Source organism: Delphinus delphis, chromosome 3, assembly GCF_949987515.2.
Source record: "Delphinus delphis chromosome 3, mDelDel1.2, whole genome shotgun sequence".
Taxonomy (NCBI): Eukaryota; Metazoa; Chordata; class Mammalia; order Artiodactyla; family Delphinidae; genus Delphinus; species Delphinus delphis.
The window spans coordinates 150856212-151000390 of record NC_082685.1 but is presented as its reverse complement, the minus strand read 5'-3'; the positions used below and the strand labels follow the sequence as shown (position 1 = coordinate 151000390).

At 34.1% G+C, this 144179-nt stretch overlaps 1 protein-coding gene across 5 annotated transcripts; it reads right to left on the bottom strand.

The window, feature by feature from the left end:
• Positions 1-45464: 45464 nt before the first annotated feature.
• On the bottom strand, positions 45465-124951 carry CDH9 (cadherin 9). Of its 5 annotated transcripts, none has more exons than XM_060007095.1 (12): positions 124724-124951; positions 82383-82677; positions 77363-77482; positions 76604-76771; positions 74281-74468; positions 73107-73360; positions 56182-56318; positions 55563-55684; positions 55123-55143; positions 51126-51234; positions 50792-51043; positions 45465-46738 (listed from the first exon to the last, which is right to left on the bottom strand). In XM_060007095.1, exons 1-12 carry the CDS (start codon positions 124949-124951, stop codon positions 46251-46253), a joined length of 2382 nt encoding a protein of 793 aa, XP_059863078.1. In that variant the 3' UTR covers positions 45465-46250. The 5 variants fall into 5 exon arrangements, with proteins under 5 accessions (XP_059863078.1, XP_059863079.1, XP_059863076.1 ...); XM_060007096.1 differs by lacking the exon at positions 55123-55143 and adding an exon at positions 53832-53852; XM_060007093.1 differs by lacking the exon at positions 55123-55143 and having other exon boundaries at positions 51126-51243.
• Positions 124952-144179: the final 19228 nt, after the last annotated feature.

The window sequence follows — 144179 nt, the reverse complement described above, 5'->3', positions numbered from 1 at the left end:
TAAAAGTTTCAAGTGGTTAATTAGCATGAAGTTATTAACCAGCAAAATAGCATTTTTGGTAAACAAAACAATGTAAGCAAATTATAAACACAAGAAACAAATAAATACAAAAGAAAACAAAAGGATGCTAAATTTTTGTTATGTGGGATTATAAAAAAAATGGGCAGTACTACAAGGTGGACATAAGTCTTGCTGTGTAATTTGCATTTGTCAGTGTTATTACGTTTTATTCACTTTGAATAATGATGAATACTTGCAGTCAACTTCCCATAACCCTCAGGAAGTGATGTATGTGATATACAGGCTAAAGTCAAATTCCATTTCATAAATCAAGAGAATGTGCCTCTCAATGACACTAAAATTTAAAGTTTAAGTAAATGCTTTGTCTTCTAGATTATAAGGTCATAACTGTATGTTTAGGAAAATATCTCCAAATAGTGATCCATTTCAATATTTTATTCAAAATAAATAATATTTTGTTTTTCTCCAAATTTCTTATTTTAGTATGTAGAATATATATTTATAACTATATATCTATCTATATACACATGTAGGTGAAAGATGAGTAAGGAAAGATGAATAAAAAGATATTCTGGGGATTCTCTGGTTGCGCAGTGGTTAAGAATCCACCTGCCAATTCAAGGGACAAGGGTTTGAGCCCTAGTCCGGGAAGATCCCACATGCCGCAGATCAACGAAGCCTGTGTGCCACAACTACTGAGCCTGTGCTCTAGAGCCCACGTGCCACAACTACCGAAGCCCGAGCGCCTAGAGCCCGTGCTCCACAACAAGAGAAGCCACCGCAATGAGAAGCCCGTGCACCGCAATGAAGGGTAGCCCCCACTCACCTCAACTAGAGAAAACCCACAGCAACAAAGATGCAATGCAGCCAAAAATAAATAAAATAAACTTATTATAAAAAAGATATTCCCACAGTAATGAAAATCTTTATTTTATTCCATAATATTTAATCCCTAAAATAGATTTGAAACGAAGTATAAAATATTTACTTCCATAAATTACCTGGGATTCTGGTATTTAGTTTTCTAAATCATTACACATAATTTATTATCTATCAATGAAAATGTTAAAGCTTAAAGTGATCTGAATTTGCTTAATATGTCATTTAAGGTACTTTTAATTTTATCTTCCTAAAATAACAGTTGAAAGTTATTTCATATAAGTATATTACAAATTGCCATTAGTTTGTATTATGTCCTTTGGTAGCATATTTCCTTTTCATTTTCCCATTTTTATAACAACCTCCTCTTCCCTTAGTGAGCTCTCTTATGTCTGATCCCACCCCCATCCCCACATCCCCCAGCTTATTTCTGATTCTGGGCTTCCCTGCCCTTCCCCTCTCCATCAAACCGTATCATACTACAACACATTTATTCATGCAGCTATTTAGTTATTTACATTGACTGGTGTATGTTCTTAGTACTTCCTATCTCTTACATCTTTTGATCTTTACACTGAACACTGAAACACTGCTTATTAAACTGATTGATTACAAGGATATTTAAGTGACAGAGAGCAAACAGGAATCTCTAGAAATTCATTTTTTTCTCCAAAAGTACAGAATTTCCTGGAAATTCCTGACTTTACTTTGCAAATTTAAGGCAAAGTTTATATTTTGCTCTGTAATATGTTCATGTTGACTACATGAAAGAAAATTCTAACTTACTTAAATTGTGAATTAGAAATTTTCTGAAAACCAGATTATCTTCTGATCCAAAAAAAAACACACAAAAAACACAAACTGTTGTGAACTGGTATGAAGTATTTATAGTCTTAATTTATCCTTTTTAATGAATATTCATGTTTCATTGCATACATATGTTTGGTTAGGGGATAGGATAATCAATATACAGTAAATACATTAAATTAGATTTTTGAAATCCAAAATTTCTTAATTTGAAACACATTTGGCCTCATGGGTTTCTAACTATGTACTGTGGACCAGAACCAGCTAACTTTCATACTTCTTTCTTTTATTTGCAAGTATAATTATTATTTTTTAATTTCTCGTGGCTAATTATCTCATCTGTGGAGGTCAGGGTGATAGGTTAATAATACCTTATTTTGAAAAGAAATTATCTACATCTTACAAATGTAATGAGTGCAAGTATTAACCCTTCTTTATAAATAGGAGGCTGAGTTATTAGAAGATAAAATAGTTCACCTGATGTCATATCATTGGGTCACCCCTGAATCATAGCTCAATACCTTCCCCAGTGATCATACTATTGCTTTCATCTCTGTCATCACTCGTCCCTGTAGTATTCTGCTTAGATGCAGGATTCTTAATCTAAGAAATTAATTCAAGCTGAGATGTTTGCAGGTGACAATGGCTTTTGAAAACATAAATATGTTATCAGAAGTTTTTAGTTGTGTATAATATGGCAACATGACAAGGCCTAAAGCCCATATTTTTAAAACGTAACTCCTTTCTTAGGACTTAGACCAGCATGAGCCTCAAATCTGATTCTTACACCTAGTGCAAATCAATGCTAGAGGATTTTAATTTAATTTAATCAATTTAGAGGATTTCAATTTAACTACAATTTCTATTTAAAAAAATAATTAGGTGATTAATTTATCAATTACTAATGAGTAGTCTTTTTATATTTGTGCTATTTTATTCAGTAATATTTCTAAACAGAAATGTTTTCAACAAATTGAAGAACTAGTAAGTTAAAAGCAATGTCACAACCATTCCAATCAGTGGTAAAAGTAAGTCACAGGGAAGATGATTATAACATTATTTATACAAATTTAAGAATTAAAGGTATTTCCTTGCTTACCCGGTCATCTGTACATTTTCAGCTATGTTTCCTTTAAATAAAAGTATGAAACAAAAAGATATCATAGTTAAGCGACTTACCAAATACTCATGCCTCATGTATACTGGGGTCTCATAATAAATTGAAACTTTTTAATCTGAAAATAGATTGAATAGATACTTCTATCTATATGGCTTATTGTGGCGTTCTGCATTAATGAATTTTTGGATTGTACTTTATTGTTCTTTATGTTACACATATACTAAATACTGTTATCTCTTGTTTCAAATATAGCTACAGTCAAAAAAACAAAACAAAACAAAACAAAAAAAGGGCTTCCCTGGTGGCGCAGTGGTTGAGAGTCTGCCTGCCAATGCAGGGGACACGGGTTCGTGCCCCGGTCCGGGAAGATCCCACATGCCGCGGAGCGGCTGGGCCCGTGAGGCATGGACGCGGAGCCTGCACGTCCGGAGCCTGCGTGTCCGGAGCCTGCGCGTCCGGAGCCTGTGCTCCGCAACGGGAGAGGCCACAACAGTGAGAGGCCCGCGTATCACACACACACAAATATATATAACTACAGTCATACTGAATAATTTAAAATGGGCCTTTTAAAAGCACATATAAGTCTCACATCATTATACCCGAAAAGAATATATCATTGAAAATTTTGTTTATAGGAGTCCACAGAGAAAACTCTAAGTTAAACAGAACCAGAACTCACAGAACCTTCCAGAGTCCACAGCGCAAACTTGAAATTAAACGGAACCAGAACTCACAGAACTTTCCAGAGCCCACTGAGCAAACTCGGAATTAAACAGAACCAGAACTCACCAGGAGGCTCCAGGCTCACAGAACCTTCTGGAGTCCACCATGAATCCTTCCCCCGTCAGGCCTGATGCTCGAGGTGGGCCGCCGCTGCTGTGCTGGGCTGTCCTCGCCGTCCGCACAGCCTGGCTGCTCTGACCCCTCCTGCAGTGCGGAATCTGCGGACATGGGCACTGTTTTGTGTTAGTGCCTCTCACTGTAGCGGGGGTGGAGCCCTAATCCTCCTCCTGGACCTGGATCATGGACCACCTGCCGGCCCACTGGCATCACCTGGATCTTGTTAAAGTGCCGAATCCTACGCTTTCAACAGCGGATTGTTAAAGAAACTGCATTCGGCAAGGTTTCTCGATTATCTATAGCTACATACCAAATCACTCCAAAACATAGATGCTAAAAACAGTAAACGTTTATGATCTCACACTGTTTCTGAGGGTCAGGCAGCAGCTTCATTGGATGGCTCTGGCTCAGTCCTTCCTAAAGCTGCAGTAAGATTTGGCCAAGGCTTGCCTGGGGCTGGAGGGCCACTCACTGTCTGGCCAGTTAATGCTGGTGTGGCTGCGGGGGTGACAGCTTCTCATCATGCGGCCTCTCCACCTCACAGGACAGCTGAAGTGTCCTTACAGCATGGCAGCTGGGGCCCCACAGCAAGTGATTCAAGAGAGCCAAGAGGAAATCCCAGTGCCTCCAAAGTCACCTGTGTCATTTCACTGGTTGGCCTCACTCAGACTGGGAGGGACGACCAGGACCATGACTGCCACTGGGCAAGCTCACTGGGGCCAACATGAGGCTGCCGACCACACTCGTTACACTTGGGGAAGCACTAGCTTCTCCCCCAGCTCACACCCCCAATGCGTGGGAGGCTGCGCAGGTTTTTGAGATTCACTGTTGTTGGTGGCATGGGGTCTCCTTCAGGGCAATGGGCTGCTCTCATTGGCCAGTCCTGGAAAGGCCTTGTTCATCCCCTGCTGCAGAAGCCCATTGGATGAATGCACCACTACTCACAGACCCGCCAACATATGGGGCTATTTGAACAGCACGGTGGCCAGTGAATGCCACTGTCTTTCCAAGGAGTTGAGGCAACTTGCTCTCCCACCACCATCTCCATTCCTCTACATCCCATCAGTGCTAGGTTTTGTTCAATTGCTATTTTTTACCCCTTTGGTGGGTGTGAAATGGATCTCATTGTTTTCATGTGAATTTCCAAGGTTACTAATAAAACTTATTAGCCGTTTAGATTTCCTTTGTGTGAAGTGCCACTCTTCTACTACGCTGTTTCTTCCTTGATCATTGGTGAACTTTATATATTTTGGATATTAATCCTTTGCAGTAACATGTGTTACAAATAAAAAGAAATTCTAATGATGGGTAAAATTACCAGATGCTGGGGGGGATGCAAATGGCTGATTAACTCTCCTCCTATGAGCATTCAAGCCCTAAATAATGATTACTTGACCTCACTCAGTAGCCACAGTCTTGAAGCAGACTTTTCTTTATGAAAAATTAGTATTGGAATGAGGTGCCACTTCTACTGTATAGCCAAGAACAGTCCCTTGGAGGATATTGCTTCATCGCAGAGAAGGATATAAAGACCCTCTAAGTCATGAAAATTTAAGGCAAACAGGAAATCCTTGCCAGTGAAAGTTTGTGTGTAGGTGTAGGTGTAGGTATGTAAAATGGGTATATGTTTATTGCTTAACAACGTTTGCCTTTCCCCTTTATGTGCAATGGGGAGATCCCTTGTTGGGATGTGCCAAGGTGATCCCATGCAGGCGGAGCGAACCAGGCTCCATGCGGAAGACTTATTCCAGGACCTGAGGAGACTGGGGCTGGGTTCTTCTCCAGTGTTGTCCACCTGGCACTGTGCTAAGCATTAGGGGGACAAGGCTGAGCATGTGAGTGTGATCTAAAAGAGAAGTGTCCTCAGAGCTCAGGGGGATGCTGCTGGAGTGATGGGAAGAAAAGAGCTGAATCAATAGTAGTATTGTTGTAAACATGAACAAATTTCCTGCCATCAGAATGTGCAGGACCACCTGTAACCTCACGTGGCAGAGACCCGAGCCACGGCATTAGTGGACTAGCCACGCTTCCTAGTTTTCTCTTTCTGGCTTCTTGCAGCAGGACCTATCTTCTTTGAACTAAGTCCCTAGTGTTCCTGCCAGAGTAGGGTGGTTGGGGGAGGCTTTGGGGAATAAGGGGACTTCCCATCACTGAGGGCAGTTGGGTGCTCATGTAATAAACTGAGTAAATAAAAGTGAGGTGATTGTGTTTGTACTCCAAGCTAGTAATGTGGAACATTCCAGATAAACTATTGACATGGATTTCTACCAAGTGAGTCATTTCCCTTATGGCTTTTCTCTAAATTTCATAAATGTATTCCCACAACACTTGCAATTAAGCCCAATGTTTCTGGGAATATAAGAAGCAAAGCACATAGTCTATCTGAGAAAAATGGATCCAGAGGGTAATAATGAGAGCTTTGAGAACAGGAAATCTGCAAAAAAAAAAAAAGGAAAATTATGATTTCATAGATTCAGTCATTTCAACAGAAATCAGTAGTCAGTGGCTAAACAATTTTCAGAGTTAAATTAATGTTTTCTACCCTGAAGGATTATTCATAATAGTTATATGATTATGAATATATACTTATAAAGCATAAACATTGCTGAGAAAATTCTGACATTGGTAAGATCTGTCCTTTGTTTTAGTAAAATTACTTTATTTTCCTATTGCATCATTAATGTATTTCTTATATAGTTCTATCACCTTTATCATCTTTAGCCCCCACTGTTTCAGAAAAAAAATAAAACTTCATGTTTACAAATTGACATTTATTGATAAGAGATGAGTATTTGTTTAAAGTGTTCTGTAATTTGTTTTCTTATGTTGCTTCAATTTATAAAATGCACTGTTTTTAAATAACTTCAAGATACATGGAAAATAAAGCATCATTAAAGAATAGTATATTTGAATAATTATTTAATATTAAAGATACATTTGCTTGTTTTTTTTTTAACAGAGATTAAAGGCTCCTATATACTAAGTTTAAAAAACAAAAACAAAAAACAGTGTTTCCCTGGAGATTTGTTTTGAGACTTCACAGCTTTGCCGGTTTCCAAGCGTAGAGGATGTTATAAGTGATTCCCCCAAAAAGTGATTTAGTGAAGTTCTTACAACCCTCCCAAGTTGATCCTAACAAGCGTCCTCCTGCCCAGTGTAGCTTGCACCAATAGAACATGACCAAGTTCGATTCAGAAACTAAGGAAAGCTTTAATCTTTGATCGGAGAATGGAGAGGTGTGAGCTCAGACTAGAGTCCACGCTCTGCGAACAGGCTGTGAGCGGGATTGCGTTCTAGGGCTCCGCAACGGGGAGGGAAGTGGGCGGAGTTCTCTCCAGGCAGGCACAGCTGTGCTGCTCAGGCTCCAGCTTGCAGTGCCTTGCAGGGCGCTTGCGCGGCGTCTCTGCACACGGCCCGCTGCCGCCATCTTGAATTGAAGGTGTTAGAGCTGAGGTGTCGGGCACCGCGGTTTTGCAAACTCTGACGTGAAGTGGTTATGAGCAAGCACAAAGGAAAAAAAAAAAGGTTAGACTTTATTTTATTACAGATTCTATTTTTAGTTCCTAGAAATTGTTAATGGGCTTTCGCCCTGACAATGTCTAAAAGGGAGTGCTTCCCCAGTAGGGAAAGGGGTTGGATTACCGGAGGAGATGGTGTTAATAAAATTGGGTTTGGTCTGCAAAACTACCAAGCAACCCCTGTTCATCATGGTCTAGTTTGAACAGAGGAACCACATTTCCTGGAGTAGAGGTTTTCATCCCCCACTGACCAAATGTTCTCGGTTGCCCATTTCATACACTCTGCCTTGTCTTGAACAAACATTAGTCAGGCTTTTCTCCTTTCTACAAGTTTCTGAATTTTAACTTCCCCCAAGTCTAAGCAAGAGCTGAAAGAGTGGTTCATGCCCCTTGTCAGCTCGTCCTGGGAACCAATAGGACCAATTATTTGTTCTGAGAAAATACCCAGGCTGATTTCCATACATGTTCGCCCATCCCTTATCTGTGATACATCCTTCCATGGGCCTAGAGAGCTGGGGCAGATGGAGAATTGCTTGGATTCCTCTCCATATTAGCACTGGAGTAAAAACTCATTTAACAGTGAAAACTTGTGGAAAAGCCTTAGCCAAAACTTATTTATTTTTATTGTGGTCTTCCCCATCATGGATAAAAAGATAAACAAGCTATCTCTTCCTATTTATCTTCATAAACAGAGGCATTGAAGATTAACAAAAACAACCACCATAACAAAATAGTTTGTATCAAGTCTGAATTTATTAACTTGCGAGGAAAGAGAGAGTCATATCACTCTGGAGAGAGTTCAGCGATTCACTCTGCAGCGTAGGTGCTTGATATAGGACCAAAACAAACTGGTACTTTAAAATATGATAGGCTTCTCACGACATTGTTTGATTGGTTACTAAAAAAAATCTAAACATTTCTCTTTTGACTGATCATTTTTCATCATGACATTATTTGGGTGGGTATTAAACTGGGGCTCAGCTGGGTGGGTATTCTTAACAAGTTCTGGAATGGTTTAAGAATCATGCAGGCATATAGGCATGTGAAGATTTAAGTAGGGAATTCCTTTACAGAAGTCAATGATATGTTTCTGAGATATTAATCTCTAATATAGTAGGTGAAAAATGTAATGGTATCACATTTGTGTCAAATAATGGTAGAATGTATGTTAGGAAAGTGTTATATTGTTAAAGCCCAAGAATACCAGATTTCTCATTGTCAGCCTTCTGCATTCCCATGAAATCTTAAAGGAAGTGTGTATTTAGCATAACATAGACCAATGAACAGAAGTCTAACAAACTGGGTTAATGTCTTAAAATGTTCCTAGGCCTTAAACTCAAACCATAGTTTTAACATTTAATTAGTTTGCTAAGGCTGCCATAACAAAGTACACTAACTGGGTGGCTTAAGTAACAGATATTTACTGTTTCAAGATGGTAGAAGCTAGAAGTACAAAATCAAGGTGTTGGCAATGTTGGTTCCTTCCGAGGGATGTGAAGTACTGGGGAAATATAATTAAAAACAAAATCCTTACCTATCCAAGAAAATAGCCCTATAAAGGTAAGTAGACAAAGAAAATACTTTTATTATTGAATAAGCATTAAAGCAGAATGGGATGCTCTAACAGGCAATCCCCTAAGAGATTGCAAAGACAGAAAAAAACTCTCATCCTTTTATATAATCAAGCAGATACAACCCATTACCTACATGTTCTCAAGATGAACAATAATAAGTCCTGAGGTAAGAGTACTTGACAGCACCATTTTTCACACATAGCTTATTCTAGACTCATCTGGTAAGTAGGGTGATCACCTCTGTTATCTAACTGGCTTTATGAAGAGAAAAAGCAAACTTCTCATCTTTTTTGTAACAGGAGACAGTTTTGCAATTCAGAAAAATTACCCATAGAGGTTAAGCTCCTACCATCCCACAAAAACTGGGAAGTTGGAGTGCTGTCATTTTAGATGATTAGATTTCAAAGAGATGGCTCCCAGCTCCTTAAAAAAGACATTCCTGGGTCATAGAGCTGACAAAAAGCTCATTTAGTTTCTAAAAATATTTACATACATTTCAAAGAGGCAGAGAAAGAACTTATACTTGCAAGTTTTCTAAAGTAAATGATCTGAGAAAAGGGAGGTGGAGGAAAAGTATCCTTATTTATGAGGCAGAATTAAAATCTTATTTTTAATTTTTATTTGTTCTTACAGAGGGAACAGTCTGTTCCAGGCCTCTCTCCCTGACTTGTAGATGACCATCTTCGTTCTGTTTCTTCACATCATCTTCCTTTATGCTTCTCTGTTTCTGTGTCCAAATTCCTGCTTTTTATAAGGACACCAGTCAGGTTGGATTAGGGCTCACCCTAATGAACTCATTTTAACTTGATTTCTTTTGTAAAGACCCCATATTTATTTATTTTCTTTTTTTGTAATTCTTTTTTTTTTTTACATCTTTATTGGAGTTTGATTGCTTTACAATGGTGTGTTAGTTTCTGCTTTATAACAAAGTGAATCAGTTATACATATACATATCTTCCCATATCTCTTCCCTCTTGCATCTCCCTCCCTCCCACCCTCCCTATCCCACCCCTCCAGGCAGTCACAAAGCACCGAGCTGATCTCCCTGTGCTATGCGGCTGCTTCCCACTAGCTGTCTACCTTACGTTTGGTAGTGTATATATGTCCATGCCTCTCTCGCTTTGCCACAGCTTACCCTTCCCCCTCCCCATATCCTCAAGTCCATTCTCTAGTAGGTCTGTGTCTTTATTCCTGTCTTACCCCTAGGTTCTTCATGACATTTTTTTTCATAAATTTCATATATATGTGTTAGCATACGGTATTTGTCTTTATCTTTCTGACTTACTTCACCCTGTATGACAGACTCTAGGTATAGCCACCTCATTACAAATAGCTCAATTTCGTTTCTTTTTATGGCTGAGTACTATTCCATTGTATGTATGTGCCACATCTTCTTTATCCATTCATCTAATGATGGACACTTAGGTTGTTTCCATCTCCGGGCTATTGTAAATAGAGCTGCAATGAACATTTTGGTACATGACTCTTTTTGAATTATGGTTTTCTCAGGGTATATGCCCAGTAGTGGGATTGCTGGGTCATATGGTAGTTCTATTTGTAGTTTTTTAAGGAACCTCCATACTGTTCTCCATAGTGGCTGAACCAATTCACATTCCCACCAGCAATGCAAGAGTGTTCCCTTTTCTCCACACCCTCTCCAGCATTTATTGTTTCTAGATTTTTTGATGATGGCCATTCTGACTGGTGTGAGATGATATCTCATTGTAGTTTTGATTTGCATTTCTCTAATGATTAATGATGTTGAGCATTCTTTCATGTGTTTGTTGGCAGTCTGCATATCTTCTTTGGAGAAATGTCTGTTAAGGTCTTCTGCCCATTTTTGGATTGGGTTGTTTGTTTTTTTTGTTATTGAGCTGCATGAGCTGCTTATAAATTTTGGAGATTAATCCTTTGTCAGTTGCTTCATTTGCAAATATTTTCTCCCATTCTGAGGGTTGTCTTTTGGTCCTGTTTATGGTTTCCTTTGCTGTGCAAAAGGTTTGAAGTTTCATTAGGTCCCATTTGTTTATTTTTGTTTTTATTTCCATTTCTCTAGGAGGTGGGTCCAAAAGGATCTTGCTGTAATTTTTGTCATAGAGTGTTCTGCCTATGTTTTCCTCTAAGAGTTTGATAGTTTCTGGCCTTACATTTAGGTCTTTAATCCATTTTGAGCTTATTTTTGTGTATGGTGTTAGGGAGTGATCTAATCTCATACTGTCACATGTACCTGTCCAGTTTTCCCAGCACTACCCCATCTTTAAATAAGGCCACACTCTGAGTTTCTAAGGTTTAGGACTACGGTGGGGGGGTGGGGGGTGGGGATGGGGCAGAGTTCAACCCATAACAGCATCATACTACCACCTGCAAAGATAAGAGACTGAAGAAATAATCATTACAAAAAGAGACAGAAGACACAGATTGCTGGCTGGAAGTCTGATCCAGCAGGAAAAAGGTTAATTCTGTAGCCCACTTTCTCAGCCATAGGAGGTATAGAAAGGCAGAAAGAGTGAGAAGAACGAAACAATATCATTGTTCTTTACAAGAGAGTTGTCACTTTTCACACTCCTGCTGCATGAAAAGAGGAAGGAAAAAAGGTGTTCTTGATCTTTTAGTTCATTATAATTTTATCAATTAGTAAAAGTATCTTAATTAGAGATAAAAATTCAGAATTTGCATCTAAAGCCTGAAAAGATCTGCAGTTCTTTCTGTGGATTGTCTCAAAATTGCAGGCAAACATTTAATTGGTGAAATGTAATTAAGAAGCAATGCCCTTCCCCCAGGGGCCTATGGAAACTCAGGGTTACTGCCCTGAGGCAAGTAACCACTTGTTAAGAACTAGTATATTGTAATCCTCTAAGAATAGGATTTTTACTCATTACAAGAGTATAAATCTTCTTGTTTGATAAAACAGATATAAGAAAATTTGTCTACTCTTTATCAGCCACAAACCAAGAGTTCTGTATTTTTGTACTGATATATTTGTAGAGAAACTTGAGAAACATTATTGAAATTTGCTATCCTATCTGCCAGTCTCTGGTGATGAAAAGAGCACCAGATGGAATATTTTAAATCTTCTAGAAGTGCAGTTATATCAACTGAATTTTGAGCTAAGCCACAAATCACAGACCATTTGTATTAGATGCAGGGAGTGAGAATGGAGAACAGCCAGGTCTCCAATTCTTATGGCCAATTCTTACAAGAACCATGGCAAATTGTCACATCAGTTCCCTTCATGTGAAACCTAGGGTTTTCAATAGCTAGTGCCTTTATGTTTGTCCAAAACCTTGAACAGAGAAATTCCCACTCAAGACCTTAGAGGAATGTCAAAATCATGGCTCAAGTAAAGCTATGAATGCAGGGGTAAGCCAAAGTAAACATAAGTCAGAACAAGGGTCAGGATGGATAATGCATAAATTAGATGAGACAGAAGGATATACAAGCACTAAGTACAAGTGATGAGCTATGAAAACCACAGATTAAGAGAAAAAATTAGCAGATCAAGAACAAACCAAAAAACATTCACAATAGTTCCTAAAAGGTAATTTCAGTCTAAGTTCAAATGGAAAGAAATGCATGTACTTAAGGTGTGTATTTTTTATTAAAAAAAATTCAATATTTCCCAGTTGCTACATAGTATACGGTTGAATTAATTTAAAGAATCTGGAGTAGAACATTAAATAAAATATTTTATTTTAGATTAAATTAAATGCATTAAAAGTATATACTAATTTTATCATTGAAAAATACTTTTGAATCAAAATTAATTAACTATGAGGTCTCAGATATCTCACATAAAGAAGAGAATTAACAATATTAATATACACAGTGTACAGTTTGATATGTTATTGTATAAAATGTAAATATTATACTAAAGCAAACTGCTTGCTCTGTTTCAGATTCTTTATTCCAGTATATACCCCAGGTATAAAATGGTACAATATATGAGAAAAACACAAATTCAGAAAAAAGTAATTAACAGTCAAGGCAAGACAAAGTTCATTACATGATTAATTTTAACAAAATGGTGGATCAGCAGAACTCAACAATCTGATACATGTATTATACAAAAATATGTTGAGTAATATGTTACCTAATGTTAGTTGTTCCAAGCATGTAATTGAAAAAAAAAAAAAACTCCATATGCAGAATAATTAGCTGTTTAAAAGAGCAGGTTAGATCTTAATTTACTTGATGAGTATCTGTGATTCATTATTAGCTAGAAAAGTATGTCGGAGGGCAGTTTTATTAAACATACATGTTCTGACTTTGTAATGTGTGTATGTGAATACATATATACATACATATGTATGTACATACCTATTATATAATACATACATATAAGCATGCAATTTATTTCTGATTTGCTATATAAAATTAACTTTTCAAATTAAAAATTTATTTAACTTCTAAATAAATCTAATATGTAGAAAGATGAAATATGTTCTAGTTTTAAATTGATGAGATGGTGATTTTTGTTGGCCTTCACGTCCCTGCAGAGAATTTTTTTAATGGTTTCTGAGGAAAGATAATGATGCAGTATCCCTGAGTGAGTATCTCAAGAGAGCACAAGATTATAGTTTTTAAATGATAATGTGTTTGAATTAAAGTTTGGCCCAATAATGAGTTTACACCATTTCATTCTTTGTCCTTGCTTAAATCTCTTTTTTGAAAAGGAGGTATAAGACTGTTAACAGCTGATATTGTCAGAGCAAATAATGGTAATATAGACATCTTTTCTGAGGGATTTTGACAGAATGTGTACCATGGAAACAATCTCTCGGCAACAAAATCCAAATTGGGAAATAATCCCCAGGTCTACTTACCCTTTTTACTTTTACTTTTGTGATTTTCTTTAAGCTATTTTAATTTCCCCCATTAAAGAAACTCCAGGGATAAAAATCTATGACTACATTAATGCTGCATTCTATTTGAATTAGAAAATCAAACTGCAGAATCATGGCTTTGAATGTTCCCTTAGAAATAATCAAGAGTAGCACATTCATTTGAGTTATGAGGAAACAAGCTCCAGGATGCCAGTGTGCATTTCCCAAGGCCAAGTAGCTAATGACTGGCAGAGCCTCCAGGGAAATACAACTCTCCCTATTCCTTTTCAGGGACTATTGTACTTAAACTGTAACAAATACAGAATATAAATGGAAGGAGTCATCCATATAATTAGGAATGAAGTATATTTTACACAACATATATTATTTTTTTTAAAAAGGCTTGAGTATAAAATACTTCCTTTATGAAATTTTCCCATTAATATTATGTTTAAAATTCATATTGATTAGAACTGATACTTAACAATTTTTAATGTATATTAAATTGAGTTTTAAATATTACACTATATATGTTATTTCTTGTAAAACACAGCAGAATAATTATGTATAAGAAAATCATTAGGTTGTCCTCAATTGTAAAAGAAACTTTCTTCAAATTAGACCAAGAAAATTTGAGTAATGATTTATGAACAGTCATTGGAAGAATAAGTGTTTCCTCTATAGACAGATATATCATTAACCTAAATATATTTTGTTATTTGATTTTAATTTGTGTTATTTATTTATTTTTTATATAGCATGTATTTTCTTACATGAGCGCCTGCCATCTGTTCAGACAAACAAAAAGTTTGCAGAATCCTCTTTTAGCTTGTGCAATTCTTAACAATTAATTTCAGAATTGCTTCTGGCACCTTGCTTCTGTAAAGAAAAAGAAAAAAAAAGCATGTTTTTGTTAGTTTAAAACCAGAATGTTTCTAATAAGTCTATAATGGCTCTGTCTTTGGGAAGTTATATATTCTATGGAGCACTATTTCTCTACATAAGTGTGTCTGTGTATTTTTATTTAGCTGTCCTCTCAGCAATATTTAATAAGGACGTTCTATGAGCTTATTTTGAAGTGGACATTAGTGAAGTAATTGTGAGCAAAGCACACAGGCTCTGCTGAACCTTGTGGAGTCTCTATTTAATGGGATAGACAGTAATCAAGCAAATAATCACAAAATATACAAATACATGTAAAATACCATAGCTCTGATGAAACAGTACATGTAACATTGAATAAATATAAAATAAATGAATCACTTTGAAATGGTGTAAGAGGAGGAGTTGATTGTTTCAGATAGACCAGAGGAATCTTCTCTGGAGATGTGATTTAAGTTAAATTGGAAGGAAAAGTACAATTTTGCAAAGTGGAATGATGTGTGAGGCAAAGTTAACAGTGTCCCAGGCAATGGAGACAACAACTGAAAGTGTCTTTGAACAGAAGCATGTCACATTTGCAGAAATGTAAAAAAGGACAAAATAGCTGGTATTCAGAGAGAAGGGGGGGTGTATCTGAGGCAAAACTGGAGAGGCATATAGGAGCCAGACCTTCTGTGTCATGTTAAAGAGTTTGAGAGCAATGGGAATGCACTGATTTTTGTTTTTAGTTTTAATTTTAAGGATATGGAGGGACATAAATAAGATTCAAGCGTTGTAAAACTGTTCCTGAATACAGAATAAATAAAATGGTTTGAAAGAGGCCATGATACTTGGAGGCAAATTAAAAGGCTGTTGCTGAAATCCTGGAATGATCTGGCAGCATCTTGGAGAAACAAGGTAGTTTTGCATGTGGAAAGAAGTAGACACATTTAAACAGTGTATAGGAGAAGAAAAATTGACAGAAATGTGAGGATGGATTAGATAAGGAAGACTGCAGGAGAATGTTATATTGTGGTTTCTGGCTTGTATTACTGGGTGGAATCAGTTGTCATTTACTAAGATAGGGAATGCTGGAAGATAATCATTTTTGAGCATAGAAAGATCATGACTTCATTTTGATCTTGTTGAGTTTAACTTGACTTTGAGTCAGCCAGGGAGTGATTCAAGAAGGCATGTGGACTGTAGGTCTACAACTAAGAGTATTTTGTGATAAAGAGTTTTATATATGGAAGCAGACCTGGCTAGAAGTAATTTTTTTTTTTGCGGTATGCGGGCCTCTCACTGTTGTGGCCTCTCCCGTTGCGGAGCACAGGCCCTGGACGTGCAGGCTCAGCAGCCATGGCTCACGGGCCTAGCCGCTCCACGGCATGTGGGATCTTCCTGGACCAGGGCTCGAACCCGTGTCCCCTGCATCGGCAGGTGGACTCTCAACCACTACACCACCAGGGAAGCTCTAGAAGTAATTTTTTTAAAGTAATTTTGGCAGACAATGTAGAACAGTTATTAAAATTGTGTTCATCCCAACCCAGTTAAATGCAATCATACCCTAAAATCCACTCTCAAATATGACTGTTATGCAAATGAGTAATATTTCCTCTATTTTTAAATTAGCGCTGATCTTTAAACTACTATTTAGGAACATATTTAAATTTCAAGTAAAAATTACAATCTAATAGACACAAAACAAATAGTGGTATCTGAATGGAATACTCCTATATACTTACAGATTCAAGTATAGGCCAAAATAAAGTCCCTCACCCAAGACAATGTCATTGGCTTGATTTGCTTTACTAGTGAAGATTTAGGCTTCAGAAGCACCAAAGACATTTTAAGTACTCCAGGTAGATTACTGAAGGCACTTATGCTGAAACCCTAGATTTCTGAGACTGTGTAAATAGTGCAATTTAGAATATTCCTTATTTTATTTTTTTTTAACATCTTTATTGGGGTATAATTGCTTTACAATGGTGTGTTAGTTTCTGCTTTATAACAAAGTGAATCAGTTATACATATACATGTGTTCCCATATCTCTTCCCTCTTGCGTCTCCCTCCCTCCCACCCTCCCCATCCCACCCCTCCAGGCAGTCACAAAGCACCGAGCCAATACCCCTGTGCCATGCGGCTGCTTCCCACTAGCTACCCACCTTATGTTTGTTAGTGTATATATGTCCATGACTCTCTCTCGCCCTGTTACAGCTCACCCTTCCCCCTCCCCATATCCTCAAGTCCGTTCTCCAGTAGGTCTGCGTCTTTATTCCTGTCTTACCCCTAGGTTCTTCATGACATTTTTTTTCTTAAATTCCATATATATGTGTTAGCATACGGTATTTGCCTTTCTGACTTACTTCACTCTGTATGACAGACTCTAGGTCTATCCACCTCATTACAAATAGTTCGATTTCGTTTCTTTTTATGGCTGAGTAATATTCCATTGTATATATGTGCCACATCTTCTTTATACATTCATCCGATGATGGACACGTAGGTTGTTTCCATCTCCAGGCTATTGTAAATAGAGCTGCAGTGAACATTTTCGTACATGACTCTTTTTGAATTATGGTTTTCTCAGGGTATATGCCCAGTAGTGGGATTGCTGGGTTATATGGTAGTTCTATTTGTAGTTTTTTAAGGAACCTCCATACTGTTCTCCATAGTGGCTGTACCAATTCACATTCCCACCAGCAGTGCAAGAGTGTTCCCTTTTCTCCACACCCTCTGCAGAATTTATTGTTTCTAGATTTTTTGATGATGGCCATTCTGACTGGTGTGAGATGATATCTCATTGTAGTTTTGATTTGCATTTCTCTAATGATTAATGATGTTGAGCATTCTTTCATGTGTTTGTTGGCAGTCTGTATATCTTCTTTGGAGAAATGTCTATTAAGGTCTTCTGCCCATTTTTGGATTAGGTTGTTTGTTTTTTTTGTTATTGAGCTGCATGAGCTGCTTATAAATTTTGGAGATTAATCCTTTGTCAGTTGCTTCATTTGCAAATATTTTCTCCCATTCTGAGGGTTGTCTTTTGGTTTTGTTTATGGTTTCCTTTGCTGTGCAAAAGGTTTGAAGTTTCATTAGGTCCCATTTGTTTATTTTTGTTTTTATTTCCATTACTCTAGGAGGTGGGTCAGAAAGGATCTTGCTGTGATTTATGTCATAGAGTGTTCTACCTATGTTTTCCTCTAAGAGTTTGATAGTTTCTGGCCTTACATTTAGGTCTTTAATCCATTTTGAGCTTATTTTTGTGTATGGTGTTAGCGAGTGATCTAATCTCATACTTTTAAAAGTACCTGTCCAGTTTTCCCAGCACCACTTATTGAAGAGGCTATCCTTTCTCCACTGTACATTCCTGCCACCTTTATCAAAGATAAGGTCTCCATATGTGTGTGGGTTTATCTCTGGACTTTCTATCCTGTTCCATTGATCTATCTTTCTTTTTTTGTGCCAGTACCATACTGTCTTGATTACTGTAGCTTTGTAGTATAGTCTGAAGTCAGGGAACCTGAATCCTCCAGCTCCTTTTATCGTTCTCAAAATTGCTTTGGCTATTCGGGGTCTTGTGTTTCCATACAAATTGCGAAATTTTTTGTTCTAGTTCTGTGAAAAATGCCAGTGGTAGTTTGATAGGGATTGCATTGAATCTATAGATTGCTTTGGGTAGTAGAGTCATTTTCACAATGTTGATTCTTCCAATCCAAGAACATGGTATATCTCTCCATCTATTTGTATCATCTTTAATTTCTTTCATCAGTGTCTTATAATTTTCTGCATACAGATCTTTTGTCTCCTTAGGTAGGTTTATTCCTAGATATTTTATTTTTTTTGTTGCAGTGGTAAATGGGAGTGTTTTCTTGATTTCACTTTCAGATTTTTCATCATTAGTATATAGGAATGCCAGAGATTTCTGTGCATTAATTTTGTATCCTGCTACTTTACCAAATTAATTGATTAGCTCTAGTAGTTTTCTGGTGGCATCTTTAGGATTCTCTATGTATAGTATCATGTCATCTGCAAACAGTGACAGCTTTACTTCTTCTTTTCCGATTTGGATTCATTTTATTTCCTTTTCTTCTCTGATTGCTGTGGCTAAAACTTCCAAAACTATGTTGAATAAGAGTGGTGAGAGTGGGCAACCTTGTCTTGTTCCTGATCCTAGTGGAAATGCTTTCAGTTTTTCACCATTGAGGATGATGTTTGCTGTGGGCTTGTCATATATGGCCTTTATTATGTTGAGGAAAGTTCCCTCTATGCCTACTTTCTGCAGGATTTTTATCATAAATGGGTGTTGAATTTTGTCAAAAGCTTTCTCTGCATCTATTGAGATGATCATATGGTTTTTCTCCTTCAATTTGTTAATATGGTTTATCACATTGATAGATTTGCGTGTATTGAAGAATCCTTGCATTCCTGGAATAAACCCCACTTGATCATGGTGTGTGATCCTTTTAATGTGCTGTTGGATTCTGTTTGCTAGTATTTTGTCGAGGATTTTTGCATCTGTGTTCATCAGTGATATTGGCCTGTAGTTTTCTTTCTTTGTGACATCCTTGTCTGGTTTTGGTATCAAGGTGATGGTGGCCTCGTAGAAGGAATTTGGGAGTGTTCCTCCCTCTGCTGTATTTTGGAAGAGTTTGAGAAGGATAGGTGTTAGCTCTTCTCTAAATGTTTGATAGAATTCGCCTGTGAAGCCATCTGGTCCTGGGCTTTTGTTTGTTGGAAGATTTTTAATCACAGTTTCAATTTCAGTGCTTGTGATTGGCCTGTTCATATTTTCTATTTCTTCCTGATTCAGTCTTGGCAGGTTGTGCTTTTCTAAGAATTTGTCCATTTCTTCCAGATTGTCCATTTTATTGGCATAGAGTTGCTTGTAGTAATGTCTCATGATCTTTTGTATTTCTGCAGTGTCAGTTGTTACTTCTCCTTTTTCACTTCTAATTCTATTGATTTGAGTCTTCTCCCTTTTTTTCTTGATGAGTCTGGCTAGTGGTTTATCTATTTTGTTTATCTTCTCAAAGAACCAGCTTTTAGTTTTATTGATCTTTGCTATTGTTTCCTTCATTTCTTTTTCATTTATTTCTGATCTGATTTTTATGATTTCTTTCCTCTGCTAGCTTTGGGGTTTTTTTGTTCTTCTTTCTTTAATTGCTTGAGGTGCAAGGTTAGGTTGTTTATTCGAGATGTTTCCTGCTTCTTAAGGTGGGCTTGTATTGCTATAAACTTCCCCCTTAGAACTGCTTTTGCTGCATCCCATAGGTTTTGGGTCGTTGTGTCTCCATTGTCATTTGTTTCTAGGTATTTTTTGATTTCCTCTTTGATTTCTTCAGTGATCACTTCATTATTAAGTAGTGTATTGTTTAGTCTCCATGTGTTTGTATTTTTTACAGATCTTTTCCTGTAATTGATATCTAGTCTCATGGCGTTGTGGTCAGAAAAGATACTTGATACAATTTCAATTTTCTTAAATTTACCAAGGCTTGATTTGTGACCCAAGATATGATCTATCCTGGAGAATGTTCCATGAGCACTTGAGAAAAATGTGTATTCTGTTGTTTTTGGATGGAATGTCCTATAAATATCAATTAAGTCCATCTTGTTTAATGTATCATTTAAAGCTTGTGTTTCCTTATTTATTTTCATTTTGGATGATCTGTCCATGGGTGAAAGTGGGGTGTTAAAGTCCCCTACTATGAATGTGTTACTGTCGATTTCCCCTTTTATGGCTGTTAGTATTTGCCTTATGTATTGAGGTACTCCTATGTTGGGTGCATAAATATCTACAATTGTTATATCTTCTTCTTGGATCGATCCCTTGATCATTATGTAGTGTCCTTCTTTGTCTCTTTTAATAGTCCTTATTTTAAAGTCTATTTTGTCTGATATGAGAATTGCTACTCCAGCTTTCTTTTGGTTTCCATTTGCATGGAATATCTTTTTCCATCCCCTTACTTTCAGTCTGTATGTGTCTCTAGGTCTGAAGTGGGTCTCTTGTAGACAGCATATATAAGGGTCTTGTTTTTGTATCCATTCAGCCAATCTGTGTCTTTTGGTGGGAGCATTTAGTCCATTTACATTTAAGGTAATTATTGATATGTATGTTCCTATTCCCATTTTCTGAATTGTTTTGGGTTTGTTATTATAGGTCTTTTCCTTCTCTTGTGTTTCTTGCCTAGAGAAGTTCCTTTAGCATTTGTTGTAAAGCTGGTTTGGTGGTGCTGAACTCTCTCAGCTTTTGCTTGTCTGTAAAGGTTTTAATTTCTCCATCAAATCTGAATGAGATCCTTGCTGGGTAGAGTAGTCTTGGTTGCAGGTTTTTCTCCTTCATCACTTTCAGTATGTCCTGCCACTCCCTTCTGGCTTGTAGGGTTTCTGCTGAGAGATCAGCTGTTAATCTTATGGGGATTCCCTTGTGTGTTATTTGCTGTTTTTCCCTTGCTGCTTTTAATATGCTTTCTTTATATTTACTTTTTGACAGTTTGATTAATATGTGTCTTGGTGTATTTCTCCTTAGATTTATCCTGTATGGGACTCTCTGTGCTTCCTGGACTTGATTAACTATTTCCTTTCCCATATTAGGGAAGTTTTCAACTATAATCTCTTCAAATATTTTCTCAGTCCCTTTCTTTTTCTCTTCTTCTTCTGGAACCCCTATAGTTCGAATGTTGGTGCGTTTAATGTTGTCCCAGAGGTCTCTGAGACTGTCCTCAGTTCTTTTCATTCTTTTTTCTTTATTCTGCTCTGCAGTAGTTATTTCCACTATTTTATCTTCCAGGTCACTTATCTGTTCTTCTGCCTCAGTTATTCTGCTATTGATCCCATCTAGAGTACTTTTAATTTCATTTATTGTGTTGTTCATCGTTGCTTGTTTCATCTTTATTTCTTCTAGGTCCTTGTTAACTGTTTCTTGCATTTTGTCCATTCTATTTCCAAGATTTCGGATCATCCTTACTATCATTATTCTGAATTCTTTTTCAGGTAGACTGCCTATTTCCTCTTCATTTGTTAGGTCTGGTGCATTTGTATCTTGCTCCTTTATCTGCTGTGTGTTTTTCTGTCTTCTCATTTTGCTTATCTTGCTGTGTTTGGGGTCTCCTTTTTGCAGGCTGCAGGTTCGTAGTTCCCGCTGTTTTTGATGTCTGTCTCCAGTGGCTAAGGTTGGTTCAGTGGGTTGTGTAGGCTTCCTGGTGGAGGGTACTAGTGCCTGTGTTGTGGTGGATGAGGCTGGATCGTGTCTCTCTAGTGGGCAGGTTCACGTCTGGTGGTGTGTTTTGGGGTGTCTGTGGCCTTATTATGATTTTAGGCAGCCTCTCTACTAATGGGTGGGGTTGTGTTCCTGTTTTGCTAGTTGTTTGGCATAGGTTGTCCAGCACTGTAGCTTTCTGGTCATTGAGTGAAGCTGGGTGCTGGTGTTAAGATGGAGGTCTCTGGGGGATTTTCGCCGTTTGATATTATGTGGAGCTGGGAGGTCTCTTTTTGACCAGTGTCCTGAAGTTGACTCTCCTACCTCAGAGGCAGAGCCCTGACTCCTGGCTGGAGCACCAAGAGCCTTTCATCCACACGGCTCAGAATAAAAGGGAGAAAAAGTAGAGAGAATTAGTAGAAGTATGAGGAAAGAAAGAAGGAAAGGAGGGAAGGAAGGAAGGAAGAAAGAAAGAAAGAAAGAAGCAAAGAAGGAAAGAAGGCAAGAAGGAAAGAAAGGAGGGAGGGAGGGCGGAAGGAGGGAAAGAAGGAAAAAAGACAGAAAGAAAGAAGATACAGTACAAATAAAGTATAATAAAGTTATTGAATTAAAAAATACTTATTTAGGAAAAAAAAGGGACAGATAGAACCTTAGGACGAATGTTGGAAGCAAAGCTATACAGACAGAATCTTACACAGAAGCATACACATACACCCTCACAAAAAGAGGTAAAGGGGGAAAAATCATAAATCTTGCTCTCAGAGATCCCCTCCTCAATTTGGCATGATTCGTTGTCTAAAGGAGGGAAGGAAGGGAGGAAAGAAAGAAAGAAAGAACGAACGAAGGTAAAGTATACTAAAGTTATTTAAATATTAAGAAAAAAAATTTTTTTTAAAAACCATGGATGGATAGAACCCTAGGACAAATGGTGGAAGCAAGACTATGCAGACAAGATCTCACACAGAAGCATACACATACACATTCACAAAAAGAGGAAAAGGGGAAAAAAATCATAGATCTTGCTCCTAAAGTCCACCTCCTCAATTTGGGATCATTCCTTGTCTATTCAGGTATTCCACAGATGCAGGTACATCAAGTTGATTGTGGAGCTTTAATCCGCTGCTTCTGAGGCTGCTGGGAGAGATTTCCCTTTCTCTTCTTTGTTCTCACAGCTCACAGGGGCTCAGCTTTGGATTTGGCCCTGCCTCTGCGTGTAGGTCGCTGGAGGGCGTCTGTTTTTTGCTCAGACAGGACGGGGTTAAAGGAGCCGCTGATTCGGGGGCTCTGGCGCACTCAGGCCGGCGGGGAGGGAGGGGCATGGAGTGCGGGGCGGGCCTGCGGCGGCAAAGTCCGGGGTGACTTTGCACCAGCCTGAGGCCCGCCGTGCGTTCTCCCGGGGAAGTTGTCCGTGGATCCCGGGAACCTGGCAGTGGCGGGCTGCACAGGCTCCGCGGAAGAGGGGTGTGGAGAGTGACCTGTGCTCGCACACAGGCCCCTTGGTGGCGGCAGCAGCAGCCTTAGCGTCTCCCGCCCGTCTCTGGGGTCCGTGGTTTTAGCCGCGGCTCGCGCCCGTCTCTGGGGTCCGCGCTTTCAGCCGCGGCTCGCGCCCGTCTCTGGGATCCGCGCCTTTAGTCGCGGCTCGCGCCCGTCTCTGGGGTTCGCGCTTTTAGCCGCGGCTTGCGCCCGTCTCTGGAGTTCCTTTAAGCAGCGCTCTTAAACCCCTCTCCTCGTGCACCAGGAAACAAAGAGGGAAGAAAAAGTCTCTTGCCTTTTCGGCAGGTGCAGACTTTTCCCCGGACTCCCTCCCGGCTAGCCGTGGTGCACTAACCCCCTTCAGGCTATGTTCAAGCCGCCAACCCCAGTCCTCTCCCTGCGCTCCGTCCGAAACCGAAACCGGAGCCTCAGAGCCTCAGCTCGCAGCCCTGCCCGCCCCGGCGGGTGAGCAGACAAGCCTTTCAGGCTGGTGAGTGCTGGTCGGCACCGATCCTCTGTGCAGGAATCTCACCGCTTTGCCCTCCGCACCCGTTGCTGTGAACTCCGCGGCTCTGAAGCTCCCCCCTCCGCCTCCCGCAGTCTCCGCCCGCGAAGGGGCTTCCTAGTGTGTGGAAACGTTTTCTCCTTCACAGCTCCCTCCCACTGGTGCAGGTGCCGTCCCTATTCTTTTGTCTCTGTTTTTTCTTTTTTTCTTTTGCCCTACCCAGGTATGTGGGGAGTTTCTTGCCTTTTGGGAGGTCTGAGGTCTTCTGCCAGCCTTCAGTAGGTGTTCTGTAGGAGTTGTTCCATGTGTAGATGTATTTCTGGTGTATCTGTGGGGAGGAAGGTGATCTCTGCGCCTTACTCTTCTACCATCTTCCCAATTCTCCGGAATATTCCTTATTTATCATGCTGTGGGAATTGTCTGATATTTAAGCTTATGATGAGGGCTTCAAATTGTATCTCTTAATTAAGACTTCATTAGTGTATAAAGTATCATTTGTTCCTTTAATGAAACATATAGTAAGAGAATAGTATGTGAAAAGCACTGGGCATACTTTCAACTGTAAGATAAGAGTTCTTACCTTTGAGCCACTTAGTGTATCAGAGTGAGACCATGATAAAACTAAAACGCCAGAGAGTGTTACAGAAGGAGAACAAAACTCAGAGTCAAGTAGTAACCCAGAAGAAAGAGTAGTCAATTCTACCTGGGGTCATTTCTACTCTACTGGGGGTTAGAGTCTTAAAAGGGTAAAAGGGAGTAAGTGCTCTTATTCTGGATAGAATTAATTTAAGTACAGTTGATAGCAGAGATGTACTCTCTTAGATACCTATGTCACACCTTCTCCTCTCTCCTTTAAGAAGAAAGGAAAGGACTTTCTTTCCTTTCATTTAAGACTTCCTTTTCTTGCCTTGTTCTAAGATAAGTTTAGCTCTTTTCCACTGAGAAAATGGAAGAATTGAGAAGAAAATTTCTCCCTGCATCTACCACCAAATCTATCAAATCTATCTGAATCTGTTCTTTTTCTTTTTCCTATCACAGTGGATCACTGTTTTGATTCTTTCCTAAGGCAAAAATATCCACTTGTGCTTTTTATCCCTTCCCTTCTTTACCATCACTTCAGAAATTATCCCTGCTTTCTACTTCCTCTACCAGCATGTTTTCTTTCTGTTGAATCATTTTCATCAACATATACCAGGCTTTAATATCTCCCAACTTCAAGACTCTCCTTTGACTCTGAACCCCTTCCAATTAGCATAAACTTTGTTGGCTTGTCACTTAGAGGAAATTATTTAAATTTGAATTTTTAAATCCTCTGGTCTAGTCCTCCCTTTCTTCTTCAAAAACACTTCAGTCATGATTCATTTCCCATGACTCCATTGACATAGCTCTTCTTGGAATCACAAATAGACCCTGGATGCCAAATCCAGTGGACAGTTTGAAAACATCTTTCTCAACCATGAGCAGCATTTGACAAACTGATCTTTTTCTAGATAATCTTATTCAGTCTCTAAACTTTTAAAATGTTCTATACATTGATGAGTGCAAATTCATATCCCCAGCCCAGAGTCTACTCCTTAACTCCATATAAGTATGTCCTAAGTTCTTGTACTTAGATGCCTAAAAAGTACTTCAAACTTAATGTGTAAAAAATGAAACTCTTGGTAATTTCCCATTAAACCAACACCTTCTACAGTACTCCAATCTAATGAAAATAGACCCTTTTTCTTCTGTTGCCCAGACTGAATGAATCTGGGGAATCATCCTTGAGCCTTCTTCATCATATTTCATACCAACACGTCAATAATACTGATTGTTCCACTGAAATGTATACCTTGTCTGACCACTTCTCACCACCTCCACTGCAGCCATCCTTGACTATGACACCAAATTTGATCCTTTTAAAATATTTCACATCATATTGCTCAAAATTCTCCAGTGTTTCCCAATCCTACTCAGACTTAAATCTAAATTCCATATAATGGTCCTCTTCTAGGACCATTACCTGAGCCACTGCTATGCCTATAACATTATCTCTTACCTCTTTCCCTCTTTTCTTCTTTCTCAATTTCATTTTGACACATTGGATTTCTTGCTCCAGAGATCATGCCAAGCAAATTCCTGTCTTGATGACTTTGTGTTTTTTTCTCTCTGCCTGGGAAATATTCCTCTGGGATTTTTGAGCACTTTTTTTCTCCCATTTTTGCCTAGTATCTGTCTACTCAAATATTACCACATCAGGAAACGTTTTACTAATACCCTTATATAAAATAATAAACACTAAAAAATACTTGTCTTGCTTAACTTACTTTATTTTCTTCATAGACTTAATCAGCTCTCTATTATATTGTTTAATGTCTATATATTTGTTTCTGTCTATTCTTCACTAAAATAGAAGTTGCATCCACTAGAATATGACTACAGTGAACTTTTCTGTTTTTATTCACAGCTGTATTAATGATGCAGAAATCTGAGGGTAGCACATATTAATCCCACACTATTTTCTAAATAAACAATTGATTGATTGAATAAACAAATGAATAAATGAATAATGTGAATACGTTTCAGAGGTTACAGAAAACCCAAGTGTGTCTAGAAATATGCAAACATTAAAATACGATTTCAGAATATAATTAGAATTTGTTTGTGTAGGAAAAAATTAACATGGCTGATCATTGTTTTTCCAGATAAACAATTAATAACTATTTTTCTATGTTCATTTATAAAACCTTAGAACTCAATTTTATTCAGGGTTTCCTGATATGAATAGTTTTGAGTGTCTATCATGTGTTTGACATCACAATACGTAACTGATATACAAAAATAAATGAAGAAAACTAGATATCATTGACTAGGGAGAACAACCATCATACAGTTTCTACATAGGAAAATAAGTGCTATGATTGGAGAGAGTAGTTTTAAAGTATACTTAGCAGAGTCTTTTCACATGGTCTTTATTGTAGGCTTTGAAGATTTAGCCATTAGATAAACTGTTTACTTAAAGCACCAGCTGGGCAGGTACACCAGTTAAAAAAATAAACTTATTAAAGTTTTTGATGCCTATAAAGACCTCCAAGAAGTTTTAAGACTGCCTCAATTGTCTTGTTTCTTCAAGTGGCACAGATCGCAAGTCTTTAAACACATTTTTCTAAGGATAAGTCTACATCTTTAATTTTATCACCATACACTCAGTACAAGAGCCTTTTGCTTAATGCTTATGACTATATTTACCTAAAAACTGTGAAGAGCACCACTGAAGGCTGATGGATAGAGACATCTGCCAATGCAGATCTAAAATTTTGCTGGATCATTTCAATCTACACGTTGTGGACCATAAAAAGTTAAATGTGAAAGCACTCATTCTATCACCTACTTTCCCTGACTCCAGTGTCTTCTTTGATTTTGCTCAGCAGCTATAATTGGGACACTTTAGAGTGACCTAAGCAGGAGTTTCATTTGCAAGTGAGTAATTTTGTTTCCTGAGGTTCTGATCATCCTTTTGGTATTTTGCCAAGGATCATATTTTTTTAAATCCAAATATATTGAACGGATTCCTAAGAATACACAGTGTTCCTACTGTGCAAAAATTGGTAAAGTAACCATCCTCCAAAATAAAGGGATCACACTACATAATGGAAAGCTATTTTGCATTGATATTATTATTACATGAAGTGAGATAGAATGACAAGAAGAGAGTCACAATAAGTGACAGAAGCAAAATCTTCAGAGAGAAAAAAGTGTGAAAAAGAAAGAACAAAGGACATAGAGAATTTATAAATTTTCTCAATAAGTAAAATGAAAGTTTAATGAAATTAATCCTTTTTACACATTGGATCATTTCAGAGAAATCTCTTGCTTACAGAGTACATTGAAACAGGTAAAAGTCAATAGAGGGCAAGAAGGCAATTTGAATGAAGATAGCTCAGAAAGAAGTAAGAAATTTCTAAAAATCCATCCCAAAGTAGAGAGTTTTACAAACTACCTAGTGAATACCTTGACACAAAATTGAATACACTTTTGCTATGATAGGTGTTTTTTTATTTATGTGAAATATATAGTATTTAATGTAATGACTTAATAAATTTAAATATACATTTAATCATAAACTAAGTTCTTTGTGCCACATTCTATATTGGGTAAATAATACAGTATGTTTTGATTGACTTAAAATGAGGACATATGTCAGATGACGTAAGCTGAGTAAATAACTTTGTATTATTTTCCTTATTGTCCATAGTTGTCATGGAATAAACCCTTTATGATGAATAACAACTTAGTTTAGTTTTGTACAATTTTTCAGCCCTGGAATTGTTGATTAATTAAATTAATATGCTTTTTTCCTATTTTTCTGTAATTGTAAGTTAGTATTTTTAAATAATTATTTTATGTTCACAGATTGTCAGGGAGCCATCTGGAAAGATCAAAGTGGAGTTTTATTGTAAGATTGATTCAAGTGTTTTATTGTAAACTTGATCCAAGATTACAGTGTTAGTTGATATATCATATAGTTCTAAGAATTCAGAAGAAGAAAATAAGAATTTCAGATGATAATATTAAGAGAAATATTACAGGTTCCCACATTCACTTCTGAGGAGGGTAATTGCCTTAAATGATATTATGAAAAATGTTTATGGGCTTATGCAAAAAGGCTAATTTTACATGAGATTGGAAATGATTCTACTGAGTTGACCTATGCAGTAACTTCTGCATGCTTTGGGGAAGACTTTTCTTTCAGCAGACTTGAAGAATTCTTTTGTCTTCTTAAATGAATACACTGGAACTTTTACTTCAATAAATAGCCATAAAAATCATGTGAACCTCAAAGAGTTATACTTTTGGCCCTCATTCTTTCACTCTGAAATGTAATGGGCCAATCATTTTACCATTCTCTTCCATCCCAATTCTTTCCTATGTCTTCAACCTCTCCAGTTTTACTTACTTTTACTCTTGTTCTCTAAGTGTTTACTCTTCTCTAAGATGTTAAAGTGGAATTCTATCAGAGACACAGTGATATGATTAATGCTGTGATATCAGTCCCAAATACAAATTGACAGATGGTCAAAATTATTGCCCTAGACCCTGTAGCATGAGTCTGGAATCTCTTGGATAGAAACCTTACGCTAAACCTGAAGTAGTAAAATTACAAAGAAAAATTAATAGCAATGATTTTTCTGGAGACATATTTGGGGTGCTTTGTCTAGAGGGAAAAACTTCATTGGGACCAGTAGAAGAGACTGAGAGGTATCATTGAAGTTTGCAAGACACAGAAGTCTGGGGTTTGTTCAGAGAATAGCTATTATTTTGTCTACTGATTCACTAAAATAATTTATCTTTCTTCCTTTGACTATATATAGATGACGGTTGCCCACTTCCCTTACATGTGGCTGTATGTTTACCTTCTGGGCACTGCAATGTGGAAAGGAGTTAGATACAATACTTCCAAGCCTTCCCCCAAAGACCCTCCTCTCTTTCTCTCTGTCTGTCTGTCTGTCTCTCTCTCTCCTGTCTGGCCAAATACAAAGCCTGATAGAATTGCAAAATGGAAGAGCCTAGTTTATTTCTTGAATGGCTGTATGGAAAATCACCCTCAGTATAACCACTTTGAACTAATGGATGAGCATAAAACAAACGTCACTTATATTAAGCCGTTGGGACATGAAGGCTGTTTCTTCCTTATTGGTTAATAGAAGTAATTTTTGCCTAAGAAATTTGGAGGGCTTAGGATTTATACTGATGAGATACTTTGAAAGAGCTGTATTGAGGAAGCACACTGCTACATCTGGAAAACAAATATTTGTAGACAAAGTTCCAAGTATATGTGCATGTTTGTTTAGAAGTACCAGATGTGGACCACACAGAGAAAGAACTGAGCTATTTTATAGCAGCCTTCTTACCTCCCCTTCTTAATTTTTTGTGATCCAAACCTGGAAAGGTCAGGACTATTAGCTACCCAGTGAGGAAGGAAATATCAAGAGATATGATGGAACTAAACTCCAAAACAAAGAATCCACAGAACATTCCAAAAACCTATAGACACCATGTTTTCAACATTTAATAACTTTTGGCAATTTTTTGCAAGCTAGAAATGTATCTCTTTATCATATAAAAGTCTGAGCTAGTATTTTGGCTCTGCTTCATCTATTTCTTTCACCACTATCCCTAGTAATTTACCTTTATACATATATTTCCAACTTTCCTGCATTAAAGGCAGTGGAAGAGGCAAAGAGCACCACTACAGTGGTTGAACACATGAATCCTGCTCACATTCAGTATCAGTGATATGGCCACACTTGCTGCAAGGGACACTGAGGTATGATATTTATTGTGCATGACCATTTGCTAATCAAAAAGTATTACTAATTTGGAGAAAGACAGTAATAGATATTAGATAAAACCCAGCAATTTCTACCGTATTTTACTAAATTAATTTTAAAGAAGCAATTGCATTTGTATTATATCCCATGGGGCACCTTTCTTTAATATACTAGTAACATGTACCAAAAAAAAAAAAGAAAACCTGAAAAGAAACCAACTAAATAAATAAAATAAGACCCCTCTTTTATCAGTTCCCCAATTTTTAGATGGAATCTTCTGCCTTTGTCTTTTTTTCTTAATCTCTCATCCTTTAAGTCACAGTAACATGGTTCTGCTGACACTATTTTACTGATACCACACTCATAAAAACAAAGCAAACAAAATCTCTTGTTTCCAGCCCCTGTTCCTTATAATCTTCCTGTGTTATAGCTGTTGTGTATAGCTGTCAAGGTGACAAAGATAAAATGAACATAAGCCAGCCACTTGTTGCCTGGTTGGTGTGTGTGTGTGTGTGCATGCATATGTGAGTATGTGACGAGTAGGATACTAACGCTGGATTTCCAGATAGGATTTACTAAGTATGGGGCACTTCATATAAATGGCATGAGGATTCCAGTGCTGCTAAGGATAATATTTAGTAAATGTCTGAAAATCTAAAATGGCTCCTATTCTATATTTGGAGGACAGCAAATAGATAAGCTAAATTCAATTTTTCTTCCAAATACATGACTTATTTGGTACTGTTAATTACACCCTTTTCTAATGAGAAGACTTGAGTTAAATTATTTACTAATCATCTTTTTTTGGTCATGGTAAAGTTATGTTGTAACAGAGAGATACAACAATAATTTAGTTACTTAAAAGGGATAGAAATTTCTTTCTCTTTCGTGTTATAAATCAAGGTCAGTGTTACAGTCAGCTGATAGCTGTGCTCCACACAGGCATGGCTCTGTTCTCTATGATCTCCAGCTTACGAATTCCGGCTTATATTTGAGGCTTGTGTATCTTCCTATTATAAACTATAATATTTAACTTATTCAAGAACTTTTTCCATCTTTAGACTCCATTATTTATCCTTAAGGGAGCAGATTTTTGGGTTGACTAAAATAAGCAGTTTAGAAGCTATGATAGCCCTCTGGTAAACTACTCCTGGATTATTATATAGTGGTTACATCTGCAGGATTTAGAGGCCGACTTACTGGGGAATATTTTCAACTTTGTTATTTATTAACTGTGAGAAGAACTTAAGCAAATTATCTAATCTGTGTCTATTTACTTATATCAGAAATGCATGTTTGGGATTGACATATATACACTCATATGTATAAAATAGATAACTAATAAGAATTTGCTGTGTAAAAAAATAAAATTCAAAAAAAAGAGAAATGCATGTAATAACAGTCCTACCTCAATGATAGATTGAATCAATTAATAGATTTAAAAAGCTGAGAATAGTAGCAAAGCCATAGTCAATATTCAATAAGTAATATTGAATACTGTCAACTAAAATAATAAGCACTTTTAAGTAGGGTAAGGAATAAGGTAAGGTGTTGTCTCTTTTGTTTACTCTTTTATCTCCAGTGCCCAAAAAGCCTGGTATGGAGTAAGCACTAAAATGTTTCTTGGGTTAATAAATTTTAAGGTATTTCACTAAAATATCTTCCATCATTTATATTTGTTAACACAAAGAATTCAAAACTCAAAATATGGTTTAATGTAATTGATATATTCATCCCAGATATTTTCATTCATGTAACCAACAAATATATGTAAACTAATTCCAGAGTGTTGGCATGTGCTATGTGCCAAGGATAAGTGAATAAGTAGGATTTGATCTGTGTTATCCTGGAGCTGCCACACTGGTGCAGTAGACGGCCGGAGAAAAATAAAAGTAAGAAATGTAGCTAGTGCATTTAAAGCTTATATTAAAGGGATTTAATTTGTTAAATTTTTAAAGACAAAGGGAAATGTATACATCTCACCTGGGATATTAATTGGGTTAACTTTTGAACTTCATGAATGTCCCTTACTTTACTGTCAGTTACTATATTTTAAGACAGTCTGTTATCAAGAAATAGGAATTATTTATTTTAGACGTATAAGATCATTCACATATTTTCTGCTGAAATAGTGCTAAGATGAATAAAGTACAATAACCCACTAAATAATCAAAAAGAGTATTTTCTGAGAATTTATTAACTTCAGACTGTAGGAATCCAGTAATCTTTACATTTTTGCAAGTATATTAATATCAAGAAGTTATTGCTTTAACACTAAGATCTAATACTTCCAAGTGATCTTTTTGATTTTGGTGTAGTATTTTTTTTGGAGTATGGAATAATTGCATAATCATAGTTTGACCTTTAGAGTGTTTTATAATAATAGACTTCTACACATGTAGGTTAACCAAAACTATGATTAGTTGGGATGTTATTACGTCTAATATAGAAGTTTGTAATGCCATCCCAGACATATAGAATTGGATATAAATTAAATTGACAAATTTCTTATCAAAACTGAAATCATAGAATTAATATGGATTGACTATTCTGGTAATATTGTCTTTCAAAAATAATTTGAAATCACTTGCTCTTCAGATTATCATTTGATTTATAACTGATATGACAGTTTCTTATAAAGTCTCTGAAGCAAATCACAGTCCCGTAATATCATGTTCAGGTTGATAGGAGATACTGTCTGCCTTGGGTTATAAGAATGCTCACCAGGGTTGGGGCCTTTGGAAAGAGTTGACACAGTTATTCAGCTTGTTCAGAATCCCCTTAGGAGATTCGTAGGAGACAGGTTTAGGCCAATTGACTGAGTGATCTGCTGACTGAACAGCTACTAGGTATGTATTAAACAAGTTTTAGTACAAAGCACTATGCTAGAGTGTTCTTCCAGGTGTTAGGGGAGAATTGTTATGGAATCCCCAGGGGTGGAATGAGTGTGACTGTCTCTTCTAATTGCACTGAGCATGTTTATAGGAGTAGCTCCTGGCTGAGTCTGCTCAATGTTTGTGGGAAATGATAGGGATATAGTGCTTATACCTCTAGATATTCGGGTTCCTTTTGAAAAACCTGTTTTAACTTCTGCTAATTAATTTCAGTGGTGCTTTTTAGCTCTAGGTTTCCAGGGCTGTCAACATTACTTATATAGATACTATAAAATCTTTTGAAAGCAATGCAGGGAAGTGCACAAAATCATATATTCTGGAGCCAGAGTGTCTTTTGTTTGAATCCTCAATCTTCTTCCTTTTAGCTATGTGATTCTGGTAAAATATCTCTCTGTGCTTTGGTTTCCACAACTGAGGAATAGGGACAATAATAATACAAATCTTATAGTAATTTTGAGAGGAATAAGTGCATACAGAGACATAAAGCACTTAGCAAAATGCCTGGCACATAAGGTCATTCGGGAAGCATTAGTTTTATGTGTGTTAGATGGGACTTACACTAAGATCTCATAATAGACCTTTTTTATTGTCTCTCCAGATAAATTTTCCAAGCTTCTCTGATCTGCTGTGTTGACCTGCTCTGTGCTGCAGGATGCTAAAATCTAACAGTGTGTGACTACATCACTGGGCTTCCATGTCTTTTAGCTTCCTATAGCATTTAGCCAATGGAAAACACCAGAAGTAGCTAAGAAGAGAGAGATGTCAAAATATTGATGCCCCTCTCCCCTTGCTTTGAGTGTGGTATTAGACAGATTTCTTGATACAGATCCTGATTAGGAACCTTATTCCAAATTTTGTTCCTGTCACATTGCTTTAATCCATATTGTTTTTGGAATTGGGGGAAAGTCTTATTGTCATTGGTCACTGGGTGCTTCACTCTCTCTTGTTGGCTCTCTTAACTCTGTTCTCTCATATATAATCCCTTTCTTCAGTTAAACACATGGAACATGTTGGATATGACATCTTTCTTTTTTGATAAATTAAATATAAGATGAGGACAAAAATATGTCATTAAATACTTCTCTGAAGCTCACTAAGAGATTCCTGAAATGTCTTTGCTCTCCAGTCACCAAGCACCTACTCTTCATCTAATTTTATGTGCTTAAGGTTACAGGGAAGCAGAGGGATAACATGAGATGTCAGATTTATGAAGGATCTTGTTCATGGAAAATTGACATTTTAATTTGCCTCCTCAATGTGCCGGGTAGGAAATGATTCTTCCTTAGTGCTTTCACTATTTTTTTCTGTATAATAAGCCACCCTAATACTTAGTGCTATAAAACAAAAGCACTTTCATTTAGGTCACCATTCAGTGGGTTGGCAGTTTGGACTAGGCTCAGGTGTGTGGTCCTTCTCATATTGGCCTGGATATTATTTTCTGGACTTGATCACGATTCTGGGGCATTTGCTGGAATAGCTAGATGCTCTCTTCATATGAGTGTGATCTCTTATCCTCCAGAAGGCTAGCCAGGCTTGTTCAAGTGAGGGAGGAATAGGTCTCAGGGAATGGGCAGAGCTGCAAGTCCTTCCTCTTGAGGTATAAGCTTGGAACTTGTACAAATCACTTCTTCCACATTCTATTAGATTAAAACAAGTTGAAATACCAGTCCAGATTCAAGGTATTGGGAAATAGATTACTATTGTGGTCTGAGGAGTTGTAAAGAGAATCTAGGTCCATTTTTTCAGTCTACCATAGTCCTGCCTCCCAAAGTCAGGTGAAGTGTTACTCCAAGAGAATCAAGCATAATTCACATAAGCAGATCAAGGATATCTGTTAAAAATAAAATCTGACTTTTTCTTCTTAATTAGATGCTTTCTAAGCTCCTGAATAGGTGATTTGCTCTAGTGGTGTCAAAGCAGAATAGAGAAAATGGACCAGAATACCTTTTAGGGAAAATCCAACATGTATCTCCTGATTTTGAATGGTGAGCAAAATTCTGGAGGCTCTTTCCACTACTGCTTATATTCTTAAAACTATTATACTGAAATAGCTCATGATGGTGGGGTGAGAACAAAGTAGGAATAACTGCCTGTGGAAAAGATGGAAGCTGTCTCTCAATTTCTCAATCCTGCCCCCTTCCCCACTTTCTCCATGACCCTTAAGAGTATCTTAGAACTTTTGAAATTCCATATGAAGGACTACAGAAAGCACAGAGAATTTTCCTGAAGTAAAATGACTAATGATCCCTAGAAAACAAGAAAATTTAAACCTGGGAGTGGGAAGACAGCTGGTCAAGTCAGTAAATAGTACTATACAGAATTGCCTAATGGCAAGGAGGTGACTTTTTTACAGATACTGTTAGAATTTGATGGTAAAAATTTTTATGTTGTCTTGAGTTTTTTAATTCCATTAGGTGTGCTATCAAAATTTTAATATTTAAAGTTGTGTTATTAGCACAAAAATTTGACCATCATTGTCTTAGTGGGAATATACTTTCGTATCAGACATTAAGCTACAGAGGTTCAAACCCTATTGTCATTTGTGCTCAATTAATTTCTAGCATAGTGCCTGGGTCTAAAACACATGTACACAACAAAGCAATTAAATGTTGTGTCCATGCAAAAGTCTACAGCTTAGTATAGAACAGATTTTAGTGTAATGACCTTAACAGTAATTTTTGTAATGTTTATGTTTGTAAGCATTTGTTTTTATTTTCCCTTGAAACTACCTATGAGATGCTAATCAGAATATAATAAAATGCATGTTCTGTGGTGTGTGTGTATATATATATATATATATATATATATTTGTATGTTTACACTTGATTCTTTTCCCGTTTGAAATTTTATACTTGCTCCAAGGAAGTAAATTTTCTAAGAATTTTTATCCAGATTTTGATTCCAGAATTTATTTTGCCCCTTTGTACTTGACAGTCATAATATACTCATATGCATATTCCTATTCATTATAAACAGTTTCAGAGCTGAAGATTTCTCCTTTGGCAATGTATATTACTGAGTAAGCTAATGATGATGGACACTTGACAAATCCTAAAATGGAAATGGTAAAAAACATAATTTAAGATAAGCAAGATGAACCAGGGGAAGATTTATGGCCTTTCTTCTTATTTACTGTCTCCCTGGCCACTTATTTTTCTCCTGTCAATATGCATTGATAGGCTTGTATTAGTAAAGAACATTTGTCTAGAAAGTTGATGAATGCTATAAGAGAACATGAAAACTTTCATATGAGCATATTATTGCTTAAATCATTGTCATCTTGGTTCTCAGTAGATTAGAACTTAACTCATTTTTCTATGATTGATTTTATTTTATTTGGGATTTAATTTTAAGTTAAAATTTAATGAGGTGATTTCCTTTCCCTCATAATTGAAGAATAAGGATAAACTTTCTCCCCTTTTTCTCAGAACAGTATTCTCCTTTTGGAAAAATTCTGAAAATGCAACTACCTTTTGAGGTTTGAACATATTTTTTAGCTTGGGGCTTTTCTTTTTGTTCACTTATATTTCACTGCCTTTCCCTCATATGAATCTGTAAAAAGAGATTTTCCCTCAAAGATGAGTAGAATTTCCTCTTAATCTTAAATTCACATCCTTGATCCCAATTCACAAAGGTGTTTTTACCGCATATGCAGAAATTTATCAACAATAGATGCCCAAAATTGTTAAGTACACATTTGTTTTTCTTCTGAAATATTCCTTTATTCATAGGCTTCTGTTGCCTGGTGGCATGCATATTTATTCTTAAAAGGAAGGTGAATATAGTATTTAGAGAATAAATAGAACATTTTTTGTTAAGCTGCTGAAAATAACAAATCATGCTAATTAATTAATTTGTCATATATGAACTAACAGCAAGCAGTTTAACTCTACTAGTTTCAACTGAATTAAAGTCAGTTTTTAAATAAAAATTATTAGGAATTCAGATCACTCTTCCATTTAACATCAATTTGCATTTAAATATCTTTTAACATTGTTTCTAAATTATTTGTTATTCAGTGAGCAAAACTGATGGTTATTGCGTTAAAGTTTTAATGAATAAAGGTTGAGAATATTTAATATAATTTCATGATAATATGTATGAGAGTAGATTATTAATGAAAAATGCAGAAAATGATCTGTCATTATAGCTGGAAGGTTAAGGAATTAATTTTACAGACCATGAAATGGAAGTAACTTCCCCACTATTTTATTAACCAATGCTTAGGTAAGTATAATCAACTCCCCTGTTCAGAGCATGTCTCTTCTCTTATTTAGTGACACTAGATCGACATTTCCATCAGTTCATTAGGTTAATATAATTCAATAAATAATACCCAAGTAAGAACCAGATCACATTACATGATTATTTCTTGATAAGATGCCTTATTTCATTAAGCAAATACATCAACAATTATGAAAGTGCAACAAGTGTGAATCTGTTAACTCCATTTTTTATAAGTTATGTAGTTTATTAGCATGATGGCATCAATACAGGAAAACAAGGGGATATTTAGAATAAGCTTCACAGATAGTTTTTCTCTATTGTTTGGATAGTTGTAATTTAAAGTATGTGTTTTTCCTATAAATGTTAAAATCGAGTATAAAAACACACTCAGATAACATATGAACTGTCCTCTTCATTTTCAAAATATTTCATTATGTAGATGCCAACAATGTCTAGGAGTCAGTAAATGAACCTGTTTAGCACAGTATTATTTTAGTTTTACCCTTGGCAGTGTTTCGAATTTTTCATCATTGAAAAGTTGTCTCAGCACTTCAGAAATATTTGGATTTAGACAAATTTAAAATCATGCTGGGGAATGGGTGTGTGGGGCAGAGGGGAGGGCCATCAAAATGCTACCTTGGCTTACCTGTGATTTGATTTAATTGAATACACATGGCAGAAAAATAAATAAATAAATACATATATTTTATTCAGTGACCAGAGAAAGAGGTAATGGGACTACTGTCACCATTGCCCATTTCCCTTCTTTCATCCTTGTTAGAGATGCCCAAGTTCCAGATTGTCCTCCTTAGAATTAATATGGCTAATGACAGGTATAATGTACAATAACCCTTCTTGGAATTAGATTTAATTGCTACTAGGCCCCATCTTCATTGCTTGCTCCACAGACTAACTCAAAGAGGTCTTTCAAAAGTTTTAAAGTATCATGTGGAAATTCAGAATGTAAGGTCTCACTTCTGACCTCAAATCCCTGCTCTTTCATTGTGCTTTCTCTGCCCAATCCTGTGCAAGGAAACAGGGCAAGCTTCCCACTGTTACCCACCTTCAAGGTATGAATACCTATTGTTGTCAGTTTTAACAGAAGATTCAAAATAAACTCAACTCTATTTTAGCTTTTAAAGAAAAGTAGACATATTTAATTCTATACATATTTCCATATTACTTATTTTTCAAGGCAAAGTAATAATATACATAATTCTATGGGAATTTCTCCAGTCACAGGTAATTTTCCCACCTAAGGAAAAATAACCAACAGAAATATTGTTCATTTTGTTGCATCTTAGTTTTGCTGTCAGTGATATTATTTGGACACTATCTTAACATTTTATTATGTTTAAATAATAAAAAATATGTATTGACTCTGATTCTTTTCTATAATTTAGAGATTATTATATATGTTGTTATTTAACAGTAAGCATTTCAATGATGAAAGTTTCCATTGCTCTATCCAGCCTATGCTTGATGTTCATGCCATTAAAGAATGGTAATGAAGCACTCAGTCCTTGGCTCACTCCAAGAACACAATAAATCTTCGTTGTATGTGCTCCCCTGAACAGCTTGTTTTATACTATAGCAGAGTATACATTTTTAATACTTTGTTTTAATATATTGTAGTTCTGTTAGACTTTGCTATTTATTATTAGATGGCTTCAGTTTCAGATATTATTATTATCTAAAACTTCTGTAATCAGATGCCTCACTGTGTTGTGGGTAGAACTTTTCAAAACCTTTGAAAGACCACTTAGAATATATATGTATATATATAAATATAAATATATATATATATATATATATGCACGCATACATATAATGGAATATTACTCAGCCATGAAAGGAATGAAATCTTGCCATTTGCAACAAATGGATGGACCTAGAGGGTATTAAGCTAAGTCCCCAACCTTTTTGGCACCAGGGACCAGTTTTGTGGAAGAAAATTTTTCCACAGACCAGTGGTGGGGTCGGGGGGGGGCTGTTCTAATGCAAGTGATGGGGAGAGATAGGGAGCGGCAGATGAAGCTTCCCTCGCTCGCCTGCCACTCACCTCCTGCTCTGCAGCCAGATTCCTAACAGGCCTCAGACTGGTACCAGTCCACGGCCCGTGGGTTGGGGACCCACGGGCTAAGTGAAAGGTCAGACAGAGAAAGACAAATACTGTATAATTTCACTTTTATCTGGAATCTAAGAAAACAAACGAATAAATATAACTTAACAGAAACAGATCACAGATACAGAGAACAAAGAGGTCATTGCCGGAGGGGAGGGGTTTGGGGTGGGGAGGAAAGACATAGTTGAGGGAGATTGAGGTACAAATTTCCAGTTGCAAAATAAATGAGTCATGAGTATGAAATCTACAGTGTGGGGAGTATAGTCAATAGTTATGTAATATCTTTGTACGGGGATAGATGGTAACTAGACTTATCAAGGTGATCATTCTGAAATATTAATCACTATGTTGTGTTATAGGAACTAACATAGTGTTGCAGGTCAATTTATACTTCAAAACCAAACCAACAAATAAACTCATAGAAAAAGAGATCAGATTGTAGTTACCAGAGGTGGGAGGTAGGGGGATGGGGAATAGGATGAAGGTAGTCAAAAGGTGCACACTTCCAGTTATAAGATAAAAAAGTACTCGTGATGTACAACATGATAAATATAATTAACACTGCTGTACATTATTCATGAAAGTTAAGAGAGTAAATTTTGAGTCCTCATCACAAGGAAAAAAAATTTTCTATTTCTTTAATTCTGTATATGAGACGACAGATGTTCACTAAATTTATTCTGGTAATCATTTCATGATGTATGTAAGTCACATCATTATTCTATACATGTTAAACTCATATAGTGCTATATATCAATTATATCTCAATAAAATTGGAAGAAAAATATAATGGACTACAATATTAGACACAAATAAGCAGTGCCATCACTAGGTAGATATGTAGACCAAATTATTTTCAATGCGATGGGGAGAAGGATCAGGGAAAGCAAGCTGACATGACATGTGGGAATCAGGACGTAACTCTGAAGGAGAGATCCAGGGAAAGCCCAGGTTGATCAGGGGAGGAGGTACCTGGATACAGTTGGCGTACAGGGTAATTAATGTCTCAGTTGAGTGGTTTAGTGACTGAAGGAAAGGTTTCTTCAAGGAGTGAAATTGGTTCCTACATTTTTGGGCTTCTAAATTTCTAGAGAGAAAATTTAGACAATTGACACAGAGTTTGGAGTTAAACTAGCAATAAGGACACACAGAAAACCAAGCCAGAAATAGCAGGGAAACCATAAACCATAGCATATATCATTTTGGTTATATTGAAATAAATTATAGTGAAAACACAAGCCACATATTTGTGAAAGATACTTGTAATATACATCACTTAAAAATTATTGCTATCAAAATTATATAATTATGTGTTTAGAAACAATAAGAAAATAAAAATATCTGAAAGAAAACTGTTCCAGACATGAATTGGCAATTTGTGAAATTAACTGAGTGACGCATACACATAAGAAAAAAATGCTTAATTTCACTAGTAAATTCTTCAAGAAAATCTAGAGGAAATAATTTATAAGTAAAATATCTTGAATTTTAAATGCTGACAATAATATGGTGATTTTTATGCATGTTATTAACCCTAAGTTAGCTAACAATATCCCATCAAACAATAGCAACAAAGACTGCAAATCAGATAATGTTGGTGCATTGCTATTTTGAATGTATAGATTTAAATAATGGGTGTTTCTATTTCATATAAATTATCATCAAATAATATTCTTTAAAAATAAGCACATATTATTACTGAAATTTATTTAAACATATTTAAGTAAGAAAATGTTTTCTTAGATTTGGTCAGTTACCTTCACCCTTACTCTACTATCCAAGTACTAGAAAATTGTGGGCTGAGAACAGTTTAATGATTAGAAAATTGTAAAAATAATTAAAACAGCAGAAGCAAAAGATATTTATTTTATTCCTCCTTTGTGTTGGCTTCTGTTTTGATTCTCACATTTGGAACTGATGACCTGAAATCTAGTAACTCTCACTACTATATTCTTTGAGAAGCAAAGATCATTGAGTGTAATTTTAGTTCAGTGTGAAGCTTAAAAAAAAAACTGGAAAAATTATTCATGCTTTTTTTGTAATTTTGAAAAGGCCTTTTCAAATAGTAACTTGATGATTAACCAAAATTCAGTAAACAATATTTTGATTTAAAATCTAGGCTATAATCAATATCATATTGAAGGCATGCACACTTATAAATTTGAGTATAATTATTTTTGTTTACATTTGTTTTTTAATCTCCTATGTATTCATAATATTTTACCAAATTAATTATTATATCTAAATATTGCACATTCCATTCCCCATTTGTAAAATATTTGCTGCTTTTCAACAAGGTATGAGACACTAACCTAGACACATGGGATATTTTAGTTAATGTAGCATATGAAAAGATTATAATATCTGAAAATTGTCAACCAGAGGTACCAGTCATTGCTGGAGGAAGTTATCAAGAGGATGTGACTGCTGGTTAACCTGCACACTGGACCCGGGCAATTGGAGGCTCCACACCCACTCTCCGCCCTTGGGAAGCACCTTCTGCCCACCATTCCCACACCAAGGAGTTGTTTTAAAGACACAGCCTTGAGAGAGTAAGGTATGTTGAGACCATCTGGATTGAATACGTGACTGGTCCCAGGTAAGGCTTCTATATAAACCTTTAAGATTTTGGTGGGAGATTGCAGAGATCTACTTGTCTTAAGGCCACAAAGGCAGGTCTCACATGTAAGATTCTTTGGTTATTAAAACTGCCACATATTAATCTGGAGTAGCCTGCCTCTTCTCTCCTTGTCCTATGTGTACAGGGTCCAGTTTAAGAACCAAAAAGAATTCTAGTAGAAGTGGGCAGACAACAATTAGATGACCAACAAATTGTGTATAATGTTGGATGGTGATATTTGCTGAGAAAATATTTATTTTAAAATAAATGTGGAAAAGAGAAATGAGTTTGGAGGATTGCAGTTTTAAATAGATTGTTTAATATAGTCCTCATCTAGAAAGTTAGATTGTTTAATATAGTCCTCATCTAGAAAGTGGCATCTGACCCAAGACTTACAGAAAGTTACACAGTTAATTTCATGGATATCTGGGGAAAGATTGTTCCAAAGAGAGTGATCAGCCAGTTCAAAGGGAAAAATGTTAGCATCTTTAAGGAACAAGAAACCCAGAATAACTGAAGTGACATGAGTTAAGGATATAGAGGCAAATAAGATCAAAGAGATAATATGATCGAGATCTAGTAGATCATTTGGGAGGACTGACTCTAATTTTGAAGAACAGTTGATAAGTTTTGAGTCAAGAAATGAGATGCTCACCCTTATCTAATTAAAATAAACAAAAGAAAAAAGAAATGCAACCCGCTCTGTATTTGGTGTTCAAATAGATGGTAGGGGCAAAGGCCAGTAAGAAAGAACACTTAGAAGCATATTGCAGTTATCCAGGTAATACTTTTAGGCCAGGATTGTAGCAGGAGACGTGATGAAAAGTCATTGTATATCAGATAAATTTGAAGGTACAGTCAACACGATTTTCGAAAATATTGGATATGAATGAGAGGAATGAAGGATGACTGTAAGGTTTTTGGCCTGGGCAAGTAAAAGATCGATTTGTCATCAACCTACATAAAACAGGTGGAGAATAGGATAAATTTTGGGTGAAAATTAAAAGTTAAAATGTGGACATATCCCACTTAATTAGACATGCAAGTGGAAATTTAGAATAGTTGTATATATATTTGGATTTTAAGAAAGGGGTACAGATGGGAGGTCTAAATTTCAAAATTTTCAGTTTATGTCTGTAATTATTGCTATATCTATTATCAAGATACAGATATAGATATGTATAGTAACTGAAAGAATAAGTAAGATCATCAAGGGCCAGGATTTAAATAGAGAAAAAAACAGTTTAGAGCCTGGATTACTCCAAAATACGGAGTTAGGAAGAAGAAGAGGAACCAGTAAAGAAAACTGAGTAAAATAAAAGAAAAAACAGAAGAATGAAGAATCCTGGAAGCCACTTGTGCTTTTGCCAGGATAAAAGGAATAATCAGCTGAGGTCAGTTCAACCACTGGCTAAGGTAAGATGTTGTTACTTTTTTTGTTGTATTTGTTGGCTTGTTTTTGTTGTTAATGCTCTTTAGTTTTCTTTACTAAGTTTGATTTTTAAGTCATTGGAATCTATTTCATATGTCTGAGAGCAGGATTGAATGTAATAACATTCAGGTTGTGTGTTAAAGTTCTAATAATGTAGGTAGCTTCCTCTCAATGAAAAATATTCAGATATGAATATAGACAGATATTATATTTTCTGAAAATTATTGAACATGCAAAATAAAACAATGATTGTTTTAATTATATTTGGAACAGTGGTTACTCAACTGGCTTTAATTTAATTCTATCTCAAGTGTAAGCAGTCAAAGCTAATTAAGTTATTTTGTTTGAAAAGTAAGCACACATTAAGTATTAATTTTCCTCAGATATTACCAACTCCACAGTCAAAGAGAATCAAGTGATTGAAACTAATATTATTGAGTGTATTGTGTGCATTTAGTGAAATAAAATTAACCAAACCCAATAGGGTAAATATTTTCAAGTCTATTTTTCTGGAGAAGTTAGGTAATTTTTTTACTTGCCAGTAAGGAAATAATAAAATCTCATCTGACTCCTAAATACATTTTTCCACTGAAGGAATTTCAAGCATTACTGGAAAATTATGGGAAGTATCAGTATTACACAGATCTGGTAATTTATTTGATCAAATCTGACCCTCCAGTTTATGGCAGAAACAATCTGTACCTATTAAGTATGAAATCTGTTAACTCTGCCCTTATGAACACTCCAGTAGTACATCATTGATTTCCAGATGAAGGAAAGGAATAACTCTGAAATTAAATTCAATATTTAATTGCCAATAAATGGTAGTTAAATTAACAATTCTTCATAATCGAGCTTAAAAACTTAATATGCCTTATCTGGTATCAATATGATTTTCTCATAGCAATTATAGGTCTACAACTGAAGCTTGGTTTGTTGTGGTGCTCTTAGTATTTATGGCATGGTGAACTCAGGCAGGCAATGCAACTACCAATTCCCCCATTTCTGATTTGACATAATCTCTTCTTTTATAAATAGTTGTTACTCATATGGTAATTATGGGCCTTCTTAGAATGTGTTTACTTATTGTCACTTATCCCCCTGGTGATTATAGAATAAATGATTATAAGGGGCATTAATAGGCATCTAACTCATTTTTTCTTACTACCTTAAGCCACTCTATATAATCCTCCTCAAATATTTGTCTGATTTATGCAGGAAGATTTCTAGCAATGGAGAAACTAATTACTTATTAAGGTTAAAAACTAATACTTTCTTAACTAAAACTAAAAATTTTCTGTTTTCTGGGCAATTCCAATTATAAGAAATTTTCGATTATTTTTTAAATACCCAGTATGTTTTTGTTTTCTTAGCATTAAATTAAACCTTTAATATGTGTTAGCTACTGGTGGTAAAATTATTGAAATAGTCTTGGTCTTTAAATATTTTACAACATAGTAACAGAATACATAAGTGCCTATTTATAAGTTAATAAGTCGTTGCTATTTTAAAAGCCTTGCTAACAGACTAGTCAAAGCCAAATTTCTATATAAATTCCACCTAGAAATTACCCTGGGCAAGATATTTGTTCCTCAAAGGAACAATAATACAGGAGAAAAAGAGGATAATTCATGACATAGAAAATGGATATCATGTAATCTCCTTGTGAAGTTTCTGTCTTTCAGTTTAGGTTTTATTCTCCAGACTAATCCAGGGCAAGTTTTCTACATTGCAGTCTTTCAAAATTTGCAAATGATTACTATGCACAATTATCCCTCTCTATTCTTATTTCCTATGTCTTAGGTTGTCCATATTCTGTTTTCTGGACAGTCCCAATCATTGATAAAACTTTACATTCCTTATCTCCAGTCTACCTGTCACTAGTTTTTTCAAGATTTCTTCAAATACAATGGCTTCCAACATCCTCAACAAAATTATCAATAAAAAAAAAAACTCCACTAATTTGTTAATGCACATTTTAAATGTTATCCAAATTATATTTCATCAATTATCTAATCATAAAGAGAAAAGTTGGAACTATCATTTCTCATTCTGAACTATACTATTGATGAAGGAAGAGTGGTTTAGATTTTTTTCCTCATCTACACATCACTGACACATAGTTCATTTACTCTCAATAAATTTTACTGGTTGATCCCATAGGAAAGAATTGTACAAAAAAATTAAATTGTTCACAAGTATATTTATAATATTTTTGTATTGTAAATGTGTCTCACATCCTTATTGATGGGTAGACATCAGTGATTGAATAAACACTTGTCCATATTCAAGTGGTTGCAGGAGAAGATCACAACTTGTACCAAAGCTCACTATAGTCCTACCACATTCTATTTCCAAATTACATGCAATAATTTAGCTGCTTTTTCCCCTGAGTAAATCATGTTTTACCTTTAAAGATGTTTAAAAAATGTTATAAGTGACATTAGAACTGCTTCTAGGAATTAAATAAAGTGAAATTTATTTTTATAAATACTATTTTATTTCACAAAAATATAAAAATATAAATATACATTTATAAAAATATGAATGAATTAACAGAAAGACATTCTTCAACTAAATAAATATGGCAGTAATAGTCATTCCTATTTCTTTAGAGATATATTTTTTCATATTAATTTACAAAGCAGTTGCACAAAGTTTCATTTAATAGTAAAGGTGACTGTCAGTCAGTTAAGAAAACATTATTTATAAAGTTCTTATATCTAAGCCAAGGCACAAAAAGCCTTTTATGTACTTTTTATCGGTTATTGATGTGATATACTTTCCTTCAGAGATTGTTAGTCAAAGAGGGTGAACTGGTTATTATTACTTTTTAAAATCTATGTCATTCGTGTTCATTCACAGAAACTTACTGATTAAGCAAACTTTTACTAAGACAACACCTAAGTATTGTTTGTAATTTTGATTTTTAAAAAATTTTCCTCCAAGGAAGAGAATGCAGGCCACTCCATCTAGTAACAAAGAGAGTACTTCCACTGATGTCCGTGAAGTCATACCATACTCTTAATCTCGGTCACTATCATCACCCCCATACATATCAGCAAGTTTTTTAAAACGAGGCCCCCAGTCGCTGAGGTAACCATAATCTTGGTTACAATCTACTGTGGGAGATTCCAAAGAACTGAGTGAATCTGCTATGGAATCATTCCCTTCATAGGCGTACGTTGCCAGTGAATCATAAGGAGGTGCACTTGGGTCTGAGTCATTTTCTTTTAATCTTCGATGGATAAAATCTTGCACATCAATATTTTCCCACAGAGGTACAGTCCTCCTTATCTGAAAAATTGTTTCAGGCATTACATCCCTTCTAAATTTACTATCTTCTCTTGCTTCTGGATTCCTTAATGTGCCAATGTCGAAAGCTTGGGTATCTTCTTCCCCGCCGCCTTCATCATTGTAGGTCACAATGTTGTCCCGGACATCGTCTTTTGAAATTATCAAAGGTTCCTTTTTTCTTTGCCTCTTCAATGCAGCAAACAGCACAACTAAAACTATTAACAAAAACAAAAAAAAAAACAAATACAACAACAACAAGAAGAAAAAACCAAAGAGAGAAAATTGTGAGATTCCATGATTCGGGTTTAAATTAATATAGCGCACTTTTGTATTTGTGACCTTGGTGTGGTGTAAGAAGTGTTAAGTTCATTTGGATATAAAGAGTAACTATCCTACACAAATACAGGATGATTTGGGCCAGTGACTGGATGTACTATATTGATAAAGAAACAGATACTGCAATGCCATTTATTTACTTTCAAGACTCAATCTCCTATGGGGCTCTGGCACTGAAAATCTTCAATTATGGCGAATGCATTTAGCCAACTATAAGTATGTAATACCTCATTCTTCCCCAATGCATGTTTGTTTCAAAATACTAAAATTCTAAAGCTACAATCATTATTATCCCAAGAGAAATTCAGTACCAATTTAATATTATCTTAAGGACTCAAGGGAATACAGGCAAAGTATTGCTCACATATATGCATATGTCATGTGTATATATATGTATAATACGTTATGTGAATATATATCATACATATGTACGCACACACACACATATATATATGCTACTAATCTCATCTATTCCCATATGTCACATCTGTTTAGTTAATTTCTTTTATTGACCTGGTTTTGAAAGCCTGCTTAAAATCTGAAATATAACTCTGTAAGCTACAATATAAAATTAAAAACTCAAACTCATCCTTACCTTGTTCTCATCTTACAGATATTACCCTATTTCTGAGGACTTCCTTGATACATAGTTGCATTCAAACTTTGGGGCTGAAATGTTAATTGTGCTCCCTGTAAATGCTGTATTATTATTTACATGCTTATGTTATCAAGTTAACTATGAACTTCCCCACATATGACATACTTCCTTATTTCTTGTTATACTACTGGAATTTAAATTATTATGCATGTATTTGACAATGAACATTTGAAATATAAATATATTTTGAAATTAAAAATTACATTTTAAAACATAAAGATCACATGATTTCCAACAAAATACGTTTCCATAGAAAATGAACCAAGTACATAATTTTATACATAAGAAAGTTAAGAATTAAAGAATATTTTCCAAAAGCATACTTATACATTTCTGGGGAGAAATAAAAACCAGGTTTTCCTTACTTTATGGAAGTTAAATGTTTTGTCAGTACTACTGAAGTCTCACTGAAAAATAAGAACATGTTGCCTCAGAAACCTACCATTCATTTTCTCAGTCTTTGTTTTGAGATTACACAAACTCATTTCCATTGAGACTGCACTTCACCATGGCCCTTGAGGCCTCTGTAACTACACTTAAGGCCAATACAATGCTATTGTCATATTGGCCAATACATTTTCCTCAGCTCTTACTAACTGGTAATAAGAAAACAAAAGATTCATTAGAAGTATCTTCACTAACCTCTGCAGATCAGGCTTTGGGTGCCGAGCTATATTCAGAATCATGTTGAAGACATTTTAAAAAACTTTTCATTAATAATGAGACATATCTATACTGTCTTCTGTTAAAGGATGATCATAAATTAAGTCCAACATAGACCTGAAATCCACAAATCTAGTGAATCATGCAGTAGAAAAACAGGGTTCTTTCTAAGTTTAATACTGAATGAATTAATTTATAAATTCTCTATGCATAGAAGAACAACCATATAGTCAAATAGTTTTAAGGGTTTCTTAACTAATATAATGTTTACGAACTTTCACAAATGGTCCTCAGAATCTGCTCTGAGGGTTTTCTGCTTTGTCAGGCCAGAATTATCTGCTTCTTTTCCCTTGACTGAGGTTTTTAATCTGGTGTATGTGAACGAAATTCAAAGAGACTAAGGTAAGGAGTAGAAAAAAATGCTATATTCTGTAATATAGAAAGTTATATTTTCACTATAACTTGAATTTAACATTTTTTTCTATTACGGATATCAGCATAAACTGTAGTGATAGTAACAGTATGTGTGACTTTTAAACCAATAGAAATCACAGATACTTTATATTGTATTATAGTTAGGATATATTACAAATAATCATTAGACTTGTTCTAGAACAAAGCACATACGACAATAATTAAACACGTTTTGCTTTTATGTATTTTGTTTAATTTGGATAAATGTATTTCCTTTTGTGTTACATGTCTTATTTTTATAAATTTAAATTATTATTCTAAATAGGTCCATAGCTTCATCTTCACTATGAAAGGTGTCCAAGGAACCAAAAAGATTAAAAAGCCCTGCCCTAGGTTTTAACCCGCTACTTTGCCTTGAAACATATATATAAACTATGAATTACGTTTCTTCAAACTGTATAGCAGGATAGGTCTAAAATATTATTGTCCATGCTATATCACCATTTTGCAAAAAGCAGACTCTTCTAACTTCAGAGATATAGAAACTATGTCCAGCCATTAGTATAAAGACGTGAAATAACAGCAAGGATGCTTAAAGAACTTCTATAATGAAACCTTATGAGTTAGAACCCATTTTAACTAAAATAATAGAAAATCATTCCACATTTAGGCAATAAATTGAGAAGGTAAAATACAGGAATTGTGTGCCTTCTATATTTCCTGGGGCAGAAAGATGGCAGACTTTTCAGAATAAAAGAAGCCTTCTAGGATTTCTGCGTAGAGAAAAATATTATCCAATTTAGTTGGATAATGTTATAATATCTAAACCTATCTTTTTGGGTGGATTATGTTCCCTCATGTATGCATGCATGTCTTTATGTGTTAGTATGTGTTATATTAATATTGAAATTAAAAAATCAAATTTGAAATATACATATTTCCATATTGTCCTAAATTAGGAAAGTAGAACTATTTGAGCAAATAAAGCAATATGATATCAGTAGCACTTAGCTAAAAGCGTAAGCCAACATTTAATCTCGATGAGGATACAAAAATATTTTATGGAGGAGTTGAACTTTCTAGCAGCAGGTGGAGATGTGGACTGCTGCTGCTGCTGATGGTAGTAGTGTGTTAAGTTCTAAACCATCCTACGAAAATGTTTTTCTAAATAGTTGGATCATCATAACTGAGACAAATGTTTTCCCCTCACTTTCATCAGTTCCCCACTGAAGTCCTGCAAGAATATCTGGCCAAAGGGATTTTATCCAGATAGCCTGAGAGGATTTGCAGTGAAAAGGAGCCAGCACATATGAGCATTGGGACATAAATTTGGCTAGCTCTCCTGCCCTAAGCATTCATTTTGGATGAATATTTGATGGAAACAAGTTTTGGGGGAATGTGTTACAGTGGAACAACTGTTTAATTGAATTAAATCATTGTCCTGTTAGGGCATGCTCAAAGAAAGCATTTGCACTTGGAAGCAGGACTTTATTTAGAAAATATTGCTGGAGTAGGTATGACCACAATGCCATAGTGATATTTTAAGAAATGAGCTTAAAATTTAATTTGGTGTGTTGTGCCTACATTTAACAAATTTTATGAAAAAAAAAAGTTTATCTTACTGTGACAAGTTAAATGCACTGGCCAATTCCATTTATGATATACATAACTTAGTATTTGTTAGGAATATTATTTGTAAAGTAGTCTTTTGTTTTGAGGATAATGCTTAGAAAGGTGGATTCTGAAATAGAATAATCTGGGTTTTAATGCTAGTTAAAACACTTTCTGAATGAGTGACTTTGTGTAAGTTATCTAACCTTTCTGTAGAAGAATAAAAGCATTTACCTTATAGAGTTGATATGAAAATTAAATCAATTATTAAATGAAATGTCCTTAGAAATGGGACGATCTTAGTTAACACTAAACACTATAAATATAAAACATATTTTAAAATATACATATATATCACTAGCTATTATATCCTTGTTTTCGGTCTCTTTAAAGCTAGAACTATCCACAGTCAAAAACTCAATTGTTTTTCAATTGGAAGAACAATTTTAATAACAAGTTAAAATTTTCAGCCTTTAGCTCTAAAGAAGAGTGCTTTTCAGTGTGCAATCACTGGGTAATGAGGGAGAGAATTCCTTGAGTTGAATGAGCATATCTCAGGGGCATATCTTTCAGGGGCATAGTTTACCAAGTAGTATGACGACACAGAGAAGGATAGCGATGAGAGCTCCTGTGCTCAGGCCAGCAGAGAGGACCAAGGCCTCGGCATTGCAGGACTGCATGTTACCTTGATTATCACAGGCACACACACGAATGGTGAGTGTGCCAGTGCTGCTTTGGATTGGATAATCATTGTCAAAGATTAAAATTGGCAGCAGATACGTGCTCATTTTGTTGCGGCTATACCCATCTTTTCTAGTCATGATTCCTGCTGTATTATCTGAAAAAACAAAAAGTCAGACCAGTTTTAAAATTTTGCCTCTTAAGGTTTCATAATATTTGTCTTCAAAAATGTTCTGTACCTTTATTATCTACAATGGTGAAGTTTGGATTGAGGGGAAATTCTGGCACTGGTTCAAAGAAGAATTTGTGGCCTCGGGGAGGATCATCTTTGTCCATGACACTGACAGTCTGAATCAACTAAAACCAAAGAAAAATTAATTAAATAGAGCACACAAAGCAACTCTTGTTATTACAAGATATTTTAAATCAGTGTTTGAGCTTTAAATATATCACTGAAATTAAATACTGAAATTAAACAAAAAATTCCATTTTCAGAAAATTTTGCCAAGATTTTTTTTGTAGTTCTGTCTAATGTAACTTATTTAACGAAGAATGAAAAATGCCCATCAAGTATCAGTTTGCAGAGCACCTCTATGGATCATTATCTGATTCCTGGCCACTATAGTATCCAAGAAAAGAAAAGAAAAATTTGATCACGCCAGTCTTTTGTCTTTTAACATTGTTAATATATACTACCAGCCCATTTTATTATGAATTGGTTACCAATATGTTGCCTCCATGAGATAATGATTGTTTCAAAGGCAAAGGACATAACAGAGGTGTTTTTTTTAAAAAAACAAAAGTGCTTAGCACAACCACTCCTGGAGATTAAGGAAACTATAAATATAGTTTTGGGAATATGAGCAATATGCCATATAATATGAGAAGGGAGAAGATTTTAAAGCTGTGGGGCACCATAATTACAATCATATTGCATACTTTATTCAAATTGTTTGCTCTTCTTTTTAATGGTATTTGCAAAATTTAGAAGAATATACAAATAAATTCTTCTAAAGTTTTGTGAAATCATTGTTGAATTTGAGAAATTATAGCACCTCTCCGCTGTGCTCCCTGTAGGTCAGAGGTGTACCATAGTGTGAAGATGGAGCAGCAAATGACAGGTTGGGCAGAAAAATTCCATTGAGCATTTTATTGTGGATAAAACACAGAGCTACACATCAGGGTGCCTGTTTTCCAGTCCTGGGTCTGCCGTCTGTGTGATTTATAATTACAGTCATTTAATTACCATTACTTTCAAACTTCTCTTCTACAAAAACAAATAGTGGCACCACTTCCAGGTATAATAGTCTAACATTCTGTGATGAAGAATTATTAGAATTTCACAGTAGTTTAATGTATCCATTGTTTTGGTTATTGTGTATCTTCTATGGCCATACCAACCTGCATACTCACTAGTTAATACTTTTTCCTCTTTGATATTAACTATAATTTTGTTCACTTTATTGACAGAGACACATGTAACCTTATATTTCTTTATACAATACTTCTGAAAGTGCATAATTATTAATATAAACTTGATATGATTTTTCTCCTTACAAGATTGGCACATGACATAGAAAAATTTATATAAGATCTAATATTCTTGCTCAAACTTCTGTTCCAGAATAGCAGTAATGTAACAAATATTTAGTAATATTTTAATCATAAACATCATTGATCCTTTCATTGTATGACTCTGAGTTCTTGAAATGATTAGATGAGCCATTGTTTAAACATATTTTAAGAGAGAATATATATCAGTAGCTTGACATCTATATTATGTTTTATTTTTAACCTTGTTAAATTTAACACGAAAATTGTTTTCCGATTATATGAACAATGACATAGACATGTTAATAGCAGTAGTATATATTAAAAGAATTTTAATTAGTTAATATCAATTATACTTTATCATTATCAAATATTAATTTTGTAATATATAAATAACTCACATGAAATAATAAAAAAGCATGCTAATAGATAAATAAGTAAAGAATATCTACAGGCTATTATCAGTTGACTTTGTGTGCCTTCAAATTATATGTTTAAGACCTAATCCCCAGTACCTGTGTTGTGACTTTATTTGGAATAAGCTCTTTGCAGGTGTAATCAAGTTAAGATGAGGTCATACCGAATTAGGGTGGACCCTAATCCAGTGAATGGAGTTCTCACAAAAAGAGGGAAATATGGACACAAATAGAGATACAGAAATAATATCATATAACAATGGAGACACAGATTGGAGTAATTTGGGTCCACAAACCAAGGAACGCTAAGAATCACCAGCAAACACAGAGGCTAGGAAGTGGCAAGGAAGGATCCTCCCCTAAAGCCTTCTGAGAGAGCATGAACCTGCTGACACATTGATTCTGGACTTCTAGCCTCCAGAACCGTGTCAAAGAATACATTTCTGTTGTTTCAAGCTATCTAGTTTGTGTAAATTTGTCATGGTAGCCTTGGGAAACTAACATAGCTATAAAATGTTTAGCCTCAATAATTTTGGAGGAATTCATGTTAAAATTATTAATGAGGGCTTCCCTGGTGGCGCAGTGGTTGAGAGTCTGTCTGCTGATGCAGGGGACACGGGTTCGTGCCCCGGTCCGGGAAGATCCCACATGCCATGGAGCGGCTGGGCCCGTGAGCCATGGCCGCTGGGCCTGCGCGTCCGGAGCCTGTGCTCCACAACGGGAGAGGCCACAACAGTGAGAAGCCCACGTACCGCCAAAAAAAAAAAAAAAATTATTATGAGATTTTACATATTGGTAGATAGTATTTAAAATTTAGTGTTGCCCAATAAATGAGCAATTATACACATTTGGTGGAAGTTATTACTGGGTATATAACATATTCTGAGCACTATTTGGAAGCATTGATGAGTATTTATAGATAAAATTTATTTCTTCTTTGAGGATTTCATCAAAGAAAAATGATTCCAGGTAGTATACAACTATACATGTATTATAATGCTCACTGTAGTGCTGTCTGCTAGAGTAACATTTTGTTGGTAAACCAAATTTCCATTAATAAATGGGTAGTTGAATAAGCTAACTAATGTGTAGCTATGCTCTGAAAAGTAAGCAGCAAATTAAAAATAATCGAACTGAGAATATGCCCGTTACTTGTTACGAAGTGAAAAAAGGAAAACAATTTTTTTTTTTTTTTTTTTTTTGCGGTACGCGGGCCTCTCACTGCTGTGGCCTCTCCCCTTGCGGAGCACAGGTTCCGGACGCGCAGGCTTAGCGGCCATGGCTCACCGGCCTAGCCGTTCCATGGCATGTGGGATCTTCCCGGACCGGGGCAGGAACCCTTGTCCCCTGCATTGGCAGGCGGACTCTCAACCACTGCGCCACCAGGGAAGCCCAGGAAAACAATTTTTAATCCAAATAACGGTGTAATGATTCTTTGCTGGTGAAAAGAAAATAAAAACTTCATTTGTATTTCTGTGTATGTAAGTGGAATGTGGTATGTACCTCTTTCTTAGTCTGCTTGAGCTGCCATAACAAAACACCATATACTGAATGGCTTAAATAGCAGAAATTTATTTTCTCACAATTCTGGAGGTTGGAAGACCGAGATCAGTGTATCAGCATAGTGGGCTTCTAGTGAGAGGTCTCTTCCTGGCTTTCAGACAGCTTCCTTCTTGCCACATCTTCACATAGCCTTTCCTTTGATCGTGTGTATGACAATAGAGGGTGATCTCTCTGGTGTCTCTTCTTTAACGGACACTAATACTGTCAGATCAGAGCCCCACTTTATGACCTCATTTAACCTTAATTCCTTCCTTATAGACCCCCATCTTCAGATGATACAGCCACACTGGGGGATAGGGCTTCAACATATGAATTCTGAGGGGGCAGAAATATTCGGTTCATTATAATCTCTACTGGAATAGAAGAAAGACTATATTTCACTTTATTTTCTATATTAAAAGAACATGATAGAATTATATATGATTCTTACCATCTACCTACTTTTTCCTCAAGGAAATATCTAAATAACTCGTTAAAATTTCTTTCAATAACATTTATGTAGTTTGTATTTGTAAAATACAGTATTTGTATTTGTAAAATACTGTAGTAGTGTAAAAAATGAACATATTCTGCATTTTCTTAAAATTACTTTAGAGATACCTGAAATATTACTTTATATGAGGACTTTTTAACTCTTGTACACTCTTTTTTATCTCACTAATATTAGAGTCAAAAAATCAGAAACAAAATATAACTTGTCTCAAACCAAAATGTCCTGATTGAGCAACTCAAAGTAGCAAAATGTAATCAACAAGACAATTATTATGATTTCCTTTATATTAACACAATTTTATTTTCATACTTCATGTTTTATTTAATAATGTATGTTCATTCTATTCATTATTATAGCTCAGTATCAGTATGATTATGAATCCAGGTAGGAAATTTTTATATATGTGATATTCATTATGTACCTAGTCTATAAATTAAAGCATATATTATAATTTTTCCTATTATATCATAGATTATAAAATATTTAAAAAATCATCTTTTTAAGATTATTGTGATTTTTTTGGTAAGGAGAGATAAAAAAGTGACAAGGAAGACTGACAATAGTTTGCATGAAAAAAAATGTGCAAGTAAATTAATGTAGTGTCATCTGCCTTTGTGAAGAGAAAATTTTTTTTTAAGTTTATAATAACTTACCTGCCCAGGTTTTGCATTTTCACAGACAAATGTTTCATAGTACATGGCAAGTTCTGGAGCATGGTCATTTATATCCAGAATTCTGATGAAAACAGGAATGCGGCTACTTTGTTTTGAGTTATCTGCAATGAGAACATGTGTAAGATTTCAGTCTCATTTACAGAGTAGTAGTGATATTGCTTGCCCCGTTTGTAACTTAGCAACAGATCATTTCTGGGGTGTTCACTTCTTGATTGGATTGCTGATGGATATCTCAGCTTTCTTACATGGTTCAGATGAAGAGCATGACAGAAAGAGGAGAATATAATTGAGAGTGAATATTATTTGTAAGAGATAATTTTCTTAGACTGATTAATTATTTTTATGAGGTTAGATTATATTTTTATCCTACATGAGATGTAAAAGGAAATCAAGTTTAAAATAAAATGAATATTTGATAATCATTAAAATAATTTAAAAATCCAACACATTCTAAATCATTTCTCTCAGCTCTTGCTGAGAGAATTAATTCAGCAAGAGTGGAAATTCGTTCCACTCAAGTAAAAGAGTCTACTTAATGCTATTATTTTACTATTTTGGTGAAAAATAATGTGTTCAGGTGGATGTATTTCCAACTTACTTATCTCTGTGGCTGTAATGGTGATGTTATGCCAAGGGGTTGACTCCCGGTCAAGAGGCTTCAAAGTGAAAATAGAACCATTTTCTGAGTGAATACTGAAAATTCGGTCCATATCCGAATGCCGATCAACAGAGTATCTAGCAGAAAAGAGACTCATAATTCCAGGCATTGTTTTAAAATTATTAATTCATCTACCATTTCTTAAAGTTATAGGCAGTTCACATGATGGTCTGATAAATATGACAAGTAAAATACTGATAATTTTCTTGAATTTTTATTTAATGTAATTGTCATTTAGATAATTTGATGTAGTTGGCTGTTTTCATTATTACTATTCTATGATATGTGTACTTCAGAGTCCTTAGTTATACTCATGAATCCTTGTGGCAGCTTTTAAGTGAGTTTTTAATTGTCACTTGATTAATTTATCCTATCATAGACCTATTGCAGTGCTTGAGACATATTAAAGTCATATTAAAGTTGATAGAGTCAATTGCATTGGATAAATTGAAATTATGTTGAAAATAACACATAAAAACATATGTCCACAGAGTCCTTATAAGTGAATATGCAGAGGCTGTTGTAAAATACATGGCTCTTGAATGGTTCTCTATTCAAAGATCATTTCAGCTGAATCAAAGGTCTTCCTCCAATCTCTCCCTTTAGCCTTTTCCAAATAAAAACTGAAATGACAAAGAACCACAGATGTACTAGCTACCATTTTTGCATGTTTGAGATTTCTGCTGCTGAGTGTTTAATTGAGCCATGTAGGAATCTAATTGTGTCTCAAACATTAATGTTCATATGAGTCACATGGGGATCTTGGTAAAAACAGATTCTGATTCAGTAAGTCTAGTGTGGGAACTGTTATTCTGCATTTCTAAAAAACTCTTAGGTGAATCCCATGTTGTAAAGTCCATAGATAAGGCTTTGTATAGCAAGGTTAAGACTATGGGATAAACTGGTTAGAATAAGGACAGCCAAAGGAGCAACAATGACAAGAGAACTAACACACTAATCAGCATCTGGTGGCATCCTCATTTTTCTAGGTTTCTATTAAAGACACTTAGCAAATGAACTCCCTTTTAATCTGGTGAATTAGGGAATTAACAACTCCCATTATAAATCCATAATATATCCACTATCAGGCACTGACTTTGACAAAAAATGGACATTTAGGTTTCTAAACATTGTGAAACATTGGCAATTTTTAAAATATTGGATAAAAGTACATTTATCTAAATTCGATGATTTCTTTGGGTTATTTTAATAAAGAACATGTGACTTAGTCCATTATTATAAGGACTGTGCTTAACTTAAGGGATCCGTTAGTAAACTCAGATTTCAAAAATTTTAACAACTTAATATAGTATATGGTGGTGCTTACCTAATTTACTTTCTGCTAAATTTTGTAAAATTATTGTTTCAAACTCAAAAATACTGCTTCAAAGTGAGTATTTGGGCATGTGGAAAATATACATATTACATGTATATATATTAGATTTCATCTCAAAGATAAAATAGCTAAAATCTTAGCATAGTTGGTCTCAGATTTCTTCCTGTACCTCACTCCCAAAATAAGAAACCAGGACATTCACCTTGTTATCCTTTGGAAGTGTTGTGCAGTGTACAATAGAGCTACATGGAAATGGTAGTATTCCCTTATTTTTGCAATAATTATGATTGTAATTTTTCTACATGGTTGCTATAAAAAGAATTTGGGGATTTAGAAAAAAAAAACTCTTGTGACATATGGTCGCTGCCCAAGATTAACTATCCTTCTGGGGTGGGAAATCCTAAGTAAATAGAGAAAAATTTTAAACCTAAATATAAAAATAATTATATAAAAATGCACAGTAGTGTATATGTTTCCTAGAAGCAAAAGTTACGTTGAGTTTTAACTAAGCATTCATTGTCAGACAAGGATCTGAGAAAGTTCTTATTTTTTAAAATACTCATTGATGCACTAAGATCAAGAATAAAAGTCATATGAAATTTTCTTTTTAATTTTTATTGCTTAAATAGTGCTAAGACAAAAGATAATAGAGTGTTTCCTATGTCTAGGTTTCAATCCTCCTACAATTTAGTTCCTAATGTGGCCTGAGAAACATTGGAACATTTAAACATTGGAACATTTAAAAAATGGGTTTTTTTCCCTGAAGTACTTACACCAAATTCTGCTTATGAATACAAACAATCCTAAAAGGAACACAAAGAAAGCAAATAAAAGAGCATAACCACATAACCACATCTATGTGTTGAATGAATCTCAATTCATAATATTCACCTGTATATATTTATCTCCATTATTGGAAAGGTCAGTAGTTAACCATTATCTGCTTATCGCTGAATAGATCTTGGATTCCTTCCTATCACTTGCATCAAAGATCAGAAGTAAATTAAAAATCACTTTTTACCCATTGCTACATGCCCTAGAGATTAGCATGGAGATTTCTATGATTGAGGAATAGTTAACAATTCTAACATTATACAAATCTAGCTTTGACTCACTTTGAGCTTATGTGGGATCAAAATAGGTCTGTGTTTCTGGCTGCCCTACTCTTAGGTTCAACCTTGAAAAGCACTGTTTTCAAGTTAATAATTCATGAAGGAGAGTCACTTTGATGATTTTTAAATAGTTCACTTTAACATTAACACTGCAAACTTCCAGATCTGTATTTATAAATCTGTCCCACTGCAAATGATGTCTTGCAGTTTTTCAAAGCCCAGAGATAATTTTCATTTATTTATCAGCCAGTGCTCTATTTTCAACACAGAATAGGATGTTCTGGTTTACCTATTAATAATAAGTACACTGGATTACAACAAATGACCAAAAAGCGCCTGTTAAACACATAACGTGAGACAAAACTGTCTCTATATCCCAGCAGATGGCTTATTAAAACAATACTTTATTGATCTCATTATATTGAATTTATAGCAATAAGTTTTAAAAAAAGATCATTGGCATAATTTTTTGAATGAATATGTTTTGCAGAAACAGGAGCCAATCACATAGGCAGCAAAAATAACAAGGTAAAAAGATCACAAGTGAGCTGACACTGTGGAAGCTGAACTCTGGTTCTAGTTTGTTTGTTTGTTTTTTAAGCTCTACAATTAAGAATTAAACACATAGCAGATCCCTATATTTTCATCTACTACAAAAAAAATGTAAATTAAATTACACCAGAACAAATCAGTAATATGTAGGAATACATCAAAGATAGTATTCCTTTTCCTTTCCTGAATTCCAGGTACATTTTCCACTAAGTCAATATAATTAGGCTATGAGTTTGCTCATTCCTTTCCAGCTACTGCTTTCCAGAAATGTGTTTTCTAGCTACAAACTATGAAACCTTCCTTGAGAATGGCTATACTGCTTCAACAAATAGTTCAAACCTTTATTTTTTTCCAAATATTATTGACATGATTTTAAAATTACTATTATTTTACTCTAATAAAATCAAGCAAATATTAAAGAAGTACTGGTATATATGAAGGCACTTATTCCAGTTTATGGTGGAATCATGTACATTTTATGGTGACATAACTAAATTTCTCACCAGCAAGTTTGTTTTGTATTTACTTCTCTATTTGACTGCGGTAGAACTGATTTCTTCTAAAATTCGTTGAACCTTTAAATATGTTGAGCATAAAATTGGTGTGAAATGAGACAACATGTTCTTTCAGAACCTGTAAAGCTATAATCAACCCTATAACTTAGGAAATCCATGATTACTAATGAGGTGAAGTGGAGCTGACAACAGCTGCTAATTGTAACCATAATCTTATGTTGCAAGTGGCAGGTGTATTTCAGAAAATATGTTTGTTGAACAGATTTACTGGTGGGTGAGAATTACTTCCCAAACTTTCCCTGGAAAATGTTCCATGATGTTTATCATAGCCTATTTCTGCTCTGGGGATCAGTCATCCTTCTAAATGCTATCAGAGCAAATGAAAGAGTTAAATATTATAATGTTGTCTCCTTGTTGAATTATTGCTGTTTTTTCACACTATAATTGAATATCTAAAGCTTTTTTTTTGCATACATTTTTATGCTAACAGGAATCAGTCTAATGTTATATTTTCAGGCATGGCCTTACATTTTGTCAGACTTGACAGTATAATTTTAGGAACATAATTTCCGATTCATTTGTTCTCCAAATATTTTTCTTCCCTTTGTCATAATTCTTGAGATTTTACAGGGAAAACTACTGCTCATTGTTTTTTCAAGACTTGAGTACCCTATAAAAAGTAAATATTTTTGGAAGAGCTATGGACTTAAAAAGGTATTAGCCACTTTTATATACCATAAAACAAGGTTGCAAGTTTTACTATCAGTCTCTGATCAAGAAATTTTTCTCCTAAAATTGTATCATGAGGAAATTATCAGATATATATCTCCAGACAATCTAAATTTTCATCAGTGATGCATTACCTACATGATAGTATGTTATCTATACAATAGAAGTTTATTAAGAACTGTAATGACATTAGCAAATATTCACAATTAGTAAAATACATAAACCCATATATATTATATAAGCTCTACTTAATTAAAAAAATAGGAGATTGATAAACTGTTTAAAAGATGAAGTACTTGATGGAAGTAGAATAAATAGCACTGGAGTATCTACTGAGGGGAAAGTTATAGATGTCTTATTTGCTACAAAATTACCTATGCAATCCATTTTTTCTAAAATGAATGGCTACAATTATATTATCAAAAACATGTTCAAAATGATATTTTGAATGTCCTCTTCAAATATAAAATGACAGGGGCTGGATTTACCACACACACAAACACACACACACACACACACACCCTGCCAAAACCCACTAAAATCCAAATAAAAAATATATATGAAACAATTATTTTTGAAGCATTGGATACCAGGAGACAGAGAGGGTAATTCCTGAGAAAGGAGGAAGAAATGAGGTGATCCTCAAAACTGGCTGCTGCCTGGGAGGGTTTCTAAACAATAATGTAGGAAGTGGGAGCCCAGATGGAGCCTGTCAATCCCTTGAATTCAGGAGATAATGCTGAGAGTCCAGGGAGACCAAGGTGGGTAGAATTTGCTGGGCAGAGGACTTCATAGGATAGAGCTTCACAGAGAGAGAGCCACAGAAATATTAAGAGGATCCTGCTCAACTCTTCAGCTGAGTGCTAATCAGAGCATGCATGAGAGCAGATAAAATGAAGCCATAGATGTAACCAATTATAAGGGCCAGAGGGAGCACAATTGAACTGGCATGTGTCTGGAAATAATTCCCATCAGCCAAAGTAGAAAACTCATAACTCATGGGGCTTTGGTAGAATTTCAGAACTGTCTTACTTGATTTATGGGGCAAAATTAGATCTAGACAAAGGGCTGCTAAAGCAAGGGCCAAAAGGTTTAAGCTGTTTCAAGTAACTTAGCCACACATCTGAACACAGATCAATAGTATTTATAGAAATGAAAAGCTATCACACAGTTAACACAGCATAAACACAATACTTGTCAGGCAATCAAAAATCACAGGTAAGCAAAAAGGGAAATGTGACTGCAAAGAAAAATCTGTCAATTGAAACTAACCCAGAAATGACACGGTTGACAGAATTAGCTGACAGTGGTATTTAAAAAGTTATTTAAAATGCATTCTCTATATTTAACTAGAGGAAAGGTTAAGGAAATAATATAGGTAGATAAATAGATAGATATAGATATATATCTTCCTTAGAACTTCTAGAGGAGAAACTACAGTCTGTGAGTTGAAAATTATACTCTGATGGAATTAAAGCAGGTTAGATATTGCAGGAAAAAAAAATAGTAAACTTGAAGATGAATGGGAAATATTTTAAATGATTAAGGTGGGGGGATTTAAAAATTAGAGCACCAGTGAGCTGTGTTGCACTTTCAAGACACCTAACATAATTAAATGATCTAAAAGAGAGGAGGGTAGGGTAAAATTATTGAAGAAAGAGTGGTTGAAAAGTTTTCCAAGTTTGAGAAAACTCATAAACTCACAGATCCAAGAAGCTTAATAAACTTCAAGTACAAAATATATGAAGCATATTATAGAAAATCACATCGTAATCAAATTGCTTAAAACCAGTGACAAAATTTAAATGCATCCTAAGGAACAACTAAGTTACAAAGAGAAAAAATAAACATAAAGGCAGTGAAAAATCTTTACTATAGAGCTAGGAAAAAAAAAAAAAAAACTACCCTCAATCTAAAATTCTATACCCAGCAAAAAAAAAAAAAAAGAAATGAAAGAGTGATAACATAAAAAAGGAAATAAAAAGGAATGCAAAATAAAATACAGTATTAATCCAAAGAAAGCAGAAAATAAGAAAGATGAAACAAAGATTGAGCAATAAGAAAACAAATAGCAAGATGATAAATTAAACCTAATAGTATCAATAGTCACATTAAATATACATGGTCTAAACATCACAATTAAAAGGAACAGAATGTTACATTGTGCAATAAAGCAAAACACAACTATATGATTCTATAAGGAACATATTTTAAATACAAAAGCAGAAATTGACTAATAGCATCATACTTAATAATGAAAAACTAATTTCTTCATAAGACAAGGAGGAAGGAAAGGACTTCTCTTCTTATCACTTCTATTTAGCATTGTCCTGGACGTTCTTGCCAGTGCAATAAAGCAACAAAAAAATATAAAATATGTTCTTGATATATAGACATAAAACCACAAAACATGGCTGAAAAAACCCTCCATGAGTGGAGAAATGCACATTGTATATGGATTAATATATTCAATATCATTAAGTTATTATCAATTCTGCCTACATTGATCAATGGACTCAACACAATCCCAATGAAAATTTCAGGAGACTCTTTTATAGCACTTGATATATGAAAATGTAAAGGGCCTAGAATTACCAAGCAACTTCAGGTAGGAAAAAAAAAAGTTAAATGACGAATACTACCTAATTTACAGACTTTTTTTGTAAAGCTATACAACAGTGTGCCATTTTTGTAAACATAGATAAATATATAATTGGAATAGAAGAGACAGTCCAGAGTTAGTTTCATACTTATATAAACAATTGAGTTTTGACAAATGTACAAAGTTTATTCAGTGAAAAGTATAGTCTTTTCAACCAATGGTGCAGGAAACATATAGGAAACTAACCATATACAAAAAAGAAAAAAAAACTTTGATCCATAACTCACACCATATAAAAATTAACTTAAAATGAATCATAGATATAAATATGACTAAAAGCAATAAATCTCCTACATGAAAAAAAACAGAATGAGAATTTTGAGATTAGGCAGATGCTTCCTATATAAGACACTAAAAGCTTCATCCATAAATTTAAAAGTTAATAAACTGGATTTTATTAAAATTGAGAATTTTTGCTTTTTGAAAGTCACTTTAAGGAAATGGATATACAATCCACTGACTTGGGGAGAATATATTTGCAAATCATATATCTGATAAAGGACTTGTATCCAGTGTGTGTGTGTGTGTGTGTGTGTGTGTGTGTGTGTGTGTCTTCAAATCAATAACAAAGACATAACCCAGTAAAATTTAGGCAAATTTTGAATAGACACTTCATCAAAAAACATATATTGGTGACATATAAACATGTGAAAAAAATGCTCAACATCATTAGCCATAAAGGTAATGGAGATATTATTATACATCTATTAGAATGGCTAAAATTAAAATAGTTGACAGTACCAAGGGTTGGTGAGGATGTAGAGAAATTGGAACCATCACACATGCTGATAGGAATTTAAAATTGTATAACCATTTTAAAAGTTAGACATGTAACCACCACATGTTCCAATCATAACCCTCCTAGATATTTACTCTAGAAAAGTGAATGCATGTAACTATACAAATACTGATACACAAATATTTGTATGTGTACTTATATACAAATGTGTGTAAATGTATTATAATATCCAAGTATTTGAAACAACTCAAAATATCAATGAATAAGTACAGATAAGCAATGAACAGATAAGCAAATTGTGGTATTTCCACACTTTGGAATACTATTCAGCAATTAGAAAATTAAACTATTAATGTACACAACAATACGGAAAATCTCAAGATAGTTATGCTAAATGAAAGAAGTTGGACAGAAGAGAATAAATACTGTATGATTTCATTTGTATAAAGTCAAGAAAATCCAATCAAATTTAATCTATATTGCCATAAAGTAGTTCATTGTTTGCCTGGGAACAGGGTTTGGTTCCAGGATGTTTGGGAGGGAAGTATTACAAAGGGGAATTAGGAAACTTTGGGGGACGATTTTGGGGATATTTTAATAGGTGTACTAACATGCTTCACCCACCAGTGGGCTGGCACTTGCCGTGGGACCAGCCTCATCAGCCAGTGGGCAGGCACAAGCCCCAGGACCCCCTGGGCCCCATCCCTACCCCACAGAAGGCTGGCACCAACTCTGGGGCCCCTGGTCCCTGAAACCAGAGACTCCAAGACCCAGCTCTGCCACTAGTGCCCAGAACTAGCCACAGTACCCAACATCACCCACTTGTGGGCAGACACCAGTCCAGGGATCCCCTGGGACCTCGCCCTGTCCAACAACAGGCTGACATGAAATTCAGGATCCCTGGCCCCACAATCACCCCAGTCACCAACTCTGCCCACCTGTGGGCCAGTAATAGCCCCGGGATATCTGGGGCCCCAGAGCCAGCTACCATGTCACCCTGCCCCTTGAGACCCAGCAGCCTGCAGCCTCCACACAAGGCAGAGCCTGGTAACCAACTAGACCTGGGGCCAGCCACTCCTACCAGACCATCTGCAATACTCAATCTGCCTCAACAGAAGAACCATGCAGGCCACATGAGGGCACCCCTAGAGGATATAGCTCTGGTGACTAGAGGGGAGTGCACTGCTGAAGCACATGGGACATCTACTACAAAAGGTCACTTCCAGGGTCAGGAAATGTAACCAACCTACCAAATACATAGAAATAAAAACAGCAGATTAGGCAAAATGAGGTGACAGAGCAATATGTTCCAAATGAAGGAACAAGATAATACCCCACAAGGAGTAAGTGAAGTGGAGAGAAGCAATCAACACAATAAAGAGTTCAAGGTAATGATCATAAAAATGTTCAAAGAACTTGGGAGAAGATTGGATGAACAAAGTGACAAGTTAGAAGATTTTAACAAAGAGTTAAGAAAATATAAAGAAGAACCAAAATACATGAGGAATACAATAACTGAAATAAAAAATAGACCAGAATGAATCAACAGATTAGATGATAGATAGAAGAACAGATCAGCAAGCTGGAAGAAGACAAAGTAGTGGAAATCACTGAAGCTGAACAACAAAAAGAAAAAAAATAATAAAAATAAAGGAGGACAAATTAAGAGACCTCTAGTACAACATTAAGCATACTAAGATTCACATTTTGGGGTCCAGAAGGAGAAGAGAGAGAAAGGGGCAGAGAACATATTTGAAGACATTATAGCAGAAAACTTCCCTAACCTGAGAAAGGGAACAGGCATTCAGGCCAAGAAGCAGAGTCCAAAACAGGATCAACCCAAAGAGGACCACACCAAGATATATTATAACTAAATTACAAAAATTAAAGATAAAGAGAGAATATTAAAAGCAGCAAGGAAAAAGCCACAAATTATGTACAAGGGAATTCCCATAAGGCTATCAGTCAGCTTTTCAGCAGTTACTATACAGGCCAGAAGGGGGTGACACAGTATATTTAAAGTGATGAAAAGGGAAAAACCTACAAGCAATAATACTCTCCCGGGTAAGGTTTCATTCAGATTTGATGGAGATATCAAAAGTTTTACAGACAAGCCAAAACTAAAGAGTTCAGCACCACCAAACCAAATTTAAAGAAAAAGGATTTCTCTGAGTAGGAAAGAAAAGCAGGACTAGAAATAGAAAATTACAAAAGGAAAAATCTCTTTTGTAAAGATAAGTATACAGTAAAGGTGGTAAATCAACGATGTATGAAGCTAGTAGGAAGGTTAAAAGACCAAAGTGGTAAAATCATCTATATATATATAATAAATAACTAAGGGATACACAAAACAAAAAGATGTAAAATATGATGTCAAAACAGTAAATGTGGAGTGGGGCTGGGGAGTAAAAAATGCAGGGTTGTTAAAGTTTGAGTTTAAGAGATCTGAAACTTAAAATAATCATATATATATGGATGGCTATATATAAACCTCATGGTAACAACCTCACGGTAACTCTCAACAAACAAAAGTTCAGGACCAGATGTCTTCACAGATGAATTCTACCAAACATTTATAGAAGAGTTATTACCTATCCTTCTCAAATTATTCCAAAAATTTAAAGAAGAATGAATAATTGCGAACTCATACCAAGAGGCCAGCGTCATCCTGATACCACTCAAGCATCTATAGCAGATACATACATGCAAATGAGAAAGGAATCCAAGCAAAACACTAAAGGCAGCCATCAAATCAAAAGGGACAAGAGAAAACGAAGAAGAAAGGAACAAAAAAGAACTATAAAACCACCCCTAAACAATTAACAAAATGGCAGTAGGTACTTACCTGCAATTACTTTAAATGTAAATGGACTAAGTGAAAAAAACATAATGACCCAAAACCTTTGGGATACAGCAAAAACAGGTCTAAGAGGAAGTTTATAGCAAGAAAAGCCTATCTCAGGAAACAAGAAAAACCTCAAAGAAACAACCTAACTTTACATCTAAAGGAACTAGGAAAAGAAGAAAAAATAAAATCCAAAGTTAGTAGAAGGAAAGCAGTTATAAAGATAAGAGCAGAAATAAATGAAATAGAGACCAAAAAAAAAAAAAAACACAATAGGAAAGATCAATAAAACTAGGAGCTGGTTCTTGGTAAAGATAAACAAAATTGATAAACTTTTAGCCAGACTCTTTAAGAAGAAAGAGAGAGGGCCCAAATTAACAAAATCAGAAATGAAAAAGGAGAAGTTACAACCTACATCACAGAAATACAAAGGATCATAAGAGATTATTATGAACAATTATACACCGAGAAAATGGGCAACCTAGAAGAAATGGACAAATTCTTAGAAATGTGCAACCTCCCAAGATTGAACCAGGAAGAAATAGAAAATTATTATTTTATTACCAGTAATAAAATTGAATCAGTAATTAAAAAAAAAATCCCAACAAACAAAAATCCAGGACCAGATATTTTCTCAGATGAATGCTACCAAATATTTATAGAAGAGTTAACACCAATCTCTCAAACTATATTCCAAAAAATTAAAAAGGATAAGAGGTCAGCATCATCCTGATACCAAAACCAGATGAAGATAACACAAAAAAATTACAAGCCTATACCACTGATGAACAAAGATGCAAGAATCCATAACAAAATGTTAGCAAAATGAATTCAACAATACATTAAAAGGTTCATACCCCATGATCAAATGGGGTTTATCCCAGGGAAGAAAGGATGGTTCAGTATTTGCAAATCAATGTGATATACCACATTAACAAATTGAAGAATAAAAATCATATGATCTTTCAATAGATGCAGAAAAAGCTTTTGACAAAATTCAACATTCATTTATATAAGAAAAAAACTCTCCACAAAGTGGGTGTAGATGGACTATACCTCAACATAAAGAAGGCCATATATTACAAGCCCACAGCTAAAATCATACTCAGTGTTGAAAAGCTGAAAGAGTTTCTCTAAAATCAGTAACAAGACCTGGATACACACTTTCACCACTTTTATTCAACATAGTTATGGAAGTCCTAGCCACAGCAGTCAGACAAGAAAAAGAAATAAAAGTCATCCAGATGAGAAAGGAAGAATAAAAACTGTCACTGTTTGCAGATGACATGATACTACACTTAGAAAATCCTAAAGATGCCACCAAAAAAATACTAGAACTCATCAATAATTTGGTAAAGTTGGAAGATACAAAATTATTGATAATATACAGAAATCTGTTGTATTTCTAGACACTAAAAATGAACTATCAGAGAAATTAAGAAGACAATACCATTTACAATCACATCAAAAAGAATAAAATACATAGGAATAATCTAAAGAGGTTAAGGACCTGTACTTGCTAAACTATGCAACACTGATGAAAGAAATTGAATACACAAACAGATGGAAAGATATACCATGTTCATGGATTATAAGAATCAGTTCTGTGTATAATGTATATAAAATATCCATATTCCCTAAGGCAACCTACAGAATCAATACAATCTCTATCAAAATACCAAAGTGATTTCTCACAGAGCTAGAAGAAATATTCTAAAATTTGTATGAAACATGAAAGACCCTGAATAGCCAAAACAATCTTGAGAAAGAAGAACAAAGCTGGAGGTATCATGAGCTTGATTTCAAACTATACTACAAAGCTACAGCAATCAAAACAGTATGGTACTTGTACAAAAACAGGCACATAAATCATTGAAACAGAATAGAGAGCCCAGAAGTGAACCTGCACTTACATGGGCAATCTACCACAAAGGAGGCAAAAATATACAATGGAGAAAAGATAGTCTCTTCAATGAGTGGTTGTGGGAAAACTGGACGGATACATGTAGAAGAATCAAACTGGACTACTTTTACACACCATGCATAAAAATAAATTCAAAATGGATTAAAGACTTAAATGTAAGAACTGCAACCATAAAAGTTCTAAAAGAAAACATGGGCAATAAGCTCTTTGACATTGGTCTTAGTAATACTTTTTGGATATATCTACTCAAGCAAGGGAAACAAAAGCAAAAATAAATAAATGGGACTTAATCAAACTAAAAAGTTTTTGACCAGTGAAAGAAACAATCAACAAAATGAAATGGCTGCCTACTGAATGGAAGAAGATATCTGCAAATGATAGATCCAATAAGTGGTTAATAGCCAAAATATACAAAAACCAAACAACCTGTTTAAAAGATGGGCAGAGGTTCTAAATAGACGTGTTTTCAAAGCCATGTAGATGGTGAACAGGCACATGAAAAGATGCTCAACATCACTCATCATCAGGGAAATGCAAATCAAAACCACAGTGAGATATCACCTCGCAACTGTCATAATGCTATTATCAAAAAACAACAAACAACAAAGGTTGACAGGATGTGTACAAAAGGGAACTCTCATGCACTGTTGGTGGGAATATAAATTGGTGCAGCCAATATGGGAAACAGTGTGGAGATTCATCAAAACTATTAAAACCAAACTACCATATGATCCAGCAATTCCACCTGGATATTTATCCAAAGAAAAAGAAAACACTCATTAGAAAAGATATATGCACCCCTACGTTTATTGCAGCATTATTTACAATATCCAAGATATGGAAGCAACCTAAGTTCCCAGTGGTAAATGAATGGATAAAGAAGATGTGGTATATATGCATATATACACAATGGAATATTACTTAGCCATCAAAAGAATGAAATTATGCCATTTGTGACAGCATGGATGGATCTAGAGTAAATAAAATAAGTCAGACAGAGAAAGACACATACTGTATGATTTTGCTTGTATGTGAAATGTAAAAAGCAAAACAAATGATCAAACATAACAAAACAGAAACAGTTATAGATACAGAGAACAGATAATTTCCAGAGGGGAAGGTATAGGGGAGGAAAGAAGTAGGTGAGGGAGATTAAGAGGTACAAACTTCTACTTGGCAAATAAATGAGCCATAGGTATGAAATGTATAGTGTGGGGAATATAGTTAATAACTATGTAATAGCTTTGTAAGGTGGCAGATGGTAGCTAGACTTATCATGGTGATCATTTTGAAATGTATAGACATTTTGAATTACTATGTTGCTCAACAGGAAAAAACATAGTGTTGTAAGAAAATTATACTTCAAAAACAAACTCATAAAGATCATATTTGTGGTTACCAGAGGTGGGGCTAGGTGGAGGGAGAATTGGATGAAGGCAGCCAAAAGGTACAAATTTTCAGTTATATGTAAGTACTAGTGATATTGATATAGTACACAACATGATAAATATAATTAACACTGCTGTATGTTATATATAGGTGTTGTTAAAGAGTAAATCCTAAGTGTTCTCTTCAGAAGGAAAAAAAAATTTTGTTTCTTTAACTTTGTGTCTATATGAGATGATAGATGCTCACTAAACTTATTGCGTTAATCATTTCATGATGTATGCACATCAAATCGTTATGCTGTACACCTTAAACTTTTACAGTGCTATATGTCAATTATATCTCAATAAAGCTGGAAGGAAAAAAAAGAAATTGCCTATTGTGGGAAATGGAAAAAATGATGAAAAACTAGACCAAATTCTCAGGGACAAAAGCCATATTTTGCTTTTTGTATAATTTTGTCCTTGAGGCTTTGCTTTGTACCACTGAGGTCGGTCAAAGCAGTTTATGAATGTGAAACAATATTAATTATCTCTAATAATTTGGTCAGTAAGAAAGCAAAATATATCTGGTAAAGATATATTGGCTGTGCATTCAGATCATCAGTAGTTTAAACTTCAGTCTGCTAATTATTTGTTCAGTGTCCTTAGTAAAGTTCCTTAAACTCTTTGCATCTCAATTTATGGTTTTTAAAATGTAGGTGTACTTGTCAATTCCAAACTGCCAATCTATCCCTCCTCCTCCCCCTTCCCCCCTGTTTAACCATAAGTTCGTTCTCTAAGTCTGTGAGCCTGACTACTGTATTTAAAATTAGATAATCAATAAGGACCTACTGTACAGCACAGGAAACTTGGCTGCGTGTTCTGTAATAACCAAAATGGGAAAAGAATTTGAAAAAATAATAGATACATAAATATGTCTAACTGAATCACTTTGCTGTGCAACTGAAACTAACACATTGTTAATCAACTTTGCTCCAATATAAAATAAAACTTTTAAAAAATGTAGGTGATAATAGTTATACTCACCTTATAATGTTGTGATGAGGTTTAAATGATCTAATAAATATAAAGCTCTTTGGATAGTCTCCAGCTCATAGCAAGGGCTCAATAAATGATAACAATTATTTTATAGAGGAAAGGATAGGCAAAATATTTGTCTCATGTCATGAATCTGGTGCCACAATTGAAGTAGAAAAGACATTGACTACTATTTTTTGAAAATTGCAAAATCTATCAAGAACAGATACTTACTGAGCATTTATAGCTATTGGTATGGACATTCCCTTATCCATTTTTAATATAAGTGGTGATTTATTTCTACTGCAATATTGCAAAGAACACACACACAAAATGCACATATAAGAGTTGCCAAAACCAATCAGCCACACTCAATTTCAGTAAAAAATAAATAAACATTTTGGATATAAAAGTGCTGGAACATATGTGTAGACCACTGGAAAACTAGATTACTTATTCATTTCATTTTAGGAGTTTTGTTTTATATAATACGAAAATTTTAAATTAATCCATTTCATGTATGCTGATACAAAAGTGTCAGTAAAATAATCTTTTATGCATTGGTATCATTATGTCATGTTTTTAAATTAATTAACAATACACAAAATATATAATTTAAACCTGAACATTTATTTAAAAGAGAAAGTTAAGTCAATTCTATTCTAATTAACCTAAAACTAACCAAATATTTCAAGCTAAACTCTGAGTACTAACTACAGATTAAAATTTCACAAACTTTCTTTATTTTAAAAATATATTAATTGACCAACAAATTAAATATAAATTAGGGCATATTTAGTTCAACAAACGTTGCTTTGTAAATTAACATGAATAGCTATTACATCTTAAACTAAATTTAATACTTATAAACTCAGTATTGTGCTCACTGATTTTCTATGTGATGGTATGACATGAATTCCAGGAAATCTGGGCATTCCCAATAAATACTTAACCATTTATTTTCCTTAATTAAAAATTAAATTTGATCAAAAAATTTATTGAAATATAGTTTATTTACTACAATATTGTGTTAGTTTTAGGTATATAGCAAAATGATTCAGTTATATATACATATAAATATATATATTATTTTTTTTACATTCCCTTCCATTACAGGTTATTACAAGATATTTAGTACAGTTCCATATGCTATACAGTCGGTCCTTGTTGGATAAAAATTAAATTTTAAACAAAGCATAATTTTAGGTATTTTACTAGCCACACATTAACAGACAATATATTATTTGTCTGTCTCTTTTGTCTTCATCAACATACCTACCCATCTTCATCCACCCATCCTATTCATCCATTTATGTCACAACTATATTTATATTCTCCTTAAGCATAGTTTCTGGCATATTTGAAAACTTTTAAATGGTTAATACAATATTCAAATTTTGGGAAAGTATTACACTATTCTGCAGTATACTATACCAATTTTTAATAGTTTTACTGTTCTCAAATATCACTCATTTTACCAATTCTCTGTTTTATTAATGGAATATAATTGATATTTTGCTTCTCAAAAATTTTGATGTAAAATGTGCCTAGGGACTATTTTCAAAAGACGTTTTTCATCAGTTTTCAAGGTATCTCTTAAGCTTTTCTAGAAGAACTTCTTTTCAAATGTATTTGTTTAGATATCTTATTATTTGAACTATGATTTATCAAAGAAGGACAATGAGGCAAGAATTACATCAATAACTAAGGGATTAGAATCATGGACACTGGAGCCAGACAGCCTGAACCTCAAACCCAGCTTTGCCAGTGACTAATTAGTTGGCAAGTTATTTAAATGTTCAGTACCTTAGTCTTATCATTTACAAAAGATATAATAACAGGAGCTACCTTGTAATATGTGATAAGAGTCAAATGAAATAATATATCCAGAGCACTTAGAAGACTGCCCAGCTAAAAGTCTGTGCTATGGAAGTGTTTGGTTGTATTACTGTACTTGATCATACATGGTACATTTTTTTTTCACACAGCTTATAAATAGTGAGGTTATCATTTTTCTTCAAACTTAAGTTTTCTCAAAATACTTACTTTATTAAATTGTTCATGGCATCTGGGTCATATGCTGTAACCTGTCCAATGATGCTGCCTTCCTTTACATCTTCATCTACTTCTATCAAGTAAAAAATTTTACTGAACACAGGAGGCTCATCCGTATCTTCCACAGATATTTTGACCACAGCTGTGTCTTTGAAAGGTCCCAGGTACAGGAATCGTGGATCAGGGTGAGTGTTACTTGCATCCACTTTTAAAGTGTACAGCATTTTGTTTTCATAATCTAAATTCTGAAGTTAAATAAAATAAGAAAAATTAGTATAATATAGCAGACATAAAAATGGAAGACAATTTCAAAATTTAATAACCACCTCTCTTAATAGTCCCAGTAATTCTGGTTAAATAACTTTCCCGATTATTGCTTCATGGGTATAACAAATAAATTAGGAAATTTTTTTTGCCTTACACATTTATAAGGAGTAATTCAATATAATAGTATACACATTAAGATTGATTCACACTTAGTAATGCATTTTACATTTTGGTAGTCATAGGTAAATGAAGTATTATCTAGTAAATACATAGGCTATTTATTACTATATTATTACTATTAAAGTTATAAAAATTTTAAATCAGCAGAAACATAAAATTGAGATTTAACAAACCATTCACATAAGTTGCTTCCTTAAGTCCTACAGTTCTAAAACTGTTTAAAAAAAATTATTAATCTGATCACTGTGGAAAAAAAGATGTGAATGAAAGCAGGGAAATTAGGGTGATATAAAGTAATCAGTATTTAGCTTGATTATTCTGTGTAACACTTTATAATGTTCTCTTCCACTGCTTTAAAAATCAAGCATCTTCAGCTTCATCTATTTTAATAAACCATCACACTTAACAATTTAAATATTTTAAACAGTGAATGAAATAATACCATGGAGAAATATAAAACAAAGACTTTTGAGAGTATCTAAAACTTGTTTGACTGTTGTCTACTATAAGCACAAGCTGTTGAGGTTTTATATCAGTTTTTAAGTGTCAATGATAAAGATGCTTAACTTATTTGAAGTGAAATCGCAACTATTCCCACTTATATGAAGGATAGAAGCATGTAAAGGATGGGAAAAATAAATCCTAGGCTTTTCTTCCTTGTAAAGCAAAAATAAACTATAAAGCACTCAATGAGGAAATGAAGACAGCAAGAAGAAACCTGTTTGACAGTTATAATCCCTTCCTGTGTATCCTTGTCAGTGATGACATCAAACATGTCTGCTCCGTCTCCTTCAGCAATGCTGTATTCCATCTCAGCATTTTCCCCCACATCAGGGTCATTGGCTTTTATCCTTCCAAGATGAGTTCCAAGAGGTACAGACTCAGGAGAATAAAATTGATACGTACCTGAAAATTAAATCAAAGCTGTTTCATCTTTAGATAACAAAAATCTTTCATTTCCTCTGCCTTTTTTACTTAAATAAATTAATTTCAAATTAGAGTTTTTCATATTGAATTGTAAGCCATCAAAAATTATAGATTTATTAAGTTAGAAAAATAATTTATAAAGGCAGAGTACTCTCATTTTGTAAATGAGAAATATATGTTCCAGAAAGATTAAGTGAATGTCTCAAGGTTATTTAGATAATAGATGGTAGTCCTGATATTAGAATCCAGAACTTTTGACTTAAGAGGGCAAGGACAACAATTATTTACTGCTTATCTGAAGCATTCAACATTGTCATTACACATCTTTACTTATACTAAATGATTTAGAACATGCATTATTCTTATATTCTAACTCAGGGATAGAAAAAAAGAAATCCACACACAGCAAGTTCTTTCTTTCTTTCTTTTTTTTTTTGGCTTGTTAATGTCTTTAAGTGGGATATGAATGTTTCTGTCTCTTGCAGTTTCAGCCATTACATTGTCCTGTTCATGAAAGCATTTTAGTTTGTGAGGATTTATTTAAGAGATAATAGGAAAATATCACAAAAAATGTTAATGAAAGTTAGAAATGTTTTTAAACATTTAATGTATGTTGAAATCTATATAAGGCCAAAGGCCCTCTGTTAGTTTATTTAATTCTAACATTAGTCCTTATAGAATGAAGGCAGGTGTATTATCCTCAGATAAGGCTCAAGGAAATCATCCTTTAAAGCTGGGAAAAGCAGAAGGCAAAACTAAGTCTCCCTGACTTCAAAGTCTGTTCTCTTTCCAATTTGCTTGGTGGTTAAGAAGAGGGACTTCTAAATCCAACTGCCCTGGATTTGAATTTTCATCACTAGGCAAGTTAGTTAAATTCTCTAACCCTTAATTTACACATCTATAAAATAGAGATGATGATAGCTATTAACTCATAGGTTTGTTATGAAGATTCCATGAAATGACGTCTTTAACATGCTTAGCCCAGTTCTTAGTTCAAGAACATTTTTACTATTACTATTAGAGTTCCAAACCTTCTGCTGAGATTATAATAGATCATAAAATTATAGAGTGGCAAGTCATTTGAGAATTCATCACATCATACTTTTTCAGTTTATGTTTAAGGAACCTGAATGCAAAGTTTAGATTTATGTTAATTAGTCTTATTATTTATATTCTCAGCAAAGTTTATTTTTTAATATTTGTCATTTGTACATGTCCACCATCTAGAGCTGTATCATCAAGTATTTCAAATTTGATTAGCTTGAAAAAAATGCTTTACTGTATTGGAATCAATGTTATAAATTGAAATTTCAGGGCCCTTAACAGAACATTTCAAGATAGGACTTCTTATAATTTTATTTGCTGCAACATAGAAATATTTTCAGCAGAGAATTAGTCTGTTTTTGTAGGACCTCATGGCTTGCAAAGAATCCATGGTTTAACATAGAAATCGTGACAACTGAAAGGCTATTAACTGATTTAATCATCACAGGTAGGTAGGTAACAGATACCAGAAAACTCTAACATATCTCATGAGAGAGATGTTATTTCATGAGATTATGGGCCAATAAGAAAGAAAAATGTGGCTAATTAAACTAACTTGCATTGATTTTAATATAGTATCTGATTTCAGAGATGTTAAAACATCAACAAACCTGTGTTTTAGAATTGATTAAATAAGGGATTATAATTCTTACATACAAACAAGAGAACTGAGGCAAGACAAGTGATAGACATGGGATTTGCAGCCTGGTGGTCAGACTTGAGAGTCCACACTCATAACCAGGAAATAGATGAGAAAAAGAACTAGATGATCATAGGAAATGTTGGGAAAGGTAGTCCGGAAAATTTTGTAACTCTTCAAAAGGTAGAAGAAGGTAATTAAAGTTGCCAAAAAGAACCTCATTTCCTTGTTTTCTCCATTACCTACTCAATGATGAAATGATCCTAGTCACTGTTAATAAATTTGTGGGAAATTGTGATATTCTGTGGGAGGAGGGGTTGTGGATTCATCTTTATCCATAAACTATTAGTGAAACTACTAGTAAAAGTATTAAACTGTTCATAGTGTGTTTGAGAAACTTTCCACATGGTATCACTGAAACCTCTCTTACTCTGGGGAAATCGAGGAGGATTGTTGTTGACGTCTGTCAGAGTGATGTTCACTGTGGTGGTTCCAGAAAGGCCTCCCATCTGGCCACCCATGTCTTTGGCTTGTATAACCACTTGGTACTGCTCTCTATTTTCTCTGCTCATGTCTGGTAATGCAGTTTTTATTATGCCTTTTGGAAAAAATAGACAAATATTTTGCAGTTCAATCATTGTGTTTTAAAATTAAGCCATGCAAGATCCATTTTACAGACATTAATCAGAACAAACAGATGATAAGATGTCAGTGTACCTAGATAAGTCTTTCAATCCATACATAACCAATTTAACATAATTCATGGAACAGAAAAAAATTCTTCCATGGGCTGTTGTTCAGGAAAAAATTTTTGCTAGATCAATTTAATTATCCTTTTGACTAGAAAAACTAACTTTAGTCAGAAGTCTTTAGATGAATAAGCTTAATTTTGATGATTGTCACATTGTTTTTGGTTTTGAGTATTTCCTAAGACATGTAATGTGTTGAATCTCTGAAATTTTGTATTTAATGTAATAAATTTAAACTCAATAAATACTAGTCTAAAGGGCTAAGGATTCAAATCTTTTTAAATAATAGGAATTCTGCTTCTGTATCCATGGAATAACTATCAATATAAGGAATAAATAAAAACATGATACTTAATAGCTTTTTAAATATAGAAAATCTATAAATGTGCATCCAGATGTATTGCATAATGAGAAAGAGACCAAGTATTAGATGTTGTTACCTGATTCTGGGTCCACTGAAAAATATGGCTGTCCTTGCAATATGCTGTAGACCACTTTGGCACTATTTCCATAGTTGGCGTCATCTGCATCTGTTGCAGTCACTTGTATAACAGATGTACCTACATGAATCCCCACCCAAACACAGACACTTAAGTACTTAGAAATTTGAAGCTATCTTTATGAAACCATATTACTGGGAATGTGGTGTGTTAAACCATGGTACATGTTTCAAGAAATTTGTTTAAATTATGCTGCTAAAAATCACTTATCTTTCATTTTTTTAAATTTAAATATTCCTTAATAATATTGTTACTATTATTGAGCTATCTAAAAAAGTCAAAAGCAAAATTTATCATAAAGATGAAAATGCACTAATTGGTTGAAAATACTGTGACAGAAAACAATTTTTCACTGAATACAGTGCACATACAATTTTCAATTAATACATTTATTGCTAACTGGAAATGTGAATTCAAAGATAAATCCAACATTGAAAGCACTCCTGCTGCTTTTTATTCTGATAAATTAACTAAATTATGTAAATTGAAAATAAAGAGGTCCTGTTTTTATCAAGACACAAAAGGTAAAATTGCCAAAATTTTTGGTATGCAAGATATATATGATTATTGTATCTGTGCCTCTCATTGTAATGTAGTTAACATAGTCATATATAATTATACCTATTGATATGCTGTGTATTATTTGCTACACATATGTAGATCAGCAGATAGACCCCTCCAGAGTTAAGAAAGTTTATAATTGTCTCACATGCAATACTGTAATTTACCAATACTCTCAGTTTAATTTTATTTTATAAAAATTAAATTATTTTCTCTTAACTTTGTCACATATAATTATGTTTTAAAAGATAAAAGAACTTTAAAGGAGCTAGTTTTAGGAGCTAAAAGTAATGTAATATATTGATGGACCTTTCTTATATTTTCTAGAACTCTATAAAGATTCAAGGCATGATTCTAAAACTACCATTAACTAAAGCCTACCATGTATTCCTTGAGCAAAATGAGTTTGTAGGACATTTTCTAGTATATTACACACAATTTTTCAAAATGTTGACTCTGATACTTACATAGATTTAAAAATTCTTTAGAAAAAGTGAGTTCCACGTTGGCTCTGTAACCTACTTTAATATCCAGCATACATTACACACGCATAGCTTGTCTAATTGAGTTGTAGTGAATGTTTCTCAAAATTTGCATATATTTGCTTATGCAGATTCTAGAAATTAATATATTGAACATTAAGATTAAACTAACAGCTTTATTTTCCATCAGTATATTTGAATATATGAATTTAGGAAGTATTTTTATGTTTTCTCAAAATTAATTAGTGTAAGATGAGAACTTGAGCTCTTCCTCTTGAAGCCTCTGTTTCCTCAGCTGCAATGGAATTGATATGTCCTGTGAGAGGACACAGTACAATTTACTCAGTCAGTCCCAGGTGTACTGTTTTATCATTTAAAAAACATCCACTCGTGTCCCAGTTAGACCAAAGCAGAAATCATAAAGAGATTTCCACCCCACAATAATGTTCAAATGTTCAACTAGAGTGGTTTTCAGATTTATATTTATTTTTATATAACCTTATGTGAACATAGATTAATAATTGCTTTCATACTTGAAGGTTATTTGAAATATGAATTATTAAGCATAACCAAGATGCTAAATGCAAGTAGTTAATTCATTGATTTCATGACATTTCTTTTGCTACCAGACTCATTTTTCTTTGGCTGTGGCTATCATTTCATAATGGGCACAGGTAAAAACACACCTTTATCCTTTTTTGACACTTTTAATAATATGTTTGTTGTTAAATTTGTTTTGATCATTTGCTCTTTATCATGGGTATATGATCTTCAAACCTACCTGAAAATACTTGGCCTAAAAATAATAAATTAAAGAATGGAAATCAATCCTATAATGTGGCTAAAATGCTACAAATACCCATATAAAATACTGTTCCCCCTCTCAGAATCATGGTAATAATTAGAATGTTGTTAAACACTAATAAACACTGGTAGCATATCACTGATACGTTATTTATAATAGCAAAATGAGAAAAAGAAAAATATGTAGTGTGTTGAACACTAGGGAATGGCTAGATTTTTCCTTAAATATAAGGACATTTTACAGTTCATACTATTTAGTAATAAAATTAGATAGAAAATGGTTTATATGTTTTGTACTAATTTTATAAATATTTGCTTATAAAGAAAATAAAAGGAAATACACCACTTTGATTTTTATATCCCTCTAAATTTTCTGAGCTATATATGCTTCATTTATTCTCAAATAATTTAAAAGAAGTATTTACTTTTTTTTTTTTTTTTTTTTGCGGTACGCGGGCCTCTCACTGTTGTGGCCTGTCCCGTGGCGGAGCACAGGCCCGTGAGCGCAGGCTCAGCGGCCATGGCTCATGGGCCTAGCTGCTCTGCAGCATGTGGGATCTTCCCGGACTGGGGCACGAACCCATGTCCCCTGCATCGGCAGGCGGACTCTCAACCACTGTGCCACCAGCGAAACCCAGTATTTACTTTTTTATTAAACAAATATTAAGTAAAATATAGTGAAGCCTGAATGACAAATTTATGTCATTTGTTATATGTAGGTTTTGTGTGATGTAAACTCTCCAAAGGAAAGGGCTATGTCTGCTTTTGTTCAACATTTTATCTCTAAAGCCCAGTAGAGTTTCTAGTTCAAAGTCATAACAAGATCTAACATTTACAAATTGCTTAACGTAGACTAGGCAGAGTTCTCAGCAGTTGATTTGTATTATTATTTTATCCTCATGATAAACATGGGATGCAGGCCTTGGAGCATATAGAGGTTGCTCATGATTACACAGCTAGTAGGTGATAGGATGGGATTCGATCTAGCCAGTATGAAGAAGCTTCATTCTAAATACTGTATTAAATGGCCTGTCTAGACATATGATTAGACACATATTTGAATCTACAGGCAGTGTACCTCTAAGAAAGGGCCTAGTTTAGGACATGAAGCATTCAATGGTGAGTTACTTGTGTGATCTGTGAAAAACTACACATAGATTCCTTGTTGGGCAGACAGTGTGGGAGGGGAACTGGATCAGTTTTTGAGAGACCTACCCAGTCAATGAGAAACCTCCAAAATTGCACAATAGGAATTTGCCTTGAGGGAGATGAATGCATGCAAATATAGAAAAATAATAGATAATCTTTAATCAAAGTATAATGACCACAAAAAATGGAAAACATAAAATGTAGGAATCTGCTAACAAATACCTAATTCAAAGTGTATCTCATTTTCTTTCACTATATATCCTCATGTATTATCCAGATCAAGTGTTCTGATCAGAATATGCTAATGTGTTTCAGATTTAAAGAGTTCACTGGAGTCATTTGATTTTAACTACCAATAAAAGGGATGGGGAGGAATATGTCTGAACCAAAATGAAATATGGCGTATTTGATAGAAAGAAGCAGAGGCAGAGGGAAAAAGCAAGGAGAGGATTTGGTGAGACAGAAAAAGAAAAGACAAATATATTAAGACAAAAATAATCACGTAGTGGGGGGACAGTATAAAGGAGAACATTGGACTACAATGTTGGAAAGAAGGATAAAATGGGAATAAAGAATTTTTATATTTTATTCCATTAGACTTCATTTACCCTCAAAGTTAATAATAGTAGTTTTTCAAGTGTTTGATTTAAATTAAAATCACTAATATAATGAAAATAAGGTTAGAATTCAATAATTGTACATTACTTCATTTAGAGAGGAGGCATTCTTTATTATGTGATTATGCACAGGCTTTAGCTGTTAATATATGGGTTACACATAGCCTGACAAAGTTCCTAAGTATCACCCTTTACATTTCTCTGTAAATGGTTATGTGTATAGGTAAAAGCAGAGAAAATCACATCTATAAAACTATAATACGTTTATTTTCCTTTAAATCAGGTAGGAGAGTTACAAAAGAACAATACATTTCAGGATATAAATACATATACTTTTTATTTAGACATATATTTTATGTGTATACATATTTAATATCAATCACTCAGTAAAGATGGATATGTTTGTTTTTCTTTAAGAAATTATTTGACTTACCCATGTATTAATTACAATAATGTCAGTTATATACTTATAACTGATTTTGAAATAATATTCAAATAAATGTCAATTTTTCAAAATCAGTTACATGTTTGGGATATTATAGTAAGTTTACATCACTTATTTTTTTAGAAATATGATTTAAGAGTCAGCTCTTATCTCATTAACAAATCTAAACCTTTCATATAATTATAGCTAAATGTAGTTACATATACAGATAAAAACATTGCATAATAACAAATGGCATTTAAAATTATGGGCAGGCTTAAAAAATGAAATGATTATTTTCAGTTTTCAGGATAAACCATTGCTGGATGGAACATATCTAAAATAATATTAAAAAGACTTGGGATATTGTTGTTATGCTACCAGGTTATTTGATCTTAATTCAGTTCCTTAATCTTTCTGAATCCAGGGTTCCTAATTAACAGAATGGGGATTTAAAGTTCTATTTCTCATGCCTACCACATCAAGTTGTTTCAATGATCAAATGAGATGATCAAAAGAAATTTATCAAATACAAGCATTAATTGTTTTTATGCAAAATAATGCAAACAAAACTGTCTAAAACTGCTGACACTATTTGATATTCCTTTCATTTCAGGCCAAAATACATTAAACTTGACTGCCATTTGAATAGCATTTGAGTAAAGGTAAAGACGTTTGTTGAAATGCAATGGAACAGTTGTTCTCAGTAATCATTTTAGATGTCAGCTACAAAATAGCAGGAAACATTAAGAAACATACAACCGAAAATAATTAGAAGTGAGATAGCTAACACTAAATAGTAGTTTCAGTTATAGTTCTTATCTTGAAAGAGATCACATCTAACTGTATGTCCATAATAACTACCTTAGCAAAAAATAAAATAAAATAAAAAACTTAGTTTACATGGATTAACATATACCTACCGACTCCAGACATTTCAGGAACACTGGCAGTGTACAAGTCTTTTGTGAATTTTGGTTCATTGTCATTGATATCGTGGATTTTAATTATAAATTCAGATTCAGGCTCCACCTGCCGCCCAGTCTTTCTGTCTATAGCCTTGGCACGAAGAACGTACAGGGACTTTTCTTCTCTGTCTAATTTCTTTGCCGCATGAATATCTCCTGTGTTTTCATCTATTACGAACAGACTGCCAGCCCCATCTCCTGTTAATATGTATTTTAAATTTCCATCTCCTTTATCTTGGTCAGTGTGAAGCTTCAGAGAGGTAGAAAAGAAGAGTTCTATAAATATATGAATTGTTATTACAGAAAAAATAATTTTGGCAAATATTAATTTATCTCTACATGACATCACTGAAACAATGATTGCAATGGTTATCTTAATTTTCACTGTGGAGAGATTAAACATTTTAGTTTGATCATTCTTAAAATTTTTAAACACTTATTTATATGAGACTACATTTGAAATAAAATAAAAAGTATATATATATATTTTTTTCAAGACACAGTATTTCCAAGACATTTTTGAATAGAATGCTACCAAGATTTAAATGTCTAGTACATTAACAAAAAAAATCCATTGGTCTAATAAATCTTAAGTGTAAAATATTAATATACTCGATTACGTCAAAAATCACTAAACTCAAAGAGGTGATGTGAGAAATTTCTGACCTTATTATGATGATAAGTTTAGGATATATACCATAATTTTAAATGATTTTACCTCCCTTCGGTATAATATCACTTGCAGATGCACAGGCTCTGTCATCAGAGACCAACCAGAGACAGAATATTAATCTCATAGATTATTCTCTACATGACTTTGGGAGAGTACTCTTTCAACCAGGATGTTCTCACTTTTGGAAGTTGATGTATTTTATAGACATTTGAAATTTCAAGTGATATAAAACACACAGGGCTTTTCCATTGGTAATAAAAATAATTTGATGAAAATATTAGGATTTTTTTCATAAATTATCTTCCTTCTATTCATTCCCATCTTAAAAGTAAACTTCTTAGTATAGAAGATTTTTCACTGAGTATTTAAAACAGACAAACGGATTGTGTATTTACAGAAATTTTGAGTTGGAAAGAATCCTAATGTTTTTGCAAACCTAACACTGTTCTGAAACTTGAATCTTTACTAGCCTATGCCTGCTCTGTTTTCTTCCATCATATACTTCACAATTCCCAATACATTCTTACTCCATCTATTTCTTTAGTGTCCCATTCCATCTTTGAACAATTTGACTATTTGAATCTATTTTTTATGGTAGCCAAAATTACAGACTTGAGATTCATACTTTACTCCTCCTTTACCCAATGTTAAAATAACCATATGCAGCCTTTTCTTCTCTGAAATATCTCCCTCACCCATCCATCTGTCTCCATCTCTATGGCTACCACCCAGGTTTTGTTCATCATATCTTATCTGTACCACTGCAACAATCTTCTAATTGATGCCTACCTCCCTCTTGTTCTACTCCAAACAATTTTCCATACTAAAGAAGCTGATTTTTCTATATCACAAATCAAGTCATATTACTTCTTAGCTTAAAAATCTTCAACCAGGTACAGTGCATAAGAACCATGAATCTAAAGTCTTATAAACCAGGCTTGGTCTCATGCAAATTTCTGTTATATTGGGCAAATTGTGTGTGTGTGTGTGTGTGTGTGTGTGTGTGTGTGTGTGTGTGTGTGTGTTTAATCTAAGCCACTTCTATTAAAAGGGGATAATATTCTTTTTAAAAGAATCGTTACTTTTATTGTTATTCTATTTCCTTGGACTCTATAGCCTTATTTATGCATTATCCATAATCTTGTTCTCATCTCCAGATGTGTTTTCTGTCACCTTTATCCACTTTGCTATACACTCTGTACATACCAATTGTTTTGTTTTGCTTGTTTTGTTTTTTTCATTTCTCAGAAGGCCTGTTCTAGCTTTCATACCTGATGTTTGCAGATGTTTCTCTCACCCTTTAACACCCTTTCTCTTCTCTGTATTTTCCCCTAACTAAATATTTATCAAATCTCATTAAAAAATTTTTTTCTTAAGGATGCTTTCCCTAACCCTCTCGACTAGAATAAATATTCCTGCTCTGTAATTATAAAGCACATTTCACTTTCCTATCATGATACCCCATTTGGTAAAATTGTTTGTTGTGCCCACTAAACTGTAAAATCCAAAAGAGAAAGATTGATATATATATAAAAAATTTCTATGGCCTCAACAGATATTTCTTAAAAACCAAATATTTTCTTTTTTTAACAATATGTTTTTACATGTATAAAGCAGGTTTAGTTGTCAGTGATTATTAGAAAAATCAGATTATAAATAACATAAAACTTGCCTTTTTTTTTACTAAAATTACATCTTAGAAATCTCTGTATGTAAATAAAATTATTTTAATGATTGCATTTTTCAAATAGTTTTTTCAAGCTACTTTATAATAAATATTTTTGTACATTTATCTTTGTATTGCTAGTACTTTTATTCTAAGAGGAGAAAAAGAAGATACTTTTAATGGAAGGAAATAATTAGGAAAATATGAAAAAGATAGATGTATAGATAATTTATATGTATTAGAAGCTTTATTTAATTTGGCAAAAAATGTTGAGACAACTAAAATGTTCACCTTATTAATGTTAGAATGTGTACAATGCTATTATAGTCATTAAAATTATGGTCTACATATATACTGTTGGATGTAAATCATTTAAATGAGATATTATGTTAAAATACAATGTCTAGAGTATAATTTCAACTTTTTATACCTTTATTTTTCATAAAAATACTCTTAACGTATACATAATATTGCAAGCAGTTGTATAGTTTTAAAATGTTTCCCTTTGTTTTTAAGTTGTACATGTTTTATACATTTTTATGAATAAATTTGTATTAATTTCTCCATAAAATAAAGGAAAACTAAATAAAACTAGTCTGGAGAGATATAGGAAATAAACTACATGATGTCTCCCACAACGTGTAGTCTAGTGTTCTCACATTTATACACAGAAAAAGAAACATGAGAGATTAGTCAGTTATCAATATTGTCAAATATATTGTCAGACTGAAACAAAGATAATCCAGGGATAATGCTGCAATTTACTGAAAATTGTGGAATATTAAGTGCGGTGGGGCAAAGATTGTGTATTGTCAGGAGTCCCTATCCCATGCTTATATTATGGAAATTATTAATAAGTAGCCAAAATAAAAGGCAGGAACACATTTATACTGTTACAGAATTTCTGTGGAAATTTGCATATGTATACACAAATGAAAATTAGTTTAAAATTTTCTATATCCCTCCCCACTATCTTTCCATATATTTAACATAACACTATAATAAATATTGTTATATCTTTATTTTCTGCATTTAATAAAGATTTAACATTCTATTGTGATGATTAAAATGTGCAGGAAACTGAATCTGTGTCTATCACACTAAATTATATATGATTCTACATGTTGGATTCAAACACCTGTGGAAACAATTTACTTCTCAGAGATTTTCTACTCATTCAAAATATGTTGAAGTCTACAAAAGTATTTAGTCAAACATAATAATAATCCCAGTAATTATACTTTCCTCTGAATGGTTTTATATTCAATATTTAAAATTTCAAGGAAAATTCAGTATTATAATATGGTGCTTGGACTGAGGATTATGTCCAAAGGGAAATTAAAATATTTATGGAATTACAAGACTTTCAGAATAAGTATGTTGTCTGAATATATTAAATTTTAGTTACTAAATCTTTGCAACAAACAGTAATATTATTTTAGTCATTCATATATTGAAATCATTGTAATTTAGATTTATTATTCTATTTCTACCTGTTTTAAACCCTGTCCCAATATTTCATATATATTCCTTATTCTGTTAATTTAAAATGCCATTTTAAAAGTACTATTTTACACAAAGTCAAACACATTTTAAAGCATTGTCTTTAATTCACAATTTCATTTTAAGAACAAAAGCTCCCAATAGTTATTTCCTGGTGCAATATAACAAAAATGAAAACTACTAGCTTAAAATACTGAATTTCTTTATTATGTACATTATTAATTTTGAATTATACATTTAGAATTGATAGTAAAACCTATTATACAATAACTTAAATATAAACAAAATTCTTAAAAAATAAACCCAAAATTCAACATTTTGTAGTATCATAAGAAAATAGAAATCTTGAAAATATTGTTTATCTATTATAGAACAAAGCCCACATAAAATCCCTTAAGAAATAAGAGTACCAAAAAGTAATTATTTTCTTCAGACATCAATAAACCAAATAGTCTTCGTTTCCTGGTCATAACTTAGTTGCCTCTTCTGAACTTGAATAAATACACTGAAAGCAAAATAAATCATGGATAAATATTTTAAATGCTAACTATTATTTTCCAACATTACATTTTTAGTTTTGCTCTGCTACAATTTTTTTGTTTTTAGAAATTTTGAAAAAGTAAATATGTACATGCAAAATAGGCTAAGAATTTAAACTGTGATGGTTAATTTTATATGTCAATTTAACTGGGCCACAGAATGTCCAAATATTTGGTTAAATGTTATTCTGAATGTGTCTATGGGGATACTTCTGGAAGAGATGCACAACTCAATCTGTAGACTGTGTAAAGTAGATTGTCCTTTCCTAAAGTGGGTGGGCCTCATCTAATCCTTTAAAGGCCAGAATACAGAAAGACTGAAAATGGGAGAATTCACTCTTTCTGCCTGCTGTCTGTGATTCAGACTGGAAATTACACCAGAGTCTCCGGTTCTCAAGCATTTGGACTTGGACTTGAATTATTCCATCAGCATTCTGGGTGTCCAGCTTGCCAACTGCAGATCTTAGGACTTTTCCAGGCTCCATAATCATGGGAGCCAATTCTTTACATATATATGTTTATATAATAATATAATATAAATGTGTATTGGTATATAATAATGTAATGGATATGTATTTATATATTTTTTCCAGAGAAACAGAATTAATTTTGTGTGTATTTATAATATATATACATAATGTATATATAAATATAAATATATATATATATATATTACAATTTATAAAAATAAAATCTGTATTAGTCTGGGTTTTCCAGAGAAAGAAAACCAATAGTCTTTAGGGAGATTGGAATGTTAGAGTAGCTTTGTCGTTTAAGACCTAGTCACCCACACTGAGAGGGTCCAGAAGACATCTTTCACCACTATGGTGAGAAACAAATAGTGAGAGAGCCCAGGCATCCTTGAAGAGCTTTGTGATCACTCTTTTCTGTAGGCCAGATCTTATAGTGAGAACTGCTATCAATGAATTGGGAAACCTATATGCAATGGGAGTAATTGGATCCCAGAGTGACGGAGGCTAAGTTCAGCACTCACCTGCCAAAAGATAGGTGGCAGGATTATCATAATGGACAGCAGAGTCAAAGCAGCAGTCAGAATAGTCTGACTCGCACAGACGTATGGCATTGGCTAATTGATTACAGTGTTCCTAGAAGTAGATAGGAAGGCTACTAAATCCGTACTTAACCCGTAAAAGCAGAAAAGTTCAAGGTCAAGAGAGCAAAACACCAACATAAATCATAAAAAGAGTCAATCAGTTCCCAGGCCTGAGCCAGTTTACAGACTCAGAATCTCTTGAATAAAGAGGATGCCAAGTCTTCTTGAAGTACCCACCAAAAATTTGTACTCTTAGTCTTTTTCCCAGCCTTCCCTAAAAAACCTATGCCTTTTACCAGGATAACTGTGCAGTGAGGAAAATAAAATAATTGGACATTTTGGTATTACTGGACACTGACTCTGAACTAATATTGATTCCAGGAGATCTAAAATATCAGTGTGATCTGCCTACCCAAGTAGAGGCATATGAAAGTCAGGTGACGGATGGAGTTTTACCTGAGGTTCATCTCATACTGGGCTCAGAGGGTCCCTAAACCCATCCTGTGGTAAATAATAAATTGTCACTTCTGGCCCATCCTACAACCAAAAAAGAGGCACAATGGCTAGTGGGCCTCTTTGGACTTTGGAGGCAGCATATTCCTCATTTGGGTGTTTCATCCCTATCCATTTACCAAGTCACCTGAAAAGCTTCTGGCTTTAAGTTGGACTCAGAACTTGAGAAGTCTCTGCAACAAGTCTGGACTGGTATGCGAGCTACTCTATCACTTTGACCGTATAATCCAACAGATCCAGAGGCGCTTAAAGTGTCAGTGGCAGATAGAGATGCTGGTTGGAGCCTGTGACAGGCCCCTATAGGTGAATTGCAGTGCAGACTCTCCTAATTTTGGAGCAAAGCCCTGATATCCTCTGTGGATAACTAATCTCCTTTTGAGAAAAACCTCTTGGCCTACAAACTGATTGCTTAACCGTGGGTACCAAGTTACCATGCAATCTGAGATGCTCATCATGAACTGCATGTTATCTGACCTATCAAGCCATAAAGTTGAGTGTGCACAACAGCATTCCATCATCAAATGGAACTGGTACATATGTGATCAGGCCTGGACATGCCCTGAAAACGCAAGTTACAGGAAGTAGTGGCCCAAATGCCCATGGTCCCCACTCCTGCTACACTGCCCTCTCTCCCCAGTCTGCACCTGTAGCCTCATGAGGGGTTTCTTCTTCAGGTGATGGAAGAAGAAAAGTCTTGGGTCTGGTTTAAAAAGAGTTCTGCATGATTTTCAGGCATCACTCAAAACTGGACTACAATACTACAGTCCCTTTCTGGGACATCCTTGAAGGACAGTGCTGAAGAGAAATCCTCTCAGTGGACAGAACTTTAAGCAGTGCATGTATATATACGTGTGTGTGTACATAAATATGTTAACATATATATAACCTATTCAACATGTTATATGTGTTCTGTTTCTCTGAAGAACTCAGAGTAAAGTTTGCAAAATCAAAGTAAATTCATCTCTAATCAATCTTCCTTTAAAAATTAGAAATAAGGGTCTTTTGCTTGCTTATTTTAATTTTTGTTTAAAGTGTTTTTAATTGCAAAAGTATGCCATATTGCCCAACTCTTATTATGAACAATCAATACACATCCTTAAAATTATATTTGGAATTTTCTAACATCTTGCTCAATTTTTAATGAAGAAAGCCATAGAGCTGTTGCTGACAGTTGCTAAAAATAACCATTAATAACAATTACAATATATTTCTGATGTTTTAGTAATGTTAAAATGCATTTCCAATATATTTGGAAATATATTCTGTGTCAGTCTTAACAGTATATTTTTTGTGTTTGTTTCAGATAAAACAATTTATTATCTTTAAGTTTACTTATATTAGGTATGGGCTTCATGACTGTTATATTAATATCGAGTTTTATGATAAATAAAACCTAAATAGAAGGCCACTGATATGCAATATATTTACACCATAAACATTTCCAGTTTGGGCTAACCTGGGTTAACTGGGCTTACCCTCTCATAGTAAGCAACTACAAATCTGGACAAAATATATGAAGCCAATATTTTCGAGAACTGAACAGCAGAGGGCAAGCAACAAGATGAACTATAAATTCACTCTAGCCTAGCATCCTGCCTGCGAAGAGTTTTACTGCAGGGAAGTGGAGCCTATACAGAGATTAGTGATTCTGCTGGGCATATATCCAATTTCAGTGAATTTCAATCAAAATAATTAGAAAAAATGTAAATCTGGGCACATCATTGTCAAATCGATGAAAACTATGATTTAGAGAAAATATTCATATTTCTTAATTTTTTGTGATTTCCTCTTTGATTATCTAGAAGTGTACTATTAATTTTCCAAAATTTTAATGTTTTCTAGTTATTTTTTGATCAGTTTTAAATCTGATTCTATTGTGAACAAAGAGATCTTTAAAGCATCCAAGGAATAAACATATATTCAGGGAAAAAATATAACAATAAAGACAGCTGAATTCACATTAGAAGTAATAAAACCCAGAATTGTTCAGTAAAATAACCTTCAAAAATGAAGAAATAATAACATTTTGAGAAAAAGAATGGCGAGAGAATACACTGTAATAGGACTTTCATTTCAAAAAATACTAAATGAATATCTTTAGGCTGCATAGAAATATTCCTAGATTGAATCCTTGACATAAAGAAAGAAATGAGGAGCCATGGAAAGAGCAAAACAGTTGCTAAATATGAGACGTTAAAAATATTTCTTAAAGACAATTGACTGTTTAAATCTAGGATAATATCAATATATTATGAGGTTTATACAACACAGTAAAAGTAAATTATATAGCAATTATCGCCAGGTGTGTAAAAGGTAAATGGATTGTACTTTTTGCAAAGTTATAACATTTTGCAATATGGCATCATATTCCAGTTGGACTTAAGTAAATTAAGGATGGATATTTATCTTTATAATCCTTCCATAATCCTTAGCACAACTGGTAAATATTACAAGAAGATAAAGCTGAAAAGATCATAGTAAAAGTAAAATGCAATACTAATTAGGGGAGAAAGAAAGATGGGGAAATTGAAACACTGTTCCATAAAGAAAGGCAAGAAATAAAAAAAAGAATAAGTAGAACAAATGTAATACAAGTAAATAGTCCAGTACATATTAATGGACTAAAACCTCAAGTAATAAAGAGATTTTGAGAATACACTAAAAAATAATTAACTACATGTAGATTACAAGAGCCATGATTTAAATATAGCCAAGAACACAAATACATCTGAAGTAAAGAAATAAAAAACATAGGAAATAATAATTGTAAGGAAGCATATGGGGCTATATTAATATCAGACAAAATAAACTTTGAGAAATTATAAAGAGGAATGTTTTATAAAGATAAAAGGGGCATTATCTCAGAAAGATATAACAATTATTGATATTATTGTGGATGGAACAATGATAAATTTTAAAATACATGAAGCACATTTCATAAAACTAAAGTAGTAGACAAATCCAAATCACAGTTGAATTTTATTATGGAGATGATTAGCTTTTATTTCTTATAAGAAACTAATACATTAGATATATAACTGAAATTATGAGATTTTAGAATAGATCACAGTGAGTCATTATACTATCCACATGTAATTAAAACAGCAAATTAACAATTTAGGTACAAAAAGCAGATAGGTTCACTTAATATTGTATGTGCATATTAATAATGTTTTTAGAATATTTTTTGATTTACAGGAAAAATACAAAGATACTACAGTTAGTTCCCACACACCTCACACCCAGTTTCTCTCTTATTAATCTCTTACATTATTATAGCATATTTCCTACAATTAATGAGCCAATATTGACAAATATTATTATTAACTAAAGTCTGTATTTTATTTGGAGTCCTTTACTTTTAGCCTAATATCTTTTATCTGTTCCACATTACGTTTAGTCCTCGTATTCCTTAGGCTTCTCTATACTGTGATGGTTTCTCAGACTCTCTGTGTTTTTTATTACCTCCATAGTTTTTAGGTGTGCATGTCATGTATTTAGTAGTATGTCCTTCTAATAGGATTTATCTGATTTTCTTTCTCAAGATTATACTAGGATTATGTGTTTGGGGAAGAAAGACCACAGGGGTCAAGTGCCATTTCATTACATCATATCAAGGGTATTTATTTTCAACATGATGTATTATGGTTGATGCTAACTTAGTTGATTTAGTGTTTGCCCAGTGTCTCCACTGTAAAGTTACTCTGTTTTCTCCCTTCCCTTAGTATATTCTTGTAAGGAAGTCACTATGTTCTACCAACATTTAAGGAGTGAGGAGTTATGCTTCACCTCCTTGAAGGAGGAGTATCTTCCTAAATTACTTGGATTTGCTCTACGTGGAAGATTTGTTTATTCTCTTCCATTTACTTATTTATGATTATGTATTAATATCAGTATGGTCTCTTTGGATTTTTATTTTATTGCTCCAATGTTTGCATCTTTGCCCTTTGGGAACCCTCACAGTCAGTTCTTGTGTCCTTTTGACACACCCTCATCTTCACTGTGTGTTTCTGTGTGTGTGCATTTTCTCAATTTCTAGCAATACAAGATATTCCAGGACCATCTTGTGTATTTCCTTTCCAAGTCCTAGAATCAGCCATTTATTCAGTAAGCCTTGGTTCGTTTTACTGAAGAATGGCATTAGAAACCAAGATCTGCATGCTAGGTTGCTACTAGGAATTTCTACTGGAGTATTGCTTTTAGAACTGCTCAGCAGTTCATTGATAGAACAATGAAATTATATGTGGGTGTATACTAAGTCTTGGTTCCTTTTACTGAAGAATGGCATTAGAAACCAAGATCTGGATGCTAGGTTGCTACTAGGAATTTCTACGGGAGTACTGCTTTTAGAACTGCTCAGCAGTTCATTGATAGAACAATGAAATTATATGTGGGTGTATACTAATCCAGGTATATGCATATATCTATATGAAAGTAGCTGTATCAATATAAAGTTCATTCTATATTTATGCTTGGATATTTTAATATACTAATTTTAATAATTATAGAACAAAAAGACAAATACTAGTAAAGTTATAAAATATTTGCACAATGCTATTAACCAAATCAATCCCAATAATATTTCTATAGCACAAAAACTAACATCTGCACAACACATATTTTTTTCAGTTACACATGAAACATTCACCACAATGTGCTCTGTGCTAAATTGGGCTGGGATTGACCAAAATTCTGGCCCACAGCCTGTTTACATACGATCTGTATTACATCTTTCCTCTCCCTTCCCCAAAATATATATTTAACAGTTTATATCATATATGGAGTCAATGCAAACTCCATCAGAATTCCAGGAAGTATTTTTAATAATACATTGACAACCTAAAATTAAAATTAACATGAAAATACAAATGGCCTAGAGTAGCCTAGACAATCTCGAAGAAAAACAAAGTAAGAGAACTTATATTCTATATTCCAAAACTTATTGTATGCCTACAATAATGAAGCCAGTGAGGTATTAGAAACACAAACAAGGAGAAACAGAAAATCTAGAAATAAACTCACAGGTATACAGTCACTTGAGTTTAGAAAAAAGTGCCAGTGCAATTTCATTTTGAAAGAATTCTTAGTAAATCCTGCTGAAGCAACTTGATATCAGTATTTTAAAAATGAAGAAACTTCAACCATACCTCACATCATCCACAAAAATTAATTTGAGATGTATTACCGACTTAAATGTGGTAGCAGGAACAAAACATTTTGGAAAAAAAATGACTTCATGATACAAAGGTAGGCAAATATTTCTTATACAAAACCAGTAAGCACTAACAATAAAGAAAATGAAACAATATTTTTGATTTAATAAAAATTAAAATATACTCATCAAACGACAAGGAATTTTGATGTTATATGGTTTGGTGCGTACACATTAAGTGCTGTTTTGCCTCTTTGGAGAACAGACCTTTTTATCATTATGTATTGTACCTGTTTATTCCTGATAAGTGTTTTTGATCTGATATTGGCTGTGACTGAAATTAATGTAGATCCTTCAACATACGACTACTCCTAGCTTGGAATATCTTTATCTCTTCACTTTTAATCTTCCTGTATCTTTATATTTAAAGTGAGTCCATTTAGACAACATCTAGTGAAGTTTTGCATTATTTATCCATTCTCTATCATTGGTGTATTTAAACCATTCACACTTAAAGGCTTTATTGATGTAGTTGGTTTAATATCTACCATATTTGTAATTATTTTTATTCATCACCCTGATTCTTTGTTTCTTTTCTTATTTGTTTAATCTTTTTCTGCCTTTTCTGGTTTTATTAAACATTTTCTAGATTACATTTTCTCTCTACTCTTGGCAAATAAATTATAATTCTTTAAAAAGAGACATAAAAGAAATTTAAATTCATATTACTAAGTGAAAGAAGCTAGTCTGAAAAGACTATACACTGTATGATTTAAATATATTATATATTCTGGAAAAGGCAAAACTTAAGAGATAGAAATATATCAGTGGTGCCAGGGCCTTGGGGGGAGTAAGGGAAAGATGAACAGAGAGAGCACATGGGATTTTTAGGGCCCACTACACTGTATGACACAGTAATGGTGGATCCAAGACATTATCCACTTTTCAAAACCCATAGGACTGTATGACACAGAGTAAACTCTAATGTAAACTATGAACTTTAATTACAATGTTACAATATTTGTTACATCAATTTTAACGAATGTATGGCATTATTGCATGTTGTTAATAATAGGGGAAGCTATATGGAGAGGGAACTCTTCTTTTGGATCCATTTTTTGGTAAATATAAAACTGCTTTAAAAAATAAAGGCTGTTAATTAAAAACAAAACAAAAAATGCAAAATCACCAAAAAGTCAGTGTAAAGAGAGTGAAAATCAAGCCATAGACTGGAATAAAATATTCGCAGAGTACACATATTAGGACAGGCCTCATCTCTATAAATATGAAAATATGACAAATCAGTAAACCAAAGAAAAAGAATCCAACCAATACAAGATGGGTAAAAGAACAACAGGCATTTCATAGAAGTAGATACTTGAATAGTCAATAAACATAAAAACGTTCTCAACAATGCTATTCTTCATCAAAATGCTTCAACCTTGAAAGCTCAATGGGTAATACTACACATCTTCCAGAATACCTGAAATTGAAAACTAAATTGACAAAGATAGGCTGTGCAAAACACTGTCCAGTTTGAAGGGTAACTTATTTTACAGATCTGATACACTATTTTGCAGTTTTTAATAAACTCAATTATATACTACTTATCCAAAGACCAACTATAAGCACTCCTTAGTATGCACCCATATATGACAATGCACACTTAAACACCTGTATAAAAATTTTATATTGTGTTATTCATATTAATTTTTATTGTATCAAATTTTTCATATAAATTTTATGCAAAATAATCTGACAATTAATAGACTTGATAAATTATGTATATCCATACAGTTAAACACTACTCAGCATCAAAAAACAAAATGCTGGGGCTTCCCTGGTGGCGCAGTGGTTGAGAGTCCGCCTGCCGATGCAGGGGACACGGGTTCGTGCCCCGGTCCAGGAAGATCCCACATGCCGCGGAGCGGCTGGGCACGTGAGCCATGGCCACTGAACCTGCGCGTCCGGAGCCTGTGCTCCGCAACGGGAGAGGCCACAGCAGTGAGAGGCCCGCGTACGGCCAAAAAAAAAAAAAAGTGCTGATGCATTCAGCAACATGTATGCATTTCAAATACAGTACAGTGACTAAAAAAAATCAAACATACAAATGAACATCCTGTATGATTTTATTTATATAAAGGTCAAAAACAAGCAAAACTTATTTAGAGGATAATAAATCACAATATCAGTATATCGATTGGAAAGGTCAGAATGGCACTTTCAGAAATGATGGAGACTCTATACCTTGTTCTGAGAAGTGGTCACAAATGTGTGTGTATGTGTGTGTGTGAGTACATGCAAACATATATGACATCATCAAGCTCTTAAGAATAGTTGAATAGTTTATTGTTGTATGTAAATTATGACTTATAGTCACTATAAAATGATGTTCTTTGAACAATATTAAAAACAGATGACAGCTCAGAAAGGCAATAGAATGCTAGGGCAGTGCCCTAGTTAGATTTATAGCGCTAGCTATTTGGGTTAATGAAATGAAAGGACATGTTGGGGCTCAGCCAATCACTGATGGGTTGAGAGATAACAAATTCTCCTAGTACCCTGCAAAATATCTTATGTGTCCAGAAGTTCATTCAATATCAACAGAAAAGGAATTGCTTGAAAATGGCTGTGGCTAAAGTTCCTAAGAACTAGGACATGACATAGCTCATAACACATGACCTCTACTGGTAGCCCTAAGAATTACAAATATGTGTTAGCCAGGCCTGACACCAATTCTCATTTCAGTTTTGCTAATCACGTAGTAGATGTACATCAAAAAATACATGGAGAGGTTTAGAACGGCAGTTTTCTGTCAATGTGGCCTACATGGGTATAATTCTTCTATTCAAGTTACACATTTTTTTACATTGTTATTGCCATACTGAAAGAATCAGGGAAACATTTTTTGAACATATCACAACACTTATTACACGTAGAGAACTGCTCTATTCAATAGACAATAAAAACACTTGTTATTAAAAATGTGTGGCTAAAAAGACTGGTTTGTCTTAATCATTTAAATGAATATGTCCTAAGTTTGAGTATGAGAGGAAGTAATGTGAGATCCTCCCTGGAATTGTTTATAGAATCTAGAGGTAGGAATTGAGGAATGGAGGAATGCAATTATGAAACACTCCATCTTTCCATCTAAGAACATTTTTCTTCCATTATTCCTTCTCCAGTGATGCCAGACCCATTTAAAAATGTTGTATATCTAAAGAATGCCTAAGGCTTGATTTAGATGTCATTAAATTTACTGTGCATATTTCTAAAGGTATTTAGGGATGAGTCATAATATCAATCCTTGTGGCCTAATTATGCCTACCTATAAAATGTGGTTCCATTACCAAGCAGCAGGGCTTGTCCTATTCAGATCCCTCATCTGCCTAGAGATAAGGGTGGGAGAAGTCAAGTATTAATAAGGCTGCTTTTAGTACCAGCTCTATGTGTACATAAGCCTGCTAAGCTTAAAAGTCATTCTTGGGTGGAAAAAAAAGTAATAAATAGAAATGGGAGACATAACAAATGAAAAAGATACTCATAGAAGGATTTAAATACTAGGGAGGGTGCAACTATGCAATTTCCAAATGAGCATCTCAGCACAAGAGAGTAATACTCTTAGTTATTCCCCTCATATCTAATGATGACCAATGGCAAGTAAAGGGAGAAACCACAGGACTTGTTATCCCCACAGAATATTGAACTCCTGCTCATTATTCCATGGCAACAACATATGTGGTGGCTTGATAAGCACCAGCCCCATTGTTTCAAATATACTGTGGGTATGTTAGGAGCTTGTCTGGAGATTCTCAGTAGGATTGAAATAATATTCCTAGAATGTTGTCAAGATGATGAAAAAGTCTTTACACAAATAAAGGCATTAGAAAAGCTATTTTCCAGGAGACTGAGAATGGCTGGAAATCGGTCTTACAAGAAAACAAAGCTCTAATTATGTGGATTAATTTAATAATAACTTTAGCAGAGCTGTCAACAATGGTGACAGAGGGCTTATTCATTACAAGCATAGGGAATCAGATATAATCCCTGATGGCTTTAAAGGTCAGTAACTGTGTGTCTTAGAGAGCCAAGCAAAGGAAGTTCAATTGTATGAATACCATATTAAACTTAAACGAATAGTGGATCATTGCAAAAAAATGTGGCTTTTATCATTGTTTTCTAATGGCCTGAATATCATAAATTAAAAAATTACAACAATTCAATTCATTGGGTTTGAATAAATAGAGGAGCAAAACTGTGTCATCACTACTGGGTATATATAGATGGACTGTGTAACACACTAGCACTTGGACTCCAGTGTCCTAAACCTTTTCCTATTATCACTGGAATATGTTATGTTCACAAACCAAGTGAAACCCAGAAGTCACAGTATAATGTTCTTCGGTTACCATCTCAGTCAGTCAAAAAGTATGATACATAGGGATATTACTACATTAACCTCTCTGACAAAGCTATACAATGAACAAATGCTTTGAAAATTGATTTATAGAATTAAATTAAAACCAGATTTCTGTAAATGATAATTCATCAGGATGAGAAAATATTTTATGATCTGAATTGAAGTTGCCACTTGAGGAAAGCCCTCTGAAAACTGTCCAGAAGAGGAAGTAAAGTTGGCCTTATGAAAATTAAACATTCAGTAAATGCTTACGTCAGCACATAAAAAGTTCACATGATTTTGGTCACTGAAGGAATAAGAGTAATTGCACTGACAAAAGAAGACTAAAACAACTCTGAAGACATATCATCATGTACAACAAGTTTTGCAAAGGAAATTCTTATTAGTGTATGACTAAAAAGTCCAGTTCATTGTCATCACGTTAGTAAGATTAAACTTTGTAGAAAATATAACACAAAATATAAGACAGAAAATGAAAATGTGTCTATGAAGCATACAGTATGGAATACTGACTGAGGACAGAGGATAAACTAGGAAATAGTTCACCTATAAAATGTTTTCTTTGCATTACTGAAGAGACATTCCTTAGGTTGAAAGAAGACAGGTGAACATGATCTAATCTCATTGCAAACATGCTAAGAATAGATGTCCTAAAAAAAAAACTAATGGTATTTAGTAGGAGGAAAATACTTACCTTCAAAATGCTTTAGTAGACTATACCTTGTTTAGGGTTGCCTTTGGTAATTAAATCAAGAATCTGTGATTAATGAGGCATGCTGTCTGGAAAATATCATGTAAGTTATATGAGTATAAAATGGAGATGCTTCATAACCTAAATACACCATGTTTTATAAAGCAAGTGACTGCCCTTCTTACTTAGACCTATTCTTTAGATGTGGGCTTGAGATGCACCAAGTAGGGATCTGGGAAGCCACACTAAATACCCTGCACCTCTCCCTCCTTCCTATTTTTCCATAGATTGTATGTGTCCTTGAAACCATTAGTAAAGCTTACTGCTGGGCAATAATCTCTGATTTATGTGAGTCTGATCTGACAATTCTCTATCATTTGTCTTAGCTCGGAAGGAAAGGACAATCATTTTTCATTTCTTAATCAGTGACATCACAATGCTGTTCTCACAGATTCCACTTTTATTGATTCAAATGTGCCTACGAAACTTCCATCTTCAACACATAGGTCCAGTAAAAAAAAAAAAAACCACAAGAAAACAATTCTCCTTAGGAATTTTGCTGTGCTAAAACTAACGTTCATGGAATTAATCCAAAATGTTTCCATTCCTTAAGGAACAAACAGTTTAAGAAAAAATAGTCAAAGTTGAACAGTGAGGCTGTTTTCGAAACAGTAAAGGAAACTAAAATAAATATGTAATTAGGAAGCATGTTATATAATTAATATTCTATGTGGTATCAGCATAAAACAGACTGCCTGCAGTGGATTCTTCACACCAACTTCAGTGTAACCTCAGTGTTTATAGAAGCTACACATTTCCTCATTTTTATTGGAAAACAAAGTTCATACTTAGTAATATATCATTCTTCCTTAAAAAACCTAATGAGACAGTAATTGACATATACATACATTACATAACTTTGATTAAATTATTACAGAGTGAATTTGACTATCATTCTGTTAAATTTTTCTCTGTTATACTTCAAGAATATTTTTTAAAATAAAACTTATGCACCTAGTGCACTGCAAGTGTGCTCATAAAGCATTTTCTCCTAGACTTTTCCATGGATACTGCCTTAAAGAATTTATTATTACACAATAAGAAGAGCCCTGGGCTTCCCTGGTGGCGCAGTGGTTGAGAGCCCGCCTGCTGATGCAGGGGACATGGGTTCGTGCCCCGGTCCGGGAAGATCCCACATGCCGCAGAACGGCTGGGCCCGTGAGCCATGGCCGCTGAGCCTGCGCGTCCGGAGCCTGTGCTCCGCAACGGGAGAGGCCACAACAGTGAGAGGCCCGCGTACGGCAAAAAAAAAAAAAAAAAAAAAAAAGAGCCCTTATCCCTGTCTTCTATTTATACTTTGTCTCTAAGTAGTTCACCTATTCAGATGTCTACATACAAATTTTTTGTGAATGATACCACATGTGACATCTCCATGCTAATTTTTCCACTGTCTTTTCAAATCTAACATTTAAATGCCTGCCTTTCATACACATCAGTTTGTCAAATAAGCCATTTAAAACTTTATATAGTCCCAAAAGAATTCTCTAAGTCATCCACTGCTCATCCCCTCACCTTGCCTTTTCCAGTAGACTCCATTGTGGCCAGTAGTGCTACCCATTGTTCAACTGATCACATCAAAAGTATTTCCTCTCTTTTTCTCATCCCCTTTATCCAGTCTATCTGCAAGTAGTCCTATCATCACACTTTTTCTGTTAACATCTTAGTTCCAGCCACCACTGTTGATGGCCTATAAGTAATCAGTGGACTCCTAATCAGTCTCCCTGAATCTGTCACTTTTAGAAACCATGTTCCACACAACAACCAGACTGATTCTTTCCAAAATAGGATCAATTTATGTAAAAGTCGCTTGGTTAAAACACATCCATGGCTTTTTATCTTTTCATTGTGCTAAATCACACACATACACACACACACACATACATGCACACACAAAGGCGAAAGCTTACCATGGCTTCCAAGAACCCACATGGCCTTGACTCCTTTTACCTCTCCAAATTTATCTAGGCATTATTTTCCTCCTTGCTCACTAAACTATAACCGTATTAGCTTGCTTTATTCACCATGGATCTCTATATAATTGAGCACAACCCCTTCAATTGAGAGTGACAGATGAATTACTGTGTCCAAGGTCATGCTAGCATTTTATTGCAGAAACGTATTTAAACCAAGATTTCCTGACTCCTCATCATTGTTCACGCCTTTTTATAAATATGTAAATTCCAATTAACAACAACACTTTCCACAGCTTCCTTCATTTCTGATTAATTATCAATGAACATTAATTCTCTACCTAACTAGATTTCTAGAAATTTAGAGCGTTTTCTTTTTGGTAACTACCCAATTTTTCCTATTCTTGAAAAACTAAATCACCGCTCTTTGCATCTTAAAAACCCACCTCCTGGGGCTTCCCTGGTGGCGCAGTGGTTGGGAGTCCGCCTGCCGATGCAGGGGACGCGGGTTCGTGCCCCGGTCCGGGAGGATCCCATGTGCCGCGGAGCGGCTGAGCCCGTGAGCCATGGCCGCTGGGCCTGCGCGTCCGGAGCCTGTGCTCCGCAACGGGAGAGGCCACAGCAGTGAGAGGCCCGCGTACCGCAAAAACAAAAAACAAACAAACAAAAAAACCCCACCTCCTGAGGTGAAGGTAGAAAAATACAATGATAATTTAGAAAAAAATGACAGTTTTCAAATTATAATAACTTTGACAAAGCTTCATAAAATCAAATGCTGACTGTTACGTATGTCATCATAAACTTCAATTTAAATAACAACTTAAAATGGGCTGTTAGAATATTATCATAACAAGCTGTTAAACAGTCACTGTAAACTAAAACCAAACATCACTAGTCTATCATTCCACAATTATTCTGTTCCTTTTTAGCTGTTGGCTCTCTCTCTACACACATTAGCTTCCACTATCTGGAATGTCTTCTCCCCACTTCCCTGAAGCGTTAACTTCTGACTGTTCTTCAAGGCTCAGGTTAAATGTTACACTATTGAGAAGCCCATAGTTATACCCTGTATTCGTTTTCTGTTGCTGCTGTAACAATTTACCACAATCTTAATGGCCTAAAGTGACACAAATTAACTATCTTCCAGTCCTTACAGTTTTCTAGGTCAGAAGTCTGACAGGTCTAACTAGGCTAAAATCAAGATTTCATCAGGGGTGCTTTCCTTTCTGGAAGCTCTAAGGGAGAATCCACTTTCTTGCCTTTTTAAGTTTCTAAGGACTGCCTGATTCCTTGGCTCATAAACCCCTTCCTCCACCTTCAAAACCAGCAATAGCAAGTCAAATGATTTTCATATGGTATCTCTCTGAACTTTCTTTTGTGGTTACATCTCTCTCTCTCTCTCTTTGTCTCTCCCTCTCCCTCTGGCCATCAGAGGGATTAGCTGATTAGCAACCTCCATTTTCTTTTGCCATATAATGTACCAAAGTCACAGATTCTGGGTATTAGAATATAGGCATATTTGGGACCATCATTCTGCTTATCATATATTTTCAGGTACAGTTTCTTACACTAATTGTTCTACAGTTAGCAGATATACTAGTTATATACCATACACTAAGCTAAACTGAGCATCAGTATAATGTAGTGGTTTAAAGTATGTTTCTTAGAGGCAGACTGACTGGATCCAAATCCTAGGTCTGCAAATTGATATTATGTGACCTGAACAAGTGATTTAACCTTTTTGTATCTCCATAAAATCATCCTAACAATAGCAGTCATTGTTAGAATTGAGGAATAAATTCGTTAAAATATATAAAAAACTTAGAAAAATTCCTAGACCATGGTTAGTGCTCAATGAACATTAGACATAATCATTAGCATAATTCAATGAAGTTGTCCTTCCATGTGCTTTTTTCACTTATCTGAAGACATTTAATTACGTTTCTATCCTTAGTACTTAGCTTTTAATATTTCCTTAAAATATTATAGTGGGATTAATTGAATAATTTCTGTACATCTGATTTTTATATTTCATTAACTTGTTCCTTCAAAATATCCATTTATTTAGTTAAATTTTAATATTGCATTATTTATATTTAGTGGATTTTTTAATATCACATATCAAATATTAAATAAATGTCTCTTTGAAATTTATAATCAGGTTTGGTGCTGGCAAATTTGATGCACAACAATAGGCATGCTGCAGATTCCATGCTATACAATTTTATGCTTTCTTTAAATTAATGAATACATTCTGGCACTTCTCTTATTTTAAACAAATTACCATTATTTTATATGTGAATTCTATTTAAAGCTTACCTCAAAGTCATTGAGACTTCTAATTTAAAAAGACAGATCAAGGAAACATTTAGTTTTCTGTTCTTTCTCACAAGCCAAATGAAATATGAAAAAAATACTCAAGTGAATGAATTTAGAATAATGTTGAGAACAAAGACGAATACAGTCATTAATTCTAGCCAATTCCTGGAGTGGAGCAAATGGGTGGGAGGATTTACTAATATGTGGTTCTGAGAAAAGAGACACAAAACTTAGAGAGCAACAACGAAGAATACTCTAGAGAGCAATGGAGAAGTTTGTTTTGTTTATTTTTTACATACTAAATCCTGAGATTAACAGAAAAGGAAAGTGAAAATGAGAAGAAAGATGAACATTGAAGAAGTTAATCCAAGAATGGTTTAAGCAATTGCATCACTGGTTGATTGAGTTTTGTTACCCTTTTTCCCTAACCAACATGGGGGAAAGAGGCAGTTTACCTTCAGATTGAAACAGGAGATCTAAACAAGAGATTGAAACAAGGCTCTCTAAAAAATCAGAAATCTTTCTTACACTAGTCTCCCTTGTTTATTTAAGGAAAGAATGTCCTCCTTGTTTGCCTGCGTGATTCCCATATGTGCCTCCTGAGATAAAGTCTGTTATTCTGTAGCGATCTCTCATATGCACAAAGGGAAAGGTCACCTACAAATTATGGAATAGGGGGTATAATAATAGACATAGATATGAACAGACAAAAATGCTTATGATTGGTTTGAAGAAAACTGGTGACTTGAAGGTAAGTAAATTAAAATTAAAAAACTGCACCCAGAAGATAGTGCATCAGTACAGTGAAGACAAATTTACTTTAAAAAAATTCTAAATTGTATGTTTTTTATATCCAGGAAGAACATAATTCACCCTAGTAAAATATTTCACTCTAAAAGAAGGGCAGTTAGAAATCCAGAAGGAATCTATGTAATAAGAACCTATGCAAAAATATTAATAAGAGTGACTGGTCAAAAGTAAGGATAAAAATAACATGGTGTCAAAAATTAAGATAGATCAATGACCTAAGTTTAAGAGCTAAAAAATATAAAACTCTTAGAAGAAAACATAAAGGTAAATCTCTATGACCTTGGATTTGGCAGTGGATTCCTACATATGACACCAAACTTACAAGCAACAAAAGAAGACTTAGATAAATTGGATGTCATAGAAATAACAAAAACAAACAAACAAAAACTTGTGCATCAAAAGACACTATCAGGAAAGTAAAAAAGTAACCTACATAATGGGAGGAAACATTTTCAAAACACATATCTGATAAGTGTCCAGTATCTAGAATACATAAAGAATTCTTACAACTTAACACCAAAAGACAATACAATTAAAAAATGGTTAAAGGACTTGAATCGTTTTTTCCCAAAGATGATACACAAAAGATCAATAAAACATGAAAAGGTTTTTGTAACATCAATAAGTGAAAAATATAATCATCATATGCCCCAGCATTTTCACTCCTAATTGTATACCCTCCAAAATTAAAAACATGTATTGAAACAAATACTTGTACCTGAATGTTCATAGCAGCACTATTCACAATAGCAAAAAAGTGGAACCAGAGATCCATTACTGGATGAATGGATAAACAAAATGTGGTGTATTCATATAATGAATATTACTCAACTATAAAAAGAAACAAAGGACAGATATGTGCTACAGTGTGTATGAACATTAGAAATATTATGCTAAGTTAAAGAAGCTAGAAATAAAAGATGATATTTTATAGATTCCATTTATATGAAATATCCAAAGTAGGTAAATACTTAAAGATAGAAAAAAGGTTAGTAGTTGACAGGGCTGGAGGTAGGGGGACTGGGTATGATTGCTTAGTGAATATAGGGTTTATATGAGGGGTGATAAAATGTTTTGGAACTAGGAGTGATGGTTGCACACTGAAAATGTATGAAATGCCATTGAATTATATACTTCAAAATGATTAATTTTATATTAGTAATATTTCCTTAAAAGTTTAAAAAATTCCAAAAAGTTTAAAAAAAGTTTTAAAAAATAAAGTGATGAAACATAAGAATTTGGATCCTTTTGCTTTTGAATTTCTTTCTCTCCTGTTATCATGAAGTTTTACAACACTACATAAAGAGAAGGCATCCTAGATGCTTCCAATGAGGAGATCACCAGCCCAGGAATATTCTTATGAACAGCTTTGGACATTAAAAGACAAAGGAGTGATCAATGCTACTCATGTTCATGTTGAAGTAATTTTGAAAATTCTATACTCAGTAAAGTTATTAGTTAAACGTGAGAATAAAATCAAGACAGTTCATTCATGGACACAGTTTACATTCCATATGCCATTATCAAACAACTGAAGAGTTTAGACATCACATTAGACTTTCCAATTAATCATATTGTTATGGCACTGGAGGTTTCCTGTTGAGAATGGTATTCATACATTTTGTCAACATAAAAAAGACTAATCAGCTACCACAAAAAAATAAATTCTCTGTAAAGTATCAATAGTTCAATTAAGAGACAAACTAAAGAGTAGCATGATTTTAATGACTAGTAGATATTGAGGAGAAAATTCATATGATCTTGAAGCTTTGCGTATTTTCATTTGTCATTTAAGTGACACTAATTTTCAAACATACATTATAGCTCCCAGTTGTAAACTGGTGTATCATTTGGCATATTCTGACCTTTTGAAATTTTAGATAGAACTGCACTAACCTCTTTTAATGTCCTACTAAAATGCAGAGTCCTCTCCATCTAGCTGAACATCCCATTTATAATATTTTTAAGTAAATAAAATGAAAAAAAAATTAATTGACAATTTCTATCCAAGCCAATCAATGAACCAACCAACATAACTACTAATGGATCCGTACATAATTTTAATTTTGTTGTAGGAGATTTTATTTATTACATGAAAGCCCTAGCACAGCGTCACCTTGACCACTATACAGAAATTTAGCACTATGTGTTCATTATCTTAGAGCCTTTTCTGCTGTCAAATGCATGGTGTTATTACTTTTATTGACCTTTCATCAAAGCAGTTAGCCTCCTGTCGCCAGTAGTCTCCTTACCTCTGTCCTCTTCTGTTGTACTACCCACCAATAGGAGCAAAAAGCCCTAGACTTTCTCATTTTACTATATTTTGTGTTGGGTTTGATTTTGCTCTAAAGATCTCACTCTCTAATCTGTTTAACAATTTTTTTCTAAATAAGAATTATTTTCTTAATATAAATAACCTTCCTAAAAACTAAGACATTACATTTTCCTACAAAAAAAATCTATTCTCTTTCAACAAGTTAATCTGCAGTGATTTCATGAGGATATAAAAGTTAAAAAACTACCCATGTTACTATTATTTGCAAATATAGTTACTATGATACATGTGAGTACTGAATAATAATTGATCAGAACTCACTAAATCATATTAGAATTGATCATTTAGAACTGGTAATTATATAATCTTCAATCTACAGCATTTAGACTTTTTTCCTTTTAAAGGAATAGTGCTTCTTTTGTCTAGAGGAAAATGTAGAGCATAAAACAGTACCCAAATAATTTACATTCCTTTGTAGGATAGCAGCTAATCGAGCTTCTGGCTCCAGTCCACTTTGGGGTGCTCCCTGCTAGACTACTTTTAAATCTATTTTGGATAAGCCATTTAGGTCTTAGACTCCCTCAAAATATATAGAGAAAATAAGGCTAAGTACAAAGAATGTCAGTTCTATCTTTCCTTGTTTGTGGTGACAGCAACTGTTCATTGCTGACATTTGAGCCCAACAAGAGCATTGCAGATTAATACTTTATAGCTTGCTACAGAGATGTGAAATGAGTACCAAGTCAATCATCAATCAATCAATAGCCACCATTAGCCTTCTTCTAAAAGTTCCTGGAATAGAAAAACCCAGGAGCTTTTACTTCATTATTGTAGATATTATTCTAGAGTGATGGACACAAATGCAAGTTGACCTTAACCATTTATCATATGAACATTAGTGCAGATTGGTAATTATTCCTTTTTAAAATAATACAGTATTTCACTGGACATTGTGAAGTGTTCCCCAGAGATCGCTGGAATATATGTATATGTATATATATGTATGTATATATATATATATATATATATATGTATATATATGTATATATACATATATATATATATATAAAATCAGGCACTTTTTTAGGCGTTAGGAATATAACAATGAAATACATGAGTGAAAATGCCTGCTGAATGGAGTTTACATTCTATAGAGAGAAATGGTGAAACAGTGAAAGGTACTCACACTATCTTTTTGAAATTACACCCAGCCGTTTAAACCTCTATTTGTTATTTCTTATAGTCTTCTTTTACTTTTTCATTAGATGCAAATTATAGACCCTACTGTGTACCAGCAACTATGCAATACATTGTATCTGCAGAGGTAAAAAACATAAACATTAATTTAATGGATTTACATTTTAGTGGAATGCAAAACATCCAAACAAAGGAAATATAAAATGGTGTTATTAAAGTATATATAGAAATATGTTCAGAGAAGAGGAAACCCAGGGAAGATTTGAGGGTAACTTTTCTGGAATTGGTGATATATGAGGTAAATTTTGAAAGATGAATAGGTGTTATATCCAGTTGATGGGAAACAAAAGAGGTGAGAGATGGTTCAGGACACTTAAAAAAGAACAAACCATTTATAAAATGCTGGAGGTATAAGAAGCATAATCCAATCTAAAGACAATAATGATTTTGGTATGATTAGGCAGTCTAACCTTTGGTAGAGGAAGAGCCTAGTATTTAAAGAGAATGATGGGGCCAAGTCTGGACAGGATCTCATGCCAGGCAAAGTTGAATTTAAGTGTTAGTACTTTTCCTTACTATGAAAGCAATATGTGACAATGATAAAGAATTAAGATATCCTACAAACTGTATATAAAGATCCCATCTGTCTTACCTCATTGACCTGAAATACAGTCTAATATATCAGAGGTATAAATATGCAATATTAACTGGTGTTGTCTGTCCTCCTAAAATTTGGTGTCCTGTACTTTTGTTTTTGTTTTTCTTTTTTTTTTTTACTAAATAATTTTCCTCGGAGAGCTTCTCATATCATTTTAAGTAGTTTCCTATACTCATTTTTCTCTGTGAAGGTATTGTTCATTCTTATTTAAGCAATTTTCAGTGAATGGATGTTTAAATCGTTTTTGTTGTTGTTGGTTATAATATAGAGTGATATATTGAATAATAAATACTCACATACATATAGCTTCAAATATTTCTGAGCTTGTATCTAATGGGTACACTTCTGGTGGGAAAGTCACAGTATCAACTATTAACTATTATTTTATCTTTTGTCATTTTTGGATACTTGTAGCTAAAATACACTTCAAAATCCCTTGCCAAGTCTCAAACTTTTTCATTTTTACAAGGCTCATTGGAAAAGAACTACATTTAATAATTGTTTGGATATTATTTTTGTTATTGTGAGTGAAGTAGAGAATCTGTTCTTATGTAAATCGGCCAGAAAAAGATTTTCGGAATGATTATCATTTTAAATTCTGGAAATAACATTGTGATAAATTAGAGCATGGAAGTAAGCAAAAGCAGAGATTCCAATTAAGTGGGTTGTTAAAATAAATTTAGCTTTTTCCCTTGGGTGTATGCTCCTGATCCCCATGACACTGGGCTATAAGATTTTTGTAAACATTCATTGTAAACCTTAGATGTCATATAGCATAGTGCCTAGAACTAACAATACATAGTTGTAGCATTTAATTATACTGTATTAATACTTTAAAATTCAAAATTTCCTTTGCCTGATATATATGCTTATTATTTCTTTTAATTCCCTTTTTCTTGTTTTATTGCTAACTGACCTCAACAATTCTATATTTTTATTTTTCTTCTACTGATGGGTGGGTTAAAAATTTATATATATATATATATATATCTTTTTCAAGGTAAGTCATGGGTCTAAAACTTTCTTCATAACAAAACCAATTTTAAGTTCTTGAGCATTTTTAATGACACTTTGAATTTTTAAATTAAAATGAATGTTTAAAATATAGTAGTAAATCCTGAATTCTAATATTTTGAGAGATGTCAGGTTTTTGTTTTTAGGGAAATGTCACAAAATTAAATAGTCATTGACTTTTTCTTTATACATATAATTGAAATTATATAGTTACTGACCTTAAATTACTCTTCTGTGTAATCAGTTAAACTTTTTCAAGTAGCTAGGTGAGTGACCATAAGGCACATTATTTTACTGTAAATAATCTTTATAGATTTATTTATAGTTTTTCTAACAAATTACCTAACCTTAGAAATATATGAGAAAAAGCAAACTCACTATATCAATATATATACATATATATGATGTACGTGGCTCCACATGTCATATAAATAATCTTCCCAACATTGTGTTGCTTGGATATTTATGACCAAGCTTCACTTTTCAAGTTATGTCATATTTACTTGGCTAGTTAGCTAAAATAAACATAGAAAATAACTAAGTCATTACAATCCAGAGAAGTATGACAGAATAATTGAGTATACCTTGAAGGTTTTTCATTAGTAATCTTCATTTCTCTGCCTTCACTGAATCTTTCCATATATTTACATAGACTACATCTTATTTATTTGAGAACAAACTCACTTTGCAAATTTGACCTTGTCTTGTATACTAGTATACATATAAATAAGATGATATTTCTCATAAATGTTGCAAGTCCTACAGTAATTCAGATGTCTACTGTGAATACAGTAAGAACAGTCCTGGGATCTTCACATATAATTCAAATTGAATACCAACATAAACTTTCATTTCCTCTAACTTTTCTGATCCATAGTGAGGAAAAGAATGTTAGCAGTAAAAAGTTCAAAAAGGCTTCTGACACAGAAGAGGCCATTCTTATCACAATTCACACATTTCAGCTACCTTTTATTCTATGAAATTCCTTGTAACATAAATGCCAACTCTGCTTCTTTTCAGCTTTATGCAAAGCTAAAAAAGGGAGCTTCTATTTCTAGCTTTGACCAAAAGTCAGAAAAGACAATGTGTACTGTATGATTCCAGCATTCTTCACCATAAAAATGGTCAAGATGAAGCACATATTACAAGGAGTGAAATGACATGAGAGAAAATTAGGATTCATTTATCAGCCATATTATATCTCATAGAATAGAAATGAAGGTTATAGCCTTCAACACTTCATTTTAAAAAGTCAATTTTTATACTCTGGGGAGTGCTAACTTCGGTAGTGTATTATCACTCTCACTATTTTATTCCAACTTTAGAGAAATAACTGTTTAGTAGGAACAACTTTAAATAGTATTATCCATTATGATCTCAATGCACAAAATTCATTAAATATAAAAACCTGCAAGTCAAAAAGAAGGGAGTTTAGAGTGAATCATTATCATGCATCATAATATTTGTATATGTTGCTAAAATCAACTACATGGTTGAAATGTACTTTAACAACAGTATTTGTCTTAGAATATTTGCTTGCAAAGTTTAATCTCCTTACAAAGAAAGCTGTTCTTCTTGCTCTGATGTGTGTGTGTGCATATGCCTGCACTGTACTAGGGGCATTGAATTTGAAAAGGACTTTGTTTTTATTCACAGCATGCATACAACTGCATACACACACACACAGATACAACTGTGTGATAAGAACATTTAAAAACCCTATAAAATATACAGTGACATCACAGAGAAAACAACAACTGCTAACTGGCAGATGGATAAATGAATCATAAAGAGTGAAATTAAATGTAGACCTTTTAAATTGAACAAGATTTAATAGTCAGAGAATTGATTGGAGAGGATAAATAAACTGTGAAGAGATGGGGGTTAAAGGGCACTTTAAACATAGTGTGATTATGCTGTGAATAATAGTGAATATTCAACTGTTAACAGTTTTAAAAGAATTGTAATCTCGTTCAGATTTGACGGAGAAATCAAAGCTATAAAGACAAGCAAAAGCTAAAAGAATTCAGCCCCAACAAACGAGCTGTACAACAAATGCTAAAGCAACTTTTCTAGGTAGTATACACAAGAGAAGGAAAAGATCTACAAAAATAAACCCAAAACAATTAAGAAAATGGTAATAGGAACATACATATTGATAATTACCTTAAATGTGAATGGATTAAATGTTCCAACCAAAAGACACAGGCTCACTAAATGGATACAAAACCAAGACCCATATATATGCTGTCTACAATAGACCCACTTCAGACCTAGGGAGGCACACAGACTGAAAGTGAGGGGATGGAAAAAAATATCCCATGCAAATGGAAATCAAAAGAAAGCTGGAGTAGCAATACTCATATCAGATAAAACAGACTTTAAATAAAGAATGTTACAAGGGACAAGGAAGAACACTACATAATTATCAAGGGATCGATCCAAGAAGAAGATATAACAATTATAAATACATATACACCCAACATAGGAACACCTCAATACATAAGGCAAATGCTAACAGCTATAAAAGAGAAAATCAACAGTAACACAATAACAGTGGGGTACTTTAACACCTCACTTACACCAATGGACAGATCATCCAGACAGAAAATTAATAAACACAAGCTTTAAATGACACAATAGACCAGATAGATTGAATTGATATTTATAGGACATTCCATCTGAAAACAGCAGATTACACTTTGTTCACAAGTGCACATGGAATATTCTCCAGGATAGATCACATCTTGGGTCACAAATTAAGCCTCTGTAAATTTAAGAAAACTGAAATGATATCAAGCATCTTTTCCGACCACAGTCCTATGAGATTAGAAATCAATTACAGGGAAAAAAATGTAAAAAACACAAACACATGGAGGCTAAATAATACATTACTAAATAATCAAGACATCACTGAAGAAATCAAAGAGGAAATCAAAAAATACCTAGGGACAAATGACAATGAAAACATGATGATACAAAACCTATGGGATGCAGCAAAAGCAGTTCTAATAGGGAAGTTTATAGCAATACAATCCTACCTCAAGAAACAAGAAACATCTCAAATAAACAATCTAACCTTACACCTAAAGGAACTAGAGAAAGAAGAACAAACAAAACCCAAAGTTAGTAGAAGGAAAGAAATCATAAAGATCAGAGCAGAAATAACTGAAATAGACACAAACAATAGCAAAGATCAATAAAACTAAAAGCTGATTCTTTGAGAAGATAAAAAAGATTGATAAACAATTAGGCAGACTCATCAAGAAAAAGAGGAAGAGGACTCAAATCAATAAAATTAGAAATGAAAAATGAAAAGTTACAGTGGACACTGCAGAAATACAAAGTATCATAAGAGACTACTACAAGCAACTCTATGCCAATAAATTGGACAACCTAGAAGAAATGGACAAATTCTTAGAAAGGTATAACTTTCCAAGACTGAACCAGGAAGAAAGAAAATATGAACAGACAAATCACAGGTAATGAAATTGAAACTGTGATTAAAAATCTTCCAGCAAACAAAAGTCCAGAACCTGATGGCTTCACAGGTGAATTCTATCAAACATTTAGAGAAGAGCTAACACCCATCCTTCTTAAACTCTTCCAAAAAATTGCAGGGGAAGGAAAACTCCCAAACTCATTCCACGAGGCCACCATCACCCTGATACCAAAACCAGACATAGATATTACAAAAAAAGAAAATTACAGACCAATATCACTGAAAAACATAGATGCAAAAATTCTGAACAAAATACTAACAAGCAGAATCCAACATAAAAGGATCATACACCATGATCAAGTGGGATTTATCCCAGGGATGCAAGGATTCTTCAACATATGCAAATCAATCAATGTGATACACCATATTAACAAATTGAAGAATAAAAACCATATGATCATCTTAATAGATGCAGAAAAAGCCTTTGAAAAAAATTAGCACCCACTTATGATAAAAACTCTCCAGAAAGTGGGCATAGAGGGACCATACCTCAACATAATAAAGGCCATATAGGACAAACCCACAGCAAACATCATTCTCAGTGGTGAAAAACTGAAAGCATTCCTCTAAGATCAGGAATAAGACAAAGATGACTGCTCTCGCCACTATTTTTCAACATAGTTTTGGAAATCCTAGCCACGGCAATCAGAGAAGAAAAAGAAATGAAATGAGTACAAATTGGAAAAGAAGTAAAACTGTCATTGTTTGCAGATGACATGATACTATACATACATAATCCTAAAGATGCCACCAGAAAACTACTAGAGCTAATCAGTGAATTTGGTAAAGTTGCAGGATACAAAATTAATGCACAGAAATCTCTTGCATTCCTATACACTAACAACAAAATATCAGAAAGAGAAATTAAGGAAACAATCCCATTCACTACTGCAACAAAAAGAATAAAATACCTAGGAATAAAACTACCTAAGGAGGTAAAAGACCTGTACTCAGAAAACTATAAGACACTGATGAAAGAAATCAAAGGTAACACAACAGATGGAGGGATATACCATGTTTTTGGATTGGAAGACTCATTACTGTCAAAATGACTATACTATCCAAAGCAATCTACAGGTTAAATGCAACCCCTATCAAATTACCAGTAGCATTTTTTACAGAGGTAGGACAAAAACTCTTAAAATTTGTATGAGACACAAAAGACCGCAAATAGCCAAAGCAAAATTGAGGGGGAAAAAACAGAGCTGGAAGAATCAGACTCCCTGACTTCAGACTATAGTACAAAACTACAGTAATCAAGACAATATGGTGCTGGCACAAACACAGAAATATAGGTCAATGGAACAGGATAGGAAGTCCAGAGATAAACCCATGCACCTATTGTCAACTAATCTATGACAAAGGAGGCAAGGATATACAATGGAGAAAATACAGTCTCTTCAGTAAGTGGTGCTGGGAAAACTGGACAGCTACATGTAAAAAATGAAACTAGAACACTCCCTAACACTGTATACAAATATAAACTCAAAATGAATTAAAGACCTAAATGTAAGACCGGACACTGTAAAACTCTTAGAGGAAAACATAGGAAGAACACTCTTTGTCATAAATCACAGTAAGATCCTTTTTGACCCACCTCCTAGAGAAATGGAAATAAAAACAGAAATAAACAAATGGGACCTAATGAAACTTAAAAGCTTTTGCACAGAAAAGGAAGCCATTAAAAAGACGAAAAGACAGCCCTCAGAATGGGAGAAAATATTTGCAAATGAAGCAACTGACAAAGGGTTAATCTCCAAAATATACAAGCAGCTCATGCAGCTGAATATCAAAAAACAAACAACCCAATCCGAAAATGGGCCGAAGACCTAAATAGACGTTTCTCCAAAGAAGATATACAGATTGCCAACAAACACATGAAAGGATGCTCAACATCACGAATCATTAGAGAAAGGCAAATCAAAACTACAATGAGGTATCACCTCACACCAGTCAGAATGGCCATCGTCAGAAAATCTAGAAACAATAAATGCTAGAGAGGGTGTGGAGAAAAGAGAACTCTCTTGCACTGTTAGTGGGAATGTAAGTTGATACAGCCACCATGGAGAACAGTATGGAGACTTCTTAAAAAACTAAAAATATTACTACCATATGACCCAGCAATCCCACTACTGGGCATATACCCTGAGAAGACCATAATTCAAAAAGAGTCATGTCACACAATGTTCATTGCAGCTCTGTTTACAATAGCCAGAACATGGAAGCAACCTATGTGTCCATCAACAGATGAATGGATAAAGAAGATGTGTTACATATATACAATGGAATATTACTCAGCCATAAAAAGAAATGAAATTGAGTTATTTGTAGTTTGGTGGATGGACCTAGAGTCTGCCATACAGAGTGAAGTAAGTCAGAAAGGGAAAAACAAATACCGTATGCTAATACATATATATGGAATCTTAAAAAAAAAAAAGTTTCTGATGTACCTAGTGGCAGAACAGGAATAAAGACACAGACGTAGAGAATGGTCTTGAGGACATGGGGAGGGGGAAGGGTAAGCTGGGATGAAGTGAGAGAGTAGCTTTGACATATATACACTACCAAATGTAAAACAGATGGCTAGTGGGAAGCAGCTACATAGCACAGGGCGATCAACTCGTTGCTTTGTGACCACCCAGAGGGGTGGGATAGGGAGGGTGGGAGGGAGATGCAAGAGGGAGGGGATATGGAGATATATGTATACATATAGCTGATTCACTTTGTTATACAGCAGAAGCTAACACAACATTGTAAAGCAATTATACTACAATAAAGATGTTAAAAAAATTTTTAAGTTAAAAAAAGTTTATATTTTTATCATTGAAGTGATACCTAATAATGAGATGGGGCTTTAAAATTAGTTACTCGATGTGCTTTCCATATTAGTTCTCTACTATGACTTCAGTTAATGGCCTAAGAAGTTGGAAAACCTAAGTTACTAAGTTCAGTGTAGCCTGTGGAAAGTCCTGCTAGATATCTGATTACATAATTATATCACTTGCTTTTGTACTTTAGCTTGCAGTCACCTTTATAGCCTCTTTTTTTGTTTGTATTCTTTACTTCAAAGTTTCCTTGAAGATTAGCATTGCAAATCATATTAACTATTGATATACATTTGAGACTGAGTTTAAATTCATCACAAACATATAACTGTAAAACAATATCCAATTTCAACTCCTTCCATGACCAAGGCATTTCAAGTAATTCTAACAACAATACCAACAGCAAGAAGTTTCACTGATTTGAGTGTGTGTCTCTCTAACGTAATATATCTTCAGAAACGTGTCAATAAATATTTCTTTGTATGGACTTTCATTTTTGTACTGTGATTTCATTCTCTGCTTTAATATCATGAATGAATTTAAGGTTAAAACAGTGTTTATAATGCATCTTTACTTTTTAAATCTCATTACAAATTAACAAAGTAACATGTATTGCTTATAATATTTAATGTGGCTCAATTTTACCAACTTATTTTGCATAATATATTTTAAGACAATTTTTCCCTCTTCTCCATTTTGTTAAAATCGTCCTGATGTTAAAGAAAGGCCATCTTTAATGAGCAAAATAATGATTTTTGTACTTATGAAAATTAATACGTATAACATCACGATATGTGATATTTCTTTCCTTTTGCAAAACTCCATTAAAGCAGTTTAATGAGTTTGGAAGGCATCCGCCTGTTCATTTTCAGTTCTATCTTGTGCTTAATCAGTGCAGTGATTATAATAGTGATGATAACATCACACTCTTGTGTTCAAAAACCTAGATTACTTTCAACATTGAATTGAGTGCTAATAAATGCCAGACACTGAACTAGGGGGAATAATCTATATTTTCAAAGAATAAGCCAGTCTGAATGGATATAATGGAAGTATTTTTATGAAATGCTCTTTATGTTTATTTTATATAACCCTATTATGTACATAGTAGAAGAGTAGATAGTTCAGAAGAGGCAGGCTAACTAGTGACACCTGACTTCTGCCCTCATGCTCTCACTGATGTACTGGTAGATTGAGTGGTGGTGTTCAAAACTGCCCTGGAAAGAAGGGACATCTATCATTGTTCTCAGTGGGCATTTGAGATAGGAATGGAAAAGCAGAAATGGGACTCTAAAATAGGCTTGCTGGTCCAGACAAGAAGTGAATAGAAAACATTTACAAATGGCCACAGCAAATTTCCATTTGAAGGTCTGAGTTCTTTGTCAGGAAGAAAACAGTGCACCATCATGTTTCTTAACATGCCAGAGAACCTTAAAATACCAAGGATCATATTGTTTAGAGTAACATATCACAGTAAGGAACTAATTCTCACTACCACTTATGATATAAAACACTCTGAAAGTCCTACCTGATATAATAAACCATGAAACAGAAATAATAAGTATACCTTTGGGGAAAAAATAGAGCTTATTTTGACTTAGCACATTTGAAATATTTTTAAATCTTACAATATTGTAATAAGCCTTACTGGTTCATGAAATGTGCATAGTCATATCATGATGTGATTTCTCAAAAGCAGTCTTGATGTTTAGGTTTTTATCCTCACAGGTAATTTCACTGGACAAATATATCCACTGAGAATAATTATGGAAGCATGACCCAAATAAAGGATATACAGACAGACAAAACTGCTTGATGACACGAAACACCAATCAAAAGAGGTGGTGTTGCAAAGCCTATGACCTTGAGTTAAATTTTTGTGGCCTAATATCATTACCAGACTTTTCCTCTAAGGGTACTTTCCTGATACAGTTAGGAACATATAATTAGAGTCCAAGCAGGAAAAAGCAGTATTACTGGGCTGAGGAGACACTGATTGGAGTTTGGGTTTGCCAGGGTAGATAGAAACTGGAGAGCACAATCTTAGGGAGGAGAGGGTCACAGAGAATGGAACCCTCAAGTCTCTGTTAACATCTCCAAGTTGATATCTAAACTTCACATGCACAATATCCAACTCCAAGAAACTTAGTAGAAAATGTCAGCAAGAAGGCTAAGGAGTTGTGAATTTCATCAGCAGGAAACAGAAATTAAGAGTTCAATCTTGCCGAGTTATTATGGGTTTGCAACTACTCCTATAGAGCTCAGAAAGAGACAAGTCCTAGAAGTAATGACAAAACTGAAATGGTTCAGCCACAATATAAAATCTGTATAAATAAAAAGAGTGATAAAACAAAATGGGTGAGATATTGATAATTGGTAAATCTTGCTGAATGCTGTATAGTTCTTTGTACAACTTGAATGCCCCTCAGAATGTTTGAAATTAATTCTAAATAAAGTTAAAAGAAATACATGGGGATATTGATTATGATGGCATTTAATCTTTAGATTATTTTTTAATCTTCTAATCCCTAAGCATATTGTATTTCTCCATTTTGGTCTCCTTTAATGTTTCTAGCATTCATAGTTCAACTAGAATTCATTGAGAGTTCCAGCTTGTTCATATCACATTCACTTGGGATTTTCTGTCATTTTACTCTTGGTCATTCTGGTGTTTGAGTGGTTTAAATCTACATGTCCATGCTGTTTATTAATTTTGTAGAACTGGCCACAAAAATAAAATGATCGTACATTTTAAAATTTGGTGCAAAAAGATCTGCTGGTCTAAGAAGGCCAGTGAATACCAAGCAGGATTAATAAAACACATTTGGTATCAAAGTAAGATACTTGCTAAGACAAACTATTGAGAACTATAAAAGCAACCAGAGACAAATACTAATTATATACAGAGCAACAATGGTAAGAATAATGACTGACTTATTAAAAGTAATAGAATCCACAATGCAATGTAACAAAAGTTTAAAGTGCTGAAAGGAAAAAGTAAATAAAAACTGTCAAATCAGTATATATTTCTATAACCAATTAAAATATTTTTCAAAATTAAAAGTCAAATAATGATATTTTCAGATTAAAAAGAGGTAAGAAAATTTGCTTCCAGCAAATTCACACTACAAGTGATGCTAAAGGAAGTCTTCAGTTTGAAGGGAAATGATAGCATACAGAAATTAAGATCTACATGAAAGAATGAAAAGCATGACTGGAAGTGGTAATCATGTAATATAACATAATTTTTTTTTAATTTTTTGCTTTTAAATAAATAATAAAATGCCTAAATAATAAACATTAGCAATGTATGATGCACTTTATAATATATACAGAAGGAAAATATATGACAAAAATAGAATGAAGTCCTACAGGCAAGAGAAATTATATTGTTGAAAGATTACTGTAATAATTGTAAACATGTTATAAACAATTATAAAATATATAATATTAATTCACTTCACAGTATAATAGGTTAAGGATGAATTATAAAGGACATAAATTCAGATATTTAAAAATATGCAATTAACAAAAAAGATGGTAGGAAAGCAGAAACAAAGGTATGAAAATAAATGGGACAAAAGAAAATAAGAAAATGGCAGACTCGAATCCAAGTATATCAATAATTGCATTTTATATGAATGGTCTTAACATTCCAATTAAATGTTAAATATTATCAGACTGGATAAAAAAGTGTAAACCAACTCTGAGCTGTTTATAAGAGCTGCATTTTTACTATAATTACACAGAAAGACTGAAAACAAAAGCATGGAAAAAGATAAACAACAAAAACACAAACATAAGTGAGTTGGCATGGATAAATTTGGATCAGGCAAAGTAAACTTCAAGCAAGTAGTATAATCAAAGATAAAGGTGATGTTTCATAATAAACATCAATTAATCAGAAACATAAAAGATAATTGGCCATGCACCTAATACTTGCATAGAAATAAATTAAAAAATCGACAAACGTAAGAAGAGAACTTTTTAAATGGAACTGTTTAATATTCTTCTAACAGTAAGAATTGGACAAAGGAGATACACAAATTGTAATGACAGAGAACTGAAAAATACCGTCATCATCTTTACCTAAGATTGCAGAATACTATACTCTGTAACTAAGCAATGCACATTTTTATCAAGTATTGAGACACATTTACCAAAATAGTTTTTAAAATGAAGTTTTTTTCTAAAACCAATAACACACAATAGCAACAAATCTTGATTGTATTCATAGAGGAAAAATAGAATATACACTGGGGGAGAATGTAATTTTAATTTAAAAAACCTTTTGTTGTTAGAAAGTACTGAGGGAGTTGAAACTTCACAAAATAACAAACATATCACTTCCCACTGTAGGAGAAGAAGGCCTCTTTCCCCTTAGATTTGCCAAGTTACTTATTCATTAACTATGAACCCTTGTTTTTGCCTCTAATTTTTAGTTTATAGTTCTAACTATGATGATTTATAGCAATCACATCACTAGGAAATTCTGGCTGAGAAACAGAATATTTACTGAGGAAATTCCACTAATTATAAATTTAATAGCATATCTAGAGTGACCACAATTACTTTATGATTCAAATCAGTGTAAAGAAGGCTAGACAATTTTTAGAATAACTTTCTAACACCTTTCCCATGAACACCACCATCATAGCTATAAGACCCTTAACGTGAGTTATTAGGATTTATTGTGGACAAATTACAAAATGTTTGCACGAGGAAAGTTTGAATATTTGTGATTATCTGGTAAAAATGTCTGTGTTCACTGGAACAGGGAAATATGGCAGTTCCTAAATTAATGAATAAACAAACATTATTAATTTAGAGAATGATTCCAGTTTAGGTGAAAGTTTAGGTATTAGGAATTCAGTCCATTGGATAAGAAAAACAATGTGTCATCTTTCCCCTAAATTGAGACTTCTATTGGGTCTTTCTCCTAGCAGGCCAGCAATAATAGCATTTAGCTTATTATAGATAGAGAATTTCCTATCTACAATAAGCTATTTCTATCTCTTTCGAATATAAGGACCAGTTCATCTTATTGGCTCCTATTTTTAGGACTCAGCATAGTGTCCCACATTGTAGGTGTTCAGTTTTTCAAGCTAATTGAACAGTAATGCACAGGGTTAACATCCATATTAAAATACAGTGATAAATTTACAAATAAATATCCAACATACAAATATCCTATGTTGTTGAAAGAGAAGTCGTATAAATTTTCTGAAATGCAGTTGACTAATATACATCCAGAACTTTAAACTCATTCATATCTTTGATTCTGCGAAATTCACTTTCAATAATTTATCCTAAATAAAGATAATTTTTTTGAATTTTTGAATTCTATTTTATTTTTTTATACAGCAGGTTCTTATTAGTTATCCATTTTATACATATTAGTGTATATATGTCAACCCCAATCTCCCAATTCATCCTAAAGATAGTTTAAAACACACTAAAAATTATCAGGTACAAAATTTTTATCACAGAGAGATGTGAGTGTGTGTGTATGTGTGTGTGCATGTGCACACGCATGTATAAAACCAGACAGCCTAAATAGAACATTTGGAAATTTTTTTAATGATTATGTATACGACATAATATGACATGGCTAATATTGACATTTTAACAATATCCAAAAACACAACATCGAATGAGAAAGGCAAAATAAAATATTCATAAAAAATAGAAAATCAAGAATGTTAAGAAAATACAACTAGTAAATAAGTAGAAATATGTAAACAATTTACCTTGTCTTGGTGGTATGCTTATAGTTATCTTTGATTTTTTTAATTAATTTTTAATTTTCTAGACCTGTTTTTTTGTAGGTAGCACAAATTCCTTTTATTATAATGATAATAATGATAATTACTACTACTAATAATAATGATGCTTGTGCTTAAATACTTTCCCCTATCGCTCTCCCTGTACCCTCCTGAAGAATCTACTACTTCTATTTCTTTCTTTTTTCTTTTGTTTTCTTCCTTTTTTAACACTGATGAGTATGTAAGGGTGCATTTGATCCTCTGAAAGTTTGGAAGTAGAGGAAGAGAATGTTGGAGTATTAGAAACAGTTCAAAAGCAGCAAAATTGGTAGAAGATATCAGGAAAAGTCACACATATAATTGGGAATCATACTAATAAACATTTTCTACCACATTCTAATATTTTTGAATGTTTTTTTACTTATATTCCAGAAAAAATATGCTCACTAATATATTTTAAATGAAAATTTTCCTAGAAGTAGTTATAATTCCTAATTCCATCAGAACTTATTTAATTTTTGATTCTAAATACTTGTGGTAGTTATTTTGGAGTGAAATGATTCTAAACTGTATGTGCTGTTTTGAGGTCCTAGAGCAAAATGGGAGGGGCTTGGTTACAATAGGGCCCTCAAGTATAACAGAAATATAGAAAGGGAATCAACTTTGGTGTAACGTGTCAGGAACAGGAAATATATTTCTTTTAATTTTGCTCTTTCTGTGCTTTATAGTGTCGATCTCTCAGGACCCAGATTAATAAATACTTAGTAAAGATCTAGAGATATCAACTGAATATTAATTTTGAGTAAATATGTCAAATATTTTGAGAAAATAAGAAAAAAACCTTAAATCTAACACTGATTCAAATCCCAAATGTCACAGATTCTAGGAGATAAATTACTAGACCAAGATAATTAAAATTGTGCCATAAATAAGGTTTTGATAGATGATTTCATAACTTTGACAGGAAATTCTAGCTGGGGAGAATGAAGATGGGCTTAATGTAGGAGGATATACTTGATGTAGGACTTAAAGCAGAGAAGAGATGAGATTATGGAAAAGGATGTTAGATACTCTGTGGAAAAGTGCCTGTGAACATGATCACATAGAGGTCAAGTATTTGGAAAAGGACAGCTTTCACCGTTTTAGGAGCCAAGGCTACTTAATTATGGGAATATAGAACATAGGCAGGAATACACAATGATACTGAACTCTGAAATCTACCTAAGTAAATTTAGGTTATTTTTCTATATACATTTTGTCCAAGAGATTGATATCATTCAAGAAACAGTGTATAATATATTTTTGAGAATTAAAAATTAAATAAAGTCAAGTGAAAAGACTATATTTAGTGTGCTGATGCAATGGTGCAGAGATGTGGTATTATAGTACTGGCAGCGAGGGGATCGGCAGTAAGAATGAAATGATAGCACTCTATTGTAAAAGTAGATTTTGTAGAATTCAGTATGAAATAAGCTTTTGTAGACTGTCCTGAGCACCTAGCCTTAATGCTTAATATTTTTCTCATATGTTCTTAGTTTTAAACAATGAAACTGTAAAGAGCGTTTTGGGGTACAGTGTGCCCATAAATCAGAAGCAGCTGGTACATGTACTGCACCATAAGTAATGACATTCTAAAACCTTTATAAAGATCATTTATTTAGATTCTGAAAAACACTATAATGTGCTATAAAAACTTATTAAATATCCTTCAGGAAATTTCAGACTTTATTTCTATCTCTGTACAAATCATACTGCCATACTCTAAAAGCCTAAGAGAAAATCGCTTATCCAAGAACATCATTTTATATAAGCTTGGGGAAAATATCCATATTTAGTGCACACATCAACATATGAAAGTTCAAGAGAGAGAGTCATCCCACCATTTGATAATCAAATATAAACCAGATTCCTAACGATTTGGCAACTGGTGTTTCTGTTTCCCATCATTTTAGTTAACACCTACACCAGTACTATCCAATTGTAACCAAGAGTTTCATGAATGTTAGAATTTTCTTCCAGTTCAGAATTCTATGATTATACTTTGGATAATTTCAGCTATGGAATAGTAAACGTTTTGGAATTAAATCTATGAAAAAATGAGAGCTAATTCTGTAAAAAAGATACCTTATTGAATTTAGATGGTGACTATTTATAGGCAGTTCGACAATTGCACTTAGCAAATCAAGTACAAATACATACCTCTGGGACTTCCCTTGTGGTCCAGTGGTTAAGATTCTGTGCTTCCAAAGCAGGGGGCGCGGATTTGATCCCTGGTCAGGGAACTAAGATCCCACGTGACACGTGCAGTGGCCAAATAATTTTTTAAAAATACATATCTTTTAACTAAAATGTATTGGTCAATTAAGTTGATATTTCAGAATTATTGTATGAATACTGTTTCCTTTAGAATTAATAAATACTATCTCTGTAAATTTATCTCTTCATGTAATAAATATGTTTTAACAACCAGATATTAAAATACTTAAATCTGCTCAGTTCTCAATAATTATAGACATGTGAGCAATCGATTATTAATCCATGATAGCTATGGATTTTTCAAGATCTAGATCTAATGTGTAAAAAATCAATTGCATATGAAGTTTCTCTAACAGAATAGTAGGAGACTTTGCTATGCTTCTTGTTAAATTTAATTCTTCTCTTGAGCCGTATTACTATTCTGCCCAAGTAATTCAGTCACATGTGTCTGTTCAAATTACTGTGAAACTACATGGCAATTGTTATTACTTTGTAATCTTCCTGAGTAAGAACCAAAGGTGTCCCTTATTATAGAAAACAGAATTCGTAAACTTCAGTTTGCATTATTGTGAAAACAAAAATTGCTCTTCATTTCAACACTTCTGACTTTTCTCTCTTATATTGCAAACATCTGAAATGACATAAAATATTCTACAGTATTTCCTTATAAAAAATCCTGATAATTCATCCTCTTGGTCCTTTGGTACACCTTGACACTGAAAGCAAATTTATCATCCCAGATTTGTGCTCCACCCACAGTGAATTTGTACAAGAGAGTTTAACACAGATTCGCATCCCATGCTGTGTGTAAAAACATCTCAGCATGTTTGGGTGTTTCATAGTAGTGGTCTGACTTCATCCCATTAGACTAACATTTGTGTAGATGTGTGCGCGCATATATATTTGTGTTTCTTTTCTCTGGCCATATGTAATCCCACCACCTTGGATTTATCCACGTGCAATTTTAAATTTTTTTACTAGCACTTCCTACCTACAGACCCAACTCCCTCCACAATCCTAGAAAATATTAGAAATTTGGAGTTAAGAAATCTTAATGACATTTTAATTTAACTTTTTTGATAAATTATTCATCAGCAGAGACCAATACGTTTTGGTAACTTTTGGTATATTGCAATTGCATTTTGCTTTGCTTCATATAACACAGTTATTATTTACCCATAACTTTAAATTTCAAAGAAAGTTTTTTTAAATCATTTAGGTGCACACACATAATATTAAATCATATCTAGCTGATTAATAAGGAATTAAGTCCACAAATTAGTTTTTTTATTTTGAGGCTTACTATGGTTACTGACCTAAACTAACTACCTGAATAAATCACATTCCCCACACTATCCTACCGAAAGAATTTACATGATGCCTTCTGCACATCGCCATTTGTCAAATATTTTAAAATAATCATTAGTGATGTGGAAAGCTGCTGTAAAAAATAACTATCACTTTCAGCTTCTAGACTTATATAAAAATTCTTACCTTGCCTACATATTGTGTGTCTGTACCTGTGTACTCTTCCAACAAGAAGAATTGATTCCACATCCAGCCACGCTTGGTGCGATGTAGCGTTTTACCATCATCTTGTGTCAGACCCACTATCCTTTCACTTGGTAAATCACTGTTAGCTTTTTCTTGAAATGGGATAGCATCAATTGTATGAAACATATAGGTCCAGATGAATAGTGGTAGGCAGTGATAAGTCCTCATTATCTGCGGCTTCAGCAGGAAATCAAATTCAGTGTACTGTCTGTTTCCCCTGAAAAGTAGCGTGAGAAAAATGGTTTATTAGGTTGTGTTTCATTTTCACATAACTTGTAAACTATAAAACTTTTCTGAATGTTATTTAAATGTTATAAATAATATATCATTAATACATTATTTTTCCATGTTACATCAGTGAACTGTCATTAAAAACTCATATATCATACAGATAAGTAGGGAGACATATATAATACAAATAAATTAAATAGGAATTTAACAGCTGACTTTACTACCACTGTATTACAGCATGTAAATGTGAATATATTAGTAATTTAAATATTCATTATTTTGAAAAGATAAGCTCCAAAATACACCAAAGATCATATCAAGTGTTCCTAAAGTCCTCAAGATTAATAAAAGTAGAATATTTATTAATATATACATATATATGAATAAGAACACTGTTTTCTGTTCACAATCTACCAAATTTTGCAAGCTGTTCTCCACCTCTTCCTCTTCTTCTCCTCCTCCTTATTCTTCTCTAATACGTTGAAATGTTGCCTCAAGGCAAATTAAATGATACCAAATATACTTTGGATTGTGTCTAACATTACCTAGCACCGTACCATGTTGATCCTTTACAATCAATAACATTTTTTCCCAAAATTCAGTTGAGTAAGTCACTCAAGTTTATTTGAGACTGAGGAGAACATGCTCTCCTCATGTTCAGGAACATTTTACCTTATAATTAAAAACAACATCACATATATTTCCTAAAATAATAAAAATAACAGAGCACACAAAATTGGTATTGCAAAATTAGATATGAGGTCTTACCTATGGGATAATTGATCCAGAATTTTGAAATAAACAATGTTTTTCTATTGAGATAGTAAGTTGATTCTTCTTGAAGTAAAAATAATTCATTGGGTATTTCAAATTTAATTTTATTTATTAGTAAATTTGTTTAATTAGTAAGGGATTTAATCTAGAAGATGTGAGATATTGCTGCTGATGTTAATGACTTGATAAGCAATAAAAACCCATCTCCAACTAGTGTAGGCAAAAAAAAAAGAATTCATTGGATTATAATATCAAGTTGTGGAAAGGAAAGAATGAAAGGAGTATAGAAGCAACTGGGCATTTCCTGCTTATGAAAACTAGAATTAGGGGCTTGAGTACTTGAGCTCTCTCTCTCTCTCTCTCTTTTCTCTCTGGCTTTGACCTAAGCCTTCTCAACCTGATGAAATATACAAATACATGAAGTTCAGATTTAACATCATCCAAACCAGAAAGCAACTGATAGTCTTTTCTGTCTTGAGTTTAAAAAATTCTGGAAATGGACTCTAATTTACATGGCTAAGGCCAGATGTCCAATGCTGGACCATATATCTGTGGATTCAGTTGCAGTTATCAAGTCATAAAGGTCAAATATAAGCATCTAGCTTGGCTTTATCCCTTATTATCTGAGACTTTTGGATATTTACTCACATCATTATGTTTCAACTACTTCTTGTATAGAAAGAGAATAATCAATACCTGATTCACAAGGTATTGTTATTAATTTTACTTGAACTTTTATCACAAAGTCATAGTTATTTGTAACACAAAGATTTATTTAATTTTTACAGCAGCATATACCTGTGAGAAAACTGAGGTGTGAGGAATTTAATTTGACAAAGATCATACAGGTAGTAAGTGTTGGAGCTAGTTTTTAGATCCACAGCTTTAAACAATATTTTTTACATAAGATAATACATGTAGCTTATAGTACATTAGCATAGTGCTAGCATACAAATTCTCAACATGTTAGTGTTTTCATTAGCAACATCATCATCGCCATTATCAGCCATGTTTGCTTCCAATATAGTCATATATATGTATTAATCTATCACCAACATAACAGAGTAAATAATGGATGCTTGCTATTGGTACAGAGCTATTAGCTTGTCCAGCTATATGTACCCTAGTTTCCATACCTATTATTAAAAAAAATGTTCTTACTTAACAAAATACACATATGTGGCCACAAATCTCTCATTCAGAATGAGAGAAATCAAAGTCACATTATTGTCTTTTACTCTGAAATCTTGGGCAATGATAATTATTTTTGATGGGAGAAATTTTCACATATTGAGGTATGAGGAAGTCATTCTGGCTTATACATTGTTTAACTTGAACTTTATGCTAATTAAGAGTGTTTCCATGGCTTATTGAGCATGCATTGTACATCTGCTTTAACCATTTAAGAAAAGAGTGCATTTAAAAACAAAAATGGAGTAATTGTGGTTCAGTCATCCAAACTGGAGATGCGTGGCCATTGAGGACATGGTTTTAGACACTTTCCTGCGTCACTGAGAACTTGAATTTCCTAAACTGTATCAGACTCAAGGACACCACCCGCATTCTCTAAACAACATCTCCTAGCAGCTGCAACATTATGATCTCAAGGTCTCTCCTTGAAATTATGCAACCATTTTGGACCCCAACCAATCCTTGATTAACAAGGATTGTTGTTCTTGATAGCTCCAATTCTAATTCTTGACAAACAGCTTATGTAATTTTTTAATGTATAAAGGTTTTTGCCCTTGTAAGCCTCCTTCATTTCATAGTCTGGCGGAACACAATTCAAGTTCTTGAATCTATGTCTTTCGGGCTAAAGTCCTCAGCTTGGCCCAAATAAAACTCTTTTTATTCTTATTATAGATTGTTTATTGATTTTTCCATCAACATCCTTATTTTAGATTGTTTATTGATTATTTCCGTCAACTTTATGTGGCTATTACCAATCCTGTAAACTACTGGAAACTGGTAAATTTAACCACAACCTGTAAAACTCTGAAATGTCAGAACACTACAATGTCAAATAATGCTTACAAAAAGTGTAATGGAAAAGTAATATCTAATGCCCAGTAGATTAGAATATGCCTGCATTTTATTGATCAAGGATGGTGCAGTAGAAAATGAGCAGCCAGAGAATCTCAAGAATAACTGTTAATTCACTTTGATGAAATACAACAAATTCGTTAGTTGACTACACTGGGTAACCTGGTTTCTTCCCACTGGGAAATTTCCTTTGGCCATCGTCCTTGCTGATGACACTTGCAAGAGAAATTGAAGAGCATTCTTCATTTCCTGTGGCCTGTTCTATGATGTCCACTTTGGGTAGAATGTAAGCCTTTAAGCGAAAAGTTTAGCTGTATATTAGATGGAGCCAGAGACTTAGGCGACCAGGATCCCATAGGCCACTATAAGCTATAGTAAGAAATTTGTTTTCGATTCCAGTGCAAGCAGTTGGAAGACTTTAACATGCCATGTTTAGAAAAGATCAATCTGGCTACAGATCAGAACATAGGTTAGAGGATAGGAAAGGCTTTGGTTAAGGGGGAGACAGTTAAAGTCATCACTGTAGGGCAGAAAGAGATGATGATGGCTCATAGAGAAGTTTGAAGTGGACACTGTTATTCTACTCAGGTTTCCTTTGATTCTTTAATATGGGCAACACACACACACACACACACACACACACACACACACACACACACACACACACACACACACACACACTGCATGCACTACAATTTTTGTATGCTTTGCTTCTAATGGCCTGCACCTGCAACTCTTTGAAGGACTTCCCTTGGCTACTGGAGCCACTTTGCTCACAGGCACAGAGAGCCTAAATGCCTGCAAGTTTACAATTGTCTCCCTTGGAATCCCTGAGCCATTGTCTAACAGGTACAGAAGTATTAAAACCAACATGTTATTTGCATCCCAGAGCTCCCCTAAAGAATCATGCTGGGCTTCCCTGGTGACACAGTGATTGAGAATCCGCCTGCCAATGCAGGGGACATGGATTTGATCCCTGGTCCGGGAAGATCCCACATGCCGCAGAGCAACTAAGCCCGTGTACCACAACTACTGAGCCTGCACTCTAGAGCCCACGAGCCACAACTGCTGAGGGCGTGTGCCACAAATACTGAAGCCTGCACACCTAAAACCCATGCTCCTCAACAAGAGAAGCCACCACAATGAGAAGCCCGTGCACGGCAACGAAGAGTAGCCCCTGCTCTCCGCAACTAGAGAAAGCCCGCGTGAAGCAACGAAGACTCAATGCAGCCAAAAATAAAATAAATAAGTAAATAAATTTATAAAAAAAAAGAAAAAAGAATCATGCTGAGGCTGGAACTGACTGAAATTATACTCTCACTTGGATTCTTCTTCCTGTCTTGCTTTCCCACTCTCTCCCTCACTTCCTGACCTAGAAGCAATCTGTTAACCTATCACTGGCACCCAAATCCTTGCCTCAAGGTCTGTTTCTGAGGAACCAGACCTAAGACCAGAGTAAGATCTTCATAGTCAATATTCAGAAAAGGAAATACTACTTTCTCATGTATTGATTATAAAGGATTAAATAAAGGAGAAATAAAATATAACTCCTAGATTATTAGTTTGTGAACTAGGTAGATGATTGAGTTATTTTTTATTTTATTTTATTTTTTTTGCGGTATGCGGGCCTCTCACTGTTGTGGCTTCTCCCGTTGCGGAGCACAGGCTCCGGACGCACAGGCCCAGCGGCCATGGCTCACGGGCCCAGCCGCTCCGCGGCATGTGGGATCTTCCTGGACTGGGGCAGGAACCCTTGTCCCCTGCATCGGCAGGCGGACTCCCGACTACTGTGCCACCAGGGAAGCCTGATTGAGTTATTTTTGAGTGTCATTTATATCAGGGGAAAAGAAAATCTATTAGAAAAATAAAGAATCATTTTTCTTCTTGTTTTTGGTCAAAATGAAGTCATTTTTATACTGCTACTACTAACATTTCAGATAATTAACAATAGGAAGCACAGTGATCCACTGGTCTACTGATTTTATGTAATTTAATTTATATATTTATGGCAACCTTTAAAAATAGATCCTTTTATAATCCTTCATATCCCTCATATTATTATAAGGAAACTGAGGCACAGAGAGGTTAAATGACTGCACAAGTTCATATAAATAGCAACAGAAAGATTGAAAATTAAATCTAGGCACTCCCTTGCACTTGGGCTCTACTACTCTAGAAATAGCCTACTAACATCTGTGATGCTGGCAACCAACATTTATTCTAACTTGCCTTCTGTGTTGTAGGCACTGTGCTAAGTCTTTTTTCAGACACCGTTTCTTTAACACTCCTTGTAACAATATTATAAGGAACGTATGACCATATTAGAAAGAGGGGTAAACTGGGGTTGAAGTAACTTGCTAAAATCACAGAATGGCAGGCACCTGTGGGAAAGTGGAAGGCATCCAGGATTTGAATTCTGTCAGACTGATGTCAGTGCTCCTGATATTAATTGTACTGCTGTTAAGTAATATTCCTCCATATTCACCCACCTGGAAGCCTCCTTCAGGAGCTTTACGTGCTTGCCCAGATCAAGTTTTTTGCCTTACTTATACTCTGACCTTGAACAATCTTACCTGGCTCATCCACAGTCAACTCCTCATTATTTTCAGTTTCTATATCATATTTTGCTTTCTTGCAAAGTCTTCCATAACAACATTTTCAAAAAGAGCTTACCCAACTTCAGTCTCTACTGATTTCTTTCATACCATCCATTTATTTCCTTCATATAATTTACAATGATTTTAATTATACCTTTCATTTAGTGGATTATGTTTGTTGACTGTTTCCTTTAGTTATAATGTAACTTGTATGGTGGTGAGATATTTTGTAAATCACTGTGTCCTACATGAAACAATTATTGACATGCCATAGGTAATTGAAAATGTATTTGTAAAATTAACTGGTTAGTTGATTCATGCCTAAAATGGATAATCCTAATTTGAGCCTGGGATCACATATGAGATTGACAATATTCAATTGCAAAAGCAAGCTGTTAGAGATATGGAAAGAGTTTAACTGGGAGGAAATGTGCCTTTTAAAAGAGTTCTGGTGTTTTTTCTAACAAATGAAATACAGTCTGCAGTGAAGTAAGAGTAATAATCATAAAAGTTCACATAACATGGGATTAAGTATGAACTTCACAAAATGATTGGTATAAATTATACAGTGTTTTAACAGTGAAGCCCTTTTATTAAATACCTTCATTTTCCTCATAATTCTAGGCATAATTCTTTCACCTTTAGGAAAAATTAGTGTATCCCTCCCGGGCCAATTTAACACCTATACATTCCTCAGCTCTTAGACAAAAGTGCACATTATAAAGGATTTTTGTTGCATTTGTTTTTAAAGTTAGCAAGCTCTTATCCCATAGGGTTTATTAAAAATTCTTCATATCCTTTATTAATTCAATAGCAACAAGCTGATTACTAATTTTTTCTATGGTTAATTATCTCTATCAGCCTTAAATGCTCTGCATTTTAATCACATTTTTTGTTGATAAATAAATACCATCAGATGCATTATGAAGTGTAATATTTTAAGTTTGGTTTAATTTTGATTTTGTAATCAGGGAATTCACTTGAATCTTGTTAACTTTAAAAACTGAAAATTATTTTATTATAATTCCCTTGTTCTCTTAATTATATTTCAATTGCATTTGTGAAAAATGGCTGTTGGCTATTTGTGAACCAAGAAAAAATGTAAATTATTGTAATTAAATAGGATGTTCAGCATATAAAATCCACATCCAAAATTGAATTATATCATTATTTCTTATCACTATAGTTTAAACTCAGATAAAGTATTTTCATTATCCCAATCATGTTTTTCAGGCAAAGTTTCTCAGATAAAATGTACATACAAAACATGTGTATGTGATTGATTTTAGTATATTATCATTTTAAGATTTGTAGTCAACAAAGTACTTCCACATACATTAACGTATTTATCAAAAAAAAAAAAAACTTCTGGGCTATAGGCATATTTTCTGAATCCTTTTCCAGATGAGATATATAAGGTTTGGAGAGATAAAGAAAGCTATATGTGATTACGCAGTTATTTTGTGGATTTGGCAAAAGGCATACATATGTTGTTTGATCTTTCCAACACACTATTGTATTTTTTTATACTGTTTGGTGAAATAAGTCTGAAATTTCAGCTAGTTAAATGACACATATACAAAGAATCAATTCTGTGAATATGAACAGACACCAAAATTACAAGTCTTTTAAGTCTTGTAATCAAGGAACTATTTAGGGATATATGTTTTAACATATCTATTTTTCATAGTAATTGATAATTCTTACATTTATTATATAAATATATGTGTATATATATGAAATTGATCATTTTTTGTTATATTTATTTAATTTATATATAAGTTTGCTAAAATAATTTACTGATACTTTTGGAAGAATTTCATGTCCAATTATTATCACATTATAATTTGGGATTCTATCTTTAACTAAATGTGATAAAACTATTTCAAGAAAAACAGACATTAATGGAATAAATATGAGCTGCCAGCTTTCTATAAGCATCCTTAATAGTTTCCACCACTAAACTAAACTTCAAAAATGTAGCTTAAGGTCTTCTCTAGAAATCTGAGAGTGTAAACCGGTGTCAGCAGAGAAGCTCTACAACAGGTTTTGCCAATATCCTACCAAAATAACAATAATAACATTATACATAACAGAATATAAATATATACATATAAGATTATAGAATATAAAGACATGTAAACAACTTATTGCCAGCATCTGAGAAAAATAAACACTGTAAGAAAAGTGGAGCTAGATTAAACAATAAATAATGGTGGATGATTCTCTATGATTTATGGAAAACATATCATTTTCAAACAAAAGGAGTTAAGCAAAGCAGGTTTTTTCCCAGTATCAGTCCCCTGAATGGGAATCAAGGGGTCAAAACTTACATAAGACCCTCTACTACAAAGATGCCCCCTTTGTAGTTGGCCAAGATACTACTATATCTATTCAATTAAGGAACCCCCTATAATAGAACAGGACAAAGAAATAATGGGACACTTTAGGGGGTATTATTTTGGACATATTTTAATTTGGAGATATGCCTTATAAGTGAATCATCTTAGGGTCAGCGATGGAAAAACTATTAGGAGAGAGCTATGTTCACAATTTCTTTAAGAAGGTTGGCTATCAAGGCATTATTGATGTAGGGAACAAGTGGAATTTGATATCATCACAAATGGGGATATTTTTAGTCTTGTGTTCTGAAACTCTGGAAACTGGACAAAAAGTTTTTCAAGTTGGTGTGGCAAAATGACATAATATGCAGCATGAAATTGGGCTATAATAAAACTAAGGGGACTGCACACCATTTTATTAGCATAAGCACATGCAGTTACACTTTCATCTGAGGGAAAAAACAAAGCACAACAGAGAGTCTATGAAGATGTAGGAAATCAGACAAAGAGAAGGCTTTCCACAGGAAAAAATAATTAAGCTAGTACAGAAGTTAAAGTTTCCCAGTCTCAACACTTCTCGCAGTCTGTGAGCCACTTGTTTTTCTCTTCCTGCACCTTAAATTTCTGCTCTTACTTTTTAAATTCACCAATAAAGAGTGAGAAACCCTAGGCCCCCACTCTCGACCCCAGTAAAAATAGAACCCCAGACCCATGCACTAGCTATCGCGCTCTCTCTCTCTCTCTCTCTGTCTCTCTCTCCAGCTCCTCCTCCCCAAGACCTACATGTGTGCTCCTAGGTGTGCCATGTGCTTTCCAGGAGTTGTGAGTAATAAACCTTCGGGGTTTTTTCCCCAGAGTTTTCTGATGGTTATTGCTGAGGGTGTTTTGCAATCATAAGAAACACAAGGACTTGTCTAGCCATGACATTGCTTATCAGTAGGCTCAGACTAGCACAAAATGTAGATCAATGGGTAAACAAATTGTGGTATACCTATATAATATTATTCAGTGATAAAAAGAAATGAGCTATCAAGTCACACACACACAAAAACGAGGAAACTAAAATACATAGTGCTAAGTGAAAAACTAAAATGCATATTTCAAGTTCGATAAAGCTAGATAATGATTCAAACACCATGACAATCTGGAAAAGGCAAAAGTATAGAGACAATAGAAAGATCAGTGGTTGCAGTGGTTTGAGAGGAAGATAGTAGGGATGAATAGGTGAACAAAGGTGAACTTTAAAGCAGTGAATTCTGTATGATACTGGTTACATGACATTATACATTTGCCAAAACCCATACAGTTTTACAGCACAGAATAAACTTTAATATATGCACATTAAAAGAAAAAATCATTTAGGAATTGGGGACTGGAGAGGTGAGGTCCAAGGAGGAATGCAGACTACTACAAGATAATCTAACTTTAAAATTGTATGACACAACCTGAGTGAAAGGAGGAGGAGGGAAAGGTACTGCCCTAAATAACTCTGGAAATGAGTCAAGTCTCTAAGACTAAATGGAAAGAAATACATGTATGCACTGCATTCTAGTTAATAAAGTTGTTTCTTCTGAGGGTATAGGTTAACAATTATGCTGTTCTACATTTATACTGAAATTGAATAAGTAAATGGATGACAGATATTGGGAGTTACATTTCTTGCTGTTGTTGTGAGAATTTACAGATAAGCAAGGAGAGGAAGACAGCCTGATCCATGTGGTAATGGATTAGAGTTGGAGAAGTCAAAGAAAACTCATGTACTTTAATATAATTACAGATGGCTATATATTGAAATATTTATAGATATGTGTATACGTACAAGGTAGTCTACACACATATGTATTCCTTGCTCTGTTAGCTGAGATGGGCTAGCAGCAATACCATCCAGTACCAGTGAACTCACCTAGCATCCAGATCTTTGTTTCTAATACCATTTTCTAATTAAAGGAACCAGGGCTCCTTGGAGAAATGTCTGATTCTAGGACTAGAGCAGGAAATATACAAGATGAGGCAGTAGCATCTTATAGTGCCAGAAGCAGTGAAGCAGTGCTTAACACAAACACACATACACACACACACCCCTAAAACACTACACCATCCCTTTAACCCTGCCCACACTCTCCATTAAGTCCTTCCCAATCATTCAGTATGTCATCTGTTTCCTGAAAATATCCTGACAGAAACACTGGGGAAAATGTAAAAATGAACTAAATGTCTAAGACTAGGAAAAAGGTAAATAAATCATGCAATTTATATGTAATATGAGGACATATCATGAAGTCAACAAAAAAATCCATGTAGTAATTCTTTCACCAGATATATATAAAGTGCCTACTCTTTTTCTAGACATTTTTCTAGTTGAACAGAATAGCAGTTTCTTTAAGGAGTTTATATTCTAGGAATGTGTTCTACATGTATAACAAGAGAGTGTTTATGCCACATCCCTGAATAGGTTACTGACATTATAAGTCATTTATTGAATAATACTTAATATATCAGGAAAAAGAAAGAAAAATTTATATTTCAAATTTTTAATCAGTGGAGAAAGGTGTAAATGGATTTTCTACCTGTGGTTTCATGTCAGCTTTCAGTGTCAAAAATGAGCATCAGAGCCTGTCAGATGCAAGTTAATGAATGTCCCACATGCATCAGCCTACACTGTTTCTCATTTAACAGAGAGCACATAGTGCTAAAAATGGTCCATATTTAAAACTGTATTTGATTTGACATAGCTTTTTTCCTGAGTTAGCTCTGGAAAGCAATAGTTCAGACCAAACTATTGGCCAGCTTATGTCTTAGGGTGGAGCAGGAGAGCATGGGAACAAGTGGGTGGGTTGTAGGATGTGCTTGGCGGTACCGAGGAGAGGAGGGTAAATTAAATAGCTATGAAAGGGCAAATTACAAAACAAATATGCAAGCATTTATAATAATTACCACAGTACAGATGACAAGTTAATATTATTATCAAAAATCAAGAGAGTATTATGGATTTTAAACAAGAATTTTAACTTTTTTGTTTCATGAATCTTTCTGTCAGTCTGATGACAGAATAATATTTTTAATGCATGAATTAAGAAATAAGATATATAGTATTAAAAAGGAAATCAATTTTATTAAAATATAGCTATCAAATTATTTTTAGAAACTGGTTGTTATAAAATAATACCTATGCTTCTTAAGTAATGCAATAAATAACAAGACCTAGTAGCAGATCTGATTACTTCCAAAACTTCTGTAGATGGATACCCATAAACATAATTTGGGGATATGTTAAACTTCAATTAGAGATTAGTACAGATATTAATGTAATGTTTCTCAGTTTAAATTTATGGACTCCATGTTTCAAAATAAAAGGGACTTAAAATTTGAAAAAAAAATGTACTTACGTTGACATTGTAGATGTAGGCAGAAGAGTGGAATGAACAGTAAATACGGAGAGAGGGATAGGGGTTAATATCCTGAGTGTGTCACTGTTTTAATGAGCTTAGGTGAGTTTATTAACTAGAATTTATTTTCATCATATCTAGAATGGGAATCATAAGCTTACCTTAACAGGAGATATAATAATTAAATAAAATCATGTGTATAAAAAGAATTTGAAATATAGTACATCCATGACACATAATTAAAGTCTTCCTTTCCTTCAAAGTAACCTATTGATTAGGTCATTATATAATTATATTCTATTACTGTGCAATAAAACATTATGCATTTGCCTAGAAAACTATAATGAGATTTGAGAGGGTTGTAACTATTACATTAACCATTTTACAGGCATAAACACATCCCTGGTTTACCCTAAGTGCTAATCTGGAATCTGTAGTAGTAGACTCTATTGTGTTCCATGCTGATCTCATTTACCATGTTAATCTACTTACCAGCCAGCTGCTCTGAGGTTTGCCTGCTAAGTGCCTATAGCCTCTCCCTTCTTCTGAGAATTTTTCTGGACTGATGAGAACCACTAAACTAGGGTGTTTTCTTCCACTTTCTCTCTCCTGATTCATTCCCTATTTACAGTTTCCTCCTGAGAAGCACGTTTTCAGTCAATCACCTGTACTCAAATCCAAGTCTCAGTCTGATTCTAGAGAATTACCTAAGATTATCTATATGGTCCGAATGAGCATTGGGTCTGTTAGAAGGGAGCCATTCACCTATTCTTCAAATATTTGTCTGGTGCCTACTATTGCCAGGCATATAGCACACTTCAGGTGCTTGGGATACAAACAAAACATGCAGAAAGAGAAACACTATACAATAAACACAATAAATATGAAAAACATATAGTAGAAAGTATTCAGTGCTATTGAAAAAAAAACTTAGAGCAATACAGTGGGATGTGAATATAGGGGCTGGGCAGGGGAAGGGAAGTGAAATCCCAGGTTGGTCTCATTGAGAAAGCATTGAGTAAATACTTGAAGAAAGGGGAGCCATCCAATTAGATATGTGGGGGATGTTCTTTCAGTCATAGTAAAAGCTAGATCAAGGGTCCTACAGCAATAGAGTGCCTGGTTTGTTTCAGTTGTGTCTATCTGATAGAAGTAAGTGAGGGAGAGAGTATAGGAGAAGCAGGACAGAGCAACTGAAGGAGTGGTGCGTGGAGAGGGTTCTTGTAGCCCAGAGAGGAAAGTGTATGAAGGAGGAGGTAGTGACATCAAACCAAGTGATCAAAACTATGGGGACTGGAAGTTGACCATTGGATTGAAACCATAACCTTCACTATGTAATTAATATATTGCAGTGCTTTTATGAACAAATATAGACTGTCTTTTACCATTCAAGTGGTCTCTAAATGTTCAAAAAATCAAATGGTCTAGCTTTTAATTCCTAGATGATGCTACAATCTCTCTTAGTGACGAATACATTTGCAAATGTTCTAATATCTGTCATGATTTCATTTTTCTGTAGAGTCAGCCTTGAAAACTGTTCAAATATTAAGATTTGGATTCTTACAGGTCACTGTTTGAGGCATGACCTCTGGCTCTTTCAAGTCCTAGCTAGGTGACCCTGAACGTGTTATTTAATCATTGGTTCCCTGGTTGCCTTGATGTGCCTGTTGTACTGTTGCTTTTTTTAGTGTTTTGAGTTAAACTGCTTGATATACATAAACTAAATAGAATAATGCCTGACTATACTAGTTTGAATGGGTTAATACAGTGATAACATTATATTAAAACAATAATGTATATTTCTCACACACACAGCAAGTTTATCATAGGTCAGCTAGTGAAGGTCGTTCTACCTCATCTTTATCAGAATTTCAGGCTGAGGGAGACATGCTCCAATCTCTGCTTCTACCTTTGCCAAGGCAGGAAAAAAATAACTTTGGCATTTGGTCAATTCCATTAACTTTTCATTGACCAAATCAGGTTGCTTTGTCTAACTTCAAAGGTATTGGTGAAGTACCTTCCTACAAAACACTCAGAAATATTTGGCAAATAACAAGGATGATCATTATAATTAAAGCCCTAGCTACCAAATATAAGGCTGATTCTTCCTCCTGGAGAAAAATATACCAAAATACAACTCACAGGTCACATGCAGACTTGTCATGAAGTTCAAATTGAGGGATTGTACAAAGGGGATAGCGTGCAGTAGTCTGTACATCAAGTCCAGATGAAGTGTCACATGACCTGAGACCTATGAACTAAAATAGTATATCTATTCCCCACACATGCAACGAATAGGTTGAGACAGGGGCAATATAAACATAATGCTTTTCTTCTGAAATCCATGGCAATTTTGAAATCAGGTTTGCATATCCTACTATCCTGGCAGTGGAGAATTAGGCCATAATTAGACCTTATTCTTCAAGTCTGGTTCCTGAGAGGGTCTCCCTTGTCCACTGTTCTTTGTAGCTCTTCACCTTCTGGAATTCTTTCATATTCATTGATCTCTCTGACCACAGCTGAAGAAGGCCGTATGACTCCTTGACAGTTGAAAAAAAATTCTTAGCCAGTTTACTGGCTGTGGAAATTGATAGCCCAAAGATCATTTTAACAATGAGACCCAGGTTTTTTGGTCTGGGCTCGTGGTTTTTTGGCAGTACTACTCTTAAAAACTAAATCCTCTTTTTCTATTTGGCTCTTTTCAGTTTCATGTGTCAAGAGACACTCCATAGAATATTTTCTACTTATACATACTTAGATTTTCTATACTTATTTTCTTACCACTGCTCCACAGGTCTTGCTATATTAACTTGATTTTAGGTTCCTTAGTCTTATTGGGCTTTACAGGACAAACCACAGCTTTAGTGTCTTTAACATGAGAAATTTTGTCCAAGTAAAAGGATTTATTGGGAACACTTAACTGGGTCCTGAATTATTTGCTGTAGGGTCAGACCACACAAGATGCCTGTTCACTTGCTCTCTGTACATTCCTTGCTAGACCAGTGCCTGCTTCACTTATACTCTACTCACATTACTGAACTTCATACATATTAGCTCCAGGCCCCAGCTAATGATTGTTCTAGCTTTAGATCATAACATCTCTACTATGATAGCTTATCAAAGGGGCAGTGAGGGGCATCCCTCTCTGCTGGTTTCCCTGGTAACCCATGAGCCAACCTGCCCTCAATTCCCCCTGTAACTGGCAATCTCCCCTTCCCACCCTGGAGCGAAGACTGCCACCAGGTCCTGCTCGCCTTCTGCAACATGTGGTGAGGTGTCCTCCAGGACCTTGCTTCAGACATGTAAGATCCCTCATCCATTAAACCATTGATGTCTCTGTTGCTGACTCTGGGCTCTTTCTTTAGTGTTGAAGCTGGGCATGTACAGGCCTTGTAGGCCTGCAGGGTGCAGCCCAACACTTGCTGATATAATCCATTCAGAAGTTTAAAAATAGAAGTGATGGCCATTCTCTTGATTTTCTTTTTGCTACAAAAGTTTTAATCAGCCATTTTCACACCAAATACTATTTCTTTTTTATGAGAAAGAATCAAAAAAGTTGCCTCTTCCTCTCGCCCTGCCGGTACCCCATTCATGCCATCTCCTTTTCCTTATATTCCTGCTAACAAACTGGCAATAGCTCTCTAAATTTATCTCTTTTTTATAGTACTTTGATGACACAGCCATAGTGACAAGTACACCCTACTGATAGTCTGTTTTTCCACATTTTCCCCTACAGCTACAAGCTCATTGGTCCCAGAATCTGCCTTCCAAGTTATCACAGGTGATAGTTTTACCAAATATTACACCCCTGTATGAAATGAATTTCCATCTTTTGAGATTCTGACAAGGCTTTCTTGACTGCTGGATGGCCAGGCCTTAAGTCAGTGCTACAAATTTTATGGATTTTGTTGCTGTTGTTGTTGTTAGGACAGCATATGACTTCTAGTAGATATTTATGCACCAGTCACATTGTTCCATGGTAACATAAAACTCTCAAATTCTCAGTGGCTTTGGAAACAAATGCTTATTCTTGCTCAGGGTATATAATCACTGTGGTTTTCCTGGGAGGCTGTGATAAATCTTATCACCAGGAACCCAAGGCAAGTTAAGTCCCATCTCTGTGCTCCCAGGATTGCCAAGAGAAGACAGAAGGAACATGGAGCACCTCATGCTGGCCCTTATGCTGTCCACACAGAAGAGACATACTCATTTGCACTCATATTTCAGTGTGCAAAGCACATCCCATGGTTATGTCTAAATTCAGATGTTGGGAAGAAGGATAAACAGTCTTATGATATATTTGGAAGAAAGAAATCCAGAAATATTCAGTCAACAGTTTGGATGATTGCTTAATTAGTATATGAGAGTACTTGTTATGTGTTGAATTGTGTCCCCCAAAAGATATATTGAACTCCTCACCCCTGGTACATATGAATGTGAGTTCATTTGGAAATAGGGTCTGGGAAGATGTAATCAGGTTAAGATGAAGTCATTCTTAATTAGTGTGGGCCTTAATCTGATATTACTGGATTATAAGAAGAAAAGAAACAAATGTAGAGTGAAGACAGCCATGTGAAGGCGGATGTACAGACTGGAGTTATGCTGCCACAAATTAACCTCCCAGAAGCTGGAAGAGTCTATGGAGAGAGTAGCGACCTGCCAACACCTTGATTTCAGACAGCTAGCCTCCATAACTGTAAGATAATAAATTTCAGTTGTTTTAAGCCACCCAGTTTACTGTACTTTGTTATAGCAGCCCTAGGAAACTAATACAGTGCTAATTAAATATTAATATTTATTACCAATTTGTAATATTTTCTTGACTATACCTGGTAAAAGTAAGAGATTCTTTTTCATGCTTCAGCATCATTGACTACATAATATTTAGGTCAGGGAGTTAACATGAAGCATTTTTAAGACCACAAACTTGGAAATGTTTCAGAAAGCTGTGCTCTCTACTAGTTGTATAACTTTGGGCAAGACACTAACCTCTCTCTATTTCTCAGTTTCTTAATTTGTAAAACTTACAATAATAATAATATTCATGAGCTTCTTGCTAATTCTCATAAAAGGCTTACAAAAATGCTCAATTAAGGTTAGCTATCTTTAAATTACTTATGACTCTCTCTTTTCCAGACTATTATTCAAAATCAGAATAAGCTTTTTTTTAATCTTTATATTAAATCATCTTGCACAGAGCAGATTAGAAATATGCGTTGAGGGACTAAATAACTTAATAGACTTAAATACTTAATATTTAGTATATTGAATTACATAGTATATATCTTAATTTCTTTTAGAATTCAAGCTGAAAATATAATGTGATATGGAAGAAAACTGCATGAGGTACTCTGATATCATTAAAATATAAAATATAAAAAAAATATATAAAATATCATTAAAATATAAAACTGCATGAGGTAGTCTGATATCATTAAAATATAAAAATATAAAAATCATTTGCATTTAATGATTTTTTATTAAAAATCTATTTTTACTTCAAAACATATATACTTGCTCCTTTTCTCAGTCTATACAAATGAAATACCAGCAAATTTTCATTTGTATTCTTGAAATTTATTGTGAAAAAAATCTCTATCAGATCAATAATAAAAATTTCTTGGCACTGATGCCAATTTAAATGTTACTATAGCAATCACCATGGTAATGCTTTCAATTAGGGTTCACAGTCACAGCACAATGTGAGTCTAGTATACCATTTGGCAATTTCATAATGGAGCTACAGATTATTTAATTTTACCAGTCAAATAAAATCTAAACTGGCCCCCAAAATGAAAAAAGCATCAACCATGAACTATTCTTAGTTTTAAATTTCAAATACTCTCTATCTAAACTTTACAAATAGTCTAGTGTAAGAATATATTAGCATGGTTTCCTCTGCAAATCACCTACTCAAACACAACACAGTTACAAAGAAATTGCTTCATATCTCATTAACAGATATTAAAAATCCAGTGTTTATTTCATCTGGAAAGTTCATCTGCAAATAAGCTCACATATGATAGATAAGTCATTATTATTAAATTTTATGGAGGGAAAGGAAATGGAGATGATAATAATGTCATTTATTATTGCTATATCTAGCATTTATGAAGCACATCTTACAGACCAAGCACTGTTCTAAGTTCCTTGCAGTTTTGGTTATCATCTGTTCTGCTCACAAACAGCCCATATATCCCTCTTCTAGCCCACTAGGATTGTGCTTCACTGCCATCTTGAAGTTCCCTATAGCTATTTAGCCAGTGAAGTTTGAGTGGATGTGATCTATGCTCTTTTGGGGAAGAAGATTTACAAACTGCTAAATAATCCTCCCACTGTCTTTTTCCCTTTGCCATACCAAGTATCAAGTCTTCCCAAAGACCCAAAATGAAGACCACAAGAAGCTCCCTGATACCCCAACTAGGCTCCTATAATGAATATATAGGGGGAGAGGAAATTAAACTTTTTGTTTGTTTTAAGCTCCCTGAACACCCTAGTCCTTTAGGACTGATGTATCTACCTTAAATCACATAACAGTGTCGACATCCTCTTGATGAAGTGCTATATTGTTCCCATTTTATATACAAAAAAAAAAAAAAAAGAAAGTTTTGAGTGCTTAAATAAATTGCCCAAGTTAAACATCCATTAGGTGATAAGGGAGAAAATAAAAATCAGCTCTGAGAGCTGACAGCTGGTACCTGGCCTGGCAACTAAGAGCTAGGTTATTGTTTCTTCTGATGAGCACAAACAATTTAACAGAATATCATCATTAGACGAGCTCCCTCTATGAGTGAACAAGGCAAAAATCATGGCCACTAGGCACCCCCAAAGTGACCAAATAGCTTCCTCTCTTACTATGTCTTTATCAAAGACAACTTCAAACTGTTTTTCCAGCTTCCATATAGAAATTAACATACCTGTACAGAATTGCCCCAGTTTCCTGATATTACCCAATCAAGTGCTGATTCGTGCTTTTAGAAGCACTTCCCAAATGCCCCAGCATATTCCCAAACTCTATAATAAACCTATCTGAACTCCCTCCAACCAAAATATCTCAAATTTCCCCATGATGGGCAGTATGCCTTGTTGCAGGAAGTTAATACACCTAACTTTGACTAAAACTTTTTTCTTGGTCATCTTTTGGGCATTGGGCTTTTTCAGTGATAATACAACCACTATGCTGTAATCTAAATAAAGCAGTGTGAATTTTGAGAATTAATAAGATTAGTTAACATAAATTAGTTCCTTTCTTAAAGTAATTCCATGATAGACAATTCTTACTGAACAAAACAAGGGATATGATTTAAACAATATGTCAAAGAACTGTAGTAAAATTGGCACTGATATGACTTATTGGGGTGTGTGTGTGTGAGTGTGTGTGTCTGTGTGTGAACACACACTTATGAATTTATAAGGAAATTTGTTAAGGAATAGACTCAGTTCCCACCCCACTGCCCAACATCATGTGTAGAGGGTTGAATCAATTATACTCCCAGCTCATGGGCTGTAATAATTGTTGGGTCATACAAGGACCTTCTCTTGTTTCTTGATTTATTTTTATTTTATCCCCATCCGCCACTCTCAGGTTCCCCAGTTTTCCTAAGGATATTTCAATAAATAAGTACCTGTGAATCAAAAGTGTTTTACAATAAAATTAATTATCTGCATCATGTACCCAGAGGTTAGTATAGAATTATGGTCTGATTTGGAGGAGGACTAATGGAGCAAGAGATCAAAGGACTCAATACACTGTCTGTGCATTAAAAGATGGGAACACCTAAGTGTAGCAGACAGTTTCAAAAATTTGAACATGTTATCTTTCACTTTACACATATTGCACATAATTGGATCTCTTTTTTAAGGCACTGTAACATTAAAAATGCTTAAAATTTAGTTAGAAATACTGCACAGCCAAAGAGATTAATAAAGGTTTGAAATATCTCTATTAACCCACTGAATTCCAAAGGGAGAGTATTTACTATTTTCATTTTAAATTATCATGCTCTCACTATTAATCCTCATT

Coding starts and splice junctions, on each gene's coding strand:
- CDH9 (XM_060007095.1), bottom strand. CDS start 124,951: ATGAGGACTTATCACTGCCTACCACTATTCATCTGGACCTATATGTTT. Junction 73,361..74,280: donor GGATTATAACTGTCAAACAG/GTTTCTTCTTGC, acceptor ATTTAACTTCAG/AATTTAGATTATGAAAACAA. Junction 56,319..73,106: donor GCCATGAACAATTTAATAAA/GTAAGTATTTTG, acceptor CTTTTCTGCTAG/ATACTCTGTTGATCGGCATT.